This window comes from Sminthopsis crassicaudata, chromosome 5 (assembly GCF_048593235.1).
Source record: "Sminthopsis crassicaudata isolate SCR6 chromosome 5, ASM4859323v1, whole genome shotgun sequence".
Lineage (NCBI taxonomy): Eukaryota > Metazoa > Chordata > Mammalia > Dasyuromorphia > Dasyuridae > Sminthopsis > Sminthopsis crassicaudata.
The window spans coordinates 90,028,353-90,137,498 of NC_133621.1; the positions used below are offsets into that span (position 1 = coordinate 90,028,353).

At 35.6% G+C, this 109,146-nt stretch overlaps 1 protein-coding gene and 1 long non-coding RNA gene across 2 annotated transcripts; one reads left to right on the plus strand and one right to left on the minus strand.

The window, feature by feature from the left end:
* Nucleotides 1–35,483: 35,483 nt before the first annotated feature.
* On the plus strand, nucleotides 35,484–93,199 carry RHEB (Ras homolog, mTORC1 binding). The gene is made up of 9 exons (XM_074267447.1): nucleotides 35,484–36,328; nucleotides 60,028–60,099; nucleotides 74,988–75,055; nucleotides 81,505–81,587; nucleotides 89,453–89,505; nucleotides 89,576–89,579; nucleotides 89,619–89,666; nucleotides 90,443–90,524; nucleotides 92,701–93,199. Exons 1-9 carry the CDS (start codon nucleotides 36,277–36,279, stop codon nucleotides 92,791–92,793), a joined length of 555 nt encoding a protein of 184 aa, XP_074123548.1. The 5' UTR covers nucleotides 35,484–36,276; the 3' UTR covers nucleotides 92,794–93,199.
* A 1,377-nt stretch (nucleotides 93,200–94,576) lies between these two features.
* Nucleotides 94,577–99,388, minus strand: LOC141542835 (uncharacterized). Its single transcript, XR_012482259.1, has 2 exons — nucleotides 98,407–99,388; nucleotides 94,577–98,043 (listed from the first exon to the last, which is right to left on the minus strand). It is a non-coding gene; the product is annotated as an uncharacterized LOC141542835 (long non-coding RNA).
* Between the last annotated feature and the right edge of the window lie 9,758 nt (nucleotides 99,389–109,146).

A 109,146-nucleotide genomic window follows, 5' to 3' on the forward strand; every position in this document is an offset into this window, starting at 1 on the left:
TGTCTCTGGGGAATGATGTTGTACCCTAACTACTCAACTTTAAAAAAAATCACTTACCCTTGGAGGGAGAAAGCCAGCACATAGCCTGTAGAGGAAATGAGTCACTGTGGGAACAGGCCAGAGATGAACTCTTGGGGTCCATAGGTCCATAACCCCTTATGTGTTTTCCTGTTTTCTAAGCACTTTCACAGGATTTCTACCCTATGCATTTCTATATCAAGACAAATCTTTCCCTGTAGTATGGACACAGTCTTAAGAAAAAATATCCATCTGCAGCCAAATCCTTTGGGAAATATCTGGAAAATAGATAATAGCAAATTCCATTCTACAATATTTTTGCCTTCATGGAATACTATAAAACAGACACAAAGATTGTTCTTTTTCACACGAGACTACATTGAAAGTTCAATTTGCTGATTTTTAAACAGAGTAGACTTATTACACAGCATACTTTTAAAAAATTCACTTGAAGTTTTTTTTTTCTTTTGCACAGTGAAGTGATAAGCATTGTTCCTTTTAATAAAGGATGTTCATATTTTCTTCTTGGTTATGTAATTTTTTCCTTGAACAAAACAGTTTTATTAATTTTTTTTATCTTTTGATGGCCCCATTACTGTGATAATTGCTTCAAAATCATGTTGTAAAAATATTCACTAATAAAGTGGAATGAGTTAAAATTATGGTAAGGTTTGTTTGAATTAATTAATAAGTGTGAGCAAATGTATTGAATTGAACCTACGGAAGGTACCTGAGTCCTAGAGAGAAAATCTCAGTAAACGGGAGAGGACTTCAGATGGCCTTAAAAAGATCTGACATATAAATAGTAAGAGGTTCTCCCTGGTATTTGAAAAAAAGGAAATGCAGAAAGAAGAGCATCAGCTTTGGACCCCTGTAACCTTCACTTAGAATATTTTTGTAGGTAAAACTCATATATTAGTTACCTATTAAATAAAATATATTCTTCTGGTAGACATCACTTGGTTACTGCCTAATATTTTACAAAGTCTAGATCCATTTCCTATCCAAAATACTTTTTGCTTTCTCTGAAAAGGTAATATATTTCAAAGGTCCCTCAGATTTTCCCTTGGATTCACATTATAAATATTAAATATTGTCGAAGAAAGGAGTATTTGATGTAATGTGAGTATGGAAGTCAGGACTTCCTAGTAAATTGTTACCAACTACACAGACTTACTTTCCCAAGAAGCTCTTTATCTGAAATTAAAGGCTAAAAACAAAACAAACAAAACATGCCAGTCTCAGAGACTATGATACATTTAATGAAAAGTTTACCAAGCCTTAACAGAACCAGAACCAATATGAAATGCCTAAGGTTCTTTCTTAGGAACACACTTCCTACCCCATATTGGCTGCTGGACTTATGGCTACCTCTCCAAACCCAGAGCTGTCATCTCCCCATGCCCAGTTACTCTCTAGATGCCCCACCACTACTATTACCCTCATAATATGTACCATGAGGAAAGTCAAGTTCAGAGATCACAAAGGGCATATGGCAGCAACCCCACATGAGGCCACATTTCCCCGCAGAGCCCTGATAGTAAACTCTCTACTTATTCCCCTACCCTAGACCTACTGTTTGCCTTTGCATTTCCTGTCTTGGTGCTATTGGATATAGGGTGAGAAAATCTTAGGGAAATAACCTTCCAGGGACTTGTTTTCTTCATTTACATAGCTAGAAGATTAGACCAGGCCACCTCTAAAATCTCTTCAACTTGAATCTCTGACTAGAATCTATGATTTTGTGCCTTCCATATTCTGGTGTTCACTGAAATTTAGCTTTCTCCTAAAGATACCATATTTTGTGGTGCTGCCCCCTTGTCCATTTTACCTCCATGAAATTTCACATTCTTACCACAAGCCCCAAGTTCAGGCCTTGTCACCTTGAGCTACTATAATAGCTTCTAGTCTTCTTGTTTCAGTTTCTACTCTCTCCTCCATACAACATAGGCCACATATACTGTATTACCCCCCGCCCCTCTCAAAAAGTTCTAGGCACTCCCTGTTGTATCTAGCAAAAAATACAAAATCTTCAGGTTGGCCATTTCTCTTCAGCTTATTTTGCAAGATGTTATATATTGACTGTACCATCGACCACTTCAGTGCTTTTGGGCAGACTTTCTCCTGTGGCTAGAATGTGCTCTTTCTTCCACACTCTTAGAATCCCTACCCTTTTCCAAAACTCAGCTGATGTTCCTCTCACCTTCCCAAATTACTTTGTATTGACTTTATATTTTGTATTTACTAATATGTAATAATTTTTGTGTCATATAAAATCCTTGAAGACAGAAATTATTTCATATTATGCTTTTATCCCCAACTAGAAGTATAAGGCCTGGTGATATATTTAAAACACTTTCTAGCTAGTTTTATAATGATTCTTGATTGATCAATCCAATGCTAATTGCTGAGAGTCTGAGGTCAAGAGGCAAAGTTGACACATCCCTTGCTTTTCCTCTACAACATTTTCAGATCCTCTAGGACCATCACCTAGCAAACACCTCTTTTCCTTTAATATTTGTTCTATCTAATCCAGATCTTGTTGCTGTTATCCATGGACTTCCAGATCTTGGTTCTACTAATGTACCTCAACTCAGGGGTATGCTGGAACCAGCTCTAGAAAGCCAGTTGTTAAATTTCCATTGTGAACATTTATGCCTTGGGAACTGGCAAATGTTACAAATCAGGACTTGGTGTATTGTTTTGTTGATTTTTAGACTAAGAAAGTGATGGAGAAGATATTAATAATAAAAATTAAACTTAAAAACTTATACTTAGTCATACTTTAGATATTACTCCCACCATGACCTTTTCCAACCTCCTTATTTGAATTTGCCCCAACTACCAGAATTTTTAATAACTCTAAGTTCCTAACATAAGAAGTTTCAGACTGTATAAATGTGCCATATATACAGATTCAGGTAAATAAAGAAAATTATAGGCTCAGAAATATGTAAGTCACCTTTTTGGGTGGGAGAAGAGATTTGGGGTCTATTAATACCAGAGATCTACCTCAGCCTTCCCTTATCAAAGGAGGCCAGATTAGAAGTACAGTGGAGATGTACATCCACTAACTCTGCTCCACTTTCCTGAGGAAGAGAAGGGAAAATAAATACCATCCCCTATGCCAGATTTAAAAAAAAAAAAAAAGTAAAAATGTGATTGAGATTAGAAGCCTGAAAGGCATGAAGGCAAAAATAAAACCCAAAAGATCCCACAAGAAGTGGAAGGTTCCAAAGGGCACAATACATTTATAACCCTGCAGATTTTCTAGGAAAATATTAGTATTAGAAAAATTGCCTTTGGTTTTATTCCCTTTGTATCCTGCTTCTTTTCTTCCATTACTCCTAGATCTCTGCTTTAAGGATAACATCATAAGAAATACATTAGTTATAGAAATACATGCTCATCAGCAGCACAAAAAAACAGGGAGCCAAAGGTAAATAACGGGGAAGGTCTTTGAGGTGCTCAAGAAAAAAAACAGCAGCAGCAAAGTTTTTCAGAATTTCGTTGACTGGAGTCCTTGACACCACTTAAGTTATTCTTCACCATTCACCAACAATTTGGGCCAAATAGAGATCAATGCTCCAGGCAATCAATAAGCATTATTAGCCTCCATCTACATACCAGAGGGACAGACAGCCTCAGAATCAGGAATTTCAGTCTTTTTTTCACACACACACAGTGACTATGTTTACCTGAATAAGTCCCTTAATTGTTCCCAGGCAATTCTCTAAAATGGACTAATTGTTATGACATTGGGGAAACAAAGATGAAAATAAAATAGTTCTTGCCCTCAAGAAGCTTACAATCATCAAGGAGATCCATATGAAAGAATATACAAAATATACAATGTAGATTGTATACAAATATACAAAATATATACAATGTAAAGAGAAGGTAATTTGAGAGGGGTTACCTGTTTCCCCAACCTTTAATTTTAAAAACTAACATTTTTATTGCATTAATCCGAATTATGCTCCACCACTCTTTTCGTCCTACAACTTCAATAGAAATCTAAATTCTGACAATAAAGAAACCAGATCAAGACAACAGCAAAGGAAGAAGCATCCTTGGGTCTAAATGTAGTATTTGGAGAGCAAGATAACACAAATTTCTCCATCAACCTAACCTCACCTTCAAAAAAAAAAAAAAAGTTCATAAAGTAGGCCTAAAATAGTAACTAATAACTCCCTAGAGAAGAATTAGGACTTGAGACTTTCATGTGGTAGTGATTATTTCTTACTTTTCTAGAACCCCTCAATACTAACCCACATTTATATAAACTTTTAAAGGTTTACAAAGTGGTCTCCTAACAACAACATTGTGAATTAAGGAGTGTTATAATGCCTGTTTTATAGATGAGGAAACAGCCTCAGAAGAGGCCCTATCACTTAGTCAGAGTTGCAAAGCTAATGGTTTCAGAAATAGGACTCAAGCCCAGGTCTTATATCTGACCAGCAGATAAATTATTATTTTTTGACACCTTGAAAGGAAAGTTTTCCAATTCACTATTTTTTAACATTCTTTGCTGATGCATTATACCAAGTCAGGGACAGACCCCTATCCTCAAGAATCACATAGTTTAGGTTCATTCAAAGTAACTACATCGTACATTGAAACACTTTTTAAAGCATAACTTGGGTACATCATAAGGCTGCACCTGGAAATTCTATTTACTGTCCTATAAATTAGGTGTCCAATCTGTTTTTTAGAAGAAGGGTTTCTAAGTATTATTTTTGAAGTGGGTGTAAGATATACTTTCTCCTAGTATTTGCCATTGGGGGAAAAGTTGTTGCTTTCTTCCAACTGTGGTAATAAAATTATAGTCTTAGTAACTAGGGAACAGACTTTAGAAAAGATAATGAGTTGCTGTTCTAGACAATTGTTCCTTCAATAACTGTTTCCTCCTGCCACTGAGATCGCTGCCAAAGCTGCAGCTTGCTTTCAATTGAGTAATTATTTTAAAATGTAAGCTCTGCTGATCTCTTTGGGTATAATTCATCCAACAATAAACATTTAATATTGGCACTATCACTTTGACCTAAGACAAATCGATTCATTTCTCTGGACCTGTTTCCTCATCTGTAAATGAGGAACATGAACAAGATGACCTCTAAGGTTCTAACTCATATATTTATAATTGAAAGGGGCCCCTACCCAATTCCTGTGTACAAGGTATCTAGGCAAAAGGCATTGGGCACAATGAATAGAATGATAGTCTCAGATGGACAGTCAGCCTCAGAATCAGAAGTCTTGACTTTAAGTCCTTTCCTCCATACACACATTGACTATACTCCTGGATTAAGTCTCTTAATTGTCCCAAGGCAATTCTCTGAAATGGAACAAATGCTAATCTATATGGGTAGAAGATTTAGTTACTCAGAATTCTGTACCATGAAATCATATGGTTAGGCCAAAATAAAAAAAATTCAGAATACTTGGATGTGGAAGAAAAGTAAGCTGATGAGCCAGACATAGCCCCTCACTCAAGGAGTCTATAAGCGAGTATAAAAATAAGTCAGGTGCACAAATAAATAAAACTTGGTACATGTGTATGAGCGAGAAGTGAACAAGAAACACTAAAATGCTGAGGAGGAAGAAATAATTCCTGTTAATGAGAATCAGACAAGGTTTCAAAGATGATGTGATACTTGAGCTAGGATTGGAAGGATAGGTAGGATTTCAACAGGCAGAAATGGGAGTAAGGACAACATACCAAATGGAGACAAAGGCCTGAGCAAAGATAATTAGATGGGAAAGCCCAGGACAAGCTTGGTGTTTGGCAAATACTCCAGTTCTGCTGAGATAGAGCCCTTGGGTAGGGAAGTCAGGGGAGAGAGGAGATTAAAAACTCAGCTGGAGCCAAATTATGGACAGCTTCAAAGGTCAGCCAATTAGCATTTGGATATTAGTAAACAAATGGAAGATATTAAATGCTTTTAAATAGAAATGTAAAATTACACATTAGAAAAATTAATCTGGCCATACTAGATAGCACTAGAAAGATCTCTTAGGAAATAATAGTCTAGGCAGCGAGGTGACCCAGTGAATACAGCAGTGGGTCTGGAGTCAGGAGGACCTGAGTTCAAATGTGGCCTCAGACACTTACCAACTATGTGGCCCTCAGTAAGTCACTTCACCCTGTTTACCTCAGTTTCCTCATCTGTAAAATAAGCTGGAAAAGGAAAAACTCCAATATCTTTGCCAAGAAAATCCCATATGGGGTGACAAAGAGTGCAAGGGGACACATACACAAAACCTGGACTACAGTGATCTGCATTAGCAATAGAGAAAGCAGAGATTTAGGAAACATTTCAGGCATAGAATTGACAGTTTAATGGCTGGATGTGAGAGATGAAGTAAGAGTCAAAAATAGTTCTGAAGTTGTAAGCCTGGGCAAATGGGGAAATGACACAATCCACAGAAATAGGGAAGTCAAGAATTCAAGCATACAGGCTTTGGAGGAAAGATGAAGAGCTTTGTCTCTTAGAAATGACCAGGAGGCAATTGGAAATGCAGGCCTAGAGCTTCAGGAGAAAATTAGAACTAGAGATATCCATTTGGAAATCATCTATATAGAGGGATTAACTAAAGCCATAAGAGCAGATGAGTTCACCAGGAAAGAGGACATGGAGAGAGGAATTGAGAGACTGAGATCATATCCTTGGGAGGTATCCTCAAAAAGGGGATAGGAAGAGGAAGAGGACATTAAGGGAGGGGTGGAAAAGGAGTCAGGGAGGTTAAAGGTAAGCCAGGAGAAGCCAATGTCACAAGTCAAGAGAGTAGATGGTATTCAAGAGGCGCTGATCCATAATATCATATACTTTGAGAAGTGAAAGAGGGTATGGTTGGTGTTTAGGAAGTCATTTTTTATGAAATTAAAGAATATTTAATATTCTTTTTTTTATTCATTTTTCCAAATTATCCCCTCCCTCCCTCCACTTCCTCCCCCCATGACAGGTAATCCCATACATTTTACATGTGTTACAATATAACCTAGATACAATATATGTGTGTAAATCCAACTTTCTTGTTGCACATTAAGTATTAGATTCCGAAGGTATAAGTAACCTGGGTAGATAGACAGTAGTGCTAACAATTTACATTCACTTCCCAGTGTTCCTTCTCTGGGTATAGTTATTTCTGTCCATCATTGATCAACTGGAAGTGAGTTGGATCTTCTTTATGTTGAAGATTTCCACTTCCATCAGAATACATCCCCATACAGTATTGTTGTTGAAGTGTACAGTGATCTTCTGGTTCTGCTCATTTCACTCAGCATCAGTTGATGTAAGTCTCTAGGAAGTCATTTTTGAGCTTCAAGAAGGCAGATTTTGAAAAATGGTGGTGAAAGAAGCCAGATTGGATTGAAAAGTGAGTAGAGACTGAGGAGATAGAGGCAGCATAGCCATCTCAGTATTTATTACTCTCACAAGAAATTAGGGAGTGAAAGGAAGGAGTATTGGACAGCAAAGTCAAGGATGAATGTTTTTAAAATGCTATTGTGATGTGAATGTACCTGTCATGGAAGGTAAAGAGACCTTGGAGAAAGAATGAAGATATAAGGAGGAGAAGGGGTATTGATCAAGCAAAGCTAGGTCGCATAGGAGCTAAAAAGAAATGGAGTTTGAATGGACGGGAAAGAAGATAGTCGGGCAGAAGAAAAAGATAAAACAAAAAAGCAACTTTGAAGAAGAGGGATGAGGGATGATGATCTCAGAAAAGGAGAAGGCTAATCATAAGATGACATTTTACATATGAGGAAACTGAGGCAGACAGAAGTTAAATGACTTTCCCAGGATAATATAGCGAGTGACAGAGCTGACAAGCTTTCCCAATTCTAGATCAGCACTGCTGTTTTCAACTCATCTGTTGAAATTTCAGAGAACAGGGATAGGATTAGGAATTTTAAAAGAAAAGAAAAAGGTCTGTGGGAAAGACTAGAACCAAAGACAGGCTACAGCATTTTTCCTTTCAGACCACATGGGCCAAAGCCTCTACACCAAGATAGACATTAACTCCTCTAAAGTTTTTATTCTGAAGTGTTATCACGGAGATAATTCTAAATTATGTGCACAGAACATAAATGCTGGCAGGTTTCTAGTATGGGCACAGTAATGGGAGGTATTTCCATTATCTGAAGACCAGCCCAAATTCAAGCTTTCTCATTACCAGGAGTTTTGCCAGGAAGTAAATTTTCTGTATTTTCCTTTGTTTTCTTAAACCCCCGCATCTCATGAATCTATTTACTAAAGCATGGAGGCATGTATTCTGTTTCTATGGAGAGGGAAACTTATGTAGATGAAGCTATAAATAAGATGGAGTAGTAACCTTTTTAAAAATGCTTAATAATACCTTATGGACTAAGAAGTCCTCCTCCTGTCCCCAAATCGACTGATGAAATTATAGAAGAGAATGGGTAAGAGAGATGAGGTTTCAATGTGTTAAGGATAAAAATATATCTACACTCTGTTATCTCTTTCCCAAATATAGAGGCATTTTCCCTGATGGAATTAGAGAGTTATCTTGCCACCGGCTGGCAAAAAGACTAGCCATTCCCCTCGTGACCTTAAAAATCAGCCTGACGAGGCCTGCGATTCAGTTAAGGTATGAAGAAGCTTGGTGGGTGGCAATTTCTGTGCCTCTATCAAAGAACAACAGGGGGACAGGAATTTCTCTTTTTTTCCTTTCATCTCATAATGGTATCTTACAAAGGTGCTACTTGATCATAGGAGACCCTACATTGCACTCCAAAATCAGAGAGAAAAAGGGGAATAGCATGATTCCCATCAGCAGAGCAGCTGGCAGTCACAGAACTCATCTCCAGGGAACAGTCCCCAGAAGCAGAGGAGACAATTCCCAGGCTTGTGCCCATTGGCCTCAGGGGAAAGAATCAGCTTTGAGAGTGGTGCAGGGAATAGGCCTGTGGGGCCCTGCTTAGTGACCTGTCTACTAGAGATGCTGAATCCCAGGGGAGTCACCTTAAGCCTCCAAAAGAGCAGGAAGGGTTCTGGGACGTCACAGTGCCATGGCACTGCCGCCCTCATCATGCAGGTTCCTATCCCACCTGTTCTGTTGTCAGACACACTGTGCATTTGTGGAAGAGCATGCTCTGGCTTCATGGGGACAGTGTTTAGTACCTCTTGTTCCTTTTACACTATCTTAATTAATGCTTTGAGCTCTTTGTATCACCTAGATGTTGAAGGTATACCATTGATGGAGGGTGCCCAGGTGTAAGGACACACATAGATTTGGACACCAAATTTATAGCTGTCTTGGGGTGCTGCCTCTCAGTTTGAATATCACCTTATTCTTTTCAGAGCACTTTTCTTCCCACCATCTTTATTCCCAACAAGCCTGCGAGGCAGGAAGTTCAGGGATTATCCCTGTTTTTCTGGTGAAGAAATTGAGATAGCAAGAGAAGGAACTTGGCCACCATCGTCCAACATTGTTACATCCTGTCATAGAACACTGAAGCTGGAAAGAACTTCAGAGATCTGTCCCTCTAATACCCTTACACTAAAGGAACAGGGCGTTCACAAAGGAAAAGTCACTAAAGTCACTTAATGGATGGCACAGGATTAGCACTTGCTCTTTCTAGTGTACAGGGAACCTCCTCACTTCTACTCCTGCACTAGGTCTTTTCACTGGTAGCTCTCTGTTCTTTTCACTACACCACCTACATATCATTTAAACTGCAGCTATATATTTTTAAATACTAGTTCCAATTTTATGTAACCAACACCTTCAACTATTCAGAGAGGACGTATCTTCTTGGGAGTCCATTAGCAGGACAAGTTTTTGCTCTGTTCCATTTAAAGGCTTCCAAGCTTAATCAAAACTAAACAGAAGGCAATTATGATAGGAAATGTAAAGACAGTGGAACTACTATGTATGTGCACGTGTGTTGGAGGAGGAGGGAAGGGCAAGGAGAGGCCATTCATGGACTTGAATGTTGTCTTCTATAGGCTGACTTCACAACCAGATGCACAGTGTGCTGCTTCTACTAGTGTGACTTCTTAATCCTGCTGGCAGCAGAGGAGAAGGTCCCACTTGGATATAGGGCAAAGAGGGAAGGGAAATTTGACAACAAATCAGAGAGAAACTCAGAATGATAGCACAATTTGCCTGGTGATGAGTCATTTGAACTCTGTGTGTACTGAAGCTCTCCAACTTTCATTCCATTGATGGGAGGACAAATGTATTTTGGTAAAAACCCAGAGGTAAGAATGTAGCATAGATTGACAGTCAAATAGCTTTTACCAGAACATTTGTAATAAATTAGAACAGTGTGAGATTAAGGCCTTTTCTTCTATTATTCCCTACTGACAAAGATATTTCAAAGTTGAGAAATAAAAAACTTGTTAAGAAAGTTGGAGGTCTTTGAATTCCAGCCATCAAAATCTCCTTAGTTCACTTAATTTTTATTTATTGCAATTTTAAAAAAATTAACCACACTTGTCCCTCAAAAATATTTCTCTTTGAAATTTTATCCTGAATGATTTAGGGAGAATCTAAAACAACTTCCTCAGGTAAAACAATTTTCCAGAACCATTTCAGGTATACAGACCATATTTTTCCACTCTCATTCTATCCAATGTCATATTGGATCCAACAGTTGTTGGCTATAACCTGACTTTTGTCATTTTTGTTTGTTGTTCAGTTGTTCTGGTCAAGTCTGGCTTTGTGACTCTCATCTGGGGATTTTTTGGGCAAACATGCCAGAGTAATTTGCCATTTCCTTCTCCAGCTCATTTTACAGATGAGGATACTGAGGTAAATAGGGTTAAGTGACTTGCCCAGGGTCACACAGCTAGTAGGTGGCTGAGGTCACATTTGAACTCAGGAAGATGAGTCTTTCTCATTCTGACACTCTATCCACTTTACCAGCTCACTGCCTCATTCCTTGACCTTAAGAAACCTCAACCTCAGTACTAAGTTACTACCATCCTTGTCTCCTACCCTAGTGCAGACATATTAACAGAGCGTGCCATTTCTTTTCCATCTAGGAAAGCATCATGTCATTCTACAAGGAGTATTGGATCAGTATCCAGGTCTCTAGTCCTGGCTGTCACTAGCAAGTCATATGACCTTAGGTAGATTGCGTCAACCCTCTGGGCCTCAAGTCCTTCATAAACTCAGGGAACTGGACTTAAAGAATAATTTCCTTTTCCTTTTTTTTTTTTTAATTTAAAAAATTTTAAATTTAAATATAAAATTAGGAAAAAATTGCCATGTACAGAGAAGATCATAAGAGAGGATTTAATGTAAAACAAGTTTCCATTTCAAGAAAAACCCATATAATACTACACATTTTCAAAACTGCCCAGCTTTTTTGCTTCTTTGTAAGTTTTTGGTTCTCTGCTATGCACTTTTTACTTTATTTTTCCCCTCCCTATTCCCTCCCACTTCAAAGAAGGCTACAATTAAGCTTATATATATATATATATATATATATATATATATATATATATATATATATATATATATATATATATATATATATATGCAAGATTGTCACCTGCATGCTTTTCTGAAGGTGTAGAATCTTCCTTCAAAGATCCAATTCTCTCCATGTTTTTCTAAATCTAAATCACAACTCATAATTCCTTATACCACGTAATAGTCCAATCCTATCATATCCTGAGATTGTCCTTGAAAGATTTTTTCCCCAATTTTCGGTATTTCTCCTATTCTCAACTATATAGGTTTTATTTAAACAAGGAAATTTTAATTTAAAATAATCAAAATTATTCTTTTTACACTTCAACAATGCCTAGTTTAAGGTATAGTACTGTTGAATCTACTTCTCTTACATCTTTTTTCCTGTTTCCTTGAAGTCTTTGACCTTTTGCTCTTCTAAATGAACTTTATTTTTTCTAATTCAGTAAATTAATGTTTTAGTAATTTAAGTAGAATTATATTGAATAGATTAAATTATCATTTTAAAATATAGGCTTTAGCTATCCATGAACAATAAATATTATTTCAATTATTTAGATCTAAGTTTATTTTCATAAAAACTATTTTATGTTTATGTTCATATAGTTCTTGTGTCTGTTTTGGGAGGTATACATATACTCTACAGAATATAGGATTCTAAGATTTACCTCCTTCGATATAGAAAATGCTAAGTTTCATATAATCTTTATTGTAGCTCCTTGATATTTAATTTTTTTCTAGTTATTTCCAATATATTCCAATATGTGGAAACTTTGAAATTTGGTTATAATATTCCTGTAAGTTTTTTTCCTGGAATTGCTTTCAGATGGTAATTGGTAGATTTTTTTTCCTATTTCTGCTTTTCCTTCTTGTTCTAGAATTTTAGGGCATTTTTCCTTGATAATTTCCTGTAATATTGTACTAAAATTCATTTTATAGTAATTTTCAGATAATCTGATCATTCTTATTTCACAATTTGTCCTCTAGATCAGTTGTTTTTCTGATGAGATGTCTCACTTTCTCTTCTATTTTTCCCATTTTTTGATTTTGTTTTATTATGTCTTGGTGCCTTAGTACATCATTAGCTTCCCCTTGCCCTATTCTACTTTTCAATGAATTATTTTCTTCCTTATGTTTTTGATTCTCTATTTCAAGTTAGTTGACTTTTCATAATTTTCTTAATCTTCCTCTTTCCTAATTTTTCCTCTATCTCTTATTTGATTTCTAAAGTCCCTTTCAAATTCTTCCAAGAACTTTTTTTGTGCTTGGGACTATTTGACATTTATCATTGAAAAAGGAGCGGCTTTTTTTAAGTTCATTATCTTCCTCTGAATAGGAACTCAGATCTTATTCTATTCTCATAGTAACTATCTATGGTTCAGTTCTTTCTATTTTGCTTACTCATTTTTATTTTTTGTTTTATATTTTTAGTAGCCATTAGTGTAATTAAGTTGTAGTCCCCAGGGATGAGGAATGATGCCTCAAGTCTCAGGTCCTTCTTACTGTTATTTTCTGAGGTCTGTGCTGGACCTCAACTTTTGGCTCTCCTTTCCACTCCTAAGCCATAGCTAGGGACTCCAGACTGTCCTGCAAATGATCTTGTTTCCTGCAGTGGAGGTCTTGGTCTCTTCAGTAGCTGTCAACTACAGTAATCCTTTCTGCTCTAAAACTGAAACCAGGAACTGCTCTCCTGCAAATGTCCACGCCAACAGAACCCCCACCCCTCACAATGCACTCACCAGGTATGTACAAGCGCCCTCTCCCCATAGCCACAGCCTAGGAAGCTCCTAGATCAGCACAGCTGAGCCTAGAGTCCCTTGACTATGGAAGACCCTTCAGTCTTCTTCAGCTTAGCCATGAGCAGTCAACTGCTTTACCCTGTTTATTTCTGCTGCTCTGATGTGATGTCTTTTGGGGGGGAGGAAATTTGGAAAGCTGAAATTTTTCTGACCTATTTTACTTTCTTCTCAGAATCTCCTCAATTTCCTTTTACAAAAGGTGAAGAAACCATTGTGAAGAACTGTTATATTTGACTTGATTCCATCCATTAAGAATGCTCTGCTTTATTACTTCTCTCTCAATTTTTGCTTGTCCTCTTTTTTTTTTCCCTGAGGCTGGGGTTAAGTGACTTGCCCAGGGTCACACAGCTGGGAAGTGTTAAGTGTCTGAGACCAGATTTGAACTCAGGTTCTCCTGAATTCAAGGCTGATGCTCTATCCACTGCGCCACCTAGCTGCCCCCTGTCCTCTTTTAATACTTAGCTCAAATCCTTACTTCTGCTGATCTTTTCTATTCTCTCCAACTGCTAATACTATCTCTGTTCAGATAATTTTGCATCTACTCTGAATGTACCTAGTTATTTCTGACGAGGGAGCCCTGAAACTCTGACTCTCTCTTGGACTTTGGGGGGAACCCTTGGGAAACTCCGTCAGAAAAGCCCTCCCCTAAGAGACCCACCCCAGGAAATCAAGATAAAGTAGTTTCATTCCGTTATCTGGGTGGGACTAGTTGAGTCCAGGACCACTCCTACTTAGCCCCAGCGATTTCTATCCAACTCTACTGAGTTGGAGATTAGTCCGGGGACACTCATTCAATTAAAAGATTCTCTATTCTGATTCCAACTCAAAACTGCTCCCAGCCCTCACCAAGAGCTACCCATATAACAAGCTTCTTCCAGTCAAACTCCTTGCAGAGGATCTAAAAGCAGGAATCATACCAAGGAAACTCTCCCTCCCCCCTTGGCATAGCTGCAACCCTCTGCCCGCTAAAGAGTCATTCTTTTCAGCGTTACTCCCTTTTTCTCTCACCTATTTCCCTAACAGGACCCTACCCCTCTTTACCTCTCTGTCAGGATTTCTCTGCTAGATCTTTACTTCTCTGTCAGGACCCTGCTACTAAGGAAGTCAGCCTGCAAAAGCCGATTTCTCAGTTCTAATAATAAACTTTTGCCAGTTTAATTTTTCAGGTTCATAAATACATTTATGAAGGACCTGTGCTGACCAGAAGAGGGTTCCCACAACTCCCTGCCCTGTGCTGAACCTCATCATTTTTGGCTCTCTTTCTGGCAATCAAGGGGAGCTGACCATCATTTCCATCTTGTCTCCCCCTTTAGAATGCAAGTTTTTTTAGGAAATATTTTTGCCTTTTTTGTATCTTCATTGCTTAGCACAGTACCTTAATAAGCATTTAATAAATGCTTACTCATTGCTCAAATAGGAAAAAAAAGAAGAAACTTTGGGAAGAATGTCATAGAATCATAGATTTAGCATAAAGACACTTGGGGGCATTTATTCCAATGCTTTCATTTTAAACATGAGGAAACTTAAGGCCCAGATAGATGATTTGACTTGTCTGAGATTTCACAGGGGACAAATAAGGAAGCCAGTAAGCACTATTCTATGCATTCCCAATTACTTTGCTTTCATTGTCTCTATGTGTCATTTTGAACTCTAATTTGATCAATGAATTCCTTTTAAATGTGTATTATCTTTAAATAGTTCTCCCTTTTCTTCCTCAATGGAATTCTTTGTGTTTATGTTATCAAAATTTTGTTGTTGAAAGTATCTCATCCTTCTTAGGATTACTTTTCTCAAAGAATTTTACACCATAAGGCCCAATCTACATTTCTTGTAAACTCTTTTGAGATCCTTTCTCCCAATATCTAGAGTACAGATCAGACTATGTCCATAGTTCCTCCTCTTATCCCAAATACTAAGATGGAGTGTCAGTGTAGACAGTGTAGGAGCATAAAGTGTGTTAGATTTGGAATTGGAAAAACTTGATCTGATCTTCTCAAAAATCCATGGTATAACTGGATGAAGTAAAAGACCTGTTTATATGTCATCTGGAAAGCAAATATGAATTCTATTTTCTACTGTTAGGCTCATGAAGTTCCAGTCCAAATGAAGACTCAGTCATTCTGAACTTTTAGATTTAGGTTTCATATAATTTCAAAGAACCTCTCCTTTTTGACCTCTTCCTTTGATTCATCTTCTTCCTCCCAACTTCAAGTGTGGGTAAGTCCCAGAGAAAAATCATCTGCTCTCCTTTCTCTCTCTCTCCTCTCCATTTCCCTTCTTCCCTTTCCCGCTTTCTCCCTCCTTTTCTCCTTCTCCCTTCCTCTCTCTCCCTGTCTCTCCCTCCCTTTGCCTGTCTCTCCCTCCCTCTTCCTGTTTGTCTCTCCCTCACTCTTCTTGACTCTGTCACTGTCTATCTCTCTGTCTCTGTGTCTCTGTCTCTGTGTCTTCTCTCTCTGTGTCTGTGTGTCTCTGTTTCTCTGTCTGTCTCTCTCTTTCTGTCTCTCTTACCTTATGTACTCCCAGGGCTTCAATTACTATCTTTAAGATGATTATTATACTCCATTCCCACATCTTCAACCACTTGCCAGATGGCTACACCTGGACTTTCTACCCACATCTCAAATTCAGTATGTCCCAAACTGAACTCATTATAAACCTGCTTCTCTAATTTGTCTATTTCTATTGCTAGCATCTGCCACCATCATTCCTAGTCACTTAAAATCTTTGAATTATCTTTCACTCTTTCCTCATTCTCACTTCACACACTTATGATTATTAGTTGATAACTAGATAATCAGTCTCAAATTAGCTTTTAGAAAAGGCTAATTATTAAGGTGATATGGTAAAAGTTTACATAAAACATTATCCCAGAAGTTTGTGACCCAATAAGACATAGAGTCCAGGGGAAATGAGGCTCAACTTTGGAAGGTGGATGAGGCAAAGGAGTAAACTCAACAGCTCCTTAAAGTCCTTTTGACATGGGTGAACTCTGTAAAAATTGTGTAAAATAATTACTGGAACTTTGATCTGCAAAAGAAGAGAATGGGGAGTCTCCAGGGCTCCAAAGAGTCTAAGAGAAAACATACTTTCCAGGTTGGGCTTTTGTAAGGCAAATCACCTCTTCCACTGATCTTTTTGGGAAATCAGATCTCTCATTCAGGCTGAAAAAGTGTTCAAAGTGATTTTTATTCAACTAGGAGATCTGAGCCTGATATTGATAAGTATCTAGGCCTGGGGGCGTTGGCTTTCTTTAACTGGGAACTTCAGTCTCAGAATTCTATTAAGGGCAATTTTAAACTCATTTCTTTGCAAAATGTCCAAAGCAGGATTATACCTTGTCAAGGAACTTCTGTCCTTGTCATAGCTGCCTGCCAAGACTCCTGCTTGCTGTGAAGACATTCTCTTCTCAGTAATAGCCCTTGTTATTTCTCTGCCAGGACTTTATCACTAAGAAGTCTGACTTCTCGGAGCCAATAAAACTTTCTTTTTCAGGTTCGTGAATTCTTTCATATTGAACCAGCGCCAACCAGAAGGAGATTTTTCACACCTCAACTCTGCACTGCCACTAACTGCATCACTTTTGCTGAAATATAAAAAAGTTCCCTTCCAAGGACATGTGGTGAAGCCTTTCTTCTGGGCTCTTAGAGGAGTTTGGATTCTGTTTTACTCATTTTACAAAGTCTGTATCTGGCTTCCAGTACAGATACTGCTACCAGCTGTTCTAGGGACACTGCTCAGGATATTGGTGGAGAGGTGGAAGGTTTAAAACCTATGGACCCATCAGAGATCACAAGATCTTCTAACCAAGGAAGTATGTAGGTGACCATAGCCAAGTTGATGCTTTTTCAGGGCTGTTCTCTTCTTCCCACCACTAAACATTCAAATCTTGATTCTAAATGGTTTTTATGCAGGCTCCAGAAGGTACAAACTAATCTCTCAGCAAATCTGAACAGACTTCCTATCATACCTAAAGAGGAGCCCTAGACCTAGATCTAGACTTAGGAACAGTTCACATCTGGTGAACATAGGTAAATATATCAGGATTAAATTGGGTGACTAAATAGGGTAAGATAGGTATCACAGCGAATAGAAGCTGAACCTTCAAGTCAGGAAGACTCTTCTTCCTAAATTCAAATCTGACCACAGACACTAGTTATCACTTAACTTTTTTTTTTCCAGTTTCCTCATCTATAAAATGAGCTGGAGAAAGAAACCACTTCAGTGTCTTTTCCAGGGAACATCCCATATGGAGTAATGAAGAATTGAATATAAACGACTGAACATTTTCAATCCCATACTTACAGAATTGATACTTACTGTATAGAGATTCAAATTATACCTAGCCAACTATGCTATAGTACAGAGACTGCTAGATCTAGAATCCAATCAGAGCTCAATTCAACTTCAATCCTAGCTATGTGGGCAAATCATTTCATACCTCTGTTTGCCTCAGTTTCCTCATCTGTAAAATGGGGAAGATATTAATACCTACCACACAGGAGTATTGTGAAGATGAGATGATATTTATAAAGTTCTTTGCAAATCTTAAATCACTTTATAAATGCTAACTGTAATGTCCAGGCTAGCTTTCTCAAGGATCTCTGGACAGGCCTTGCCCTTAGCAGGAGAGTCACCACAAGGATGGTCAGGGACAGAATCTGGAGTCTGGAGTCTAGCTGGAGCACACACTGTCACTCGAGTCTGCTTATTTCAAGTCCTCTCAGCCCTTAAATACCTTAGTACAATTACATCACTACAGCACACTGAGCATGTGCCAATGTAGAGCCATTACATCACCATATCACACTAAGTACTAATTATATGTGAACTAGAGAATCATCGTCTCATCAATCACACTGAGTAAACACCCTGTTGTAAGTATCTTTGCTTCTAGTATACTTTTATAATGTCTGGGCTAGCTCCCTGGAGGGCCTCAGGATCAGTCAGAGTCAAGAAGGAGGCAGGCAAGCTGCCACATGGCTTGCCAAAGATGTATCCTGGATTCTGGAGTCCAGTGTCTCCAACCTCTCTCCTCCTCGTCCTGCCACCAAGTGACCCTGATTTCTTTCCCTCAACCCTCCAATCCTTGTCTATGATTACCTCACTACCAAACATTCAGCAAGTGCCAATCGTGAGGAGAGCCATCATATTATTATCTCATCTAGTATATCTCACATCAAATAGGTAATTACCCTTAAGTGCTCTGCTGTCTGATTCAAGCATACTCTTCAGAGTTTCAGCCCTCCTCATACTTTTCTCAGAGTTCCCCAATATCTTCGGTCTTCTACATCTCCCACTTTCTTTTGTTTTAGAACACAGGTGGTCACGTCCTCCCTGACAGGGAGGTGGGAACCAAAGGGAAATGGGGAACCAAACCAGATGTTGTTAGCAATATAAAAAAAAAAAGAAAAGAAAAGAAACATACCTATATGACTGTTCTTCTGGATATATCTAGAAGTAATATTAATGGTTAGCTGTTGTGATATGGGAGCCACTTGTTTCCTTTCTTTTTTAAGTATGACAATGGTTCAGGCTGCAAAAGTATATGTTTAGCAGAGGCCCCAGCTAATATTTGGAGCACTGCACTAATGAAACCAAATCAGACTTGCAGGTAATCTGCCTCTGTAAGCCTACAGAAAGAAACAGTGTTACTTTACTTATTAACCAGTATAATAAGAGTAATTTATAATTTTGCCTGTCAGATATTATCTTTATCCTTTGATATATATGCAGAAGATCTTCTCTGAGCATACCTACATGTACTCCTACTTCTCCTACTCTCAAGGAGTTGGGGAAAAAACCCAAAACCCCCAACCTTGGGAGAGTTAAGTTCTGAAAGAATCTAGAGCATCATGTGAAATATAATTCAGGATTATTAAAATATCGCCATCTCTATAGCAATAGTCCCTAAACTCTGCCTCTGGGAAATCTACTCTTTGTCCATTTTCTAGACTGATAGTTCACAAGCAATTATTCTATGACCACATGATTAACTAAACATTGTAAAGTAAAATTTCAAATAACATATGAACCACCTTGAAACCTCCACCTGCTTACCCATTTCTTCAATTTGCTTAGGGAACAGTTTCATACCACCTCTTTATCTAAGCAATGAAAATCAGTATGACACAGTATCTCCCTTGGGGTCAGAAACTGCCCTAGAAAGCAGGGGGAAGGCAGGGGAAGTGCCAGCGGTTGAAATGATTTCTGAAACTTTGCCCCAGTCACTGAGATTTTTGAGAATTACTCCTGTTCACAATTCAGACTCAGCACTCCACATTCTGGTTCTCAGTCTAATCCAACTCTCTAGCCAAGACTCTCAGTATGGACCAGATGGCACATAGGAACACAAAACTCAGCAATCATTCAGGAGGCTGAGAACTCCTAGCTGGACTAAGAAGTCTTCTGATTCCCAACATTAGTTGCTGTCATGCCAAAAGGGTCACTCAATGGCTCACCTTCACCCAGCACCCACCACCACCCTCCACCCCAGCCAGACTCTCTACTCCAAGCAAGGAAGAAAGTACATTTCAATTTTAAGGGGAAACCAGAGGAAGGAGAAAGCTTTCAAGCTGATTATACCCACATACAGGCTGTGACTGGACTCTGTGCCCAGCACTCAAATCTTTGCCTCTCCCCCGAACCATTCTTCTCAGACCACCATCTTTTGCCGGGGTGGATTTTAACTCTAAAAGGCTGAGGTAGGGTAGAGGGAAAAAAATTATACTAGTCAAAGACAGATACCTAATGGGTGGGGTGAAAGGGGTGATTCTTAGTGGCATTTTGTCAGTTATCTGTTTCCCAAAAAATTATTATCATCTCAGGCCCTGGGATAACTGATAATTAGAGAGAAGACAAGGAATCCTGGCAGAAGCACTCTAGCATAAGCACCAATTAATAAGAGTAAAGTAGAAAATGAATGCCTTCTTACTAAAGAAAAAAGAGTGGGTATTGTACTGTTCACAGAAATGTTTTGCATGGATTTTCTTTAAATTTACTCTATGGCATGAGGGTGAAAGGGAGAAGAATTTAAGGAATAGGAAAATAAGAGAAACTGTTGTCTCTTCTTATGGCAGAGAAATGAATATAGCCAATTAAAGGAAAGATTGGGGAAGAACAGCAACTGACAGCAGCTAAGGAAAGCACTTGCAAGTACTTTTAATATGAACTTAATATTATCTCATTAATGAGATAATGAACTTAATATTAATATCATTAATATAATATTAATGAAATTTCAAGAGGATTTGACTAAGATATGATTTAAAGTAAATTAAAAAGGAGCATTATAACAAACATCTGAAGTTATAATATGTATAAGTCTGGAATTAATTAAGTGATGATTAATAATGATTAAGTATTCATGGAAAAGGTATTGAATTCTATTTAGAGATTCATTTCTTAAAAAAAAAAATCTGTTATCCAAAAATACCTGTTTGGCTATTTAGACCTATTTATATATTACTTCTTTATAAACTTATTTATTTCAAAAAGTTAACTATTAACTCCTTTAGACTACTATCCCAGTTTTCCACTTGGGTTGCAGATAATAGCTGCCAAATAAACTTTGGGTCTGCACTTCTAACAACCGTAGAGTTCCTAAGCCATGACCAGTATGTTTCCATTCACATAAGTCATTAAACTCAATTAGTTCTTAACCAAGTTAGAAAAGTAGTTACAAAATAATTGTGTTCACACACCATCCCAAAACCTGGGGTGCACTTCCACAAATGTAGACATTATCCATGGAGATAAAACTTTTGAGTTCAATAGTAGTGAGGTACAGATACAAAGACAAATCACAACTCCTGATAATTGCATATCCTCTCTTTCTGAACAGCTCTTGGGTGCAGCATTTCTGGTGGCTGGCTGCTCATATAAGTTCTCAGGGGCTATTCTTCATTGTCTAACTTTCTTCTTTGATGCCAGTGATCATGTTCCTTGAAATTACTATCTTCCTTGTGTGCCTGTCTTTTTGAATTCATATCTGTCTGAAGTAAATGTCTTTGCTTCCTGCTGGATGTGGCACCTAAAAATAGTCAATAGTTACATGGCTAAGATTTAAACAGGGTTTAAATATATAAAGCCTTCAGAGTTACAGTCTTTGGGTTGTTTATCAACAATCACCTTTCTCCCTTCTTGGCTCAATCAGAGAGAAGCATTTATTTCATAAAAGGATTATTCCTTGTTAAAATCTCTACTCTATGACTATGATTCTATGATTATATCAACTAGGACAGGGGTTGTGGTTGGTATTAAGGGTAAAAGAATAATCACCTTCTCCTTCCCTTACATTTACAAAAGAGAAAAGTATTTTTAAAATTCTGTAGATTTCCAGTAAAAGATGCATGTTGAAGTTCTGAGTACCTGAAAGTAGCCACAAAAGTCAGATGATGATAATCTAACCTAATTCCAGTAAATGTACCTGGGAATTTAGGATGGGGAGGAACAGTCATTCAAATGCTAAAACTACAAATATAAAATCATGAAGTGACAGAAAATCTCATAATAAACATCCCTTAATAAATGGAAATTTATTTTAATAGAATTCCAAACTTTAGAAATTAATAAATTAAGGTCCAAATTCTAAGAATGAATACTGAAATTAACAGAATTTAAGAGTATAATACTGTAGCATCATTCCTGTTAATAACTGCTGGCTAGATTGCCCAGTTCTCTATATTGTATATGAACAATGTAAATGAATAACTCTTTGTCAGGCTTAACAAACAGTGCTAACAAGCCCCTAATGAGAATATAGCCATCTGTTAAATAAATAAACTATTTGGCTGGGAACAAAACCCACAATATGGGCACAATATAGTAACTTTCAGACTACTCTAATATTAGCCCTCTATAAAATGACTTCAACCTACCTACCCATACTTGTTTCACATTAATTCTTTCACAGTCATTACAATCCAGATATACTGGCCACTAGCAGTTCCCTGAACAAAGCATTCCACCTAATGTCCTCATGCTTTTCCATAGACTATCTCCCAAGCTGGATAGGAATGGATCTTAGAATTGTTAGCTACCTTCAAGGCTCAGATAAGGCTCTATTTCCTATTCTCCCATTTGCAACTCAAGAAACAAAAAAATACAGTACTCCTCACCCCTAATCCCCAAATTTTAAGGAAGCAGCATGGATCAGCAGAAAGAACACTGACCCTAGAGTAAAGAGGATTTGGATTCAAAGTCTACTTCTCACTTATCATTTGTATGATCTACAGCAAAATCTCCCTGGTTAAGTTCTAGTTTCCTCATCTATGAAATGAAGGAGGTGGACTAGATGAGGTGAAATGAGGCAGAACAATAAAAAAATACCAGTCCTGGAGTCAGGAGAACCCGAGTTCAGATATGGGGTGTGTGATTATGGGCAAGTCATTTGACCTGTTTACCTTAGTTTCCAGCAATGTGTGCTTCAACCTCATCATCCTTGGAAAATATACTTCTAAGGTAAGTAAACTTATCCACAGTATTCATAATTTCTCCCTTTGCTGATTTCCATATATGGATGATGTAGTACTAACTGGTGGAAAATCTGCTTTGATTCACTGTTAGGCCAAAGCTAGCAAAAAATATCAGAGAGTCAATCCAAATTTTGTTGAATCTCTGCTTCAGAGGCTGCATTGAGTACACAATCATATGCAAACAAAAAATCACGCACCTACGCTCCCCCTACTTTAGTCTTGGCTTGTGGCTTTTTTGAGGCTCTGAAGGAAAGAAACAGACGTATTAAACAATCATACTAAAGGTCTACAGAGCTACTGTGCTGACCTCATTGCTATATGCCTGTGAAACCTGGACAGTATACCAGAACAGCATGGAAATTAAATGCCAGGAAACTAAATTACTTCCGTTTGAATTGTCTTGGAAACATTCTGAAGATCACTGGCAAGATAAGAGACCAGATACCTCTGAAGTTTTTTCTCAACTTAAACTGCCAACTATTCAAACTTTACTACAGAGAGCACAATTCTGATGGGTTGGCCATGTTGTTTGAATGCCAAACATATGCTTGTTTTATTAAAAGACTATTTTATGGAGAACTCATACAAGACAGGCACTCACATAGGTGGTCAGAAGAAGCTATAGAAGAAGACTCTCAAGAGCTCTCTGAAGAATTTTGGAATCAATTGTGAGACATGGGGAATACCGGCAAAGGACAGTCTAGTATGGCATACCCACATCAAAAAAAATGTTATGCTCTGTGAGAAAAGTAGAATTGTGGGAGTTCAAAAGAAACATGAGATGTGCATATTTAGAGACATCTCCCCTCCAAATGTTCATATGGACTATTTGTACCCAACCTATGGTAAAGCCTTCTAAACTTGCACTGGTGTGATTGTTCATAGTAGGACATATTGTACCTTGACTCCAACATTATGATGTCATTTTGACCCCTCTTTGAGAATGAAGGACAATAATCAACCAATCTGTTTCCTTATCTGTAAAATGGGAGTAACAATAGTACCTATCTAGCAGGGTTTATGTGAGGATCAAATGAGATAATAATTATATATTATTATAACATAAGTTATAACACCTGGTACATAGTAAATGCTCCATACATATTCATTAGTATTATTAAACTGTACATTTTTCTCAGTTCTAAATCTACAAAAGAGTATAATATGCTAAGAATTCCAGTTCTGAAATCATTTGGACACATAAAATTTACTGTACCCTAAATGTGAGACTTCCATGTCCCATGACCCACAAATCACACAGCTATTTTGTATGAGAGGCAAGCCTTGAACCTAGATTTTTTTTATTCTAAGACTGACGAAACATTATGTACCATAACACTGGAACTGTGGAGTCAAAAAGCTCAGTAACATCTTTATGAAAATTATCTATATGTAAACCAAAAATACTATTAATGAAAATATAAAAAGGGACAGGCAGGTTTTCAAAAACTTTCTTCAGCAAACTGCTCAGTTTCATGATGACTAAAAGGCGTAGAGAATTGCAAGAACTGTTATGCTTCTTATTTGCTAATAACTTGGTATACACAAATAAAAGTTGAAAAATCCTCCTCTAAAAATAGCCTCCTACACATATGTTTAAATAATATAAGATCTTGAAGAAATCAATCCAAGTAGATAACTTGATTCAATGATCCTTAGCACATCAATGTCAAGCAAGGTACCAAATGTAGAGAAGTATGAATGCTTAAAGGTATTTACCACTGACCTGAAGTATTCCATCACTGAAAAGTAGTCCTGGTTCCTGTTCTGGAAATATATTTTGTAAGTCTTCTATGAGATTCATTCAAATGAGTTCAACACAAGAAAAAATAAATGGATGCTGAATGCTTATTGTCTAGACTACAAAATGCAGTTAGATGGGCAGTCCATTGAATTAAGGGATCAGTACATTTATCTTGGGCAGTCACTACTAATGGATATTGGCCTCAGAATTGAATAAAAGGCAGAAAGTCACTGGATTGCATTTAGGAAATTATACAGCAATTTTAATAATACCAAGATTGTCCCTGACATATGCAAAAAAAATCTTTTCAACAGCACTTTTTTTTTCCTAGTGAAGCTATGAATCATGAAATAGTTTTTAAAGAATCAAAACCGCAGGTGTTCCAAAGAGCCAGAGAAGAGTGGTGGGTATAAGTAGGTTTCAGTACATTATCAACATTATTTTGCATGAGAAAAGTGGCCTAAATGTGATTAGAAAAAGAAATGGACTGGTCGTTTAGCAAAGATGAAGAGTAACAAGCCAAGTGCCACTTTTATAATAACAGAATATCAAGGAACCAAAAATAAGATCTTAAAAAATTGGATAAATGCTCTACAGAGAATTTCTGGGAGGATACAAAAAAGACCTGTGCATGGGATGAGCTGCAGGTAGTTCTAATCTGCATTGTTGCAAAAATTGCCACATTGATGATATCACAGACCCACTGAAGTGCCAGCCTGTTTGCTGATAACCACTCCGGGAGATTTCTATTTCTATGTCTAAGCAAATACTGAGCAGCATTTCATTACTGGTTTTAGCAGTACCTACTAAGGTGTCATCTCCTCTCAAAAGGATTTCAGGCAGCAGATAGAATCAAAACATATAAAATGGATAAATTTCAAAACAAAAAAAACAAGATAAAAGGAAACCCAAAGAAGCCAATATGTCAGACACCAGGAATGAGTTAGTTACTGCAACTGAATATTAAATATAACTTTGAGCTTTCTGGAAGCTGAGGCAAGTTAGGTTATATAGTTTTTATTACCTATAAAAAAGAAAGCATACAAGCAAATATACCTGAGAGAAAAGATACACATACTATTGTTCAATGAGGGAACAAAGTTTAGTAACAAAATTCCCTTGTTCAATTATTTTACAGCTCAATAACTTCTAAAAAGCACTTTTATGGAACTATACACAACTGGCTATTATTTTACTTGCAATTAATTTTTAAAATCTAATCCTTTTGGGAACTGAAAACCAAAATCTTGGTTACAATAACCAATCTAACTTTTTATTTGAAGCATATACTTTAAATTAAAATTAATATTTCATCTCTTCTATTAGTGTATCAGAGCATTTCACTACTTTCTGTTCCAAATTTGTTCCTTGTTTGGCTTTGACATTGATAATCCTGGCATTTGACTGGGTGAAGATTTACAAAGCCAGTTTGAATTTGCTGATTTCCAAGGAAGGCTTTTTGTATAGCACACTGAAGTCACATTGCTTTCTTCCACTGACCTTGTACTGTCTCTAAGACATTTCTTTGGTTTCTCTCCAGTTGGCTGTACCCCTCTCCTCTCTATAGCTGGCTCTCTTTTCTTTTGGGCTGCCTCTTTTAAGGTCAAGGTGGTAGGAAAACTTCTATCTTTAGTAGTATAGGTTGGACCTACAAGTTTTCCTTTAGAGCCAGACAAGTGATTAGTACCTGTTTTGTTTTGTTTTTTAGATTAAAACGAGCCTTAGACAACACTTTCTTTGTCCAAATTAAAAGGCATAAGAAACTTATGTAGAAAGCATTTAAACTTGAAAAATATACAACTTCTCTGTAGACAAACTGAAAAAAGACACTACTATAAAAAAGAGAATTAAGTCACACAGAACATTTTGAAAAACAAGTCTAGAAGAGATCTCAAAATCAAAATGTTGTAAGATTTACCAAGTCTCACCATTAGGGAGAATTCAAATATGTAAGCCAAACCCTTCTAAACTTTATTCTAAAAATTTATGAAAAATATCCAATGAAGAAGTTATGACCTTCCTAATAAAGTACTTTGTGAATTTAACTGACATAACTGTCAAACTTTTATTTCAGTGTTTTAAAACAACTATCTTTTGTTGATTTTTGAACCCACCATATCTTGTCTTTCCCTCAAACTTGGCAAATAAGTGACATGCTTTAATCCTACCCTGCAAAAGTGAGAGGTGATGCCTGTCTACCTACTTTACAAGAATATTCTCTCCTAACAGTCTTTAACAAAAAATTTTGACAACTGAATTCTGAATGAAATTAAAGAATTCTATTTGTTTCCTAACCTCATACTACAACTGTTCTAATCTTGCTTTGTAAATACAAATTTGAAGATAATTTACTCCATATTCCAATTATTCTGTGGTACTACTATACTAGGAACTTATTGACATTGCTAGTTTTATGATCACAACTTAACTGTTAATTCTAAATCATGAAAAGGTCTGGGTGAGAGGCTATTAGAGGATCAGTGCAGTACAAATGCTACCTGCTACCAAGAAAGCAAATGAAAGGTTCCAGATGATTCATAAACATCCCAATTACATACAAAATACATTATTAAATCAATTTCACTTGTTTTCAATTAATGTATCTGACATGTTAAAAGTTAAAGCTCAATCTGGAATTATGCCCAAAAAGTTATCAAAATGTGCATACCCTTTGACCCAGCCATACTACTACTGGGCTTATATCCCAAGGAAATACTAAAGGAGGGAAAGGACCTGTATGTGCCAAAATGTTTTTGGCAGCCCTTTTCATAGTGGCTAGAAGCTGGAAGATGAATGGATGTCCATCAATTGAAGAATGGTTGGGTAAATTATGGTATATGAATGTTATGGAATATTATTGTTCTGTAAGAAATGACCAACAGGAGAAATACAGAGAGGCTTGGAGAGACTTACATCAACTGATGCTAAGTGAAACGAGCAGAACCAGAAGATCATTATACACTTCAACAATGATACTGTATGAGGATGTATTCTGATGGAAGTGGATATCTTCAACATAGAGAAGAGCTAATCCAATTCCAATTGATTAATGATGGACAGAATCAGCTACATCCAGAAAAGGAACACTGGGAAATGAGTGTAAACTGTTATTTTTACCTTCTGAATCCAATTCTTCCTGTGCAACAAGAAATTCGGTTCTACACACATATATTGTATCTAGAATATATTGTAATATATTTAACATGTATAAGACTGCCTGCCATCTGGGGGAGGGGGTTGAGGGAGGAAGGGAAAAAATCTGAACAGAAGTACAAGGGATAACGGTGTAAAAATTACCCATGCATATGTACTGTCAAAAAAAAGTTATAATTATAAAATAAAATAAAAATTAAATTAAAAAAAAAGTTAAAGCTTAGTAAATCTACCACTTCTCTACAGTATGCAGTCAGTTGGCTTTAAAAAATACATTAAATTTGACACTATATCTTTTGACCAATATAGTGCAGACTATTAATTTAACACTTTGCTATTCTTCAGTTCTTAAAAATTGATTTTCCTCAAATTAATTGCATACATTTTTAGTCATAGAAAAAAAATCTGCATCTTATTTCATTTTGTCTTTTCTTTTAAGTTATTTGTAGTTACTACTAAGATGTAGTCAATCTTCCACAAATTAATTGATTCAAATCCATACATTTTCATTTCTTCTGTATAAGGAAGTGTGCTAGCTTCTATGGGAGATGCAGAGTAGCCTTTATTTTTCCTGCTTACAACCTAATTAGGAGACAAAAAGTAAAAAGAAATATAAAGGGAGGGTAACCAACATTAGGGGCAACAATAAAATAGGAGCTACAAAAAAGTACAAGATTAAATGCGAAATGCATTATATGGATAAAAAATTGTTCTAATTGGCACATAGGGCTTTGATAAATGCTTCCTCTTTCTATAAGAGGTTGCAGAAATTTTGAGAAAAGTTTTTCCTAAGAAGAAATATTTGAGGCATGGATTTTGATAAATGTGTAGCATTTGGTTAATGAGCAGAAAAGGCATTTTAAACAGAGAGTGTGGATCATCAAGGTAAAGAGTTTGGGAAGGGGAGAGTGGGAGAGAAATATGAAGACAAGATGTAACTAGGCTGGACAGTAATTTGGTATGAATTAAATGAACTCATTTTTTTTAAAATAAAATTTTATTGATATCTTTTGTTTTTAGATGTTCTGCATTTTCCAATATAGCTATACTCTTTACCCCTTGCATCCCTTAACACAAAGAATAATAATTAGGAGGAAAAAGTTAATTAAAACTAACCTGTTTAAAAAAAAAACATACATCATTAAACCAATTCTTTTTAATATCACTGTGTAAATTTCATCAGGCCTAACTGAATTAAAAGAAATTGCCAAGCATGCTTGCACCAGGAAAAAAATGGTGGTGGTGATGGGGGGGGACTCTAAACATTATTTTGTAAAATAAAAGATTAAGATGAAAAAAGGTAAAGCTTTTGAACTGGAGGAAAAACACTCAATTAGGGGCTCACATATGTACAAAGCAACTTTTGCTTTCAGTAACCACTTTAAAAATTAAACATATAACACTTTTCAAGCCCATAGCATTTGGAACATGTATCATTAAACAACCTGAAGAATCATGTTCAAAAGATAAAGAAAAAAAAACCTACTGTTGGCAATATAAAACTTTGTTCCATAAACATGAAATTTTACATATATATATATATATATATATATATATATATATATATATATATATATATATATGTATATATATATATATATATATATGTTTGCTCATAATACAAACCATAAGTCTTTAAGGGAGAGATCAAGATAGAAAAAGAGAGTATAATAACTACCCTGGTTTAAGAATAGCTATTATAAATGTCTTAATCAGACAAGTAATTATTATACAGCCACTATATGTTCAAAATTATATTCATAGTGTTAGAAACATGATTACAGTTAGAAATTTTCTTTTAGAATCTACAGTAATTTTTCAAATATTTTTCCCATTCTTCTTTGAACCGTTCTTTAGAACAGACAGTAAAATGACCAACAAAACAACCAAGTCTGACATTTGGAGCATTCTATATCTATAAGCCTCTATCTCTAAAATAGAAGAAAATATGTTATATCCTTTGTTCTTTAAAACAAGATTGTAGTTTTCATTTATATTATTGTAGTGATTTTTATATTGTTTTTTTGAGTCTATATTTTAAAATTTGCTTTATTTCAAACACGCCTTCCCATGCTTCTGTAAGTTCCTTGTATTTGTAGTTATCTGCAGTGCAATAATATTCCATTATAATCATTACACCACAATCTCAATAAATCACAAAATTTTAGAATTGGAAGGGATCTTCATGGCCATCTAACCTACTCTGTATTGACAAAGAAATTCCATTAAAATACTCCTAACAAGTGATCATATATTCTTTACTTAAAAACTTCCATGTAATTGTTGGTGGAGTTGTGAACTGATCCAACTATTCTAGAGAGCAATTTGGAACTATACCTAAAGAGTTGTCATACCCTTTGATCCATCAGTGTCTCTACTGGATCTGTATCCCAAAATGATCATAAAAAAGGGGAAAGGACTCACATGTGCAAAACTGTTTGTGGCAGCCCTTTTTGTAGTGGCAAGGAACTGGAAACTGAGTGGATGCCCATCAGTGAGGAAATGGCTGAATAAGTTATGGCATATGAATGTTATGGAATATTATTGTTCCATAAGGAACAATAAGTAAACAACAAACAATAAGCAAACAATTTCAGAAAAGCCTAAAGAGATTTATATGAACTGACACTAAGTGAAGTGAGTAGAACCAAGAGAACATTGTATACAGCAACAACAAGATTATGCAATGATCAACTCTGACAGATGTGGTTCAATCAATCAGTGAGATGATTCAGGCCAATTCTAATAGACTGCTGATGGTGAGAGAAATCTGCATTCAGAAAAAGAATTATGGGACTGAATATAGATCACAACATAGAATTTTCACCTTTTGTTGTTTTCTTTCTCGTTTTTTTTTCTTTTTTGATCTTTCTTGTGCAGCATAATAATTGTGGAAATATGTATAGAAGAATTGGACATGTTTAACATATATTGCATTACTTGCTGTGTAAAGGAGGAGCTGGGGGAAGGGAGGGAGAAAAAATTGGAACACAAGATTTTGCAGGGGTGAAATGTTGAAAACTATTTATGCATATATTTTTTAAATAAAAAGCTAAAAAAAACCCACCTCCATATAAGAAGGAATTAATTATCTCCTAAGGTATCCTATTTCACTTTTGAAAACCTTTAAAAAAAATTAATACAGAATGCTAATAGTACTCCACAGGGCCCTCCTTCAAGACTCTATTGTGACACGAAGATGACCCGAGTTCTCAAAGGCAACAAGAAGATATATCTGTCCAGAATAGTTAAAGGTAGAGAGGCTCATCTCCAGCAGTGATGAATTATTTGGCCATAATTACCTGTGAAACAAAGCAAAATAAAAAATCAGTTCTTCACAAACTCCTCTTACTTCCATAGCAACAGTGGTAGGTTCAAGGAAAAGGAAGTAGTGAATAATGAGAGCATAACGTTGATATTGTCTCTAAAAGTTAGTTTAACTGTTGCTACATCAAATGCGAAATCTTAGTCCAATAGTGAACACTGGCATACTGATAAAAGAATTTAAATACATCTGTATCAATAGTCTCATTATAAAAGAAACTAGAAGACAAAAAGAAGTTGAAACTAAATGGAAGATAGAGTTTGTTTCATTGAGCATTTGAAAGCAAAGAGAAACCAATGAAACCATACTTAGATTATGAAAATAAATGAAAAAGTCCACTATGAAAATAATTGCAGCTTATGTGCCCACATATGTTGCAGAAGATAGAAAAATAGATATACTTTTCAAAGAACTCAGCCTATAAAACAAATCTTTATCTCTCTCTAGTTACTTGGTGACTTCAACATGAAGGTGGGCAAAAGAGTCGAAAAAATAGGAATACACACACATATATACACATAATGGGGCTAAGTACAGAAAGGAAAGGCCAAAGATTTTTGAATTAATTATGCCTGCATATCCTGAATATTTTCTTTAAGAAGATAATAAGTACAAGACATGGCAAACATCTTATTACTGATATGAAAATCTTTTCTCAATTAGCCAAGTAAAATCAGATTATCAATTAGTAGAAATGAAGGTAAAATACCAACATTGAATTAGAAGAATGTATAAAGGTATGTACAAGGTACCATTGTCATCTCATGTGTTTTAGCTAATAACATTTATTTAATAGTGAGCCAGTTAACAGAAGAGTAGGAAAATTGTCAAGTCAGAAGGAACTCACAGAATAGTCTGCCTTTGTTAAGAAAAAAAATTATGTAAAGATAAAGAAGACAGATTACTCATATTAATTAGTGATCAGATTCAGAATTAATTTCTTAGTCAAATGTAATGGAAAATGAATTTATTAGTTTCTTAAATGAGAATTATGCAATGAAAAGCCCTCAGGGAGAAAGTTAACATCTAAAGTTAAGAAAGTAAAAAGACAAGAATTTAAGAAAAATTTACTCCAGAAATCTCCAGCTTAAAATGGAATCAAATCCTTTAAAGGAAATTCATCCAAGTTGAGAAAAACTGTAGCTACCGAAGTCAGGTTTCTATAAATATGATGAAGACATACGAATGATATGAGTGTGTTGATAATGCTAATTTTTTGGCTCCTGGTTTCAGCTTAATGTTCAGGTGCTGACCTATCAAATAATGAAGATAATTTTAATGATTTTTAATGCCAACAATCTTTATTAATCAATCAACAAGCATTTATTAAATATCTATGGTATGTCAGGCACTTTTATGAACTGAGGGTTAGAGGGGACAGCTAAATAGTCCCAAGAGAACAAATAGCTTAATAATGTATTCAAATTTAGGTCTCTTCAACATTCAGGTCTGACTGGATAAAATTTAATGAAATTTCTGTACGAGGTTCCTCCTTCCCTTCCCTCACCCGTTTTTCCTTTGCCAGCCCTAAAATATAACATTTCATTATCCCCCACCCCAAAAAGCCCAATATAAGTTAGAAAACCCCCCCAAAAAGTAGTAATTGCTACCATCAAATGTTTCAGTTGTTTAAGTATACCATAAAATAAGACTTAAAATCTCTTTCAGTTCTAAAGGGTTATAATTCTGTTCTCCAAAGAATTATTTTACTAGACAGTTTTGGGGTAAAAATGGGGATGGCAATATAGATTTTTCTTTCTCATTTTAACCCAGGATAATAAAATTCAGAGAAGTATTTCTTGGATTCAAGAGAACAATATGTTGGAATCACAATTGTTTGCATTGATTACAAAAAAATTTTTGGAAAATTAACAAAATTTCTTTTTTGCTGATGGCTCCTTATCACCCCAAGAGTATAATTACTGTGAAAATAGCCTCCTAAAGACTTAGTGCCCAAGATAATATTGAAAGAGCCAAAGGAAAGCAACCAGAAGGTGATCGAAATGAAGTACTTTATTTCCTACATATCCCAAAGTTCTGTTGATTCAATAAAGTATATTTACAGACTGGTATTATATGAATAACTTTTAAGTCTTCATAAAATATTGCAATACCTATTTACTGAAGATTAGCTATTGGCTTATTGAGAACGGATTACTTATTTTCAATCATTATGAAAAATAATATTTACTGATCTCATAATTCTGGTCTGCATGGAGAAAAAGCAAGTGTGGAAAATGAAAAGTATCTAAGCAAAGGAGAAAATCTCTTCTAGCTATGTGTTGTTTTTCTTGTCCCAGGGTACTGCCCAGCTAACCTCTGCCCTGCATGGGTGGTATGGGGTAAGACAGGGTAGAGAATAAATATGTTGATATTACATCTGACAATGGTTAACTTCTGAAAGTTTTAGTTTGTGTGTTGATATAGATTTTCTACTGTCTTGAAAAAGGTTCTACACCGAGAGACACACTGCCTCTGATTAATGACAGTTATGAACCTAGTCAACTAAATGAATATTTATTAAGTATGAACTATGTGCCAGAATGTGTTAGGCACTAGAAATACAAAGACAAAAACAAAATAAGGCTGTGCCCTCAACAAGCTTATATATTCTATTGGGGATAAACAACATCTATACATAAAGTTAAATACAAATACAAAGTAATTTCCAGGAAGAAGGCACATGTCTAACATTAGTCCAGTTTACTAACAATGAAAGATAATGTAAGCATAAAATGGGACAGGCACAGGAGAGGGGTGCTGGTAATACGGATGAATATGAATTAGTGGGGAGGTAGAACCAGGAAAAGATTTTAAACCTTTGTGGTAGAAAATCATCAGAATTTCAAAGATTCTAAGTAGAGTCATAAGGGAGTAGAATGTCATTGCCTTCACAGTAGCAATGGTAATGGTGAGAAATTTTGTTGTGAATCAATTAATTTCAGCAGCCTGTTGAAAGTGAATAGGAAATGGATAAAATTCCACATATTGATTGAAAGTCATCATTTCCTAAGAAAATCTAATATGGCAGCCAAGAATAATGTTGGTATAGTACCCTACCCAGAGGGTTCCATGAAGTCAGCCTTGCCAGATGCAGATCCTGGGAGGAAAGCTATGATTCCAGACTGGCTGAAACATATTAGAAAGGAGAAAAGTGGAGTGAAGAGCTAAGAGAAAAAGCAAATTTTAAATAGCTAACTAGACTCCCCAGAGCCATTCCTATTTGGAAAAAGCTGGCATCCCAACATGCCTGTGTGCCCAGATACTAGTGAGAGCAGGCTTCTTGGGTGTCTCCGGGAGTTGAGACTTCATCTTGCCCCTGAATCACAAAGCCCTTCCAGTCCCATCTACTTTATTGTCTATTCTAATCTATGCAATAATTTAGCCCCTAATTGTTTCACTGCTTTTTCATTTTTTTGCTATTCATAATTATACTTGATTATACTGATAATATGCATTTGGTGGAAAGAAAGCTAAACCGGCCAAGATTATTCCTGGCCTTGAACAGGACAGTTCTTAGCACCATGTCTGCCAGATAGTACGTAATAAATGTTTATTGATCAACCAAGCTGAAGAATCCCATCCACGAGGACACTGAAAATATCTGACACGTAATTTTGTTGTTTCAATTCTGTCCAACTCTTCGGATACTGAGTTACTTTTGGCAAAGGAGAGGGAAGGGGTGGCCTTTTCCTTCTTTAGCTCATTTTACAGATGAGGAAACTGAGGCAAATAGGGCGAAGTGACTTGCCCAGGATCACACAGCTTCCAAGAGCAGAACTGAAGCTTCATCTGGCAAAGCTGTGCAGGGCTAATTGGGGGACAAAGGGAATCAAAGGCCCAAGGACAATGGTAAGTAGGCTACTACAGCAGTGCATCTTTAACTGGATAGTAGCCAAACTTTTTTCCCCCTGAGGCAATTGGGATTAAGTGACTAGTGTTTGAATCTGGATTTGAACTCAGGTCCTCCTGACTTCAGGGCCAGCACGGCACTCTATCCACTGAACCATCTGGGGTACCGCCCTAACTTCTTTTGGTGTATTTAAAGCGGTCAGAAATCAGGCCCCTGTCTCACCAAGGCCACGAAGTCCTGGAAGACAAGGTTTGAGGGGACGTTCTGCTCATAGTAAAAAATTGACTCAGCACCTGCTGAGTTTCGCCCCTCAGCGGGCTGGCCACGGAAGAAGTTATTTCCAGGAAGGGGTCCTAATGAGCCTCGTGTGGCCTACGCCAAGATCCACATTTGTCGTAATTGGTTTTCGTAAAATGATTAAATAGCAACAACGCATCACCTCCCACTCCCCCCTTCAGCCAAGTCTGGGTCTCCGGCTTCCCCACGGAATCCAGCTATTTTTACAAGACGCAGAGGAAGCAACCGCCCAATGATAGGAAGCGTCCAGATCTAGAGCCGCGCGCCGGGAGCCTTTTATGGACTCACCTGGCGCGCGCCGAACCAACCGCCCAACATTCCTCTCCAACCACCGTCGCGCTCGCTCTTCTCTGCCCCACCCCCCCGCTCTCCATCCGCCAATCCCAGAGGAGCTCTTTTTACCCCGCCCTTCCCTCTCGCGTTTCAAAGCCAACTAACGCCACCGGCGCCCCACCGCGCGGCTGATGCCAGGAATTTATTTTTAGCTCGGAGGTGTCGAGACCAACTCACCGCCCAGTCCTCCGACTCCACCTCCTTTCCGCTTGGCTTCATCTAGCCCAATGAGAGAAGGAGTTTCCGTCGCGTCATTGCTCAAGTGGGCGAAAGGACGTCCAATCAGCGCTCAGAAAGAAGAAGCGTAATTAATAAGCGGCGGCGAGGAGGGGGGGGGTTGATGACGCAGCGAGTTTTAGTCGTGACTTTTTAGAGAAAATCTTAAGCAGCTTTTTTTTTCTTCCTCTTTTAAACCCAGCCCACCTTCCATTTGGTGGAAAAGGAGCGGGCAGGGGAAGAACGATAGAGTTGGGGTGTGTGTGTATTTGTGATAGTGGTGGGGGAAGCCTGACACTCGGGTCACGTAGGGGAGGGGCCTAACCGGGAGGGAGAGGGTGGTGTCACGTGTGTGTGTTGTGGGGGGAGGGGGGTCGGTGTCTCGCGGTCGGTTCCGGGCGGTTGGGGGGGAGTGAAGCGGGGGGAACTCAGAGCGGGGGAGAGAGAGACCCAGCCCGAGCCCGCGCCAGCCCGCCCGCCGCCACTGCCGCCGCTTCTCCTCTGTATGTCGCTCTCCCCGGCCGCCGCTGCCGCTGCCGCCGTCGTCTCCAGCACCAGCAGGAGCCGCCGCCGCCGCCGCGGTTGATGTGGTTTGGGCCGGGGCTGTGGAGTGTGAGAAGATGCCGCAGTCCAAGTCCCGGAAGATCGCTATCCTGGGCTACCGGTCCGTGGGTGAGTCTATCCCCGGGTCTAGCCCCCTCCCCCGGTCCTGTGTGTGTGTGTGTGGGGGGGTAAAAGTGGATCCTCTCGGCACCCTCCTTCTCCTGTCCCCGATGCCCCCGGAGGCGGCGTTGGCGGCCCCCGGGAAGTTTGCAGCCGCGGTGTGTCCATGTGCGGGGCGGGAGGGTGGGAACCGAGGCCGCCTCCGCCTCCATCCCCGGGTGGGGGCTGCTGCGCGTGTTTCATAACCAGGCGGCCCCGGCAACCACCATTTTGAGGGGAGAGTGGCCGCGGCGGCTTCAGGTTTGGGGGAAAAGGTGGAACCCACCCGCGTTGCTCGGGTCCCCCACACTTCCTCCCCGTCCCAGGGCCCGGGGAGCTGGGGAGCCCAGGGCTCCTTCCGCCTTTCCTCGCGTCTGGACAGACAGGTGGCGGGGCCGGCCCGGGTCGGCCTCGGGAGGCGGGGTGGGAGGAGGAAGAGGATGTGTCCGAGGAAGGAGTGGGTGTGGAAGAGGAAGCTGCGGGGGGCGGGGAGGGATGGAGGAGGGAGGCGCGTGGTTGGTTAGGGAGGGTCGGCGAAGACGCTCGGGCTCGAGCTGTCCGACGGTCTCTAGGATTTCCACTCCCTATCCACCCATCCCCCTGCGGCCGCTGCTTAGTTTTGGTGTTTCCCCAAAGCCAGAAATCACACGTATGTTCTACAGACCCCTTCCTCTAGTCCTTTTATTCCTGGCGACTGCTAATAACTTTTTAGAGAAGCCCACAGGATTTTAACAAAGATCTTTATAAGATGTTGAAAAAAAGGACGTGTCCATTGCAAATTTAACAATTTAAGTGATCTGAGAGTTACATTAAATGGCCTCTGGCCCATTGAACTGGTTTGGAGTATATTCTCAGGCTCCCCAAAACCTTTGCTAGACCTTAAAAAAATTCTAACCTGAGAACTATTTGGATGTTACCAGATAGAAAACCTGTGTAATATAGAAACGCTTAAAGGGGGATTTCTGATATCTAGAATAGGACAGTAAAATATCTCCATAAATTTTTCTTGAATGACTTTAAAAATTGTTTTTTCCTTGGCATTCCTTAATGAGGTTAGGTGATTATTTCAAAAGTTTTTTTTTTTTTTTTTTTTTTTTTTTTTTTTAAGAGAAGTTGACATACATTTGAATCTAGTTCTGGAAGTTGCCATCTTTTTCAATGAATGAAGATAATTTGTGCTAAAGATCAGATACCAAACATGGCTTATACACTTCATGAACCTGAAGTTCTAAAGTCACAATTTTAGTATAGTGGTATAAAAAGTATTCTTTGATTTAAAAACTCTTATTTACTCAAGTATAGTTTGACTTCTTTACAACAGTAGTAACATTGTAGGAAAAAAAACTAACTTCTTTTCATTCAGATTGTTTGCAAGAAGTTATCTAGGTGACAACTTCATAATAATTACTCTCTCCATTGTTCTTTGGATTCATTGACTAAGATATACTAAGTATAATATATCTTCTCATCTGTCAGTGAAAGTGGTTGCCCAAATTATTCTATGAGTCTCCAGGTTTTCTTTTATTCCTACTTATGGCTTTTTTTTTTTTTTTTTTTTTTTTTTTTTGAGGCTGGGGTTAAGTGACTTGCCCAGGGTCACACAGCTAGAAAGTGTTAAGTGTCTGAGACCAGATTTGAACTCGGGTCCTCCTGAATTCAAGGCTGGTGCTCTATCCACTGCGCCACCTAGCTGCCCCCCTACTTATGGCTTTGAAGGTGATGCATTGCCTAGTCCTAGAAAAGAGACTTAAGTTGCAGCCTTACTTAATTCCTAAAAAAAAATCCTTTAGCGCTCTTAACTATAGTGCCGTGAATAAACATTTTTTTCTCCTATCTTGTGCAAGGTACTGTGCTAACTCCTGAGAATACAAAGAAAGGTAAAAGTATCTATTCTCAAGGAACTTAGTTCAATGAGAGAAATAATATTCAGACAACTTTATACAAACAGAACATCCTGAATTCTATGAGGACTGAAACAGATATCTAAAACATCCTTTTTTGAGCTCTTTGGTTTTCAATTTCCCTTCTCTCCTCTTCCATTTTAGCACTAACACTAGATTCTGCAAGTTGTATTACTGCTGGTTGTGAAGTAGTTTCTGCCTAACCCTGTGTTCCATTTAACAGTAATGATCCGTAATTAGATGTATACTCTTATCTTGGGAAACATCTGAAGATGACATCAGAGAATCACAAAGTTAGAAGAAACCTCAAGTTTTTCTGACCTGGCCAGCTCTTTACCCTAAAACAAAAGTTTCTGAATGATGTATTGATACTTTCCCCTTTTTGGGAGCTCAAAATATTGGAACTTCTACAAATATCTCCTCTGGAGAGAGGCTTTTTCGTAGTTTTATCATGCTAATGATTAAATAGGGTAATAGCTTCAATTTCAATTTATATATACCCCTTTTACTTAGTACGTAAAGCCAATCCCCATAAAAATCCACTTTTTTTTTTTTTTTGCTCTATTCAAAAATATTTGAAAGCCAGTTTTTACAGTATAAGCCACTATAAAGAATACAATAGGAATTGTAAGAGCTGTTTTCTGTTCCTTTTCACTTTTGTCATGTATTTTAGGACAATCTCCAGTTGCTTGGAAATCCTTTTTCAAATTTGATGACTGAAATTGGATTCACTGTTCTATTCAAGTTCTGACTAATCCCAGTATGTTCACATCAGATATGCACTGTTATCCCATTTAACTATTGACCACTAGTAACAAAAAAAATGTAATCACAATAATTGTAATTTTCATGTGGCAAGCATACTAAAAATAGTTAATGGTTGTGGACTTTTAGGGATTCATTGACTTATTTGCTAATTTATACTAGCAATAATATAAATTGATTAGGGATTATTGCTTTAGGAATATGAAGTCTTTTTAGAGGTCAAGTTTAACTGAGCAAGTTTATCTTATAGTTTAGTAAAAAGTAATGACTTTCTAAATTATAAATATTGTCTCTTAACAGATTGATTGTTACTAATTATAATGCATTGTAGATAAATTTATCATTGCCTTTTTTCCAAAGTTAAGTTATTTCTTAATTACTGTATTTAATGTCTTTTTTTAGTCCTCCTTTTTTATTTAACTATGGCATTGGATTCTGTTGGCCACCCTCTCCTAGGGTTTAGTTCTCTGGGGGGGGTTTATGCTTCTTTTATTTCTTAAGACCCCCCTCCTCAGTCTGCTTTGCAGGATCATTGGCCACATCTCATCCTCATACTTTTGAGTATATTTCTATCTCTCCAGTACTTCTTAAATTTGACCTTTTATCCATACTAACAATATTTATGTTCAGGCCGTTAGCTGAGGAACTTTGGGCCTACTAGTGCTTGCTGTTCCTACTGATATAAGCTTAAGATTTCATTCTAATACCCCATGTGGTTACCATCATAATTCAGGCTCTGGTCATTTCTTTGACTTGTCTGTTGAGATAAATATCTCTCTCTTCCCCCAATCCATCCTCCACATAGGTGCCAAGGTGATTTTTTTCTAAAGCATGAATCTGATCAAATATCCTCCCTATTCAATAAATACAGCAGTTTTTTATTGCCTCTAGTATTGAACTATTTTGTGAAGTATTAAAAGCCTTTCACAACTTAGTCTTAACCAATCTTTCTAGCCTTGTTATACATTACTTCAAATAAGTCTTCTTGCTGGTCTTGACCTGACCCAGTTTACCCTTACAGCCCATCTCCACTTAAATTGTCTCTTGTACTTGCAATATACTTCATTTCTCATTTCCCACATCTTAAAATTCCCTCTCAGACCTTTTTACACACCAATGTCACTTTTTCTGACTTCTATGCCCAGTTGCTAAATAATGCCTTTCTTCCACTTTCCTCTATGTTATATAGGTTGTATATATAATTAAATGTACATATTGTTTCCATAAATAGACTATAAGTTTCTTGAGAGCAGGAACTATTTCACTTTTGTCATTGCATCCATAGTCATTGGCAGGACTTAATAAATGCTTGTTCATTGACACGTAAAGTTAGTTTTTGAGGTCACCTAAAATTGTGGCTTTCAGCCTGTGCTTAATTGGTAGATGCTAGATTTACCAACCTTCCAACTATTCCATTAGTCAAGTAGTTCACATTCTTCTAGAATATAGAGAATGAGCTAAACAAAGCTTAATTCATGTGGTAGTGACTTCCCAACTTTGTCTTTTTATAGGAACTCTTCCTTCTATTAAAGAAAAATAAGTAAAACAGATAAAAGTTTATTCCTATTTTTATATAACTTCTGTAAAAGCTTTACCTAATTTATTGGAATCCTTTGGTCCAATTTAACTTGTAACAGGACTTATTAGAGAAAATGTTCCCAGAACTGTGAAAGATAGGGAATGAAATGTAGCAAAATCTTTTTTTTTTTTTTTTTTTTTTTTTTTTTTTTTTTTTTTGCTTAATTCAGTTCAGCAACACTGCTTAAGTTCCAAGGATATTAAGGAGAGGCAGATGATCATCCTTGTTTTCAAGGATCTTAGAATCTAATGAAAAATTAACCCGCTTTACCCCATATTACAAAAATGATTAGCTTGCAAAGAAAGCCAAAATGAATCAGGTTGTAGGGAAACCTATTGGAAATGATACTGACTTTTGGGTATTTTAATAGGACCAATATTTTACATAATGCACTCTTTTGTATTTATTACAGAGTACTGTAATCTAAAGTACCCATTTCTTATGATAGAAAAGATCCAATAACTTGAAAGGTGTTTTTAGAATCTCTTCAAAGTGCCTCATTTTTTAATATTGTTCCAAACCTTTGGATTACATATTTTTAAATTGCAGGATGAGATTTGGATGTTCTGTGTATAACTTCAAAGTGGGCTGATCTTTATCCTCTTTATGTGTAGCAGGAAAGGCTTCCCTGCACAAACAATGCCCATGTGTTAAGATTATAGTTTGTTAATCATCAATATTTTTCTAAAATCTGTGCTGTGATAATTATTTCATCGTTTTTCTCTGATGGTTTCTTGATACTGTCGTTTAGTAGACAACTCTTGGAATTTCCATTTTTCTTTTGTCATAAAGAAAACTGCTTATGTAGACTTTCTTCCTTATTAACAAAAGATCTGTTACATTTAGTACTAGATCTTAGATTTGTTCAAGAAGCTAATTAGACAAATAGAAATGCTGGTGGAAATAGATAGTAGTGTTCTGAAGGGCTAGAAACATTTGTAGTATTTTTTAAGTTGAAAAGTTGATTTTAATTTTGCCAGCAAAATATTCTTTATATTGATTGGTTGGTTGGATTTTGACTCTTGATAATACTCATCTGATTTATTATTATTTTTTAAAAATTTATTTATTTATTTATTTATTTGGTCATTAATTTAGTTTCATAATGGGGAACTGAGAAGATGCTGGTATAATGCTGCTGAGTATATTTACCTTAATACAGCAGTTCATACAACCAGAAATCTGTTCCAGCTGACCATTTTATGGTAAACAAAACAAAACAAAACAAAAAAAGTGTGCTGTTATCTGCTTATGTGTATTTTCTTGTTGGTATCTAGCCAAGTTTCCTTTGCTCTTATTGTTTCCTTCCTCCCTTCTGGGCTTCTAATTATCTTCCCTCACTTCCAGGATATCCCCAACCCTTTGAAAGAACCTTATACTTATAGCACTATACTAGAACTTCAGCAGCCTCTTAGTCTGAAGTGCTTAAATTTGAAAAACAAAAAACAAACCTTCTAAATAAATGCCTTTTAAATAATCACAAGTCATTTCTCTCTCAAATAGTAACTTTGTGTTCATTCTGAAGAGCAAAAAGAAATAATAGCCAAAGAAAGGGGAAGAATTGTTTTGTCTAAATTTTAGCTAACTTTACTTTGACTTCTGACTAAAGTGTAACTTTTTGTGAATTAGTGTTCTTGGGTGTATGAAAATAATAAATCTCAGACTAATAACATTTTTCAGTAAAATAATATTCAATATAATTTTCCTCTCCCAATTTTGGGAGAGTGTGAAAGTCAGGTGGAAAAAAAGAGTAAGTAAAGAGTTTATGCTTTACCATGGAAAGAAAGCAGAATTCTGAAACTAAGTATCAGTCCTAGTCCTGCCATTTATTGTGTGACCTTGGGTCATTATCTCTATCTCTGTGAGCCTCACTTTCTTCAAAACCTGTAAAATTAGGGTATCTGACTGACCCCTGAGGTTCTTTCTGACTTCAAAATTTATATGAGAGTCAAGTACATTGATCCATACCTGAAAAATGGGCACATCTGGTTCAGATTTAATTTGTGATTTCTTCCCTTCAAAAACCATCCAACTCTCCTTGGTCATTAGAAACAGTCTACTGCTCCCCCCTCCCCCTTTTCCTCTCCCCAAAAAATTAACCACTGAGTTTTAAGTTACTACTTTGTAAATTAATAAAGGAATATGAATGAATAAAAGTGTGCTTCTATGTTTTACCATGAAATCAGAATAATTTTCTAGAACTTAATTTTTTTGTTGTTCTTTCATGTTTGACTCTTCATAACCCCATTTCAGGTTTTCTAGGCAGAGGTACTGGAATGGTTTGCCATTTCCTTCTCCAACTTATTTTTACAGAAGAAGAACTAAAACAGGTTAAGTGACTTGCCCAGGTCTTATTTAAAGTCTGGATTTAAACTCGTGAAGATGAGACTCTAAGCCCATGGTCTCTATTCTGGCCACCTAGCTGCCATGATTTGTAGGTGGACTTACATGTCTTCAAAATATATTCAAAAAGTGGTTAGGGTCTTAAACTCAGAAATATACTAAGGTCAATACTTGAATAATTCAGATCCTATACTTATGTTCTGTGCACAGAATGCACATTTGAAAGTGTATAATGTTCTGTGCTCTCCATTTATCCTGATCTTTATCTTGCCACTGGATCCAGATGGCTCTGGAGAAGAAAATAAGGCTGGCGACTTTGCACAGCCCACCTCTCACTTAAATCTAACTTATTTGCATGTCATGGCATCACCTCCCTGATGTCATGGTTCTTTTTAAGTCAAAAAATGTTTGGTGCACCTTTAATAAAGTTTTATTGAATGGAATTTTTTATAAATAACCCAGATTATTATCTGGAATAGCTTTATTGGAGGGAGGACAGTGGCAGAATATGTTGCTCAAGGGATGCTGATGATCTAATTTTAAAATCTCAACAGGCTTTAATAAAGCACTGTCTCTAAGAAAATGATTGTTTTTAGGGTAAGTGCAAAAAGAAGAATTTTCTAGGTTTGTGAGAAAGATACTATTTCAGTCAATAAAAACTTATTTAATTCATTGCCTACTTGATAAACTGTCTCACTATCCTGGTTACATGGAATATAAAAGAGAATAGTTCCTGTTTTCAAGAAACTTAAATTCTACCATTTGGATGTTGCTTTTTTGCAAAGCACTTTAACATATAATTTTTATATGAGTCATGTCAGAACCTTGTGAGTTGTAAAACTACTAACAACTTAGCTCACAAAATAATTCGATTGCCAAAAAGTACTTAACTTCATTACAAGCAATTATTAAGCACCTGTACCAGAGATAAAAAACAAATGTTTATTGACTGAAATACAAAAATAAGACAGTCTCTGTTCTCCCAGAACTTATATAGAACAAGAAGAAGGAGGAAATAAAGATATTTACACATAAATATGGCCTCTCTATATAAAAGTAAATATGTGGTAATTGGTAGGTGATCTGGGGAATGGGGAAAGGCTTTCTGAAAGGGTTGAGTTGAGCTGAGTTTTGCATGGAGCCAAAGATTCCAAGTGAGGACAGCACATTCCAGGCAAGTATGGGGCCTTTCTTAAGGTGTGGATGAGAGAATTTTATTTTTATATATATACACACATACATACATAATAAGTGTGTGTGTGTGTGTGTGTGTGTGTGTGTGTGTGTGTGTGTGTGTGTGTGTGTATATAAAAAACATAATAGTGTTAGGGTAAAGGGAACAACAGGTTGACTGGTACATGGAGGGCATGAAGGTCCTATTGGGCAATAAGTCAAAAAAGAAGACTTTGCTGAGGATATAAAGAGAAAAAGTGAAGACAGTAGACAATTGCTTCTGTTGAGCAGCTAATGGACTTAATTGTAGGTATAGCACATGAGAATCTTTAGCATCTGGGTGGAAATCCAGATGGGGATTCTCAGCAGCTTTAACTTTGGTCAAATGGAGAGGAGGGTAGAGGGAAAGGAGTGTGTGTGTGTGTGTGTGTGTGTGTATGCACGCACGCGCACATGCATTCACATACATAGAGGCAGTGGGAATGTCACTGGAGGAAGTATTAAGTGTCAAATATCAATGTTTTTCTCTACAGCATATGCAAAAATCAACTAGAAACTTTAAATTTTCTAAATTTAAGTATTTCTAATGTAGAAAAATGTCTAATCCACCATTGTCTCCTTCATATTTTTCCTCACTCCTATTTCCTTGGCCATCTTTCTCAAGATAATTTTCAGTAATAATTATAAACATTATGAAGAAAAATCACATTGAAATTAAGTTTTGAGTGAACATTAAAGACAAGTAATCACTAACAGTCATTTAATCTTCCACTGGAATTATTAAATTATTTGCTTGGCTATCCCTTTCAGGAATTGAAAGCATCTTTTCCCTGGGGTATTCTGAACAACAATAAAAAAAGATTGAGGTGGGGGACTCTGAATGGATAGGTAGTAGTACTTCCCTACTTCTTTTTCCTTAGGTTTTCATATTCTATGGTTTCTTCTTGCCTTTTCTAGTAGTTCTTTATTTGACCACCTCTTCTCAAGTCTCCTTTGCTGGATCTTCAACATCCAGGTTATAACTCCAATCATGAATGCCTCAAAGGTGGTCTTCCCTTTCCTTTCATGACTTTTTGACTTGATGGTGATTTCTTCAGCTTCATATATTCAGCTAACTTTGTCTTTTTGCATTCTGAATACTTAGAGTCAATTTTGGTGATTTACTTGGGTAAGTCATAGTCAGAGGCAAAGTCCTTAACCAGCTAGGAATGCTTTTCCTCCCTAATTAAGATTTCTTATCTTAATCCATTTTCCTTTTGCTCTTGACCTAACCTACCTTCCCTTAGGAAGCGTCTAGAAAGGCTTTTTTAATTGGAAAAATACTTGTTTCTTGATATTTATAGAAAAACTGAAAAGGAGGTTTCCACAAAGGGGATATTGGATATGGGAAACCAATTAAGATGTTGTGACTATATCCTAGGTCAAAGTTGAGGAAGGCATAAAATGGAGTGGTGGCCTTGCAGGAATGGATGGAAGAGATATTGAAGAGATACAATTGCCAACAGATAAGTAGCATGACTGCCACTGTCATGATTATTAATATAAGGAAAGAATTGTAGCATATTTGTATATTGCTTTTTAGTGTGATTCTTCTTTAGAACCAAAACTGACACAGGTTTTCTGACTCTCAAGTCCTATGTTCTTTGCACAAAATTTAACACCGACTTACATTTCTGTACAGATGAGGAAAATGAGGCTCCGGGCAGTCAAAAAATTTACCCAAGATTAGATTGCGAGTATGTGTCTAAACTGGGGCTCAGTCCTGGGCCCTTTTCTTCCTCAGTACTACTTCTCATCAGTTTTCATTGTTTCAGTTTCTATATAGATGACTCTTCGATATGTTTATTCAGCCCTAACTTCTCTAGATTTCAGATTCAAACTCAAACATCTTATTAGACATTGAACTGGAAGTGCCATGGGCATCCTAAACTTAATATACCCAAAACGAACTCATTACTTTTTCCTACAAACCTTTTTTCCAGCTTTCCTGCCAATCCCAGTCACCCAGGCTTGAAATCTTGAAATCCCCCCCAGCCTTTCCATATCCAACCTGCTTGCAAAGTCTATTAATTTATCTTCATAATATTTCTCATATATACTTCCCCTTCTCTCTCACATTGGCACCACTCTAGTACAGGACTTCAGGACTTTAGGACCTGGTCCCTTACTATCTTTCCAATCTTCTTACAACTCTTTTTCTTCCCCCACTTACTTTTAATTCATTAACGCCTCCATGCTATTTCTTACTCTCAACTGGGAATATTCACTGGCTAATTGTCTATGACTAGAATTCTCACCTTTCTCTTTGCCTCCTGACTAATTTCAAATCTCAGCTACAGCCCCACTTTTTAGAGGAGACCTTTCTTGATACTCCTTGATTCTAGTGCCTTTTCTCTGTTGGTTATTTCCAGTTTATCTTGTATATGTAGTTTAGTCATAGTTGTTTGCATATTTGTCTTCCCCTAATGGGGATTGTGATCTTCTTGAGAGTACGGACAATCTTTTCTTTTTGTATTTTCATTGGTTAGCACCGTGTGTAGCTTTTGTAGTAGGTGCTTAATAAGTACTAGTAGGTTGGTTAGTTCTTATTTAAAGTCCTATAGTCATTTGTTATTTATCATTTGTTATTTCAGATTCAGCTACTAGATTATTAGCTTTAAAACAAAGAGTTCTTAATTTTTTTAATCTGTCTTGGGACCCATTCATCAATTTTTTGAAACACATGAATGCCTTCTTAGAATATTTTATTAGGAATTTCACAATTGAAAAATATGCAAAGTTTAGTCAGTGAAAATAAATAATTTTTTTCCCTATCCAAGTTCATGAGCCCCTGAAATCTACTTATTGATCAGTCTGTGGACCCTAGTTATAAACTCAAATTTTAGATCATCCTTCTATGTATTTCTTTTGTCCATGGCTGCCCTAATCTTGAGATGGCTGAAGAGGAAGTGCTTGCAGTTCTCTAAATCCTTCTGTTAAGGTGGAGAACCACTAATTATCCTGCTACTGGGTCCATTCAACAAATATCATCTGTCCCATTGCTGCAGCTTTATCACTGACTGACTGGCTTTTCCATCTACCCTGAGGGTGAATTCTCTTAGGTATTAACCTCTTTTATACCCTCTTCTTTCCTTCTCCTCTCATTCTCTCTCTCTCCTTTCCCCCCAATTAGAGAGGGAGTTCCTTTTTAGAGACTGGGACTGGCTCACTTTTCACTGTTATCTCCTCTCTTTCTCCCTTTACACAGTACTTTGTATGTAGTAAGCACTTAATACATGCTTTTTTATTCATTCTTAGTGGTCCCATTGTCATGTTTCTAATTTTCAATCATAGCCTTTCCTTTTGGGGATGCTAGTGTGCACTTGAGATATTCTCCTTTTATAACTAGGTCATTTAGTGAAAAGACATGGAGTGATTTTGGTCTATTAATTGGTATGGGCCTAATACTGATAAAATTGGAGATCCTTGGAAATGTCAATGGATTTTGAACTGTTAAACTTTGTGTTTCTTAATAGTAATGACTAAAATTCATTTAGTATCTTGTAATAGAAAATATCTAAATGCTTAGATACAAGACACTGAGAGTATATATAATAAAAAATAAGAGCCTCAGCTCTCAAAGAGCTCATATTCTAGATCAGGAGTTCTCAAACTCCTGCCCGCTGGCCAGATGCAGCCTGCTGGGTTATGGCAAATGGGGTGAGGGGCGGAAACAAAGTGTGAGCTTTTGTTTTTACTATAATCTGGCCCTCCAACAGTCTGAGGGACAGTGAACTGGCCCCCTATTTAAAAAGTTTGAGGACCACAGTTCTAGATGAAAGAGATAACCCATTGGAGAATTCAATTGCAGTACCTGGAAGGGGCTGGTGATCTTATTTCATAAGTAATAAAGCCCAATGGAGCTTAGATTTATAAACTTTTTCTCATGGTAAGGATATAGTCAAGCTGATTGGTCAGGGATCCCCAGAGCCTGATATAACATACCACAGAGTAGGTATTTAATGAAAATATTGGTTGATTTGAATGGCATAATTTGAGGACCTCCTGCTTCTTTTCTCCCTCTTTACTCTTCCAAGCCAGCAAATTTCCTTCTTTAGTGTAACTAAAATATTTAATTTTTAGAATAATGGAGCTGGTAAAAATCTAGAGATTATCTTGTCCATATTCTTGGCAAGCATTCATCTTTGTCATCTTAGATGACACTCTTATTTTAAAGGCTCTGTTTAACATGATTGACAATAAAATTCTTCTTTGATCTCTAGTCTAACTTAAAACTCTTCATACTTCAGTGTAAACTCATTTCCTTCCCTGGAGGAATGTGATATACTCTGTCCACTTCATTATGGTGCCTCAGGTTTTTCTTCATCTCTGATAATTGGAATTCTTTAAATGTTTATCAGCTTTTAATAATTTTTCTTTTGTCCTGTGGACAGATTCTTCACATTCTTTTAGGAAAAAAATAGCTTTTGTTTTCACGTGTCCCTTTAGTTCATAAAAATAGAGGATTATAGAGCTAGAATTCACCTTAGAAATGCTTTTTATTTTAGAAATGAAAAATTGAGGTGCGTCTAAGATAATTTTATATTGTACAAGTTAGGTAATTTGCCCAGAGCCACAAAAGTGAGACTGGTTTGAACTTGGGTCTTCTAGATTCCAGGTTCAATCAAGGTCTGCTATATTACCTACCTGCCTCGGGTGTAGGAAGATTAAGGAAATGACACATAACTGTTTTCCTTAAAGTTCCAAGTAGATTGTTTTAGTTAAGGGCTTTATGGACATTGAGTACAGTGAATTACCTCATCTTTCATCTGTTTACATAGCTCATTGTTATTTATTTAAAATAAAGAAGAATTTTGACCTAATTAGCTATTGCCAAATGAACCCTGGTTTTATCTTTCCCCAATTCTGTACAATTACCCCTACTGGCCTTTCATCTTTTGAGTCATTGTTACTCTTGAGTACATTCTTATTCCTGTGTGTGTTAAGCCTCCTCACAGCCATCATATGCTTCCCTCTTGTCTTTACTTGTATCAGTGAGAATGAGACCTAAAGGCAAAGGTCTCTCCTAGGTGTTGAAACAATAGGAAAAAAGAGAAAGTGCCACGATAACCACTTACATTTTCATATTCATCAATTATTGAGTGTTAGTACTTGGTTATTTGGAGTTGGAGGATTTCATTCAAATCCTAGTCTTTTTGTTTACTACCTGTGAGACAAAGAATTTAAAAACTTTGGCTTCTTTAAAGCAAAATCTGGGCCCAGTATTCCTGCTTTCTATCTGTAAATCCTATGAAAGTCTCACATTGGAGAATCCTCTTAAAAGTCCTACTAGTATCTTCTGAGGGTGATAACAAAAAAACAAAAAAAAAACCAAACCTATACGCAAAGGTTTGTTTTCAGTTATCATCCCTTTTAAGTCAGATTCTGAATGTTCTCCCAGCAGCCTTTCTTAGTAGTACCTTTCCCATCATTAAATTCTTTCAACATAATACTCAGTATCATCAGCAATATCTTTACTGAATGTTTTCATTGCCTCCTAAATATTATAGAATTTATAACTAGTAAAGACATGCTCTTTAGGTAATTGAAATCATAAAAATTCTGTTTTGGCAGGACTCAAAGGAGGAAGGAAATTTCTGAGAACATTTTTTAAAATAGTAACTAAATTAGCTCCCATAAATCATTGCTTTAGTTGTGATTTCCTTTTATTATTTCAAAATGATTCCTTTGTTAATTAGCCTTAACATATATATATATATTTTGAGGTATAATTATATTACATTATTTTAACAATTGAATGTCTTCTCGGTTGTATAAATTCTTTGATTACTTTGTCATTTAACAAATTTCATTCATTTGGTCTAATATAAAATATATATTTGATACTTTCCATTAGTTTTAGAAACTGCTGTATCACTTAAATTAAGTAATTGAGTTCAGTCTTTGTGATTATATTTGTGATATATTTTTGGCAGTGATTCCTTTCTTTGAGTGTTGTTTAGTGGATGAAAAAGCTGAACTGAATGTAGAGATACTGGGTACTTCTGTATCATCTGTGTTAATGGCATTCAGAGAGAAAATGTCTAGTCTGACAAATCTGTAAAATGGAATTTGTAATGTTAAAGTAGATAAGAATACTTGGGTCAAGTTCCACTTTTGAAGGAACTTTAGGTCTTTATTTGTCTTTTGTTCTTTAAGACAAGTGAATTCTATTTAGAAAGTGAAAGAGGACTAGGCAAAGTCACCAGCCTCACCTTCCTCAGAGCAACCTGGGGCCAGGGGTTATTGATCAAGATGACTTGGAGATGGCCCTGATTGCAATGGGAGACCTCAGCCTTTTTAAACTAAGGTTTCATGTCTGTTATAACATGTCTAACATAATGTTAACAGTTTGGAATGTGTCTAATATTAAGAATAAATGTTTCTAAACAAAAAAATAAATAAACTAAGGTTTCAATTTTTAAACTACAGGTCTCAGTTTGAGTGAGGCAATACTTAATGATTAATTGATTCAGATATTCAGATACTAAATGATTTAATGTCCCAGATGCAACTAAAACTTCTTAAGAAAAGTTTCAATTCTGTAACAAGGGAAGATGTTCCCACTTAAGAGACTTTGTAGATTGGACTAATAGAGAAATTCTTAACTGATAGAAATTCATATTTCTTGTGATTTGATGTGCTCTTGGACCATGAATGCTACTTAAAAATGAAGAACTTGCACTAGCTAACTCCCAGACTAGATGTAAAAAAGCATTATAAACCTTAATGTAATAAATTGATGATAAATGTTTATAGTAATAATAGAGAAGAATTTCTTCTTATACTCCTTATAGGAAAGTTGTCATTAAATAGAAAAGATACTATTTCATAGCTTCTTTTATTTAATAGATTTTTTTCTAATGTGAAAATTGAGTTAATGTTTTGATAGGCTTCGTACATAGCACTTTATTCATAAAAGTTATAGTTTAACAAAAGGGACAGGTTGGCCTAGGGTAGCTCTTCTCACAGTTTTTGGTCTCAAGCTTCTCCACAACATTCATAAAAATTATTGAGGACTTCAAAGAGCTTTATTTACATAGAAGATGTATGCATGCATTTATATGTATATGTACACATAACACTGTATCAGAAATGAAAACTGATAAATTTTTTTAAAAATTCATTTAAAAGTAATAATGAACCAGTGTTAACACATTTTTTATGAAAAAAATAGCTTCTCTAGAATAAAACAAATTAGTGATGAGTGGCACTGTTTTACATAGTTTTTCAAATCTCTTCAGTTTTGCATTCTTGTATTTGCTCTTACATTCAGTTGTGACATGTTGTTTTGGTTGAAATATATGGAGAAAATCTGGTTTTAGGAGATTATGTGGGTGGGGGGGAAGGGGGTATTTTAATAACAAAAGATGTGCCATGTATGTAGGGGTGGGGAATCTTTTTTCTGCCTCGGATCATTTTGATATTTATAACATCATTCAGGGACCATACAAAATTATCAATTTAAAGAACTCAAGTAGTGGGAAGTTGTGCCTCACTTTCAGATCATCAGGTGATTTTTGAGGACCTTATGGCTCTTGGGCTGGATGTTTCCCACCCCTGTTTCAAAGCAAGTCAAGAACTGAGTGAAGTGTAACTAAAAAAGGTATATAAAATGTTGACAAAGATTTACATTCTGGCTATCATCCCTCCCAAATGAAAGGCCTCGGAACTCTTAATAGACAAATTGTTGTAATATGGTCCTACATCCCTTCTGCTAGAGGTGTGAGTAAAGGAAGTATAGATGTCGATTTTCTTTATATATGTAGAGTTTCTTTGTCTCTGACAACCAATATAGACAGAGAATATTAGAGTAGAAAGTGACCTTTTAAGTGAAGATCAGTCAGCCCAACTCAGTTCCCTCACTTTGATATTGGGAAAAATTGAAGTCCAGAGAGGAAAAATAATGGCCTGCTTTGTGTTAGATGATGAAATGAGAACAAATATTAAATAGTTCCTACTTTTTTAAAAGGAGCTTACATTTATTGGGGGAGATGTTATGTATAACGATATGAAGACCATTTTGGAGGGGTGATACTGGCAGCTGGGAGGATCCAAGAATATTTTCAGTTAAGATGAAGGGAAACCTTGGTTTCTGAGAGATTTTGGTAGGAGGGAAGACAGCCATTCTTTAATCTTAACTGGAACTGGAAGGGCTCCTGATTCCTAGCAGTGTTCTCTTTATAATAAAAAGATGTTTATGAAATAGTGAATGTCCTTTCACAAAGACATTCCTTTAGACCCAAGATTAACTATAGTCACAATTGATAAGACTTAATCCCCTGAAACCATCTAAGCAAATAAATTGTCCTGTATGTGGACTCTGGAGAGGAATCTACTTTTATTTCCATTGAGCAAAACCAAAACTCGTTAACATTTCTGCTTGTGACAAAAGGGACTAAAAAAAAAATGTCTTGTGGGTTCTTACATAACAGTACATAAACTATAGCTCACTCTATCTATTGGAGTGTCCATTATTCCTCTACTAGTTCTGAAGTATAACTCATCTCCCAGAGAGAACAAAAATTATCCAAAAAAAAAATTTACTAAGCTCCACACTTGGGACAGTAGTTAATTTTAAAGCCAAGTCTTACTAAGCATGTAGCTAGAATAACAATTTTAGGATCATCTATCTTAATTCCCATGTCCAAAAATTTCCCTTTCTCTAATTTTAGATGGAGGATTGGAAACTCATTGTTGATTTATCCAGCTATTTCTAGGTCACTGAGAACTCCTTGAGTTCTAGAAGTTCCTGGAAAACCAGTTGGACCAGAATGTGCTTTTTTACTACATAGTGCTGATAGAGATCCTCCTCTCCCAAGAAATATAATCAACTATCATGAAACAAAATAGGTCATTCTGGGATATTAAAAACTGTTGATTTTTATACATATATGTCATGTAACAGCTGTTTTTTAAATATGATAGGAGTTATGTATTATGTATTTTATGTTATTAGTTTGTATTGTGTATTAATATGTATTTGTATTATGTTGTTAATTTTTTTTTGTTTGTTGGTTTTGTTTTGTGTTTTTTTGTTTTGTTTTGTTTTGTTTTTGGACAGATTGATGATTTTGACACCATGGGCTCCATTTATTTATTTAAGCAGCCTCTCCATTTTTCATGAGTACTATTAACTTCTCTCCCCCCCCCCCCCCCCAGGCTGGGGTTAAGTGACTTGCCCAGGGTCACACAGCTAGGAAGTGTTAAGTGTCTGAGACCAGATTTGAACTCTGGTCCTCCTGAATTCAAGGCTGGTGCTCTATCCATTGTGCCACCTAGCTGCCCCCCCACCCCTTTTTTTAATGGTTGCTCACTTTTGGTGAACCATTTGGTTCTTATCTGGGTCAGCTCTCTAACTCATATTGTGTCATTAAGTCCCATATTTTAAGTTTGATAAAATTCATGCTAAATAATGCTTACCAGAATTTTTGCTTCTCTTAATTTAGCCTTTGAATAACCAGATGCATTTCTACACCAAAAGGTAACATTGTCTTTGGAATTTAGAACAGGGGCACTTAATTTTTTTGTGTGTATTTGGCAGACTGAAGCTTATGAATTTCTTCTCAAAAGAATGTTCTTTATAGACATTATTAAAGAGATCCTAAATTTCAATCAATTATAATGACATCCAAGTTCACAGACCCTCTTATTTGTGGATATCAGGTTAAGATCTCCTGCTTTAAATGATAGTTATTATATATTCAAATGAATATTGTGCCTATGGAGGGTATTGATTCAAGTGATCCTGTTGCTATTGTTCAGAATGTTTTAAATTTGCCTTTAGAGCCTGTGGCATATGTTTGGAAATATCTTCAGTGGTAGGAAATTTTTTATCCTTTGGAAGTGAATAGTATTTCTAGATATATGTAATAAAGTCAATTTTTGTTTAAAAGAAAAGGTATTAGGCTTAGTTATTAATTTTCTTGTTCTAATGACAAGTAGAAAAGCAGAATTCCAAAAGCAAAGCAGTAGGAGAATTACTAGAATAACTTCAGTATCCCAAGGAGATTATACTGTATTTGGAAATAAATGAAACTTATTTGGGAATATGTGTTCTGTTGTGTTTGTTCAAATGATAAGTATTTCTTATGTGACTGCTGTGTGGATAACAGAAATTATTTTAATATTTTATGATCTTAACTTTCAGTCACATATTTAAATACACAGTGAACAAAAATAATTTCATCTGAAACTTTGTTATGTATAATTTATTTCAGAAAGCATATATTTAACAAGGTTGTAACAAAATTTCCCTATTTGCACTGCTATTTGGACTTTTGCTTGCTTCTGTGCATTTTTTATTGAAGTTTTTAATTTTACTTTCCTGTGAACTTACCTGTTCAAATTCCAGTAGAAGCCATCTTTTCTTCTAACAAATGAGTGTAGTGAAGCAAAACAAACAAAACCTCCAAGGGTTCATGCAAAAAAAAAATGATGCTTGAGCTGCAGCTTTAAAGGAAGAAACTATATTCTATGAGGAGAGAGAGTGCATTCCAGGCATCAATACAGTCACAGGGGTGGGAGTTTGAGGAACAAAGAAAAAGCCAGCTGTCCAGTGAGGCCAAAAAAAGACTAGGATGGGGCCAGATTGTAGAGTGTTTTTTCCTACAAGTAATAGGCATGAGCCCCTAGAGTTGATTGAATAAAGGAGTACTGTAGCTAGATCCATAATTTTAAGGAAAATCATTTGTCAGCAATAAGAATAGAGATAAGACTGTTTAGGAGTCTCCTAAGAGTAATTTAGGCTAAAGGTAATGGTCAGAATTTAGGGCGGTAGCTTGTGTGAGAGGTCTTGGCACTTTAGATGTACAGGATGAAAAGACAAGATATAGCAGTTAAAAGTATAACCTCATGTTGTGCAATTTGTTAAGTCGTTTCAATCATGTATGACTCTTATGAGCCCATTTGGGATTTTCTTGAAAAAGATAGTGAAGTATTACACCATTTTCTTTGGCTCATTTCATACAGGGTTAAGTGACTTCCTCTGGGACACACAGCTAATAAATGTCTGAAGCTGTATTTGAATCATTTTTTCGAACTCCAGGCCCAGTGCTTTATTTTCTGTATCTCTAAGTTGTCCTTGTGCTGTTTTTACTTTTATCCTTTTGTACTTCTTCCAGAGAGCCCTTCCTTATTACACTGAAGGTCTTGAACTTATTCCTTCTAGTGTTTTGAAGGTAACTGTAATGGAATTGACATCAGAAACTGAAGCAGGGGAAGGGACTGGGAAAGGCCTTATTGAAGGAAGAAGTGACAGAATGTTAAGGATTCTAAGAGTTATAGGTTGGGAAGAAGAGAGCATTCCAGATATGGGGAATAGCCAGTCCAGAAATATGGAGCATCATGTGAAAAGAATTGAAAGTATTTGAAACAACATTATAGTTTAAACTTTCATTGACTAAGTTATAACTAAACCAGATTTATAACATTTATTTTTTTTGCATACTTTTTGTTTTTGTATCACCTTTGTTTCCCAATCCATTCTTTGTCACCTCTCCCTCCTTCCCAGAAATCTGTCTTTATAACAGATTTATTTATTTGTTTGTTTGTTTGTTTGTTTGTTTGTTTTTTAGGAGGACCAGTAGTATAACATTATTTAGTATGGGAAGACAAGTAAAATTTGGGGATTTAATGTTTTATTGATGTTTTTCTGTTCCATCATTCTTATTTTGCAATGACCATCCCCCTTTAAAAGTTAGTTTCCAACATTGTATTTAGCAATGACATTAGCGATTTTATGAAATCAAAGTACAAATAAACCAAACCATATAATTAAAGTCTGTGTTCTATTGTATTGTGTTTTTTGTTGTTTTGTTTGGTTTGGTTTGGTTAAATCTTCCCAAATACATTTTAATCTGGGGATTTGATTACACAAGCCCCTGTTTTTGAAGCCTCTGGTATAGTGGATAGAGCTAGGTACACGTATGAGTTTAGTGCAGGCTCTGGGATCCTGGAAAAATTAATAACTTCTGAAGCTTTAGATCAAGAAGGTCTTCTTAAGAAGACTAAGTTGCATGTAGTAAACACTTAATAAATGTTTGTTAGCTGTCTCCCTGTTATCATTTCAAAGCTCCTTAGAACTGTAGTTGGCTCTTTTAAAAATTTTCAATTATTTTATTTTTTCCCTATTTACATGTAAAACAATTCTTAACATTTGTTTTTAAAACTTTGAGTTTCAGGTTCTCTCCCTTTTTTCTCTCTCTCTCCACCTTACCCCCCCCCCAATTGAGAAAACACATGAAGTCATGCAAAACATTTTCATAAAAGTTGTGTTGTAAAAGAAAACCTCAATTTCCTTCCTCACAAAACTAACTAACCAATCAACATTCAGTTTTTAAAAGTATGCCTCAATCTATATAAGAACCTCCTGCTCGTTATTTTTAAAAATATTTTTATTTTTCCAAATATATGCAAAGATAGTTTTCAACATTCACCTTTGCAAAACCTTGTATTCGGATTTTTCTCCTTCACTTCCTGCCATCCTCTTCCATAGACAGTAAGCAATCCAAGATAGGTTAAGCATGTACATTTCCACCTACGTTATGCTGTACAAGAAAAATCAGATCAAAGGGGGAAAGGAAAAAAGTACCATGGAGGGAAAAAAGCAAACAATAACAACAAAAAGGCGAAAATACTGTGCTTTGATCCATATTACTCTCTATAGTGTTCTTTCTGGATGCAGATGGTTCTTTACATCATAAGTTTTGTTGAAATTGCTTCTCACATTTCTTAATCACATACCACAATTTGTTTAACTATTCCACAGTTAAGGGACAACCTCTCAATTTGTCCTGTGTAAAGAGCTGCTATAAATATTTTTATACACAAGTTTTTTTTTTCTTTTTAAAAAATGTCTTTTGGGATACATGTGTGGTAGTGGTATTTTTAGGTCAAAGGGTTTACATCCTTATGAGTATAATTTCAAATTGCTCTATAGAGTGGTTGAATCTGTTCACAATTCTACAAACAATGTATTAATGTCTCACTTTCCCTATATTCCCTCCAACATTTGTTATTTTCCTTTTCTGGTCTATTAGCCAACCTAATAGATATAGGTAGTACTTAGAATTGTTTTAATTTGCAATTCTCTCATCAATAGTGATTGAGTTTGGTTTTTTTATATGTATGTCAATAGCTTTGATTACATCATCTGAAAATTCTTCATACCTTTTGATCATTTATCAATTAGGGAATAGCTCTTATTTTTTATAAATTTGGCTTGGTTCTGTATATGTTTGAGAAATGAAGTCTTTATCAGAGAAACTTCATTCAGAATTTATTTTACAATTACTATTGATAACTGTATTATCCCCCTTTTGCTCTATTCTCTTTCTCCTTTTACTCTTCCCTCTTTAAAAGTGTTGTTTCTTACTACCTTCTTCCCCAATATACTTTCCCTTTTATCATCCTTCACCTTTCTCATACCCTTTCCCCTCCTATTTTTTTTGCAGTGTAAGACAGATTTCTGTACCCAATTAAATGGGTATATTACTCCCTCTTTGAGCCAATTCTGATGAGAGCTTTAAGATTCATCAGGAGTTTGCTCTTGATAGGTATGGAAAATGAGTGGTTGCTGCACTTAAGGTGGAATGGGAGTCTAGAAATAGTAAGAAAAATAATTTGAGTATGACATGAAGCAGGTATCCTAATCCCAAATGGCTGGGGGGGGGGGGGGATCTAGTAGGAAAATCCTGGAACTCTTTTTTTTTTTTTTTTTTTTTTTCAACTTAAAAGCAATATTTTTATTCCATTTTCTTATAAACGTCTTAGGAACTCTTATGTGAGGAAATTCTTTTTTTGGTAATTGTACTTCTAAACTCTTAAGTAGCTCCCCTTTTCCCTATCTCGGTTCTTAAGTTACCTCCTGTCAGGAGGAAGATGTTTTCTTCATTTAACCAGTGAACGTCTTGGACATGTAGTGTGCATTTGATAAATGCTAGTTGACCAATGTTTACATTGGTCAACTAGAATATCTTGAGCTTTTTAGCATGCAGTCTTGAATGTCTCACCAATACTATTTTTCAATAAAGCCATTAATCCATTATTTTTTTTTTATCGGTCCCTCAGTTTGTCCTGAAATGATCTTTTAGAACTAACTAGCCCTTATAATGTTTTGCCTTATGTTTTTTTTTCTGTAAATATTATAACTTAATCCATTTGTAATTTTTAAATTAAAAGAAATTTGTTCTCTATCTGTTGCTTATTTATTATTAATGAAGTTCAGTAATTTTTGTACATATTTTCTCCATTTCACTATAATTTGAAGGCTTAATTAAGTAATTAGGATGTTTTGGTCCAGTGAAAAAACTAATTGTTTAACTTGGCTCTTATACTCTATGTATTTTTCCAAGACTGGCTTACTTATTATTCCCTATATTGAAATTACATCTTCTACATTTATACTTCATGGAATGCTTAGAAAGTTATTTTCCTGCAAGTCTCAGCTCAGGTACCATATTCTTTCAAGTGCCATCTTCTTCAGAAAGATTTTCTTGACATCACTGATATTTGGACTGTGTCCTAATGACTATGACTTTTGTATAGATTCTCTGTCCATGGTCCCTTTATCTTCTCCACTAGGGTGGAACTGTTTCGCCTTTATATTTGTGAGTGCAGTGCCTGGCACATATAGATGTTTAATAAATGCTAGTTTATTGATTTATACTGAGAGAAAGGGTATCATCATTAATTTAGGGGAGAAGGTACACTTTGGTCACCTAGTTCCTGTCTTTGGTGTCATCCTGGACTCTTCCTCTCACCTCATAAACCATTAAGTTGGTGAATTCTATTGTTTCGCTTTCCACTGCATTTTTTTCATTCACTTGTCTTTAATCACACAGCTACTCTTGTTTCAGTCTCTCATCTAACACACACAGATACATATACACACATGTGTCTTCTCATATAGAATATAAACTTCTTGAAGGTAGGAACTGTTTCCCTTTTGTTACCCCAGTCCAGCAGGTAATAAATAAATAGTCCCTTAATAAATGCTTGTTGAGTGGTGCTTAAGTCAATAGGATATTGAGACACTTTGAGTTTCACTATATTTTTAATTTCCAAATTTCATGTAATTGACCAAAATATTTCCATCACAAAGATAAAACTGAACTATTTTCTTATACTTAAGTTCTAAAATGTAACCTTTTAATAGAGAACTCATATTGTAACCACAAGAGGAAATTTCACTTTTACAAATGTGTTTTGAAAACATGTAAGAAGTTCTATTTCTGTTCATCTTCAACACTTAGTATTAGGATTCTTACAGGAACTAAAAGTGTTTAGTTAAATTTGGCTTTCAAGTATTGTCCATGTAAACTTACTCATAAAGGAAATGGCACAATTTATAGCTAAAATTTCCAATGAAAATATGAAATAGAATTTAATTTGCAAGAATTTAAAGTTACAAGATACTAGTAAATTGAATAAGTAATGATTTACATGATTTTAGACATACATCTCAGAAGAATTCAGATCTAAATTTATTTTATTTATATTATTTAGATCTAAAAAGCTGGTTTATATTTCATATAAAGTATTTGAAGTACTCGTCAGGTAGAATTCTTCGACTTCATCCATGTTGTGTAACTGATATATATATATATATATATATTTTAAGTTTGTTTCTGTTTGTTTTTAACCTTAGTACCAAAAGGTAAGACTGTAATTATTTATGTTATAATTTATTTGCATGGAGTTTTTAGTAAACTATAATAGAATCTTCTGATTAGCTTATCTTCATAAGCTGATATTTTTATATCATCATAAGCATAATTTTTTATTAATACAGTAATGGCAAATTAATTGAAAAATAGTAAAATATAGCTTACAGCATTTTTAAAATAATGAACTATTTTCTTTTATAGGGAAATCCTCGTTGACAATTCAGTTTGTTGAAGGCCAATTTGTTGACTCTTATGATCCAACCATAGAAAACAGTAAGTAGTATTTGTAAGTATTTATAAAATGAGAAATTTTTTCTTTTGTTTATAACTATGAAAAGAATTTTAGAATCTTAATTGTGTGAACATCTTAACATAAGCATGAAACCCTTAATATTTGAAATAAGATGAAGTCTTCAGTGAGAGGGAATTCATTAGTTCCTAAAGCCATTCTCTTAATTTTTCCATTATATTAAATTGGAAAATTCTGTCTTTAGAAATGCAAACTTCTTACTTAGCAATGATGTCAACCCATTGTTTCCGGTTTCACCTTATTGGGCAAAGTTCTGTCTTTAGAAATGCAAACTTCTTACTTAGCAATGATGTCAACCCATTGTTTCCGGTTTCACCTTATTGGGCAAAGTAGACTAAATCTAAGTTCACTATAATTCTTAAAATATATGAAGGAAGAAACCATGTTCTCTATACCCAGAATATCTTCTCTAAGCTAAATATCTTAACAATTTTCTGAATTGGCCTTCACATCACATGATTTTGAATCTCATGACCATTCTGCCTATATTCTTTGCTATAAACAGAAGTATACTTCTGTGAATGCAGTCTAAGATCATATTTGCTATTTTTAATTTACAATGTTACATTATACTTGTAATCTAAATTTCCCATGTCTATTTAATTTTTTCTTTTTAGTTTTTGAAAAATTATTGATAAGTCTTGTTTTGTCATAGCAGACCCTCCATACAAACTTCCTTTACTCTTTAACAAAGGGGATCAGAGATTTCAAAAGGAATTCAAATATTCTACTACTACAATAGACAACTGAAGTTCAAATTTGAGAACCTCTGTTGGAGGCTTGGCTCTTCTTAAAATTTGTGTGATATTAGGCCAGTCACTTAACTTCTCTTAGATTCAGTTTTTTCATCTGGACACTGAAGGGTTAGAGTAAATAAACACTAAGGATTCTTGTAATTCCAAGTCTGCAATCTATGATGATTCTACTATAACAGAATTCCAGCACTTGAATTTAATGTAGTAGTTCCTGTGACCTAAAGTTTATGATAGGTGCTTCAAGTTGAAAAATAGGGACATTTCCTTTCATCTTCCTGAACCTGGTTTCCTTCTGAAGCATTGAGATGATGAGGTGGATTCACACCCCACCTTTAGATTTAGAATTGTAAAGCTCAAATATGATTAAAACTAAAGGCAGCATTAATTAGGTTTAAGGGAATGAGAATTGACCCAGACTTAAAGAAAAAAGACCAAATGGAGTTTGATCTTTTTCCTTTAGCACCTCAATTTCTCTATATTGGTCATATTTATCTTAGAAGATTTGCAGTTCATCACATCGTTCATATATCACAAATTTGCTTTTTCCCTGGGATGATGGATATCTATTTTGTTCTCAATTCTTTGCTACTAAAAATGTATATGCAGCTATAAATATTTTGGTATATAAGAAGTTTTCTGGTTTTTTGTCAATGACTTCCTTGGAGTTATTCCTAGCAATGGAATCTGTAGGTCAAATGGTGTAAACATTTTAGCTACTTTATTTGCATAATTGTTTTCAGAATTGTTATACTCATAGCTCCATTAAGAAAGCATTTGTTACTTGAAGTGAAACATAAGAACTTAAATTTATATTTCTTTTGTTATTAGTGATTTGAAGCATTCTTTCATGAGGTCATTAATAATTTAAGATTCTTCTTTTGAGAACTGTGTATTTACATCCTTTGACCTCTTACCCACTGGGGAATGACTTTTGGTCTTAGATGTTTTTGTTGTCTATCTTGTATAACAATCCCTTACCAAGAAATTTCAGAGATTTTTTTCTACATAATACCTCCCTTTTATCTTTTATGTATTTTTTGAGTGTGTACAAAAACTTTCCAAATTCATGTCATTAAAAAATTCTTTTAACTTGATTTTTTGCACTAGGTCATAAATCTATCATGGATCTTTTTGAAATATGCATATGGTATGAGATGTTGCTCTAAAACTAATTTCTGCCAGATTACTTCAATTTTTTTCAGATTTTGTTGTTGTTTTAATTAAATAATGAGTTCTTAATACTCTAGTTGGAGTTCTTGGGTTTATCATACCCTATGTTAGTAAGATAGTTTCTGAATAGTATATGCCAATTTGTTTTGCTAATTGGCTTCTATTTTTTTTAAAGGAGCAATAGGCATTTTTGTTAACTACTTTGTTTAATAATTGGATGTTTCATAATACTAGGTTTTATTACTTTTTCATTATTTCCCTTGAGATTCTTGACCCTTTTTTCCCCAGATAAATTTTACTATTTTCAGCCTAGTACTTGAGTTTTTCTTCTATCAACAATCTTGGTATGTTTTAAATGTAGTGACTAATGCACTGTTTCTCCCTTACAGTCTTGGGGAATGTTGGGGGTGGTAGGGAATTATCAATTGGCAAGGTATTACAGTCAGGGCAATTCTATATCTCTTAGATAGGAAAAAAAATTTCTTATCTCATTTTTTTAGTACAAAATGAGCCAGATGGGGTGAGGATGGTGTATCCATAGACACTTTGGTTAAAAAAAATAGTTTCTGCCACCATTGCTAATCAGTTTGGGATTTTTTTTTTTTTTTTATGTCCAGAAAATTTTACTTTTTATAAAATGAGTATCTTTCATATATATTCTGTTTCTAGTTAGTCCCACTTACTGATTTTTCTTCTCTGCTTCCAATAGAAGTATTCCTTAGAGATTCTCACTTTATATATGAAAATCATGTGATCCTCACAGCTCATAATAGTTAGAGGAGGCTGGCTTTGCAATCATTATTCTAAAATTCTTTCTGCCACTATATTGTCATTTAACCCCTAGTTCATTTTGCCAGACTGTAATTTATAGATGAGTTGTTTAACTGTGTTAGGAGAGAAAATTTTTATTAAAGATGTTACCTACCCTGATTTAATCATCACCAAGTCTAGATCAAAAACCCTATTTTATAGATGAGGAAACAGTTATCTTTCTGTTGACATTATGGATAACACTGAGGCAAAGGGGTATCCATTTAATTATCTCTTGAATTTCCTAATAGTCTGTTTTTTTATCATGTTTTTCTAATAATAAAAATTTACAGTATTTCTTGAAAATATCAGTTATCATGATCTTTTTATGCCTACATACACCTTTTTATTGCCTGTTGGTTAATCCTTACAATCAGTTCTTAAGTGACTGAAATATTCTGTCTCAGATCTATTATTACAATATCAATTCATTTGGAGTTTTAAAAACGGGCCTTTCAGTGAGAAACTTGGTGGCCATTTCTTCAGTTTCCCATTACCAATCAAAGGATATCATCATTTAAGAGACCATGATATTAAAACAGTAAATTAAAAACAGACTTAAGTCAGACATATTTTTAACTCTTAAGATGAATGTGACTAACCTTTTGTATTCAAGTTAAATCAATGTTTCAAGTAATTTTATTATTTTTAAAATAGTATTTTATTTTTTCCAATTATTTGTAAAAAATAAATAAATAGACTTTTTTAAAAAAAATTTTAAATTCCAAATCTTCTTACCCCCTTTCCTAAGATGTAAGCAATCTGATGTAGTTTATGTATGTGCAGTCACGTAAAACATAACCATATTAATCATGTTGTGAAAGAAGAAACAGACTAAAAGAAAACCACATACACACACACAATGAGAAAATAGTATGCTTTGATCTGCATTCAGACTCCATCAGGTTTTTCTTTGGATATGGATAGCATTTTCTATTATGAGCCCTTAGAATTTTCTTGGATCATTGTATTGCTATATTGTTCATAGTTGAACATCCACAATGTAGCTATTACTATGTACAATGTTCTCCTGGTGGTTCTTATTTCACTTGGCTTATACAGGTCTTTTTCTCTTTTTTTTTACCATCTCTTTGGAATATAGACTTAGCAGTGATATTGCTGGATCAAAGCAGTTTGAGTGCTCTCCAGAATGGTTAGATGAGTTCACAACTTCAGCAGTAGTGCATTACTATCCCAATTTTCCCACATCCTTTCCAACATTTATCATTGTCCTTTTCTGTTACATTAGCCAATATGATAGCTGTGAGGTAGTACCTCAGAATTGTTGTAATTTGGATTTTTCTAATCAGTAGTCACTTAGAACATTTTTTTCATGACTATAGATATCTTTGATTTCTTCATATGAAAACTGCCTGTACATATCCTTTGGCCATTTATCATTTGGGGAATTGTAATGGTTCTACAGTTGACACATGCTCAATCTGCTGTAGTGATGTAATTGTACTAAGATATATAATGGCTGAGAAGACTTGAAATAAGCAGACTTGGTGTGTGTGAGCTCGAATCCAGACTCCATCTTTGACCATTCTTGTGATGGCTCTCATACCTTCATCACTCCTCTACCTAAGACCAAGGCTCGTCCAGAGATTGTCCAGAAAGCTAATCCAGACACTACATTTTGCCACCCAACGTGGGGCATAAGAAGTACAAGAAAGAAGCAGCAGTGCTTGAGAGCTGTTCGTGAGTAGGATCCTCCCAGAGTTCCTTTGGTAACCCTCGGGGAAGGAAAGGGAGAAGAGACCTGGTAAGACTTTTTTAGTCAGGGTAAATAAAGGGACTAAGCCAGGAGACTGATAAAAGACTTATCATCATCATCCTCTCACATGCTACAGATCTGAGTTAAACCTCCAGCAGTCACTGGCAGGTAGCTCTGGTATCACTTGATTTGAGAAATGAGGCTTTTATCAGAGACATTGCTATAAAAATTGTTTCCCAGTTTTCTGCTTTCCTTCTAATCACAGTTGCATTAGTTTTGTTTGTGCAAAAAAACTATATAATTTAATTAATATAACCAAAATTATGCATTCTTTCATAATACTCTGTGTCTTTTGTTTGATCATAAATTCTTCCCTTACAAATTTAATTTCTAGTTGGGGAACTTGCAGATACCTTGGTTCTAGTAAGAATATGATAGTTTGGCATAGGAGGCATTTGTCACCAAATTTGTAGGTATCAGAAGGGAAAATGTTTTTAGATTAAACACAACCCAGAAATAGTATTATTTCAACTTGGGGTATAGTGCATCATTTAGTTTTTCTTTTCTTTTCTTTTTTTTTTTTTTTTTGAAAGGTACTAGTTAGGTTAATAAATTGGTAGGAAATTAAGAATGTTGCTGACACTTTTAAGGAAAGGAGTAATGGGAACTGATAGCAAATTGCAAAGGCTTTATTTTAGAATAGATTAGTGAGAAAGTGAAAGCAACCATTGTTCTTGGTGCTATAGCATTAAAGGACCTCTGTATGGGACAGTGGAGAAAATATCTACTTGAGAGTCACAACTTATATTATAATTGTTAATTTGCTGCTAACTAGCTTTAACCTTGATCAAGACACTTGGTTCTCTATCTGTTTTACTCATCTGTAAAATGAAAGACCTTTTTTAAATTAAAAAAAAAAATTACATTGTTTTAGGCACAGATCTGTCAGACAGTTTTTAATAAGTATACGTACCTTAGAGAAATGTCTAAAGTGATATAGTTCTCCCACAAGTCAAGACATTTTTCTATCTCAAGACAATTTGAGGTAACAAAATATTAAATAGTAGTAAAAAGGTTACAATGTATTAAAATCTAGCTTGAGATTAGCATTTTATTTTCTAAAATAATGTCATTTAAAAACTCTTTCCTTTCTTGATCATATTCCCATCAAAGATGGAAAGGGCTTGCTTTTGTGATATCAGTCTTAATCCCTTCTGGCTTGAGAAGAACATAGTATTTCATGGTGATCGTTTAGTGGATCATTTGGTTTGAAAGGCTATCATTGTAACAAAAAATTAATTGAATTGGGTTCAATTTTGATTGCTAGTGCTAGAATCTTAGCCTTTGTTCAGTAACCTTTTACACGTTTTCTTAAAAAGGAAAAGTCTGGAAAGAACTTTAAATTAAAGAAATAAGTATTTCTTAATATTTTCATTTGAGTCAAAAAGGAAATTTTAAAGTATATTTATAGAAGAGTTGAACTAAAATCGTCTTTTCCATCTTGAAAACTCTGAGATTCAGGGATTTGGGGGGGGGCATCTTTTACAAGATGTATAGTTTTAGAAAAAATCTTGTGTTTTGAAAGTAGGTATTGATGAGAGAGATGGTATAAATATTTAAATATTAAGTATGTTTAATATTTAAAGAGAAGGATTGTATCCTGTAGGATACAAGGTTAACTTCAAAAAACTGCTTCCTCTGAGTCAAGAGAAAAGGCAGGAATGGGTAAAAAAGTTTTGAGGAGTAAAGGGAGGGAACTTGAATTTTGCATTTGGTGAACCCTGTTCTCAGTAAGTAAGAATCCATTCTGTTTACCTTTTGAGTGCAAGGAGGAGTGGGAATATGGTTCGGGATTTGAAGAAAACAGAAAAGGAATGTGAAGAATCCAGTAGGATGCCAGTGAAATGAATAAAGAAATTGCCTACTAGCCATGAAGACCCAGCTGAGGTTTACATGAATTAGAAGTGAACTTCATCAGTACAGCTTTACTTTAATCGTACATAAAAATTTGAAGAGAGCAAATAGGATTTTTTTCAGGGTTGGTGATTGGCAAGGCAAGGGGATAGACTTTTGGGCTGCTAATTAAAACATCTTTGCAGTGATTGATCTGGTCTAGGCTGGGTAAGAGGGCTTAGGAAATTAAAAGGGGAATTATGGAGTGGGAGAATAGGTAGGAGTTTGGAACTTTGAAGGTCAAGAGGAGGGTCAAAAGTGGGTTTGATAGGAATGAAGTGGGAGAGTTGGAAAGTAAAGGCAATGAGGTCAAAAAAGGCAATCCTAGATCTTGGAGGTGGAATCATATTCTATATGATGACAAGGTCCAAGGTACAGTGCTACTTACTAAATGAGGGTGGAAGAAGAAGCTTCAGTTGTCAGGGTTTAAAAAGATGTTAGTAATAAAGAAAAAGTCGGATTTCAGCTAAAGTGAAGTGGAATGAATGCTTACAGAAAAGGTGGGGGAAGGGATAGAGAGATTGGATGCTCTTGCTCACAAAAGATTAGGGGGTTTTATCTATGACATTCATAGTTTGGCTCTTCATTTACTTGAGATATTTTATCACTGTAGACCAGATGAACAAGGCAACTAATTTTAAGGACTGTTTGAATAGATTTGAACTTGGGATTCAAAACTGAATGCCTACTTTGATGTCAGCAAGAAGTTATTCATAAATTATTAAATCTTGCCTTTCTGAAGTAACACAGGAATGTTACTTCATGACATGGGAAATTTCATTTTCTGTTTTATGAAGGAGAAATTCTACTGTTTATTTGCAAGAAATATCAAGAGCTTATTGTTTTCTGTTTTAGGTTGTATAATGTATATTTTCATCACTGAAATATTGCAACAGTCCTTTAAATATTTGACCTGACTTTTGAATATTGTCTCAAGATTACTTTGTTCCTTTTTTATAAATTATGGTTTAAAAAGCATATGAAAATGTGACAGCAGGAAGAGACAGAAGGTAAGAAGTTCACTTCAGATGACTTCATTTTTTTTTTTTTTTTTTTTCCTTGCAAAATATGAAGCAGCTAACAAGATAGTGCAGAGGAGGAGCCATGAGAAGTTTGAGGAAGATTGTAAAGGTTTGGAAGAACCACTGAAAATTTAAGGAAATATATAGTAGTGTTTCTTAGTAATAGTAAGGGCCCAGTTGAGGTTATGTAATATAATTTGTAATGGATCTAGATCAGAATGGTTACATGATTTTTTTTCCACCCGCATTCAGCAGCTTGTGTGGGGTCTAAGGCAGCAGATGATGGGAATGATAAAAGGCCAAGGCTTAGCAGGGTGCAATTAGTGATATGATAAGGGGATCAAGGACTAGAGAAAAGGATGGTGTATAATCAAACCGCTTCACTAAGGGAATGAGATGAGGAAATGAGGAGAAAGAGTGATTAGCACAAGAGGGATGATTTTTTTCGGGAGAGAGCTGAGCCATCTTGGGACTTAAAAATCAGTGGTATAACCTTAAGGATCCTTATTCATCCCTTATCTTGTGTGGAAATACTGCAAAGTTCTCTTTGAGAAAATATGCTGTAGAGATTGAGAATAATTCTATCTGCTAAAAAATGTAACTTTAGCCTTTAAATTGGTACTGTGTTCACCTTTTCCTGTTGAATTCATTTTCAATGTTGGCTGTGGGTTATAAATTAGCCTTATATGTTAATGAACCACTACTGTCATTGAAACTTTCTTATTCTGTATGTGTTGAAAGCTTGGGGTATTTTAGTCAAATCAATTAGATTAGGACACTGCTAGCTTTCCAGCTTTAGTTGGTTGTCACTTTAAAGTCAAGGCATTATGGCATAGCTTAAGGTTCTTTTTGTTGGAGATTAACTGGCACTAAAGTCTCTTTCACTTTTTAGAAATCATGGTCTTATCTCTACCACTCTGGTAAATAACTGTTTCTGTCTTTGTAATATTTCAGAGTAATAATGATAATAACAAGTAAAAATGGCAGTTTAACACTTTGCAAATATTACTTCTTTTTATTTTTATGACAGCCCTGCATAGGAGAGTATACTATTTTTATTCCCATTTCACACATGAGAAAGCTGAGGCAGGGATTGATTTGTGCAGTACCACAATCTCTGAACCTATATTACTCTTTGAGATCAGGGTTTTGTGCCTTAGATTGTATACCTCATAGTACATAGGGTACTAGGCATAGAATAAGGACATTCATAAATATTTATTGGGGTTTGTGTGGATATGAGTGGCATTTGGGGTTAAGTAACTTGCCAGGGTCACACAGCTAGGAACTAAAATTAAATGTGAATTCAGATCTTTCTGATTCCAAGGCTGGTGCTCTATCCACTGTGACATCTAGCTGCCCATTTTGTTTTTGTTGTTGTTTTGTTTTTTCCCTTCTTGCTATTAAATATTAGAGATATGAATCCCAACTAAGCTACATTTTTTTAATTCTAATTTTTGTTCTAGCTTCATTATTTTATATGTAAACTCTTTATCTACTAGAGTGCTTAAAAGAAAGTTCCCTGGAGGTAAAGCAAGGATGCCCATTATTAGATAATTTAATGTTGTGCAAGAAATGTTAGCTGTAGCTACAAAAGAGAAATTAAAGGAATTTGAATAAACAATGAAGAAACAAAACTTCATACTTTGCAAATGCAGATAAAATGTTATACACAGAATGTCCTAGAGAATCAACCAAAAAACCACTTAAATTATCAACAACTTTATCAAAGTTTCAGGATACAGAAAGAATCCACATAATCTTTAGCATTTCTGTTTATTAACAAAGTCCAGCAGCAAGAGCTAGAGAAATTCCATTTAAAATGATTATAGACAGTATAAGATACTTGGAGTCTTACCTACCGAGACAAATCCAGGAACTCTATGAACATGACTATATAATAAATACTTTTCACACAAGTAAAGTCAGATCTAAATAATTGGAAAAAAATTAATAGCCCATGGATAGACTGAGCCATTATAATAAAAATGACAATTCTACCTAAATTGATCTATTTATTCAGTGCCATACCAAATTATTATTTTATAGAACTAGAAAAAATAATAACAAAATTCATTTTATGTCAAGGGAATCAGTGGGGGGAAAAAATGTGAAAGATGGTGGTCTAGCTTACCAGATCTTAAAAATGTATTCTAAAGCAGCAATTCTCTAAGCAATCTGATAACTAAGTAAGAAATGAGTGGTAGATCAATGGAATAGATTAAATACAAACTACATTATAGTAAATGACCATAGTAATCCAGTATATGGAAAAATCCAAAAGTCTCAAGCATTTGGAACAAAAACTCATCATTGACAAAAACTGTGGGAAAACTGGAAAACAGTATGGCAGAAACTAGGTATAGACCAACATTTGCCTCAAATACCAAAATAAGGTCAAAATGGTTACATGATTTATACATAAATGGTGATACCATAAGCAAATTAAGAGAGTGTGGAACAGTTTATTTGTCAGATATATGGATAAGGGAAGAATTTAGGACTAAAGAAGATATAAAAAGCATTATAAAATAGATGATTTTGATTATATCAAATTAAAGTTTTTGCACAAACAAAACTAATGCAACCAAATTTACAACAGATATCTCTGATAAAAATCTTATTTCTCAAATATATAGAGAAATTTTTTTTAAAAAATAAGTCATTCCCCAATTGATAAATTGTTAATAAATATAAACAAAATTCTCTAAATCACCATTGATCAGAGAAATATAAATATTGCCTATCAGAGTGGCTAATATAATAATAAATAAAAACGTTGGATGTTGCAGGACATGTGGGAAAACTAAGGCAGGAATGCATTGTTGGTCGCGTTATGAACTGAATCATCTGTTTTGGAGAATACTTTAGAACTATGCCCAAAGGGTTATAAAACTGTGCATACCCTGCTAAGTCTATATCCCAGACGTTCTCCAACCCCCGGCACAAAAAACAAACAAAAACAAAAAACAACAAGATCCGTTCAAATACTTGTGGTAGTTAAGAACTGGTCATTGAAGGGATCCATCAATTGGGGAATAGCTAAATACCCTGTGCTATATGATTGTAATGGATTATTATTGTGCTATAATAAATAACATGGCAAGGATGGTTTAGAAAAACCTGGAAAGATTTATATGAACTGATCCATAATGAAGTAAACAAAACTAGGAGAAATTCATACATACATGTTCATAGCAAAATTGTTTGAAGAACTGTTACTCAGCAATACAATGATTCAAGACAATTCCAAAGGACTCATGTTGAAGTATGCTGTCTACCTCTAGAGAAAGAACTGATACTGTTTGAATACAGACTAAAGCATACTATTTTTTACTTTTTTTTTTCTTTGATTTGAATCCAGTTGTACAAAATTACTAATATGGAAATGTTTTACATAAGTGCATAGGTATGTATAAACCATATCTGATTACTTAACCATCTCAGGGAGGGGAAAGGAGAGAGAGAGAATTTGGAACTCAAAACTTGAGGGGAAAATAAAATAAGTTTATAGTTAATTGAATGTTATGAAAATCAGTTTTAAAGTTTTCCATGCAGATGTAAGTGTATGGTATTGGACTAAGAGCTTCTGTTAGGTTCTGATGAACTGAATTTTACTGTTTGTTGACTAGGCCCTTGTGAGTTTAAAAACTGTGTCTATTGTTAAAACTATATTGGAATACAAAGTAGCAAATAAAACAAGATTTCAAATGAGAAGAACAACTTGAACATATAATGGATTTATAATTCCACTTATAACTCCAAACTGTTATTTAAAGCAGTCCATAATCTAGCTTCTTTTCAAATTTATTTCATTTTCCATCCATTAATGAACTCTCTGTTCAGCCAAATTTGCATTCCATCTTCAACTTCCAAACTTTCACACAACCTTCCCTCTGTGTGGGGAATCCTTGAGAAGGTAAAGGGCTTTAAATAAGGAGTAAGGCCATTTTCATTTTCTTCATTTCATGTCTTTTTTCACTTTAGCCTCTTAGACAGTCTAGCTTCCTTTAACATTTAGCTTAGGTATCAAGACCCTGACTTTCTTTTTATAGCCATTCTTTCTCTGCCCACCTCAATCCTATTAGTGTCCTCCCCTCATATTACCTGGTATTCATTTATTTGTCTGTATTTTCTTCCCTAGTCCTCTTTTCCTCTTACCTCTCAATAAACCCTAAACTCCTTGAGAGCAGGGACCGTGTTCATTTTGACTTGTTCCCTTGTATCTAGCATAATATTGCCTGTGATAAACACTAAGTAAATGTTTTCATTGCACACTGCCATTTTTTTGAAGTAAAAGGTACAGTAATAATTTAGTTCTGAATAAAGGCTATGAGAATAACTTCCAATTAGTCATCTTCACTTACATTTATTGAATTCCTATTAAGGGCATATTAAATAGTGTACGGAACTATAGTTTTGGTACTCTCCATAATTATAAATTTTTTTGACAGTATATATGCATTATCCCTTGTATTCATTTTTCCAAATTATCCCCTCCCTCCCTCTACTCCCTCTCCTAGATGACAGGCAATCCCATACATTTTGCATGTGTTACAGTAACCTAGATACAATATATGTGTGTAAATCCAATTTTCTTGTTGTACATTAAGTATTGGATTCCGAAGGTATAAGTAACCTGGGTAGATAGACAGTAGTGCTAATATTTTACATTCAATTCCCAGTGTTCTTTCTCTGGGTGTAGTTGTTTCTCTCCATCATTGATCAGCTGGAAGTGGATCTTTATGTTGAAGATATCCACTTCTATCAGAATACATCTTCATACAATATTGTTGAAGTGTATAGTGATCTTCTGGTTCTGCTCATTTCACTCAGCATCGTTCATGCAAGTCTCTCCAAGCCTTTCTGAATTCATCCTGCTGGTCATTTCTTATAGAGCAATAATATTTCATAACCTTCATATATCATAATTTACCCAACCATTCTCCAGTTGATGGACATCCATTCATCTTCCAGTTTCTAGCCACTACGAAAAGAGCTGCTACAAACATTTTGGCACACACAGGTCCCTTTCCCCTCTTTAGTATTTCTTTGGGATATAATCCCAATAACAGCACTGCTGGATCAAAGGGTATTCATGGTTTGATAACTTTTTGGGCACAGTTCTAAATTGCTCTCCAGAATGGCCAGCTTCTTTCACAACTCCACCAACAATGTATTAAGTGTCCCAGTTTTCCCACATTCCCTCCAACATTCATCATTATTTGTTCCTGTCATCTTAGCCAATCTGACAGGTGTGTAGTGGTATCTCAAGTTGTCTTAATTTGTATTTCTCTGATCAGTAGTGATTTGGAACACTCTTTCATATGAGTGGATATAGTTTCAATTTCATTATCTGAGAATTGTCTGTTCATATCCTTTGACCATTTATCAATTGGAGAATGGTTTGATTTCTTATAAATTAGGATCAATTCTCTATATATTTTGGAAATGAGTCCTTTATCAGAACCTTTCACTGTAAAAATATTTTCCCAATTTTTACTTCCCTTCTAATCTTGTTTGCATTAGTATTGTTTGTGCAGAAACTTTTTAGTTTGATGTAATCAAAATCTTCTATTTTGTGATCAATAATGATCTCTAGTTCTCCTTTGGTCATATATTCCTTCCTCTTCCACAGGTCTGAGAGGTAGACTATCCTCTGTTCCTCTAATCTATTTATGATCTCATTCTTTATGGACCCATTTTGATCTTATCTTGGTATATGGTGTTAAGTGTGGATCCATATCTAATTTCTGGCATACTAATTTCCAGTTTTCTCAACAGTTTTTTTCAAATAATGAATTTTTATCCCTGATGTTGGTATCTTTGGGTTTATCAAACACTAGATTGCTATAGTTGTACCCTTTTTTGTCCTTTGTACCTAATCTGTTCCACTGATCGACTGGTCTATTTCTTAGCCAATACCAAATGGTTTTGGTGACTGCTGCTATGTAATTTAGATCAGGTATACCTAGACTACCTTCATCTGACTTTTTTTTTTTTCCCCATTAATTCCCTTGAAATTCTCGGCCTTTTATTCTTCCATCTGTTATTTTTTCTAGGTCATCTTTATTCATTTCAAAAATTATTTGTTCAGGCATACAAATAATGTTGAAATGTGATTATCCTTTTTATTTGTATCTGTCTTCATTGCATTACTTGGTGAATAGTAGTTTACTGTCCAACTGTTTTCCTATGTTACCTTTTAATTGTGAAAGGTAGTGTGTTGTTTAAGCATTAGAAGACATTCTGTGCAAAGTGCAGATTGCTTAGATATAATAAGATTTTGAGTATAATAGTAAATCTTTATTAAGCACCTACTGAGTTCTTGTGATCTTCTAATGAAATATTAAGAAATGAAAAGTAAACTTAGTAAAGGAAATAACCCCTCTTCCTTTCATGTCTTAATTCTCCCCTTTTCACCCTTATTTATTTTAGAAATTGGATTTTTTAGTTTGCTTGTGGAGAATTGGAAGAAAGTTGTCATTTGCTAACAATGAACTAACTCTTAAAACAACTTGTATATCCCTTCTTGGCTTAATAACCTTACTTTGAACTGTTGGTTGTCATTTCTAAAATAATTATTTTCCGTTTTTGTCCTGAAGCTTTGATAATCTAAATTTTTAACCTCTCTTTGAACTGATTTTTACATCATCTTTTATTTGAAAATCAAAGTGAAGCTCTAGGATCATAGATTAATTATAGTAGAACAAGGATTACATATCTAGCACTTACCCTCTATGCATTCCCAATATGATAGTGGAACTTTAAATATTTAATAAATGCAAAAAAAGTGAGATATTAAGAATTCTAAGGAATTATTCATTTTAAAAACATGTATAGGTATTCTAATATTCTGAGTTGTTGGGGGTTTTTTTTGTTTGTTTGTTTTTTGTTTTTTACCTTGATCAAGAACAGCATGCTTGGTGCCATTAAATTAAGTTCAGTGGAAATGATTGCCCTAACTCAGAATTTGCAGTTTTAGAATGAAAATTTCTAATCCTTTTTTATACTGAATATTTTTAGCATTTCAATTAACATAGGACTCTGTGCTTAGAAATCATGTTATTGATATTAATGAAGTTGTTAGCCTTTTGAATTAAAATCAGATTTTTTAAATTTGATATAAAAAGAAAGCTCATAAGTAACTCTAATGGGTTATAGAGTTGCCCATAATTTGCAAACATTTAAAAAAAAAAAAAAGGATTCAAGGTTTTTTAGTTCATTTGTGACTTGTGTAAAAATGCCTTCATTGTGAATATTAAATGATGAAAACTGGGGGAAAGAATGATTTTCTTTTGTGTTGAGCTCTTTTAGGTACTTCATCACTGTTATGAAGTCTTAATAAAGTAAGTGTTCTGGGTGGAAAGTTTTTTTTTAACTGTAGATTAACATAATTCCTTTTGTTTGTTTTTGTTTTGTAGCATTTACAAAATTGATCACAGTAAATGGACAAGAATATCATCTTCAGCTGGTAGACACAGCTGGTCAAGTAAGTAATCTCTAATGGGTTAAAGCTCTATATAGTAAATCTGTCCATTTTGACACACTAGCTTTGATTGTTTTCCACTCAAATTTGGATGATGTTTATTCTGAACATATTAATTATACAGTATAAATGTTATACTTAAATTAAGTTTAATTTTCCAAAGTAGAGATTATTTTGTGCCTTTCAGAATCTGTTCTGTCCATATATTACTCTCTAAACTTTGAGATAGTCTCAATATCTGCATAAATCAGCTAATTTTATTAAAATGTATGTAAAGGATGATCTTTTAAAGTTTTTTTCCTTAAACTTTTTCTACTCATGATCCCTTTTTACCCAAGAAATTTGGGTTTAAAAAATACATATAAACCAAATATTTATTGATAATACATTATAATTTTGTGACCTCCCCTATTTGAGTTAGGAAATTACATATGAAGTCAAGACACACAGTTTAAGAAACTGGAATATATACTAATAGATCCTAATTGTCCTAATCATACAGTTCATATGATTTCTTCATTGATATTGTAATGTTCCTTTAATTTAATATTCATAGTTTTAGAAAAGATTATATTCACTATGATATTCTGACTCTGAATGTTGTTAAAGAATTTTCCTTGCTAATTGTTTACTTAAAAGTACTTCTTTTGTTAATAGTGAAAAAAAGTCTACTTGTTTACTGCTTCCATTGAAAATGTAATAAAGGAATAGTGACTTAAATTGTATGACAATACTCTGAAGTCAAATTTGATTTGCAATTTAACCTTTGAGGCCAGTAAAATAAAAAGACAGATAAGAAACCTCTCAAATATCATGTACTTTAAAATTATTTTAAGCCAACTTGGTATCTTCATTCAGTTTAAGGGTTGTTTTTATGGGGGGAGGGGAAGAGATGGGAAATAGCTGTCTGTCTGTCTTAATTAGTATTATTAAGATTATTAAAGGGAGTAGTAGTAGTAGTAGTAGTAGTAGTAGTAGTAGTAGTAGTAGTAGTAGTAGTAGTAGTAGTAGTAGTAGTAGTATTTAATATATGCAATTTCCATTTTCTAGTCCATTTGTGAGTAGCTAAATTTAAAGGCTTCCTTCCAGTTCATGCCTAATTTCTTTGTGCTATAACTAGGCCAGGGCATAGAATCAGTATCGTTTAGATTCAAATTCTCAATTTTATGAATGAAGAAACTGGAGCCCACAGAGGTTGTGGCTTCTCTAAAGTCCCCACTGATAGTAATTATCAGAGGCAAGATTTGAACTTGGAGCCTGTGACTCCAGGTATAGTTGGCGCTCTTTGCACTGAAGCAATGAGAAAATTTGTTTTTAATTTTGTATTAAATTGGACTGTATTTTTTTAAAAAAATTAATGTCTTGGTGTCCTTTGCCCTAGCAGTTAGGCTTTCCATAATGTGGAAGACACATATATAGTCCTTATCCAATCTCTCCTTTTCTCCATTCTACCAATCCTTTGCCTTCCCAGAAAATCTCTTGTATTATAACTAGTTTTATTGCCAGTCAGTGGTAATTTTAAAGCGTAAGATCTGAGAAACCAAGTCTTGAGAAACCTACTCTAAAAATACTGAATAATCTTCAAGAATACCAAGTTGGAATCATAAAGGGAATTTATCTATACTTTTCCTTTATATTAGCATTTTGTAATTGTGATTGATACTTAACTCTTTACATTTTAACATTCACTCATCAAACCCCTTAGTAAATGTCTACTATATACACAACCTAATATTTAGTAAATGTAATCTCATTACACAAGTACAGTTACCTATTTCCATAGCAGGTTCTCACTGTGCTTCCCATTCTATTGTAGACTCTTATCTGCCAATAACTTCTATGTACATGGCACTATCCCATTCTCCTTCTTGCCACCTCTTCTTGTAAAAATAGTTATCAAATCAGTACAAATCGGAGCAAGATAGTGTTTCCACTCATCATTCCTATGACTCTCCCTTTTCCTTTTTCCCATTCCCCAGCCAAAAATTCCTTTCTTTGGCTTCTGTGTCCTGACTTTTGGAATCCTTGAAGGCAGAAACTATTTGACTTTGATACTTGTATCCCCTTGCACCTAACACAGTTTCCTATATGATACACATGCTTAATAAATACTTCTTCACTCACTCATATAATAATCATCCCTCTCATAGGAAAAAGGAACACCTTAAAAATAACAACAAAAAAACCCCCCAAAAAACATAAATTGCAGAACATCATGAAATAACATACAAGGCAATATAATTAAAAACTGTAAAGGGAATATTCAGAGCAAGGTACTGATAACCTTGTGTTCCAAAATATTTTCCCTTCCTTTCCCCTCCCCCCTAGACAGCAAGCAGTCCAATATAGGTTAAATATGTGCAGTTCTGCTAAACATTTCTACATTTATCATGCTGCTTAAGAAAAATCTGATCAGAATGGAGGAAGAAAAATGAGAGAGAAAAAAACCAAGCAAACAACAAAAATGGTGAAAATATTATGTTGTACAATCGGTTTCCATAGTTCTCTCTCTGGGCCTAGATAGATGGCTCTCTCCATCACAAATCTATTGGAATTGGCCTAAATCATCTCATTGTTGAAAAGAGCCAAGTCCATAAAAATAGATCATACAATCTTGTTGTTGCCTATTCAATGATCTCCTGGCTCATTTCACTCAGCATCAGTTCATGTTAAGTCTCTCCAGGCCTCTCTGAAATAATCTTGGCTAATCATTTCTTATAGAACAATAATAATCCATTACATTCACATACCATAATTTATCAACCATTTCCCAATTGATAGGCATCCACTCATTTCCAATTTCTTGATACTACAAAAAGGGTTGCTACGTTCTTGTATACAGATGGGTCCCTTTCCTTCTTTTATGATCTCTTTAGAATACAAACCAGTAGAGACACTGCTGTATTTATTGATACATGCTGAGTAAATCACCTCATTTCTCTGTTTTTCTAGTGAGCAAGAGTTTTGGTTCATAGAGCATGGGCAATGGAACACACACAGAGAGAATTTAGAAGACCCTAGTGAAGATAAATCTTTTTCCTTGGAAAAAAAGCATTAAAAGATTTTTGTCATGTTTTGAGGATCTTAGTCTTCAATATGTAGTGAGATTCTTTGTTACTGGAACTATATACATTTGTGTTTTGTTTTCTACTGCAGTTGATTAATTTATCATACAAGAAGACAGGGAAAACCTTTTTGGTAGTACTGGTAGGGTATGGGTTTTGCTGTGGAGGGTGAAATTGGCCAGCTGGTATTGGCTTCTTTCTGCTCTGTCCTTCCCACTAAATAGGATCACAGCTCAGTTTCCAAGCCTTTCCTTTTTTCTCCTTTTATTTCTGGAGACTTAATCGGCTATATATCTTGTTACAACCATTTTGCTATTTTAGCTTGGGTGCAATGAAATGGCCCTCGGAGTTCCATTCTACTCTAGTTTTATAAGAATTTATCAGAAAAAAAAATTAATCAATAATTCTGATCCCCATGTTTGGACAATCTTTAAAGTAAAGGCAGAGGGGTTTTACAGCTTAAATTTAAAATCTTGTTTATGTCTAGGTAGCCCTTGGCCTATTGATATTAAAAATCAAGTTACAGGAAAGTTATAAAAGAAGCAAGTGTAATATAGTGTCTGTTTTTAAACACAGAAAGTTAGGAGGGAAAGAACAGAACTTTTTATTGGAATTCATTGGGTGGAGCTAATAGCTTCATTCTGAGTCATCTACACTGAGATGCCTGTATGAGGACCTGATGGCCTTCCACTATCTTCTCTGCCATAGCTTAGCTCTCTTTTCAGTCTTTGCTTTTGCCTGCTGCCTTTTTACTTTGACTGTTTAAATCCTGGGCAGAATGGGCTAATTGGAAGCAAGAATGATAACTACAGCTACTGCTGATCAGCTTTTGAAGATAATTCATCTATTTCAGTGTGGGTCTGCCAAACTATGCCCCTTCAAGAATTCCTGGATATGATTGACTGCCTTCTACTTCTTGTTCTCATGACCAAAGGGAATGCTTGTCCCTCTGAAATTCTCAAATCCTTATTCTCCTGTGAGGCAAGAACCAACTCAGGTTTTTTAAATAGCTTTTTATAAACAAAACATATGCATGGGTAATTTTTCAACATTGATCCTTGCAAAAACTTCTGTTCCACCTTTTCCCCTCCTTCCCTCCACCTCCTCCCCTAGATGGCAGGTAGTCCCATGCATGTTAAATATGTACAAATATATGTCAAATACAATATATGTGTACATATTTATACAGTTGTCTTGCTACACAAGAAAAATCGGATTTAGAAGGTAAAAATAACCTGGGAGGGAAAAAAAAAAAACAAAAATACAAGCAAACAATAGCAGAGTGTAAATGCTATGTTGTGATCCACACTCATTTTCCAGTGTTCTTTCTCTGGGTGTAGCTGGTTCTGTTCATTATTGATCAATTGGAACTGATTGACCACAACTCAGTTTTTATATTTGTTTTCCCAATGCCAGGAATAGTGACACTTGCAAAATGTTTGTTTGTTGAAGCTTTTCCTTCACTCTACTTAATAAGTTTTTCATATTCTTTCCTTTTTGTCCTCATAGATTGTCAGTGTTTTTCTGGAAAACAAATTATCTCTGTGAATATCTTTATGTCCCATAGCCTGCTCTTAAGTCTCTCCACCTAATTTTTCTGGCCTTATTTCTCATTTTCTTTCTATTCTTATCCTTTAATTCTCATTCTAGCTAAATTGGACTAATAACTTTCCTGACCTCAACACAAACCTCATTCATTTGCACAAGCAGTTTCCTGTACTTGGAATATACTATCTCTCCATCTCCCTTTCAGAATCTTTTGTCTTCCTTCAAGCCTTATAATTCAGGTTTTACTGGGAACTTTTTATCCTCTTAATTTGTTACTGTTCTTTCTGTCCTCAAATTAACTTGTGTTTGTTTACTTGCTTGTATATGTTGTAAAATGCAAACTTCTTGGCTATAACTAGTTCATTTTTTGTATTTGATTTTCCAGCATCTGGCTGGTTTTTAATAATTATATTCTAAACTCTTGAAATGGCACCCTTAAAGTATTTTATAAGTGATTATAATACAGGTATTACATTGATGTATAGACTTGTATTCCGAAAAAATTCTATCACACAAATTTCTACATTTCTTTTATAAAAATGGAAGCTGAATTTATATAGAAAAAGCTTTAAGACATATAGTTATTTGCAGATTAAATTCTAAAAAAAACAAGTAACAAAAAGGAAAACACCAGAAACAAAAATCATATGCAGCAATGGTAAACTGGGGTATGATAAGGAGAACATTAGCTTTCCTTACCCTGCGTGCCTTAGTATTTTTTTTTTCCACTAATATTTTACCCATGTAAAATAATTGTGTGTGTATTATATGTATAGGTTGTTAGTATATTGACTATATGTAAGCAGTGTATACCAAGAAGTATATTAAGCACTGAGAATACAAAAATACTATTTCTGGCCTCAAAGAGCCTACATTCTAATGGGAAGGACAGGGCATAGAACACTTGGAAGTAGAGTCAGAAAGGATGTTTTGGTTTAGGAATGGTCGATAGGGTTACAGAGTATACACCTCTTCCAAGAATAGTAGCACTGTTGATTTGATCATGGTTCTAAAACTTGAAGAAATTTGGCTATAAGGCTGCTAGTTAGGTTATTGAGAAAAAGGCTCAGGAGTAGGGAGTGAATTAAAGGCTGAGATGTTTTTGAGTGAGTGAGTGCTGTAGTCACCATTCAGGACAATAGAACCCCAAAGCAAATGTTGTAACTTACTTGAGATCGTGTAGCTAGTTAATAGCAGAGCAGAGACTAGAAATGAGTCTTCTAACCCCTCAACCTGATTTTCTTTTTATTATAAAATTGTCAACTCTTAACCATATAGAATTTATTCTTTGTTGTTACTTCCTCTCGGAAATCTGGGGAAAAGTCAGCAATTAACTCATTGTAACAAGTAAGCAAAAACCAGTTTTGTAAGACAGTTTACAGTTGTGGTCCTGGGTTTAGAATAGAGAAAACCTGGGTCAGAACACTAGTCACCTCCAAGCCTCAGTTTTCTCTCATGTGAAATGGGAGCATTACCTCTTGTGAATATGTTGCAGAATTACTGTGAAGCTTTATGTAAAGCATTTTGTAAACCTGAACTGTATAAATGTTGGTTATTATTAATTTTCTATCCAGGCTAAGGTACTTGCTTTTAAAATATGTCCTTCCTCACTCTCCACAAACAATCCTGACCCACTCTATTCTAGATATGTTTGGTGAGTAAAAATGTAATAGTATAGTTTGGTAGTCTTGCTTTGGAATATAGTGAAGTAAGTGCATCCATTTACGTATTTATTTCTGTATAACAGTTAATATTCTTTGGGAAAATGTTAATGGTGATTGCTTTTTGTATTATATAATTTCCTTGAATATAATTAAGGGTTTTTTTTTCCCCTTACAGGATGAGTACTCCATTTTTCCTCAGACGTACTCCATAGACATTAATGGTTATATTCTTGTGTACTCAGTTACATCAATCAAAAGGTAATAAGTACTCATTGCTATTATATTCAGCTCTTCTTCATAAACATAGTTGCTATTAGTCTTTTAGAAAGAATTCATTTTAAAGCTTATCTTCCCGCCCACCCTCCCCCACAAGAAACTTATGTGGAACTAGTACTAAAGAATCATCAGATGGAATGCTTTTTTTGTCCTTTGAGTCAAATGGGCCAGTAAGCAACAACAACAAAAAAGATATTTGTCGTTCATATATTCTGTGTGAATCATTGAATTAATAAAAAGGACATTTCTATTGATTTTTCACATCATTTGCCTTTCTAGTCTCATTGACCAGAATAAATAATTCAATTTCATTGATTAGATGAGTTCTGTGCTGCTTTGCTAGTTTGGTGAAGTGTTATATGTTCTTTTTATGCACCTTATGGAGTAGATTGTTTTTAATAATACTTTGCAGCACACAAAAAGGAATACTTTTGACTCATCAAAGTGTAGGGCATGTTGTATAGAGAATAGGATGAAGTTAAGTAGTCCATAGAAGGATCCAGGACAGGACTTTAACTTTGTTAGCATGATCTTCCAACAAGCTAAATAGACCTGAGTTTATCTTACTGTAAAGGCATATATTATAATTAATTTCATATAGTCATATTTCAGTTAGCATTACAAGTGGATGAAAACATTAGTGTGGATACTGCAAATGTTCTATTAAGCTTATTGGAATATGTAGCCTTGTTTACCTGGCACAGGATAATATTCTTGGTATAAGGAGTAGAGTTTTGACTTTCATATCATCTTAAGGGCCTGGAAGCTAGGGGCAAAGGAATTTGTTTCCCTGGATCACCCTAAAAGTTGTTATTCTTTATTTTGGGTACCACTGAATTTGAATATGATAGGCTCCCAAGTGACAAATTTGCAAACTAGGAAAAATTTGGTTTATGATGCCCTCAACTTCATACTTTATTGTAGACCTCTTATTCCCTTTCCATTTTCTCCTGTCTCAACTTTTTTTCTTTGGCATGAAATTAATTTATCCATACTTGAAGTATAAATTACTATAGATAATTGAAATTTTTTTTTAAACAGATTCCACAAAGTCCATAAGGGAAAAAATGAAGCTTTAACTTAAATTTCTTTTAACTAATGTATGGGATAGAGGGGTTTTGGGGAAGAAGTAGAATAGAGGGAGGGGGGAAAAGGGGGTAAGAATTTTGAAATTACATGTAGATGATGGAAGACAGGATGGCATAATAGTACTGGATTGGGAGTCAAAAAATCCCAGAATCATGTAGTTGGAAAAGACCCTAGCCATCCATCATCTAGTCTATTGTACTTGGTTACAGATGAGAAAATTTTGACATAAAGGTTGTGATCACACAGTTATTAAATGACAGACTCAGGATTTGAATCATCTAACTCCAGTTCCTAGATCTGTTTCTCCTACTTGCTGATTTTGGAAGTGGGACCCTGCTCAAGTTATTTAATTTTATGGAGCCTCGGTTTTCTTGAGGGCACTTATATAAGGTCATCTCCAGGGTCTTTCTGACTGACAGTCTGTGAATCCAGTTGCCAACATTTATGGTTATCACCAGATCTGATTATAACAAATTCTGAGAGTGTTTTCACTTTAATTTATGTCTGACAAATACTGTCTAGAATTTATACTTAATCTAATATGAACAGTAATAGAAGACCAAATGACTTTATAGATACTATTTAACACCATATTTGTTTGGAGAAATTATCATTTTTACAAGTCACTGCATCACAAGTTAACTATGAGAGATTTTAGCCTCAGAGAACTAAAAATGTTAGGTGGAACATTCTTTCTTCTTGGTAGCGGTTTCCTCTTCTGCAAGGATTGTATACAATCATCAAGCCTTATATCAAGATTTTGGAATCAAGATGAAAATTGTATTTTTTGTTTCTGGAAAAAAATTAAAGAAATTAAATTAAAGAAATTGAGCAACAGCTGAACTAGATTTGACAACATGGATAGGTAATTTATCTAAAGAAACAAGAGCCTAATAGCTAATATAGCTCTGGATTAGGAAACTGTAGCAAGACTTAAGTGCTATCTTGGATAGGCAAGTCCTATTCTTGTTTCTCCATCAACAAAATAGTTATAATATTTACTGTTTATGATTATTTATCTGCTTGGATTAATATCCAAACTATACTAGTTTTGAAGATTACTTATGAGAATCTGAAAGATTTTCTGTCTTTTTCATGACTCAAAAGAAATTGGTTGAAATTATTCTTAATCCATATCATAACCATTGAACGTTATTTTGTGAAATGTGGGACAGTAGTGCCAGAATGGTATAATTTAAACAATCAAAACAGAATTGCTACAAAAAAAGTCAACCAAGTTGACCATCTATTTCTCTAGGAATTAATTTCAAATGTGGTGTGACAAATGAAGATACTCCAGCACTCAAAAGCTCTCATAATTTCACTGGGGTAGGTATTTCCTCCCCTGACAGAGAGATCAGACTTCTTTTGTAACTTAACAACACTCCAGAGACTGAAATGCCTAAAAATTTTGTCACTCTGTGCTCCATCAAGGCAGGAGCTTTTCAAAGATAGCCAGGTTTGTCTTTAGTCAGCAAGCATTTGTTAAGTGCTTATTTTGTTCCAGGCACTGTGCTAAGTGCTAGGGATACAAAGAAGACCATATTTAATCTTTGCCTGGTAGCGCTTGCCAGACCTAATGCTATTGCTGCATAAGAAGGACATGTCTTTTATATGACCAAGCTGCTGAACTGAATGCCCAAATCAAAAATGTGGCAGCTTGGTTGTCTTTGGTGAAGAGAGTCTCCTAGAAAAATCTTTCCCTTTTGTGACTGTTGTTTTTCTTCCAATTTCATAAACATACTAGGCATGACTTTGTTGCGTCTCTCATCAAGCTTATTTTAAACTCAAGTTTTTTTCTCCATTGTTTCTGGTTTCTGAAGTGTTTTTACTTGTGGTATTATGTATTTCTCTTTAATATTTCATTAATGAGTTTACATGCTAATTGTGTGTTTCCCTTGTTGACATCCTTGGGTCTTTATTAGTCGATTGACTTATAACTTGTTTTATCAGTGAAATTACTCTAATTGGTGTTACTATTTCATTTAAATACACCAGGGCACATTGTTTTAAATATATACCATGTTTTTCACATCTGTTGTTTTAGTTTTAATTTTTATCTTAGCTCTAACAAGTTGGTAACTAATAAATGACCAGTTCAGAAATGATTCTCATATCAGGCACATATTTATTTCCTGATTATTAAAAATTATGATTATTTATTTATTTATTTGATTGATATTTGATGCTTGCTGTGCCAGTATTTTCTGATTCTTGAAGAATATATAAATAATATAAAGGGATAGAGCTCTTTTGTATGATCTTCAAGGCTTTGGCAATTGTGGAAGATTTACTTAATTCGTGAATGGTTTTCTGTAGCCAAAGAATTCATCTCCATAATTAGTTAGGCTAGTTGTTGGAAAAATAATCTTTTGCCAGAAGCATGCTAGAAATCTTTCTGGCATAATAGAATTGGCTTAGTACCACCTCTACATTTTGAGGCATCGGAAAAGTAATTTGTGAGAATGGTCAGGTTTTTTTTTTTCTTTTCCCCCAATTTTAAACTTAGCAAACATCAGCAGAAACATATAAGCAAATATAACCCCCCCCAAAAAAAAAACCATAAAGTTTGAGTTATTTATATTTATTCGTTAGATGTTTTATTTATGCCTTTTGTTATTGTTTTAACATCCTAATGTAACCAGCTCTTTTCCCCCACATAAAATGCTCCCTATTTTACTTATCTTTCATTTAAAAAAAAAAAAAAAAGCCAGCAAAGCAAGCACTTCTTTTATCTTGTATTGCTAATCTCCCAGTTCTCTGAAAAGAAGAAAAATAGAACTTCATCTTTTCTCTAAAATTGAGGTGGATGATTAAAATTAATCTGTTTAGCTGCCTTTTAGCATTATCATTTGTATTATTACGTTTTATATTTTTTTCTTACTGCCTTTGATTTGCATAATTTCTTGCATAAGTTCTTATCAGTGTTCACTATAAAATGTTTACAAATTATGGTTTCATTCTTGTAATTTTATCTCCAGATCCACATAGTAGGGTCTAACTTGTAGCCTAAGCATATTTGTCACCTTTTATGGAACCAATAATACTCCATTGTGTTTACATACTAAGTTTTTCAGTCAAAGAAGTAACTTTCAGGTTTTTTCTTACCACAAGAAAGTGTTGCTGCAGCATTTATTTATTTGATTTTCTTGGGTTTTTACTGGACCTGTGATTTTATTAGTGTAGGGACACAGCTTGGTCCCTTATGAGCTTTCATATAATCTTTTCGTTTTTATGAGTTTTAGTACTGAGAAGTGACCAGGGTCTCCAAAACAGGACTTGAATTCAGATTGTCTTCATTTAGAGGGTACATTCTTGTGAACATTTTAGTATATCTATAGAATCCCTTTATCCTTCTTATCTATATATCTAATCTAAACCCAAGTGTGTTTCTGGAAGATTGGAATAAATACATCTCCACCAATAGCATGTGCTTAGTGTTTATTTTGTCTTTCTGCCACTTACTATTCTTCTCTTGTGTCATCTTTACCAATTTAATGAATGTGTGGTGAGATGTCAAAGTCCTTTTGAATTTGCATTCTTGAATCATATTTTAGGAAAATTGGGCAGAATAATATTCTTAGGCACTTGAAAGTAATAAAATTGCCATTGTAACAACAATACTTTTCATTATATTGTAAAGTAAAATATTTTAAAATTTAGATTATTTTGGTCATAGTATTTCCTTTCAATTTCTGAGTGTCAGTAGACTATCTTCTATACATTTGACACCCAGGTCCTTGTTAATTTAAAAAAAAAAAATTTAAATGCACATCTGGCTTTTATGCTCTTAATTCCTAAACATCAGTTTTACCTTTTAAAAATTAAATCACAATTTAAGTGAACGTCAGTGTTTCCTATTTTAAAAGATCTTACAGTTAATTTTTTAAAAAATTAATTCAACATCAAAACAGGTTTATTTTTTATATTGGGTGTGTCCATTATTATTTAGTTTCTCATTTGTTAAGATTGTACTTGGTTTCTAAATATTTGTTAAAAACAAGTCAGAGAAGACACAACAAGAAGCATTTGTATTATATATAATTGATAATTAAGTGCCTACCATGTATATAAGCACTGTGCTAAATGCTGAGGATACCAAAAGAGACAAAAAGACAGTCCCAATTCTCAAATTGTTCTCAGTCTCTACCAGAGACACAACAAGCTAACTAATATTTACAAACAAGCTATATACAGGATAAATGGGAAATCAACAGACCTTGCTGCGATGGACTGGGCTTAAGGAAGAACAGTGAGTGATGAAGTGTCAAAATTATTATTTTCCTTTTATGTTATAGATTTATCGACTATATGCCAAATTCTGGGGATTCAAATGTAAACAAACTGCCTTGCCCTCAAGGTGCTTATTTCTAATGGGAAAAGATTGCACTGAAAAGGATGGGATAAAGGAAGGGGGGATGCTTGGGAGTGGTGATTAAGTCTGGATAGTGAGTCCATACTCTTCCCAAAAATAAAAATTCCAGGAAAAAAAAAAACTAAAAAATGAGACTAATTGTTTACAAGTGTTATATCCACTCCTGTTTATCACCAGTCTATAGCTATTTATTGAGGGATGAGACTGAAAAAGTTGAGTAAAATTAAATGTTGGAGAAAGACAATAGTAATAGATAGCATCTGTATAGTGCTTTAGTATTTGCAAAGCTTTGTATCTCCTTTAATCCTCACAACTTTAGGAGGCAAGTGCTATTATCTCCATTTTACCGGTAAAGAAACTGAGGCTGACAGAAGTAAAGTAACTTGTTTAAGGTCACATAACTAATAAGTATCTGAGGCTGCTTGGAATAAAGAACTTTTTACCCACTGTACATACCACCTAGTTATCAGAATAACAAAACCTTTTATTTACAGATGAGGAAAATGCTTTGCTGAAGATCTTAAAGAGCCACGTGACTGCTGATATAGTGTTTATGGCTCTAGAGCATATGGATTAGCTGCCTTTGTTGTAGTGCTTTTAGAGTTACTACAAACTTTACAGACATTCTCTTTATCCTTATAATATCCCTGTGAGGTGTAGGTACTTTCATATAATTGGCCCCATTTTACAGATGATGAAGGTAAGACTTTAAGAAGTATCTGACTCTTTGATTTCACATGATTAGTGTCAGAAGCAAGATTTGAACTTAGTTCAAGTCTAAGTACTCATGAAAAGAATACTCATGTTTTACATGATACCTTGAAAGGCACACTACCTTTTGGTTTAGATTTTCCAGTCTCACCTAATTTTTTTGGCAGCAATCTGTGAGTATTTCAGTTTTCAAAAGAGCAAAAAAAACCCTTTCTTTAACCGCATTAAATGCAAAATGGAGTTGTTGTATTTATATTCTTGATTCAAAAATCACAAAGTCCTTTCCAAAAGGTTAATGTTTATTAAGTAAATGATTAATTTCATTATCTCTTAATTGCTTTCCACAGTAGGAAGTCTGTACTTCTAAATAACTACCTTTACTAAGCTATATAAAAATACCTAATCTCATTACTGCTATGTTAGCTTTCTTTAAAAAAAAAAAAAAAAAAAAAAAAAATGGTGTTTTGTAGTGATCTTCTTATTTTGACTTAATTCCTAGAGTGTCCTGGTATACTGTAAGTAGAATTCAAAAAAATGGAATCAGGGAGGGAGTATCGATGGTTTTACCTTTTAGAAAATCACTAGAAAGCAAATAAATGGTATTATAGGAGATAGCACTCTATGATCATTTGCACTGTTTTCTTCTTTATTTTTCTTTTAATTGCGTTTAGTGTACTTCTTTGTCTTATGAACTTTTGTCTTTATTTGGTGTTCTGATTTTTAAATTTTGGTATACATATCACTGATCCTTTTTTTTTTTTTTTTTTTTTTTTTTTTTTTTTTTTGCCTCCTAGTATGTAAATATCTTTTTAACAATCTTTTACTTAAAATATCAAAAGTTCTATCAAATTATTAAAGGGTTCCCTTCCTCCTCCAAAAAACTTGAGGATTTTATGTTTCCATAGAACTTAGAAGAGAAGCAATGTGGAACTTTTTAAAAGAGCCTTATAAGCTGTAGAATAATAAATGGTAATCCTGTATATTTTCAAGTAGTGTTGATTAGTGTTCTCTTATCTTCCTTCTGGCATTTTTACTATTGGACAACAATTTTTTTCTCAAGTTACATTAGTTTTTTCTTGTTTATTTTAGGAATCTGTAGATTGTGAACAAATTCATTATTCATTTTTGCCTTTTGTTTGGGAAAAGAAAAACTTATGTCATATGTTTCTTTAAAAGAAGAGATAGAAGTAAAACTTTGGAAAATAGAATGCAATTTCTGTTCTGTCACTGTTTTGATTTTTCCTGATTTTATATGAATTGCTTTTCTCAAGTTTTCTATCAGAATATTTGATTACTTATCTTATTTAACATACACATATCAAAGAGTGGGGGGGGGGGCTTCTAAACAAAGGATCTCTTAAATTTCACTTTCTTGAGAGACTAAAATGCCTAAAAAGTGTGTCTCACACTCTGTTGAGTCAAGGGAGAAGCCCTTTCAAAGTTAGATTTGTCTTTCTTTAGTCAGCAAACATTTGTTAGGTGATTACTACACTCTAGGTACTATGCCAAGTGCTAGAGATACAAAGACCACCATATTCAGATATAGATTTATGTGATTTACAAGTGATTTGGGTGGATTTAAAGTTTAAAATGTAATCTTTATGACATCTCTTTTAAATACTACAACCTTAATAAAATGGATATATGCTTTCATCTTTTTTTTTTTTTTTAGTTTTGAAGTGATTAAAGTTATCCATGGAAAATTGTTGGATATGGTGGGGGAAAGTCCAGTAAGTAGTAAATTTCATCTTGTCTCAAATCTTCACAGTATGTATTTTTGAATAAAATTTAAGAGTCCAGTAAGTTTTTACCTATTTATTTACTTATTTTTTTAATAGAATACCTATTATGTTGGTGGGGAATAAGAAAGATCTACATATGGAACGGTATGTAATTAACTTTGCTTTATGAATTGCAAATTAGATATAAATCTCTAAAACATTTCTGCTTTCTTTTCTCAGATCAAGGAATTGTACTCTTATTTTCTTAACAATTACATTTTTTAAATTCTAAATTTAGGGAACTACATATAATAATGTAGTCTCTAAATTAAAATTTATAAAAAACAATTAGAATTTTAAACATGCCTTTCCTTGATTATTCATAAAATAGGATGTTCAGAACACATTTTACTGCAAATCACTTATTCTTTGTTCTTTAATTTTGTCTGATACTAGTAAAATATTATGGAAATGGCTATAGATGTTAATACAACAAAATTTTTTGATAGGGAAATAGTTGGAAATTTTGCTTTTTGTTATATCTATAATAAAATTTATTCTGGATATGTCTGAGAAATACCATTGTGTAAATAAAGTTCCCTGTTAAAATCAAAGTTTAAAATGTAAAAATATACAATCCTTTGGCTTATTGTATTGGTTCTGACTACAAATCAGTGAGAGAGAACTAAACTTTTTCTTCTTCTTTTTTCTTTTTAAATGAGGCAATTGGATTTACTCGTGATCACACAGCTAAGAAGTGTTAAGTGACTGAGGATAGATTTGAACTCAGGTCCTCTTGACTTCAGAGCTGGTGCTCTATCCATTGTGACACCTAGCTGCCCCCTAAATTACTTTTTAATGATAGTGCTGAATATTAAAGCTGTTATACTTTTTAAACTCATTAGCAGATAATATATCTTTATCACTTACTATCTTCTTAGAGTGATCAGTTATGAAGAAGGGAAAGCTTTAGCAGAATCTTGGAATGCAGCTTTTTTGGAATCATCTGCTAAAGAAAATCAGGTATGTATTTTTAAATTTTAGTATACTGATAATTTCAGATTTTGTCATTTTAAAAAAAAATCATAATCACCATAATCTTCAGTTTTCATCCCATAATAGGAGTTTGTAAAGTTTTTCTTAACACTTTTACATGACATTCCCTGAAGAGGAAAAAAAACCAATGTAATAAAATGTAATAATGTAATAAAATATGTAATAAAACTATGTAATAATATGTTGCACACAAAGACATCTAATAGGTACAAACTCCTGTTTTAGATATTTTACATCTTTCACAAGAAATCTATTTTTCTAAACTTAAATCTACATGATTTCCCTTTTTGAATTCTCTGGTTCATTCAAACTGACTTCTTGCTATTCTTTATATACCACATTCTTTTGTCTCTGTATTTTTGGGTAGCCTGTTCTCCATGTTTAGAATACACTTGTGTGTTTTCAAATTCCTAATTTTCTTCAAAGTTCAGTGTGAGTACCACCTACATGCCTTTCCTAGCCTCCCTTTCTCTTAGTAATGCTTCCCACCACCCTAATTGCTTGGTAGTTATTTTGCATATGCTTTTCTATGAACATAATTTTTTTCTCCAAATAGAATATGAAGTTCAGTCAAGGCAAAAACTTTTTTTACTTTGATCCTTGTGTCCAAGTTACAGACTCAAACTAAATACTGTTCTAATGACCTGTATTGTAATCTTCTTTAAATCTCTAACTTAATGGTTGGGTAGGCAAAGGAAGGAAACAAGTAATTACTAAATACATACTATGTGCCAGGTATTATGTTAAATGCTTTACAAATATCATTTGAAGACAGTATAATTTAAAAATTACTTTCTAAGCACAGCTCTTTACACACACACATATTTTAAAACTACTATGTTATTCTTTTACTATTGGGTGATTTCCTCTGGATGGAAGTTTAGGTTATGTCTATATCTGCCATTAAAATAACTATTTTAAACTTTAATATGTATTAGCTATATAATAAAATCCATTGAACTCTCAGGCCTTTCATAATTGACTCCATTTCCTAGGAAAAAAATGTTTTTTATAAAATTGAAAGGTGATTTGAATGAATCATGGCTTATTTTTTTTAATTTAGCTTAGTTTTATTGATTTAATGTTTTTCCCCATTTACATTCAAACAAAATTTTATTTTTTACATTTTTTTTTCACATTTTTGAGTTCTAGGTTCTCTCCCTTATCCCCACTTAAAATTTAAAAACCACATGTGAAGTTATACAAGTTAATACAATGGAAAAGTTACAATATTTGAAGTTAAAAGGCCTGGGATTAACTGTTAGCTCTACTACTTAATACCTGTGTGGCCTTGGGAAAATAATTTTACTATACTAGGCTTCAGTTCCTTATCTGTTAAATTAAGGGCCTGAACCAGAGGTTTCTAAGGTTCCTTTTAACTTGTGATCTCCTACCTGTCTAAAAAGGGAAGAAAAGAAGGGAAGATCTCTCAGTTCTTTTCAATATTGACCATAAGCCTACATTGTTAAGTGTAGTGATGATCCATTTGTAATATTGAAAAGAAACCGTGTTTTGATTTTAACAATTCAAAATAAAATTAAAATTAAAAAAAAAAGTAAAAAAAAAAAAAAAAGAGAATTCAAAATAAGTAAAAAACAACAATAACAACTTAAAACTAAAACTGGTAAGTAACCATATATTTGGAGCTAAAAGGAATCTTGAGGCTCACCCACCCAGCAATCTCATTTTATGAAGGAGAACATTAAAGCCCAACTTGAAGCCTTTTCACTGTAATAGGAAAAGATGAAACAAACTCAACAGCTAAAACATTTCAGATGGAAAAAAGGATGCCTGCTTCATTGTTATGTTTCCTTTTCAGTAATGGAATTCTCTAAAGGAATATTAACATAATCAAGATTTAAAGAAAGAAAACCATCTGAATACTCACTTTAACATCCTTCATTATACATAATTTCAAAAGTACCAACTTAAATCCATTCAGCTGAAATATTTTTTTAACCCAGAACACTGGAACTATCTATACTCAATTTTTATTAATTTCTGTGCTTTTCTACATATACTCTTAATGCTCACTTATCAATAAGCTAATAACCACCAAATTTTGACTATATGTTAAAGCGATAGATGTGTATTTATCAGAATTCTACTTAAAATTAACAGCCCTTGATTTCCTCTTTTGCAGACTGCTGTTGATGTTTTTAGGAGGATAATTTTGGAGGCCGAAAAAATTGATGGGGCAGCTTCACAAGGAAAGTCTTCATGCTCAGTAATGTAAATCCCACTGTAAAACCTAAGGACACTGGGAATATAGTCTACCTGAAAACTGCCCATTATTCTTTAAGATAAACAATGCTTTTTTTTTTTTTTTCTTCTGTTAACCTTGGGTCAGAGCTTTTTTTTTCCCTTCCCTTCAGATTATGTTCAACTCTGACTTATGTCCAAATGGCTTCACTTCCATTTTCAAATTTTAAGCAATCATATTTTCAATTTATATATTGTATTTCTTAATATTATGACCAAGAATTTTACTGGCATTAATTTTTCAGTGTAGTTTGTTGGTTAAAATAATGTAATCATCAAAATGATACATATTGTTACACTACTCTTAACTAGGCTTGGATATCAGTGTTTCTTTCATTGTGTTAAATGTATACTTGTAAATAAAATAGCTGCAAACCTTATATGTTTTGTTGCTTGATGTGATTTTTTTTTCTTTAAACAAAAACTACTCTTTTCAATTTGTACTCTTGACCTTTATGAAATGTTTGGGTTCATTTTCCAAGAACCTATTAGGAAACCAAAAGAAAGAAAAACACATTCTGATTAAGGCATTGGAAGGCATCACAGACAGCTGGATGAATGTTTGGGAGAATAACTTCTGTTAATAACTGGATAATTTTAAGAAAATCTAGAAATTGAGATGACAGTTCTTATTAAAGCTTAAATTAGTACTTTGTTTTAAAACAGTATTTGCTGTATTTTCTACTCTTCCATCTATAAAAACTAGAAAATCAATTTTAGTTAATAGTGTTGTAGTTGTCACTTTCAGGTGATAATTTGAATAGACTTTTTGAAGGTTTTTAATCTTTAACATACTAAATATTTTCTGCCAATAAGTTAGAAAGTTATATAGATATAAAAATTTCATTTACTTCAATAGTCAAAAATTATGCACTTGAATATGAATTGAGATTGTACTTTCTTCATGATGAGGGGGGAGGAGGTAGAATTTTTATGTTGGGAACCCCCTTCCTTACCCTTCAAAAGGATCAGACTCTAGGAATGTGTGTGTGTGTGTGTAAATGTACATATATATTTATACACACATATATATAAAGTATTTTTGTCTCTGATTTACAATCTGAAACTACAAGATAAAAAATTAAATATGTAAGATCTTTATAAAATCTCAAAATATTGGGCAAACCAATCTAAACTATATAGAGAATGTTTATATCATGGAAAATGTTGTCATCTCCCACCCCCAGCAAACAGATTTGAACTTGAGATTTCAAAATGTTTTAGTATTTTTCACTGTTTTTGCTTGCCTCTACTTCTTGAACCTTATTAAAATAATTCATTTTTTCCTCAAATGTTAAGTTTAGATCATAGCTTACTTTTTTTTTTAAATTACATTTTTATGGGTGGGGGAAAAAAATGGTGTACACTGTAATTTATTATACAAGGTGGCTAGATTGAATCTGAATCAGTTTGAACCAATGTACTCATCTATTTTAGACCATTTATAATCAAATAAATTTCCAGCAGTCTTTCATTCATTGATGCAAAAATTCCCACTTGTTGATTTGACCCACGACTTTTGTAGAACTTTAATTGAAGCAGAATTACAAATTCATTTAGGCTAATTTCTCACCATGAGTCCAAATAGCTTTTTACAATATTCCTTATTTATTTTCCCTGATCTACTACTGGTAACGATGACTACAAAGCTTTGCTTTTCTGCATTTTTGAAGTCACACTTTTTAAAGTGAATTTTTTTCTCTCCCATAATGAATACCTTCAGGCTTTTCCACAATTTGGGAAGAAAAAAGCATATGAATGGTCATTATTGTGTGTCTTTTATTATGCTATATATTTTTAACAAAGAGCTTTCACATATAATCTCAATATATCACAATAGTTAAGTGAAGTAGGTGCTCAGAGATAGATGATCTTATAGACATGGCTTTTAGCCTCATAAAGCTTCTGAGAATCCACTATTTTGGACATTTTTAATCTAGTTTTAATAATTTGGGTATCATCCTCTTATTTCTCATTAAATGATTAAGCCATCATTTCAAGTGTAGGTACAGGGCAAATAAATTTGATATTTAGTCAAGGCAGGCTAAGTGACTCCTAAATGTATATAGTAAACTAGTAGGCTATAAATGAACTCAAAAGTACTCCCTCTTCTTTTCTCTACCTACTTATCACTTCCACTTAAAAGCCTTTCCTAGTCTCTCCATTCTCCTTATATAGCTAGGTTCACTTTTTCCAAAGTTGGATTTTTTTTTTTTTTTTGTAAGTCATTGGAATATTTCCTTTGGCCCCATCACATCATGCTTAACTAAGTATCACCTCCTATTTTCCCCACTCTGCCTCACTCTACCCCCATTGAAGGCAGGTATCGTCTTTAAGATATTTATGATGGGCTGGTGGCACACAGGCCTTGGATCAGGAGGACCAGAGTTCAGTCCAGTCTCAGTACTTAACAGTTACTAGTAACAGTTAATAGTGATCCTAGGCAAATCACTTAACCCCAATTGCTTCACCAAAAAGATTGATTCCCCTATTCCCCTGCACAATGCCTTGCCTGTCGTTTTTAAACTGTTTTGAATTTGAAAAAACATTCTTTGGGTATACTTTTTCTAATGTATCATGTAGCTTTTTTAATCCAAATATGAAAATGGTCATCAAGCATTATTAGGCACTGTACTAGGTGTTGGGTATACAAATAAAGGCAAAAACAACACTCAAGGAGTTCATTTCAACAGACAGCATATAGCTAATTATGTACATACAGGATGTGTGCAGAGTAGAGAGGTCATCTCAAAGGGAAAGGAGAGCTGGGGAAGAGGGAATTTAGGATGGGAAACAGGGAAGCTAAAAAATGGAGGGGAAAGAGGCACATAGAAGAATGGGGAATAGTCGTGCAAAGGCACCACGTTGGGAATCGACTGATGATGAATGCAAGTAACAGCAAGACCATGGGTGAAGGCGATCATGGTAGGTAGAGAAGAAAAGGCAAAAAAAGAGGGACGGTCAGGTTGTGAAGAACTTTAAATGTCGGGGATCTTTATGTGATCTTGGGGATGATATGGAACCAAAGCACTGGAGTCTGGTGGCTCCTTTGGGCAGGAAGAATGGAGAAGGACTTAAGGAAACCAATTCAAAAGTTATTACAATAGTGTAGGTGAGAGTGCTGCACTAGGGTAGTGACAATGGAAGGATTTTTATGAGATGAAGATTGAAATGACAACAGGAGGGGATAGAAGGTAGGTAAAGATAAAAATGACCATTTGACAGCAGATTGGATATGTGGATTTGGTGACTGAGGATAAGGGATAGAGGAAGACGTCAAGTTTGGGGTCTAGAAGACGGAGGTAAAGTGTACTGGATGGTAATGGGAGAGTTCAGGTCATGGTGGAGTGAGTAATAGCCATACTGTGCATGAGATCGATGAGGAACTTTTATTTTGAAATGTACAAAAAGTAATCAGTGATGTGGCAATCAAGATCAGGAGGGAGATGAGAGCCCAGACTGTTGAAAGAGAATGAAATCCTTAAGAAGGGAAGTTACAAAGCTCAACTACTCTGGCCTGATCTAAAAATATTTGGAGTATCTTGGTCAAATTCTGAGGGCCATGTTTTAGGAAAAATATATAATTGATAATGAAGGAACTAAAATGGTAAAGAGATAGAGGCAATGTCATACAAAGATCACTTGGAAGAATTGGGGTTATTTCATCTAGGGAAGAATAGGATCACTGTTTTGAAATGTTAAACTCACAGAAGAGGTTCATTCTGCTGAGTGAGCCCCAGAACTAGCTAATAGTTTTAAAGACAGAGATTTCAGCTTGTTAGAAGAAACACTCTAACAAATGTTGGTTGTCCAAAAGTAGAATGGATTGTTTTTGTAGAAAATTGCTTCTTTCACTATTTGAATTTATGTTCACAATCACATCCTCCAACTCTTTTACTGTATTAGAGAACTGAGAGATGAAATGACTTGAACAGAGTCACACCAGTAGTAATTAACAAGACTGGGATTTGAGCAGATCTAACCCCTAGTCTTTACATTATATTATAGATGCACTTCCTCTGGCCAATGAACATAACCTTGGTATTGTACCTATAGAAAATGCATTCCGAATTTAAGTTCAGTGACTTTTCCTTTAATGCAATTTATAAAACATGTATGCTTCAGTGGAGCTGTAAACCCAAAAATGATTATACCTTCCTTGGTGCAGATCACAGCCTATCTACGCCCTCTCATTCTGTATGAGTCCTGTTTTTATCCCTATAAACTTCATAGAAAGGGTCTACACCATGTACTGTATTTTGGCCAAAGTATATACAATGTAGTCAAGCTTGTTAAATAAGTTCTTTAAAATTACTTCAAAAAAGTAATTTATATTAAATGCTTTATAAATTTTAAATATATTGTAGTATTCAAATCCATGTACCACAGTTTAAGAATAATGAAAAATTGGAGAGCTTCCTGCAGAACAGGATGAGGAAGTACTTCAGTACTCTGCCATAAGAGGATCAGTTGAAGGAAATGGGGATGTTTAATCTGGAGGAGTCTTAAGGGGAACTCAACGGCTGTCCTTTAAAAGCATTTTAGGAGCTTTCACATGGAAAGCTGCTTAACTTGTTCTGCTTAGCTCCAAAGGGCCGAACCCAGGATCTTTAGATAGAAGAGAGAGATTTAGACTTGATAAAAGGAAAATTTTTTCTTATGTGATATCTATGATCACTCAAGCGTTTAATCCAATTATTTACACCGGAAGAATCAAGCAAATAAAAAAATGCTTAGTGTCCAAAATTATATGTAGCTAAATGGACAACCCAAAAATTCAGTCCAGCAGCACATCTTCAACAGACATTGCAGATGGACACTGGCTAGACTAAGAGAGCAGGCTGAATTATCTCTGGAAAGTTACATAATGCTTCTCTATTTTTTCTTCACAACAAAGAATACCACTAATTTTCAGTTGGTACCATATTACTGAAATATGGGAGTTATTCATTTTAGGTGTCTTAAAGGAAAATGAGTAAGGAAATGGCATGAGTTAATCAAGAAAATGCATTTAAGAAGTTATATAAAATATATCAGAAATATATTCCTGGGAAAAGATACATCAGTCATGTACCAAGAACATGGAATAATTGATGGGCCCTTTCATGTGTTTCATTGGTAACCATGTTGCCGGAGGTCCTGTGATTGAGGAGACCTCCTGTGGAGGATTTCCCACAAGACATGAGTTGTACAGGATGAGAAGACTGCCATATGGAGTTCTAATCTGCAACATTGAAGTACCCAAATAAATGAGATCACAGAGCCATCACAGTATACGAAACTTCCCATTGTTAGAGCTGTCCAAAAATGTAATGGACTCTTTTGGAAGGTGACCCCCAGTCACGGAGGTCTTCAAGCAATGATGCAATGATCACTCCTCAGATAATGTAGATGGAATTCTCAGTCAGGTTGGGCCTCAAAGTCCTCTCTATGTAAAAACCCAGTTCCTATCCTAAAAATGTTTTCACATTACTGCGAGAATGCAGCAATATAAAAAGATAATTATATGCATGATTATTTTCAAAGGGAAAGAGCACTGGTAATTGGAGGAATCATTAAAGGACTTCCTGGGGGAGTCAACACCTACCTTGAAAGGAAGTAAAAGAATATAAATGGCAGCAAGGAGGAGGGAGTGTATTCTAGGCTTGAGGACAGGGCTTTGGATGCCAGGCTTGTAATAGGAAGATCCTGAAAGTTGAGCAACAGCTGCACAGTCCGACTTGAGCTTTTAGCAAACTGTATAGAAGAGGGACTGGAGAAGGGAGAGGTGCTGGGAGCCCAGTTATGTAGCCATTGCTCCCTAACCTGGAAGGGTGCAAAGAGAAGAGAGACTTTATGAAGGTACATCCCATCAGACTTGGTTAGAGCCAACTGTAAGATCATCATAAGCTCTCTGACACGGAGAACTGAGGGCCTAACCAGAAGGCACTAAAGACTCTTGGGCCCAAGCCCTTATGGAAACTCAGAGCCCCATAGAATGAGAAAATTGCATTCCTAGAAGAGAAGTTCAGCTCTGACGTCATTTGTGGTGACTATGAAGGTGACAGAGCTAGGGCAGGACGCCTGCCCCCAAGAGAACCTTAGTCTAGAAGTCAGGAAAGACTTTAGCTGTATGACTTTGAAAGGTGACTTGGCCATTTTTTTTAACGTCTTAAACCTTGGGAGGTAAGGCTAAACGATGGCAAAGGCTTTCATCAGAAGCAAAGGTCCTTCTTTTGCAGTTCAGGAAATTAAGGCACATGGAAATTAAGCGATGAGGGGCAGCTGGGTGGTGCACTAGACAGCACCAGCCCTGAATCAGGAGGACCTGAGTTCAAATTCCATCTCAGACATTTAACACTTCCTGGCTACGTCACTTAACCTCGATTGCCTCAGCAAAAAAATCAATAAATAAATTAAAGAATGAATGAATGAATGACATTTTCCTACCATCAAAGAAGTAGGAAGTGGTGGAGGTGGACTTTAAACTCAGGTCCTCCAGTTCCACTGTCAATGCCCTTTGTCGGGCCCCAATTCCAGCTTTAAGAATTTAGAGTAAATTATGAACCATTCTTTGATCTTTTAAAAAAAAAAAAAAAAAAAAAAAAAAAAAAGACTTTCGTTTTCCAAGAACTGGCTCCGAATCCTGGAAAGATGAAGGCTTTGTTGATTACGACCTTTCACCCGGCTCTCTGCCAAGTGAGGCAGAGGGACTGCCTGCCTCCTGTCCGTCACTCCCGGGAGGGAGCGTTCCTCCCGCGGCTTTGCTCGGTCTTTCACGACGCCCCGACGCCCGCCCCCGCCCCCAGGGGAACATCCCCGTCAGGCTGCACCGGGGCTCAGGCCGCGCCGGGTCCGGGCGTCCGTCCGTCAGCGAGCGAGCAGCCCTGGCGCTAAGGAGCCGAGCACGTGGGGGGCTGGCCGGGAACGGCCCCGGGCCGCAGAGACGACGTGCTAGAGTCGGGGTGCTCACGCCGGCCGCCGCGGAAAGGATCGCGGAGACGTCCTCCCTCCCCGGTCTGTTTCTGGGAACCAGCCGGCGTCACCCCGGACTGCGTCCGATTGTACCCAAAACAACAAAATAATCCGGCCCTGGCCGGGGGTGCACCGGCGGGGCTGGCCCGCCTCGGAGCTGTGGGGAAAGCCCGGTGCTCTCCCAGTGCCGGTGACCGCGATGATTGGGCGAGTGCAGGGAGACGGGCAGCCCTGGCCGGAGTCAGGAAGAGCCGAGCTCAAGTCCAGCCTCGGCCACTCCACCTGTAAAATGGGAATGACGGTCCGTGTGAAAATCAAATGGGATAATATTTACAAAAAGTGCTTCGCAGACTTTAAAGTGCCATACCAGTGCCCGCTGTTATTACTCGGGATTCTTCTGGTATCTCTAGATAGTAAAGTGCTAAATTAGAGATAACGAGGGCTCCAGGCAAGAGTTCTGTCCGTCCCCAGCTCCCCGCCGAGTACGGCGCGCTGGGAGGCTCCGCTGTTCCTCGGTGGTACCCGGCCAGGTGCTCCGCAAGTCACGACTTGTTCCGGCTCCTTTCCGCCGCTTTTCGGACCTCTTCCTTCACTTTTCTACTTCCCAGACTAAGGAAAAAAGGTTAACCTGACAGCCTGAATTCTAGCGTCGCGGCTTCTGGAGACGGAAACATGACGCATCCCAGAACCCCGCGCCCGCCAGATGTGGGCCCTCGCCAGGCTGGCGCGGCCCAAGCCGGGGGTCTCCCGGTTACCCTGCGGCCTGTGACCCGTCTGGGAGAAGGCCCGGCCCTGGGCGGCACAGAGGGACGGGGCGCTGGGCTCCAGCTGGAGGCGGCCTGGGAGCTGAAACTAGCACGTGCTCAGCACTTTTTAACAAATGCTTGTTAACTCAACTGAAAAAGAGTCCATAACTGGAGGCCCGGCTCCCGTTCCCTAAGGGGAGAAGCCCGGCTTCCGTTCCCCCAAATCAGATCAATAAGCACTTATGAAGTGCCAAACCCCGCGGAGTTCATGCAATGGGGAAGAAGAAAATGGTTCTGCATATATAAGATTTCTATCTATGAATATGTAATTATATGGGTGAATAACTGGGAGAGGCGAGGAGATCTTACTTCCAGAGGCAGCGGGGCGCGTGGCAGGCAGAAGAGGAATCAGGAAGACCTGAATGCTTCCTCAGCTTCACTAGCTGCATCAACTAATCTCTGCCTCCCTTTTCTCATCTGTAAAACAGAGATAATAGCACCTCCCTCCCAGGGCTACGAGGATCAAAAGAGACGACACATAATTTGCTTATAAACCTTTCAATGTTATTTAAACACTAGTTATTTTTATTATTCAGTTCAACAAATGTTGACTCATCTTCACTTATTCTTTTGACTCCTAGCAAAGCTGAGACTGCATTGCAGTATTGGCTGGATTTTAAGGTAGAAACAACGAGTTAAGTAAAGTGCTCTCCTGGAAATTTATGGCAAAGAATTAATCCCAACGCGATTTGTCTTCTCTCTCATATCTATTGTCACAGCATTAGTTGCTGAATATTTACAAAACTCCCAGAGACCCTTGATGATGAACTTTTCCAATCACAATCATAATGCTTTGGTTAAACACATGAACTCTTTCAGAGCTCTTTGGCCAAATAGCATAGTGATTTATTCTCTGAGTCTACTTACGTAGTACCAAAATCCGCAGAGCAGCTTCTTAAAAAGTAATGTTTTTTGAAGTTGTGGTTTTTAGATAGTATAAGATAAATTTAAAAGGGTCTCTGGCCAGTAAAGAAAACTTAAATCCTGTAGAGCTACAAGCAGGGTCTGCCCATGACAAAATTGTAAGGCTATTAAAGCATTCTCCCACATTCCTTTTCTGTAGCATATTCCTCTCCTGCTCCTGCTCCCTCCTCAAGGTGCCCCGTACCCTCATGCAACCCCATTGTAACATTGCACTTCTAGGCCATTGCAAAAAATAGCAATAGTAATAACAACTCGTATTTCTATATCACTTGAAGGTGTGCAAAGCTTTGCTCCCAGAAAGGAACTGTTAATCTGCTTGCAGAAATGGGGAACCTTTTTTCTGCCAAGGGCTATTTGGATTTTTGTAAAGTCATTTGCAAGCCATGCAAAATGCTATATTTAGTCAAACATTTAATTAACTCACCCCTAATGTGATGGCTGGAACTAGGATTGCCTTGGCAGGGCCAGACCAAGAGATTTCTTCCCCCCTCCTCATCCTATGACTTCCCAAACAAAACCCCTTCTCTGGATGCTACTCTTGTCTCTCTCCCATTAGAACATAACTCCTTGAGAGGAAGGACTTATTACTGCTAATCCCAGCGCTAAATACAGTACTTATGCTTATTTATTCATCTAATCACATTTTATTACCTAGTACAGTGTAACATATTTAGTAAGTGCTCAATAAATGCTTGCTGAATTGATTATTATTTTAAATCTGACCCTGAAAAGGATGCTATCCTCCTCCATTCGTTAAGTTCCTCCAGAAGCTTCATTCTGAGGAAGTCTCCAGGCCAGACACTTTCTAACTTTTTGATCTTCTCCAGCAGCCATCCTATCCTGGAAGATGTCCTCCTTCAATTAGTGAGTTCCTTGTGGAACTTCCACTTTGAGAAAGTACCCAGGCCAGCCATCCCACTTCCTTCCTCTCATGGATCAACTTCTAAGTAGACTTCTCACCATACCTCCCTGTGGGTACCTTCTCCCCAACTCACTCCTTCCTTTTTGTGTTTTTTCCCTCCCCATTGGAATGGAAACTCATTCAGCTTATTTAGGCCTGCCACATAGCATTCAATGCCTGTGGGCTTGACTTGTGGGATTAGACAGGATTTGATCTCCTTCCTCATCTGAAAACTAGGGGGAAATAACATTTGGTTCTCATAGCTCTTCTGGAAGAAAACACTTTGCAGACCTTTTTATATGAATGTGAACTGACTTACTCTTATTGCTCTTTCCAATTGCTAGTTTTAGAACCTGGAACCTAAAGATCTTTCATTCCTAGTCCAGGACCCTTTCCATTGAAGTCTCCTGTTAGAGTTTATAAACTTTTTTTTAGCTTCCTGGCCATTTTAGGAAATCATGACATACTACTATACTCCATACATGTAGTACTACCTCATGAAGACTTTTAAAGTGGTCCACAGAGTCCTCTCCTTTCATATTGATGTTTGTGATATCATAGGAGAGAACCCAGGTAGACACTGTAGACATCTCCTCACAAGTTTCTCGGACCATTTGGACTTCGAAAGATCATGGTTCTGAGCAATTGCATCATAGAATAATTATTTTTTTAAGATTAGGAAAGAACAAACACAAAAAAACCCACTTCATTCCCCATTGTGACAGACCTCCTCTCCCCCACCTAGCTAAAAAGGTAATTTAAAAGTAATTCTACCTTTCTTGAACTCTCAAAGGAAAGAACTTGATGAAGGGATGGATTGTTCTTTCTTTGCCCACTGAGTTCTGGCTCAGTAACCCTTGAATATAAGTCCAATAACCCTTAAATCATCAGTTCTTTTGGCTCAGTGGTCAATTAGAAAACTCTTCATCATCTCCCACTGCAAAGCCCTGAGTCATCAGGACCAGAAGTAGGTTTACCCAAAGCTTCTATGCTGTTTCTTGGATGGGAGCCAGGCAGGGAATATGTGTGAATGCTAAAAGAACTGGGTCCCACAGACAGTCCATCTAAGTTACAATCACATGGCACTGGTACAGGTTATTTAACTAATACTATCCCTTGTGTTCCAGTGACCACTTGGGAATGGCCACCCCCACCAGGAATTCTCCTTCCTTCCCAGCTGCTGACATCTCCTTTTCTTTCCCAAGGACTTCCTTCCACACTAGATCCCCACTTCTTACTCTGCTGGTACCACGTTAGTTGAGAACAGGAGATGGGTTGATCAGTATACAGCTATAGCTAGTCTCAAGCTTCCCAATTCCAATGCTGTCCAGTAATCCTATCCCTTTTCTTCACTCAAACCTTCCTTGGGAGTCCCTTTCTTACCCTTTCTCCCAGAGCCTAAGCTCCAGCCTTTGTGATAAGTTATCTATATGGACTACTCTGGTTTCCTCTGAAATGAATATAACCTTTCTTCTCAACAACCTAGAAAGATTTTTCAGAGAGTCCCCTGAAGGTGACATGCTGCAAATGTTTAAGCAGATATTATTCCTGATGGGCTGAGAGAATGCTGAGTCTTCTAATGACACTATTAGGTAGGTACTGATCTCGAAGATATCAACAAAAAAGCAAAAGGACCCATATGTACTAAAATATCATAGTTCTTTTTGTGATAGCAAAGAATTAGAAATTGAGGGAATACAAATCTCTCGTGAATGAGTGGTGGAATTAATTGTGACAGAATAATATTGAGAGGGATGGTTTCCCCAAAATTTGGGAAGACTTTATATGAAATTAGTAGAACCAGGAGAACATTGTACACAATAACAACAGTAATATAAGCATAATCAACTGTGAAAGATGTAGCTGCTTGAATCAAGTTAATGACAATTCCAAAGGACTCATGATTAAAAAAAAAAAAAAGCTATCCACCTCCAAAGAAAAAACTGATGAATTCTGAGTGCCTATTAAACATTTTTAAACTTTATTTTTCCTGCTTTTTTTTGGCAGCAAGACTAATATAGAAATGTTTTCTATGATTATACATATTTAATTGAGTATCATGTTGCTTGACTTTCTAAATGAGTGGAAGAGAGGCTGAAAAGGGGAAGTGAATTTGGAACTAAAATTTAAAAAAAAATTAAGATTTAGAAGAATGAAATGTCAACCATATGCATTTTCACAAACTAAGACTAAAAATATATTTCCTTCAAGTGAGAGAGAATGCTGAGTCTTGATACTGCAAGAGGAGAAAAGAGACTTACTTCAGTTTGTTGGACTTAAAGACGGGTCAAGAGAGAAGTAAGAAGTTTTTGGAATTACAGACTGTAGCCCCAGCATTTTAGGCATGTGAGGTTCTGATGTTCAGGGCTTCTAACCCCAGAGATGGCTGGTTGTGGGCTCATCTTGGAAAGATGGTTCCCTGTTTTGTGGATTGAGATGAGGTGGCTTAACTCATTAGTGATCAAAGAACACTTTGACTATTCTGTATTTTGTGGTCTATTCTTCTCTGACATTTGTTAACCATTTTCTTACATAAATGGGCTTACTTGTTCAATATTTGTGATGGTATTTTAGTAACTGGCATTTGGTGGGAAGGAGTTAAGCTAGTGAGTTTAAGCTAAAAACTACCATCCTTTTGAGGGTTATCAGAGAAGCTTTCATTCTGAGCCCAGATCTCCAGACTATAGATGTTGAAGTTGTGGTGGACAGTTATGTCCCTCTTGGAAACTGTAGAGGTTTCCCAGCCTTGAAAGCCCTAGATCCTTGGGGCAGCTAGATGGCACAGTGGATAAGAACTCTGTCCCTGAAATCAAGAGGACCCAAATTCAGACTCAGAAACTTAACACTTACTAGCTGTGTGACCCTAGGCGAGTCACTTGACCCCAATTGCCTCCAAAAAATAATAATAATAATAAAAAGAAAGAAAGAAAAGTCCTAAATCCTGCTTTTCTCTTCCCACCAACAAGACTGTTAGCCATGCCAGAAAAGGAAGGCCAGATCCTAAATTCCTGCCGCCTATGAGCTACATATATATGTATTCTAGACAGCACATGCTCACAGTCCTTTCTATATGGAAAGACCTAACAATTACAGATCATAATACCTCACTTAGATTGAATAGAGCCTTTCCTCACAACAATCTGGGGAAGTTATGAAAGCATTGGAGCAGTGGTAGTCTCATTTTACAGATGAGAAAATTAAAGTTCAGAGGGCTTCAGTGGAAAGGCAACATGGTATGATGGAGAAGTCATGGGATTTGGACTTAAAAAAAAAAACTCTGGTCAGGTTTTCTATTTAATTTTTCCATTTAATCTATTTAAATTAAATTTTGCAAGCGCTTTCTAAGCCCTTACTAAGAGCAAAGCTGGTCAATGAGGATATAAAGGCAAAAATGAAATATACTCTGTCATCAAGAAACTTCCAGAAGAGACTCACTAGGTACACAGAACAGTAAATGCAAAGTCATTGTCAGAAGGAAAGAGCACTGGTAAATGGTGGGAATCAGGCAAAACAAGGAAGACAACTGAACTGAGCCTTGAAGAAAGCCAAGAGGCAGAGGGGAAGTGGGAGGAGGGAATTCCTGGCAAGGGGAACAGACTGTACAAAAGCACCCAAATGGGAGCTGGAATGATGAGTTCAAGGAACAGCTAAAGAACCAGTTTGGCTGAAATGTTGTAGTTGTTTGTTCTTTGTTCTGGAAGAGGACCATGACATCAGGGAGGCGATGGATTGCAAATAAACTATATTTAATGAGGGAGGGCTGTGCAAGGTCACCTGCCTCACTTTCCCCTCCAGGCCATCTGGGTCCAGTGGCCAGAGGTAGATCAGGACTGGAGATGGCCCTGGATGCAGGGGGAGACCTTGGAAAGATCTTTAATAGGTCTCACTTTGACTGAGGCAATTTCCAATCAGTAATTAAAGCTAGGTAAGAAGTGAGGCAGACAATGGACACTTTTTCCTAATTTAAAAAAATCAATCTAGGACCTAAAACCCTCAAGATTTCTGGCCAAAACAGAAACAATTACTATTATTTACATTCACTCTGAATCAATTCAGGGCCCCAACAATGATCTGGGCTTGGCTTGAGACCCAACGTTGGCCAATCCATGAGAACCAAAGTGATCTGGGTTTCAAGAATGATGCTTAAGAAAAAAGCCAGCAAATCCCGAGATATCTTGGAAGGTTTCATGGTCAAAAAAGATATACAAAATATATATAATATAATAATAAATATATATAACATATAACATATATATAATTGGAAGTACATGGAAAAATAGGTGGGCACAGATTGGAGAGGACTACAGCTCAGGAAGTGGTATTTTATTCCAGGCCATGGGGAGCCTCTGAAGATTTTTGACTACTAGAGGAACATGGTCAGGCCTGTGCCTTAGGAATACTTAATTTGGGAACTGTGTGGAAGTGGGAAAGGGAGACACTGGAATCAGGGAGGTGACTTCAGAAGCTCCAAAAGATCCCAGGCAAAAACAGAGGGCTGAGAACAGGGGAGAGGCCATGTGAATGCTGGAATATTGAATTTGGGCCAAAAGATCTGACTCTTCCACTTACTGCCTGATCTCAAACAAGTCACTTAACTTTTCTGAGACTCATTTTCCTTATTTGTGATGTTATTTGTTAAAATGAAGTTAATTTAAATAATCTTTAAAGTTCTTTCCAGCTCTAAACCTATGAGTTTATAATCAAGCAAGGGTAGTTCCTACCCTTAAGGAACTTAGGTTCTTTTAAGGGAATATACCCATCAAGCAGGGGTACCTAGCAAAAGGAACTTTGGTATAGGTAGTCACAAGGGTGTTACCTAGAGCCACAGGCCAGGAGATTATTATATATCTTTCATGGGACCAATGATCATACTGTTTAGTGATCTAGGTGATAAAATAAGTGATGGGCTATTTTTATTATGTTTGGAGTATTTGTTAATAGACACATGAATCTTTTGGATTTTAAGCATTTATTTTTGTAGCAGAGGAAATATATAATTATTATGTACCAGATATCCATTTTGTACATAGAGTATCTGTCTCAAAAGAACTGTGTTAATCCTTTTTGAGATATCATAGACATGTGGGACAGTACTGCTTTGTTTTAGAGATTTCCCCCTAGAGTGCTTCTCTGGGATAGAGGCAGATTAAGCCAGAAAGAAAGCCAGTGAGAAAAGCTTGACTCCAGGCTTTGGATCAGCTCACACCAAGGATGAATCTGGGCTCCATGGGAGTCTCCAGCTGGGACCTCTTATGGAAAGGAACTGACTGCCCTGGGTCAAAAATTATAGTGTAGATGACTCTTTCCAGAAGTTTGGCAGAGAAAGTCAAACTGGCTGTGTGAGCCCTGGCAAGTTCTGAACCCCTCAGGGTCCTAGGCAATCCTCTAAGGCTAAATTTCAGAACAGATGCATTATGGAGAAAGTTTCCTCTCTGTAGGGGGGTGAACAAAGCAAAACAACAACAAAAACTCTGGTGTTTTCTTAGTTATGTAAAGATTGTATTTCTTCTAAAAGAATAAAAGCTCCCTGGAAGTTATGGTATAGACTTTGCAGTCTAGTAGCTAGCACTTGTTCAGTTGCTTGACCCTATTGTGTAGTAAGGACCAGGGGCTGTTTGTCAAATGTTCATCTTCCATCTACTATGTTCCTGGGAAAACCAAGGGACTTGTATGGGGCAAACCAAGCTTTCTGAATCCCAGAAAAATGGCTGCTTCTCACCTCTTTGGTGAGGAACTTGGTCACTAGGTGGGGAACCTGAAGTATTGATAAGATTACTCCCTGAGGAGCAAGGAAGGGCATTGATGGAGATCATCTCAATCTTACAGTCCCACCCCTGTGGAGGTCTTGGGACACCCCACCTTGACCAAGTTATGTCAAACCCCCAAGGTAAAATTTACCCTATAAGTCTATCCACGGTCTACCCCATCTTTGCTGAATCCCTTTTGGGTTAGCCACCACGGTGTTCTTTCTTACCATCCTTCCCTCCCATGCTTTATGGTGTCTTTCTCCTTGTTATAACTAACTCACTCTTTTAGGGTGTTAAACTCCTCCATGAATGTAGCCTGCCAAACAATGGCTTACTCCCATCTCATGGCATATTCCCTTTTTCCTGATTAATTTTGAGTTCCACTAGGGAACTTGTCTTTTCCATTGGTAATTGTTGAAAATCCCTTTCCTTGATAACTATATGCTCTCCCAAATCTATGTCATATTTAACACTCCTGATGTTTATTTTACTTTTTAATTTTCATCTGTAACCTCTTCTCATAAGTAAAAATACCTTCTTGTAAAGAGAAAGTCCACAATATTTGGTGCCTGCACCAATCTCATCATTTGGTGTAAATTGCTCTTCTCAATTTTATCACCTTAATACTCCCCTTTTGGGTGGTAATATTTGCCTCCTTGGACTATGGGATTAGTATGGATTTATACAACTAAATCTTTTCTAATCCCCACCTTTTTACATTACTGTCTCTGTATCTTACTGATTCACTTAAAATGTATATTACATACAGTTTTAATCAGAATAATAGGAATGAATAAAGAAAGCAACTTTAATATACCTGGTTCTAATCTGAAATCCTTTTAACAGTAATAGACAAGATAAAGAAACAATTTTTTATTTTTAACTACTTTTTTATAACAGCCTTTTATTTTGAAAATATACATACAGATAGTTTTCAACATTCACCCTTGCAAAACCTTATGTATCAAATTTTTCTCCCTCCTTTTCTCTCTCCC

Bases quoted from the DNA above. Each gene is read 5' to 3' on its own strand.
- RHEB (XM_074267447.1), top strand. From the start codon at position 36,277: ATGCCGCAGTCCAAGTCCCGGAAGATCGCTATCCTGGGCTACCGGTCC. The intron at 81,588-89,452 runs GTAATAAGTACT...TTTTTTTTTTAG, and splicing joins TCAGTTACATCAATCAAAAG to TTTTGAAGTGATTAAAGTTA. The intron at 90,525-92,700 runs GTATGTATTTTT...CCTCTTTTGCAG, and splicing joins CATCTGCTAAAGAAAATCAG to ACTGCTGTTGATGTTTTTAG.